Here is a 144,179-nt window from a genome sequence, read left to right as displayed (position 1 = left end):
CCCTATGGGAAACATTTGGATGATACTAAGAACAAATGTTTTCTTTGTTATTTACACTTAATGTTGATACTCACAGGTCACTTTTCAAATAGTATATTTTCATTTCCCTAGGTAAAACCAGGTATAAACGTTTATATCCATGGCTAAGACTTCAGAGGAGAGTGGTAAGCCCAGCCAGTTGGGGGACTCCAGTCCTTCCAAAGGCAGGAATGTTTGTGAGCTGGAGAGATGGCTCAGCGGTTAAGAGCATTTGGGCCTTGGCTGCCAGGACCCAGCTCACAGCAGTAGCTCTAACTTTAAAGGATACAAGACCCTTTTCTAGCCCTTAAAGTACACACACAGCATACATACATGAAAATAAAACAAAAATAAAATCTTAAAATACAAAGCAAAACTCTAAGAAAAGGTCACTCTGAATCGGGGCCATGAGGGAAGTCACACAAACAAGGGTTTTCTAGTTTAACTGAAGGAGCAAAAGGAACATGAAACGGAGAAAAGAGTTTTACAGTCCTACTTTATGATGATTATAAAAATAAATCATTGGGTCAGAAGATGAATATGCAATGAATATATGATTTGGGTATTAAAATAAAGTGCAGGGCCACTCTTCCCCACAAGAATGGCAAAGGAAAGAGCAAGAGGAAGACTCTCCACTACAAGAAAAAGGGAGGAAACATGTACCGATTGACGTATTTTGTTATCATTTACTTCTAAGTCTAAGTTGACTGGGGTATTTTGTTATCATTTACTTCTAAGTCTAACTTGACTGGAGTATTTTGTTATCATTTAATTTTAAGTCTAACTTGACTGAGGTATTTTGTTATCATTTACTTCTAAGTCTAACTAGACTGGGGTATTTTGTTATCATTACTTTGTTACTTCTGAGTCTAACTTTATAGACAGGAGTTGGGAATCTGTGAACAGAATGAAGTGGTCCACACAGATTTTAAACCTGTGGATTGTGTTCTCGTGTGGATGGCAATGGTGTTTTTAAGCACATTCAGCTTTATGCTTGCTACAGCCAGTGAGTTCTGTTTAGAAAGTTACATACTATATGTACTATATGTCTTCTACAATGCACAAATAAAAACCCAGCAATAGATACCAGACCTGAGGAAACACAGCTCCAATCAGAGAACCTGTGGCTTTTTAAACCAGTAAGACTTGTTTTTTTTTTTTTTTTATTTTCGTCACTGTTTAAATTATACTTTGGCCAGTTCCCTCATAGTAACAAGGTTCTAATCTAATTTCATGTTTGCATCTGCTATAAATGAAAGTAAGCCAAGAGTGTAGAGTATGTTGAAATAATGGAGTGTGGTGCTGTAGAGCAGGTACCAATCAATTTATTGACTTGCTATTAATACCACATATGTTAGGAGACCAGTGCTGACTGTGTTGGTGAGACTTGCTGATGTCCCCCATGTCAGAATGGATGCATCACGACACTTGGAGCCCAGAGCATTGTAAAGATGCAACGGCTCAGGTACACACTATCCGTTCCTTGCTGACAAGGTGGATCACGTGATAAGGACAGTGGAAAATTGAGGAAAAGTGTTGATTTTCTAAAGCTCTCCTTTTTTATCTTCTTAAGAATTACTTTTTAGAATACATTTAGTATCTGGTTCATCTCCTCTCTTCGTTATTCCATCAGCCTAGTGGAACTGGCAGTTCAGACACTTTTAATAGAAATGCAAATTTTGATGTGGTAGTACTGTTGAGAAATCACTCATCTATAAGTTACCTGTTACCTGTGACAGCAACATTTTGCCATAATCACACAGGTCTGGTTTTTAGAGTCCAAGTGAAGATGAGGTGACTTGATTTCAAGATAATGAACTGGCCTTCAGATCCTGGAATCTATCCCTGTCTGAGATTTGTGCATATAACCAAATCCATCCTAATTCCCAACTGCAGTTTGGCGCCACCTGGTGGCTACTACTGTTTCCAACAGCTTAACTAGCTACACAGCTGCTCTGATTATGCGGACCCTCATCTATCTGCCTCTTACTGGGGGAGAGAGTGTTTATGCAGAGAACTTTCCCTTCATTTATCACCTGCTTCATCTGCATCACTTCTCATTTATAAAACAGTGTTTTGTTTTGATTTTTACTTTTTCAAGACAAGAGTTTTGTTTTTTTAACCTGTTCTACGTCAGGAAGATAATAGAAACCGATTTATTTATTTATTTATTTATTTATTTATTTATTTTTGGTTTTTCAAGACAGGGTTTCTCTGTGTAGTTTTGGTGCCTGTCCTCGATCTCACTCTATAGACCAGGCTGGCATTGTTGTCACAGAGATCCACCTGGCTCTGCTGGGATTAAAGGCATGTGCCACTGCCACCTAGCAGAAACTGATTCTTAATCACCTTGTGTCAGAATTCAGATTGTCTCCAAGGCCTGATTCCAGGCTATTCTTCCATGCACCCCAGCTTTAATGTGGTGGTTAGAGAATGGACTCACAACCAGAACCATGACTCACAAGAAGTATGCTGTGTCCCTGAGCATGGGTGCCTACTGTTCACAATTTCTTTCCGTGTCTCTCTCTTTGTATGAAGTAATTGGTTTAATGCTGTGCCCCCACCTGGAAAGACTGAATTCCAACCTGTCTTGATTTAGGCTTCTTTTTATTGTTGTTTTGACTTGTCTTGAAACCTTACTGGCAGAAGATAGTGTTTTTGACTGATATAATTATTTTTTAAAAGTACTAAGGGATTTTTTTTTTCAGGCAGAAAATTACAGCAAAAATAAAATTGTTCACAATCTCACTACCTCTCAAATCAAATTATTTTCTAAAGAACCACAAGTCTGTGTTTCAAAAATTCAAATAGTGCTGAGAACAAGATCACATTTAGAAATATGAACTCATCTTCTTCCCTGAAATGATTACTAATAATTATCATTAAGTTTCCTTTTCAGCCTGTCAGCTTTATGAAATGCTAAAATAGAACCATATTGCATCTTGATTTTTGTGTTTAATAATATATTCTGGAACTCATTCCCTATGAGCACTTACATGCATTCATTTGACTCATTAAAAGTATTATAGAGAGAATCACTCAACTCGCCCAGCACAGTTTGAACTCAAGGAAAGATCATGTGATGGAAGACTTCCAGAACCAGCTTAGCCTGCTGTGGCAAAAGGACAAGAATCCTGTGCCTTAACACAACCAAGTTTCTCATAGTCTGGAGGCTGGAAGGTCAAGAGGGAGATGCAGATACCTCTCCTTGCTTTCTGGGAGGTTGCTTTCTTGCTGTATGTGAGGGTGGATGGGAGCCTCTTCTTGCCAAGACACTCACAGATCATTCAGAGTCCACTGCCAAATGCCATCACTGTGGTTGGAGAGCCACTATATGGGTTTTCCAAGGGAGGTAAAACCTTCCATCCATAGCCAAGCAGTTTTTCAGAAGTGAACCCAAGGATTCAGAGAGAAGTGCCATGGAAGCCTTGTGGCTACTCTCCAAAATGGTCCCATAGTCCCCACTTCCTGTCATCCATACTTCTAACAACCCTCAGCTACCTTGTGTTTGAAATAATAACTGGGTTGCTACAAACACCAAAGAGTAGAGACAACAATTGAATTGAAATCGTGCTTCATTCTGAGAACAAATGGCCCAGGAAGACAGTGGGTTAACACTCACTTCAGAAAATTTCCTTCCATCCCACACAGACATCATTCATGCGTTGTATAGGATTCATATTTGCCACGGTCAGCGCAGCTAGAGCACGAAATCTGGCAAGGGACACCAGGGTTAAACAGCACTCTAGACACCCAGTTTCAGTTTGTCATGGAAGCAGCAGCTCTTTATTCGTACCAACATGGGCTTATAAACCCCTCTAACAGCAGGAGTCAAGGAATGGTTACTCTGTATCCCTGTATCCGGAAGCAAACCAGACACTGTTTTCCAAACAGGAAAAAACACAGGGGAACTGATTCCCAGCACCCTTCGGAACCCAACCTCACATTTTTCACACAAACAACTTAACTGGGACAGGACAAAAAAGGGCATTTAAAATTAAGGCAGCAAACTTACTGCTGCCGACACATATTCCCTTCTTCTCTCGAGCAATCAGCCATATTCTGAGATGTGTGATGTCTGTGTCTCTCTTAGTTCCACCTATTGAACTCTTCCTTATTCTCTGGATGTCTGGACTCAAGCACTTTGAATACTGATTCCATTGAGTATCTACTGATATATATATGCTGTGCTAGTAATAATATATACAGAATATAGAAGTCCCCTCATAACTTCAAATATGAAAGTGCCTTATCTATTCTCCCACTCCATATCAAAACTAAGTGATAAAAGGCCATAGCAGCCAAGATTGGTAGTACCTGCCTAAAATCCCTATACTAAAGTAAAGGGAGAAAGGTCAAGAATTAAGGTCATTCTTGACCTAAGTGTAAAGTGTTCAAGCCTATCCTGTGGCAACACATCAACAGATAAACAGCAAGCTCATGCAGTGTCGAGATGAATGCTCCTGTTCACAAACGCATAAGCAGCTCTTGCTAGGTACTAACACCTTGGTGTTGTACTTCCCAGTCTCACAACCAACAAATCAATTTCTTTTCTTTATAAATTGAAGAGCCTGTGGTAGGTAGTCTGTTCCAGCAGCATGCACACGAAGGTCAAGATAACTAGTACAGAAAGTCCCAGCAAGGAAGAAGAAATGCCAACACAAATATTAACTGGTCATTGCCAGGGTCAGTGGGTGCTCCTTGTAGGACTTTTGATGAACCTCATACTGAGTGTAAAAACTGACCATCATGTAAGAAATAAGAAAAGGAAGAATTTTCATTGGCACCATCTTTCATCAGTCAAGAATATGTCACAGCTTACACACCTGTGAATACCAGGTGGTTCTTGTGGGCTTCCCAGGCCAATCTACAAGGTCTAAGATATGCAGTAAGCAAGGCTGTCAGACTTTACTTGTGGAAACATGAGTATAGCCTACTTCAAACCAGAGCTAAAGGCATGGACAGGAAGTATCAGATATGACTATATATATACCAAAGGGTATTTCTTATCACTCTCCTTTTCTTAGATCTACAATTATAATCCTAGTTTTCAAGATATCAATTCCATTTTGGAGTTTTAATAGCATAATGAAATTGAATACATCGACTCTAATAGACTTGAACTTATTTATTTGATTTTGTGTGTATATGTGTGTATAACATGCATGGAAGAACCTGTGGAGGTCAGAAGACGACCTCTGATCCCCTAGAACTGGAGTTACAGGTGGCCATGTGGGAGCTGGAAACCAAACCTGGGTCTTCTGCAAGAGCAGTAAGCACTCTTAACTGCTAAGCCAGCTCTTCAGCCTTAAAAATTGACTTCTGACTTTATATGTGCTAAATTATATCATTAGTGTTTCTATGGCTTAGCTATATATTAATTTATAATTTTAATTAAGAAAATTATCTTTTTAATTTGAAATACAATGAGTCAGTAAAAGATTGTATACTGTAGTTAATAGAAGCCAGAAGACAAAAACTAATTTCCACACCGTTAATCAATATTCCTCAGCTTTCTTAGAGTCTGCAATTAGGTAAACGAAGAAAAATCCAGGTTTTGTGGAATAGTTTGTGAACTGAGATGAAAATCTTACTTCTTTCTATAAACTAGAAAGTACAGGTTAATTTAACTGTAAAATAGGTTGAAATATTGAATTTTCAAGTTTGGCTTTTATATTGATTTTGTTGATCACATGACTTTTCAGAATTACATTCGGTATCTTCAATGTCATCCTTAAATATATGTTGACATTGTACCCAGCAAGGAAAACCAAAGTACTTTTTATTGTAGTTTAGAAACATCTAGACTTTGTGGAACTTTTGTTTTATTTTGGTTTTTTCAAGGCAGAGATTCTCGATGCAGCTTTGGAGCCTATCCTGAAACTTGCTCTGTAGACCAGGCTGGCCTCGAACTCACAGAGATCATATGTGTAACTGCCCTACTGTGTCCAGAAAAGTCTTTCCTTAGCCACCCACTGTCCCTGGCTCTTAGACTCTTTCCAGTACCTCTTCCACAATGACCTGAGAGTCTTGGGAGGAGGAAGATTGGTATGCATGTTCCTTTTAGGTCTGAACTTTCTGAAGTCTCTTATCCTCTGCACCTCGGCCAGTTGTTGGTCTCTGTGTTAATCAGCATCTATCTCAAATAGAAGCTTCTCTGATGAGGACTGAAAGATGCATTAATCTATGGATATAACAATACATTATTAATAGTCAGTTTAATAGTAGAAGGTTCTCCCCTAGGCCTGTGATTTGTCTAGCCACAGATTCTTGGCCCAATAATGGTGATAGGTATGGGTTTCATCCTATGGCACCAAATTTAATCCAATCAGAAAGTGGTTGCTTGCACCTATAATGTTGATGCCACTGTTGCACAAATGGGCATGTCTTGCAAAGCCAGTCATTATTGTAGCTCACAAAATTCCCAGTGAGTAAGATTAATTATTTCTTTTGTTCTCTGGTAGCATGCATTGCATTTTCCAGAACTATGAAAACTATTCTGTAGGGATGAAGTTTTCAGGTTAGTATCAATTTGATTTCTCCAGTTCTATGACTCAAGTATCTGATGTCTTCAGCAATAGGGTCTAAGGGAGACTTGTGAGACTCTTCCCTATTACCTGGATGTCTAGACTGTGACACTTTTTGGGATACTGAGATGGTAAATTCTGAGGGTAACCTACTACTATAGAAGCTTCTTAAAACACAGAGAGACGGGGGAGAGGGAGAGAGAGGGGGAGAGAGGCAGGCAAACAGACAGACAGAGAGACAGACACAGAAACAGAGATAGACGGACAGAAACAGAGAAAGAGTTAAAATGGAGTTACTCTATAACAGGGGAATAATGTCCCTGTTAGATACTACAGGTTAACAAATGAAAAGCTCAAGGCCAATGATGTGTTGCTTCTTTTGGAATTGCCAGCCAGTGAGGTCCCATTGGCCCCCAAACATTGTAGGCTAATGCCCATGCTCTTAGTTACCCTTTTCCCTGAAATTGGATGAAGAAATCTGTTGGTAGAGAGGAAGGTGATGAGTCAACTTCTGAAGTGGAAGCAGGTTCTCAGACTGCAAGGTGCTGGGTGGGCAGAGAGAGAACTCATTTCAGTGGAGCACAGGAAGTCACTTAATGCTGCTTATGAGTCAGAAAAGAGCACAGCCAGTTGTGGCTGAGCCCTGTAACATCTGCACTGTATGCAGATGCTGTAAGTTGTATATGAACTTTTATTCATCTGTACTCTGCTTTGCTTTCATAGGGACCTCCCACCCCTGCACTATTTCTGCCTTTTAAGTTCCATAGTAATGAGTCACTACCACCCAAGGCTCTCAGAGCTTTCTAGGTCAGAGAAATATTTTTTTAAATATTATAATACATTTTCATTTTTTAAGTGCCTATTATGGGACCCTATGTAAGGATCTGTAGTTCACAGAATGCTTGGTTGATAAAAGGGAAAAAAAATCCAACTATGCTCACAACATGTCTATGTGTCAGGCATTGTATATTCTATTTTATTTAATCTAAAAAAAGATAGGATGCTTTGGGCTGAAAAGTGAGAACATTGGAATGGGCTTAGTTCTGCTGCTATTCCCTCTTGGAATGGCAGAGCCACCTCTCTTCATAACCACCGACCTTCCTGCCACACTCTGCTTCCTTAGGGCAGCAGATCTAAAGCCATCAGCTCTTCCTTGCATGTTTTAATTTTGGGGAGGGAAATTGGTGTTTAAAAAGAACTCCAGAAGCTGGGCGGTGGTGGCACACACCTTTAATCCCACACTCGGGAGGCAGAGGCAGGCGAAACTCTGTGAGTTAGAGGCCAGCCTGGTCTACAGAGCAAGATCCTGGAAAGGTGCCAAAGCTACACAGAGAAACCCTGTCTCGAAAAACAAAACAAAACAAAAGGAACTCCAAAGTCTATTCCAGTTCCATGGTTGTGAATCTTTCAGGGGCTAGATAGGTGTACTGGCTATCTTCATTTTTGTCTCATTTAATTCTATTTCACTTTATTTTTGTTTGCATTGGAGGACTTTAAGTTCTAGACATTGGGAAAAAAAACCACTAAACAGTACTTACAAGCCATGTGACTAACAGGACTGTCCCATTCACACATATACTACTGTCCCAGTTTTCGAGGACTTGTTCATGTGTCTAGGTGTTTAGAAACATCCACTATGAGCCATGGGAGGCCTTGGTCATCTGCATTCAGTGGGGAAGGAATGTGAGGTCTTTCCATCTGTCTTAAGAGTCTCCTTCTGTCAGGACAAAATATATTGGGGGAATTTTTAGGATGTGTCTGATAAATAAAATTATTCCTTAGATAGCAAAGGCCTCGGAGTCTGTGTCCTCCTCTTTCTGACCCTGGGAGGATACAGAATCAGCGGGATACACTCCCAACACTGTCATGCTCCTTGTTGTATCTATAAATTGTCCCGTTGGTCTGGTGAAAGGAGCTTCTCTACGCAGAAATTGAGAGATGTTTCCGGCAGTTTTAGAACAAGGATCTTTTAGTTGTTGGTGGTGGTGGTGGTGGTGGTGGTAGTGGGTTTTAGAAGAATTACAAAATACAGTAGTCGACAAAGGCAAATAACAATGAAAAGAAAACCGACATAAGACAACTGAATATAAAGATTGTTTAAAGGGTGTCTGTGTTACCCAGCATGGCCTTGAAGTCCTTGGTTTGAATGATCCTCCAGCTGAGCCTCCTGTGTGCTACAACTGCACACCTGTACCTTTACACTTAGGAAAAAAAACTAAGATTCCATTAATGAGCCTGTGGAAAAGAGTACATGTCAGTGTGTGAAACAAATTTTACTGTGTAGTTAACATTTCTGTCTTTTTGTAATCAGGAGCCATGATTCAGTGTTCAGGTTACATAGACTGGGGTTCTCAAATAGACTAGAATCAAACATTTTGCTAGCTGTGCATCATGATAATCTCTAATCTCAAGCATTAGGAAGTGGAGGCAGGAAGATGAGTTCAAGTCCATTCTCAGCTACATAGTGAGTTCAATACCCCTGTCTGGGCTGCATGAGACTCTGCCTTCCAGTCTGCTCTGTCTCTGTATCATTCTCTCTTTCCATACATACATATATACATATCTATAATAATTATCTTATTTATAAAATACATTTTCTTTAAAGCCAAGATAGTAATTGAGGCAATTAGTCTTTCAATTGGATTAGAATAAGGATGTAATTAAGTAAACTTATAGGAGAAATTGAATTGATGGTATTTATTTAAACTAGTCCTGAAATAACTCTGCAAGACAGAACAAAGGGAAACCATATAACCACAAAATAAAACCAGAATTAAGACTGCTACAGCCACTCATAACTTTTGTTATTGTTACTACTAATGATTACAGTCTTCAGCTCTCCAACTAAGTGTCAGGCACTGTGAGTAGTGAAAGGGTGTTTCTTGGTAGTCAAGTGTTGATTTTCTCCTTTTAGTGTGGGTGCTAGTTGGTGCTTCTGAAGCATATTTTATGAATTATCTGAGAATCTACAGCAGTTGTATATAGTGGGTGAGTAACAATTTCTAATTTACATTAAATCATTGAACACTTCATAGTTTATGTATGTTCATATCAGGTCTAGAAACGTGTGTATCTTCTCTTGCTGTGATCAACACCATGACCAAAGCAGCAGAGCAGCTTGAGAAGGGAAGAGTTCACTCGGCTCAGTGATGGCCAATCACTGAGAAAAGCCAGGGCAGGAACTGAAGGCAGGACTCCAGGGAGGATCCTGGAGGAATTCTGCTTGCAGATTTACTTTCTGGTTCTTTCACAGACTCAGGTTAGCTAGTTTTCTTATACAACTTAGGAACTCCTGCGTAGGGATGGTGCCTGGGGATGGTGCCATCCATAGTGGAAGGCTGAGCCCCCTTGCACCAATTATCCACACAGACCATCCTTTACAGATATGCCCACTGGCCAATTGGATACAGACCATTACCTAATTAAAACTCCTTTTTCACACCTCTGCCCAAGGCTCAGGGATTATCTCCAGAGAGGGGCCAGAAAAATGATAAGAACCAGTTGTGGTGATGGCCAGCTGCAAGACAGCATTTTCCCGGCAATGTAACACCATTGCTGTCTATGGTGGGACAGGAATTAGAGAGGAGGAAATGGGAATGGATTTGATTAAAAGGCATCACGTGCATGCATGAAATTCTCAAATAATTTTTTAAAGGACTCCTTTTGTAGGTGATTCTAAATTATGTCAAGTTGAGAGTTAATGCCCCTAGAGCAACGTGTGAAATAAATGCTTGCTTTTTATATTGACAACTAAATAGATATTGGACTCTAAGGTTGTGGGAATTACTTAAAAGAAAATCTGATTAAATTGTTATTCCTAGTGAACTTTTTATTTGAATATTTAGCATTCTTTTTCATTTCAATTATCATATTTTGGATATTTAGGAGAAAACTAATCATTTGCAAAAACACTTCTAATGCTTTTATTTTGTGTGTGTGTGTGTGTGTGTGTATGCACGTTTATGTGTATACATGTATGTGTGAGATTGTGCTTGTATGTGGAGGCCAGAGGTTGACATCAGTGTCCTCCTCATTTGGCTTTCCATATTATTGTTTGTGCATGTGTGATTATGTATGTTTATATGTATGTTTGCTTATGTGAATATGTGCATATATGCACAGAGATGTATGTTTACATGTATATACTAGTGTATGGAGGTCACAAATCAATACTGGAGTCTTCTTCAATCACTTCCAACCTTTCATTAAAAAATTTATGTGTCTGGGTGTTTTGCCTGCATGTATGTTTGTGTACCACATGTGTGCTGGGTACCCTCAGATACCAGAAGAGGGCATTCGATCCCCTGGAACTGGAGTTACAGATGGTTGTAAGCAGCCATGTGGATGCTGAAAATTGAACACCAGTCCTTTGCAGGAGCAGAAAATGCTCTTACCCATTGGGCCATTTCTCCATCTCTCATTCTCCGCCTTATTTTTTAATTCAGAGTTTCTCACTGAACCTAGGGCTCATCTATTGGGCTAAACCACCTGGCTAGTAAGCACCAGAGAACTACTTATTTCTTTTCATTGCTCATTAATTGAGTTACAAATGTGTGCAGGCATGCCTGGGTTTTTTAATGGTTACTGAGGATCCAAACTCCGGTCCTCATGCTTCTGAGTCAAGTCCTTTAATTGCTGGGTTATCTTCTCAGCCTATGTTTTGACATCTTCATTCTGTAATTTTTGTCTGTGTCAAGAGCTATTAAAGGCAGAAGTGGCAGCTTGTCTCACAAACACCACAGTCCTCAGAACTCATGTAAATAAGCCAGCCTGCGTTTCAAGCTGTAATCTCAGTGCCACAGAGGTGAGTGAAGACAGGGTGGGGTCACTAGCCAGCCAGCATCATGCACATTGTAACTTCCAAAGCCAGTGTGAGAATCTGTCAAAAAAAGAAAAAGTTTCTTCATTGCCTACATCAACCCACTTCATACCCAGAATTCCCACGTTCTCCCTCAATGTCTATCTTCCCTGGTGAGTACTCTGGACCACCTTATCCTTGATTTCTACAACCTGCCAGGTCTAGCTGAGTCTGACATCCCTTGCCCAAGCCTTGTCTGACTACCCCTGCTTGCACCACAGCCATGTTCTAGGCTTCCACCAACATCTGTTCTGCCTGTAGCGGCACACAGGTCCCTCAGAGCTGCCTCCACTTCCATGGTCTAGTCTAATGAGTATACCTGACCTCCCCGTGCACACTTTTTCCTCAACCCACTAAATTTAGTCTGAGTTCCACAATCAGTGCATAAGCCTATTCTAGCCTTCTTCTGCCTTAACTGCAAAGGAGCTCTAGGGCTGGACAAGTATCCTCCTCACCTACCCCCCAAACCACAGGATCTCCCATGTCATAGCCAATCTTTCTTTTTTCCCTCTTTTTAACTTTCTTTGTATTTATTTGTATCTTTTACATCATGCACCCCATTCCATTCATTTCCACTTCCCTTCATATCCAGCCTTTAACCTGGCAACCCCCCAAAAAATAAATAAATAATTAAAATAAAATTGAAGTGAAGGGGGCTGGAGAGATGGCTCAGAGGTTAAGAGCACCTACTGCTCTTCCAGAGGTCCTGAGTTCAATTCCCAGCAACCACATGGTGGCTCACAACCATCTGTAATGAGATCTGGCACCCTCTTCTGTATACATAATAAATAAAATAAATGTTTAAAAAAAATTAATAAAAAAAAATTGAAGTGAAAAAAAAGGGGGAAAAATCAGTCTTGTCATGGAAACTGTAGTGTGACACAGTGAATCACGCAGTAAACCCTTTTATCCATATATCTTTACTTGCAAGTGTTTATTTCAAAGAGTCATTGGTCTTGTTCGAAGCCTCCGGTTTCTGCTACGTTGTTGAGGCTGGGCCTGGGCCCTCACTGGGACTCCTCTTGGATATCCTGTTGTTGCCCAGTGTTGTGGAGATCCTGCAGCTTTGAGTCTGCAGGACTGACCCCTTCACATGCTCCAGCAGATCACAGATGGGGTCAATGTTGGGGTGGGCTAACTCATAACCCTAGTTCTGGGCCTGGGTCGTGGCAGGGTTGGTCAGCCTGACAGCTCTTCTCCTTCCTCACCACCAGGATGAGCTCTCCGGCATTGGGCATTGCTCTGCGTAATTTACCCCTTGCAGTGAACAAAGGGCAGGACATGTTCTCCTGCTTTCATGCCATCAGAGTCGGCTCTTCCATACCTACACCATCTGGGCCAGCTCTTTTGTATTGTGAGGGCCTGCTTTGCTGAGTGCTGCAGCTGGTCAGGGGGAGTGTCAGCTCCCTTGTCTGTCTCAGGTGGCAAAGAGCAAGGGGTAACTGGCGGGGGGGGGGGGCAGGGGGGGGCGACAGCTCTCCCCTGCCCACACTGCCTCAAAAAAGACTAGTGGTGGGAATAGCTGATGCTTACAACTTTCAGGCTGGCTCACCCACACCTCCACCAACAGCATTAGCTCTACTGTGCTGCCTAGGCAAGTTACAGAGACTACTCTCCTGAGTGCTGTAGCTGTGAGGAGCAGGGGCAGTTCTCCTGCTCTTATGACCTCAGGGCTAGTTCTCCCACCTGACTAAGGTGTAGGAAGGAAGGGGAGGGCATCTCTCCCCCCTGGCATGCTGCCATTCAGCAGATGAGGGGTGGGGCCAGATCTCTCATACTCAAATACATGGGTGGCTCACCCGCACCCCCATCAAAAGTGTCAGCTCCACTGTCCTGCCCAGATGAGGTGCAGGGCCTGCTTTCCCAAGTGTTGCAGCTAGTAAAGAAGAGAGTCAGCTCCCTTGTCACCTGGAGATGGTAGGGGCCCCACCACCAGATGGCAAATGAAAGGGGGGTGACCTGCTCTCCCATTCTCATGCCCTCAGAGCAGGCTCACCCATGCCCTAGTGAACAGGGTAAGCTCTATTTTGATGCCCAGGTGAGGTACAGGACCCTCTCTCTTGAATATGTCAGGTGGTAAAGGGCAGGACCAGTTCTCCCTTGTGTTGCAGCCAGTGAGGGGGCAAGACCAACTCTCTATATCCCTACCCTCTTGGCCTTCAATGGTATCAGGAGCCATGGGCATCAACACAGACCATGGCTGCATCAGGGCCAAGAATCCAGACATGGGCCCAGGCAGCAGCACAGGCCCAGCCACCACTAAGGCCGTGGGTGGCAATCAAGGAACCAACCTCATCCCATTCCTCACAGTTTCACCTCTTCAGATATGCCTCTGTCCACAGGACATGAACCATTCTGTCTCTCCAATACTACACCATACATTTGCTCACTATAATAGTGCCCATCTGCCTGGTGCCAGGCAAGCCCATGTTTTCTCCTCAGAGCCCATGGCAGACCACCCTGGGTCTGTGTGGGTTTCCCTGTCCCACTCAGTTTGTCATGGCACTGGTCAGGGCCATGTTTCTTCCTTGGAGCCAGATCCTAGGTTTCTACCCATACAGATCTCAATCATACTCAACTCTTGGAACAGAAAGAACATCCTGTCTACCAGCCCAGTTCCCTCTGTCACCCTGAATTCATTCCACCCAAGATATTTGCAACCTCTAGACGCAACCTGTTCCCCATCTCTTCTTCCCCAACTGCTCCTTTCATAACAAACTCAGAACTAGCAGAGGAAGTCCACACACCCAGATCTCATGGCAAGAATAGCAACAATTTGAAAGATTAAGCAAGTATCTGTTCTTCAAAACCTACCAGTCCTGGAGAAATGCTTGTCATTGAGAGCCACCCAGATAAACTCCATGACACAGAAGTTAAAAGAAAATAACAAACTTCATCAAAGAATTCAAGAAATTTAAAGAAGACACAAAGAAACAGCTCAATAAAATTAAGCAGTTAGATCTTAAGGGGAATAAAATGCTTGAGTGATCCCCAAGATATAAACATAAGGCTAATGGGAATGATGAAGATAATTGAAGACTTGAGAATGGAATTCAATCAGGAGAAAGAAACTTCAAAGAGGATTCAAAATGGAATTAAAGAAACCAATAGCTCAACTAGGAAACTCAAAGCAAAGCCTTATAAGTAGGATGAATCAAACAGAAGACAGAATATCCAGTCTCAAAGGTAAAGCAGAGAATCTAAATCAAATAAGAAAGGAAAATGAAAAATTAAAAACCAAAGAAACAAACAAAAATATAGGAAATGAGCACACAGAAAATGTGAAACAGGCTTAGATGAGGGAGAATTCCAAGTTAATGGCATAAACCAGATTTTCAATAAGATAATAGAAGAGACTTCCCCAAACTAAGGAAAAACACAAACATACAAATACAAGAAGCACAGAGACCACCAACTAGACAAGACCAAAAAAGAAAATCCCCACAGCACATCATAGTCAAAACACCAAGTATACATAACAAATAAAGTGTAATGAAAGCTACAAAAGGATAAACACAAGTCATATATAAAGGGAAATCCATAATAAAAGCTTGGAGCAATGCATTCTAAGTCTTAAAATATTATGATGACAAACCTAGAATATTATACCTAACAAAAGTATTTGTCATTGCTGAAGGAAAAAGAAAAGCTTTCCACAGCATAAGCAGCTTAAATAATTATATTCAACCAACCAACCAACCTAAATAAAATAAAGAAAGCATTATTTTGGGTCAAAGAAAGGAATGAGCCTAGCAGAGAGATTGTGGAAAGAAATATGAATATTAAATCACAAAATACTACTGAAAACACAAACAACACAAAAATCAGCAATATAATGACAACAATTAGCACATTTCAATAATAACTTTAAATATCAATGAACTCAATTCTCTAATCAAAAGATACAGACTTACTGAATAGATCACAAAATAAAATTCATCTTTGTTGCCTCCAAGAAGCACACCTCAGTTTTTTTTAAGAGAGATAACATCTTAAAGTAAAAGGATGAACAAAAATACACCAATGAAATGGAACCAGGAAGTAAGCAGGCATCACTATCCTCATATATGACAAAATACACTTCAAATTAAAACTAGTCAGAAGAGCTAAAGAGGGACACTCCTTTCTAATGAAGGGAACAGCTGGCCAAAAAAATAAAAAAAAATAAATGTGCCAATTTCTGGTGGACCCTATTTCATAAGAAGAATGGTTTTAAAGATACAGATTAATATCAACCCATTAATACCCCACTTTCTCCAATAAAAAGGCAATCTAGATAAAAAAAATAGAGAAACATCAACATTAGTTGACATCACACATCAAATATATTTAATCTACAAAATATTCTACTGAACACCAAAGAATACATATTCTACTCAACAGCTGATGGAAGCTTTTTCTAAAGTAGACCACATCCTGTGATAGAAAAACAAATCTTTACAAATTCAAGAAGATTTTGAAATAACTCCTTGTAGCCTATCTGACCACATGCAACAAAACTTAATAGAGATTCAACAATTCATTACTAAAGGATGATTCATCAAATAAAAAATTAAGAAAAAAAACTTTGTGGAAATAAATGAAAATGAAAACACAACACAACAAAAACCATGAGACAAATTGAAAGCAGTCCCATGAGAGAAATATATAGCTCTAAGTTACTACATTAAAAAATCAGAAAGAACACAAGTAAATGGCTTAATGATGCAATTCAAAAAGTTGGAAAAACATGAACACACAGAATTCAAACCCAGTAACCCAATATACAGCAAGAAATAACAAAATTCAGAACAGACATTAATGAAATAGAAACAAATAAAACGGTACAATAAATCTAAGAGCTGGTTCTTTTTTTTCCTACTTTTTTAATTTAATTTTATTTTACAATACCATTCAGTTCTACATATCAGCCACGGGTTCCCCTATTCTCCCCCCTCCCACTCCCTCCGCTTACTCCCAGCCTACCCCCCATTCCCACCTCCTCCAGGGCAAATCCTCCCCCAAGGACTGCAATCAACCTGGTAGACTCAGTCCAGGCAGGTCCAGTCCCTTCCTCCCAGACTGAGCCAAGTGTCCCTGCATAAGCTCCAGGTTTCAAACAGCCAACTCATGCAATGAGCACAGGACTTGGTCCCACTGCCTAGTTGCCTCCCAAACTGATCAAGCCAATCAATTGTCTCACCTATCCAGAGGGCCTGATCCAACTGGGGGCCCCTCAGCCTTTGGTTCATAGTTCATGTGTTTCCATTCATTTGGCTATTTTTTTTTCAATAATTGAGTAGAACTGACATTTATTATAAGCCACAGTCATCCTAGGGACCTCCATATTATATATATATAGCCTCTGTGGTTCTGTGGGCTGTGGTCTGATTGTTCTTTATTTTATATCTAGAATCCACTTATGAGTGAGTACATACCATGACTGTCTTTCTGGGTTTGGGTTACCTCACTCAGGATGATTTTTTCTAGTTCCATCCATTTGCCTGCAAATTTCATGCTTTCATTGTTTTTCTCTGCTGAGTAGTACTCCATTGTGTATATGTACCACATTTTTTCCATCCATTCTTCCGTTGATGGGCATTTAGGTTGTTTCCAGGTTCTGGCTATTACAAATAGTGCTGCTATGAACATAGCTGAGCATGTATCTTTATGGTATGTATCAGCATTCTTTGGGTATATGCCCAAGAGTGGGATGGCTGGGTCTTGAGGTAGTTCAATTCCTAATTTTCTGAGAAACCGCCATACTGATTTCCACAGTGGTTGTACAAGTTTACATTCCCACCAACAGTGGAGGAGTGTTCCCTTTGTTCCACATCCTCTCCAACATTGGCTGTCATTGGTGTTTTTGATCGTAGCCATTCTAACAGGTGTAAGGTGATATCTCAGAGTCGTTTTGATTTGCATTTCTCTGATGATTAAGGATGTTGAGCATTTCTTTAAATGTCTTTCAGCCATTTGTAGTTCTTGTTTTGTGAATTCTCTGTTTAGCTCTTTAGCCCATTTTTTAATTGGACTGTTCAGTATTTTGATGTCTAGTTTCTTGAATTCTTTATATACTGTGGAGATCCTCTGTCAGATGTGGGGTTGGTGAAGATCTTTTCCCATTCTGTTGGCTGTCTTTTTGTCTTATTGACTGTGTCTTTTGCCTGCAAAAGCTTCTCAATTTCGAGAGGTCCCATTTATTAATTGTTGTGCTCAGGGTCTGTGCTGTTGGTGTTTTATTTAGGAAATGGTCTCCGGTGCCAATGTGTTCAAGAGTGCTTCCTACTTTCTTTTCTATTAAGTTTAGTGTAACTGGATTTATGTTCAGGTCTTTGATCCACTTGGACTTGAGTTTTGTGCATGGTGACAGATATGGATCTATTTGTAATCTTTTACATATTGACATCCAGTTATGCCAGCACCATTTGTTGAAGATATTTTCTTTTTTCCATTGTATAGTTTTGGCTCCTTTGTCAAAAACCAGGTGTTCATATGTGCATGGATTAATGTCAGGGTCTTCAATTCGATTCCATTGGTCCGTATGTCAGGTTTTTATACCAGTACCAAGCTGTTTTTATTACTATAGCTCTATAGTAGAGTTTGAGGTCAGGGATGGTGATGCCTCCAAAGGTTGCGTTATTGTATAGGATTCTTTTAGCTATCCTGGGTCTTTTGTTTTTCCATATGAAGTTGAGTGTTTTTCTTTCCAAGTATGTGAAGAATTGTGTTGGGATTTTGATGGGGATTGCATTGAATCTGTAGATTGCTTTTGGTAAGATTGCCATTTTTACTATGTTAATCCTACCTATCCATGAGCATGGGAGATCCTTCCATTTTCTGATATCTTCTTCAATTTCTTTCTTTAGAGATTTAAAGTTCTTATCAAAAAGGTCCTTCACTTGTTTAGTTAGTGTTATCCCAAGGTATTTTATATTATTTGTGGCTATTGTAAAGGGTGATGTTTCTCTGACTTCTTTCTCAGCCCTTTTATTATTTGTGTATAGGAGGGCTACTGATTTTTTTGAGTTGATCTTGTATCCTGCCACTTTCCTGAAGGAGTTTATCAGCTGTAGGAGTTCCCTGGTAGAGTTTTTGGGGTCACTTATGTATACTATCATATCATCTGCAAATAGTGAAAGTTTGACTTCTTCCTTGCCAATTTGTATCCCTTTGATCTCCTTTTGTTGTCTTATTGCTCTAGCTAGAACTTCTAGTACTATATTGAATAAATATGGGGAGAGTGGACAGCCTTGTCTTGTTCCTGAATTTAGTGGTATCGCTTTGAGTTTCTCTCCATTTAATTTGATGTTTGCTGTTGGCTTGTTATAAATTGCTTTTATTATGTTTAGAAATGTTCCTTGTATTCCTGATCTTTCTAAGACCTTTATCATGAAGGGGTGTTGGATTTTGTCAAAGGCTTTTTCAGCATCTAAGGAGATGATCATGTGTTTTTTTTCTTTCAGTTTGTTTATATGGTGTATTACATTGACTGATTTCCGTATGTTGAACCATCCTTGCATCCCTGGTATGAATCCTACTTGGTCGTGATGGATGATTGTTTTGATGTATTCTTGGATTCGGTTTGCCAATATTTTGTTGAGTATTTTTGCATCAATGTTCATGAGGGAGATTGGTCTGTAGTTCTCTTTCTTTGTTGCATCTTTGTGTGGTTTGGGTATCAGGGTAATTGTAGCCTCATAAAAAGAGTTTGGTAGTATTCTTTCTGTTTCTATTGTGTGGAACACTTTGAAGAGGATTGGTATTAGTTCTTCTTTGAAAGTCTGGTAGAATTCTGCACTGAAACCATCTGGTCCTGGGCTTTTTTTGGTTGGGAGACTTTTGATGACTGTTTCTATTTCTTTAGGGGTTATTGGTCTATTTAAATGGTTTATCTGGTCTTGATTTAATTTTGGTATGTGGTATTTATCCAGAAAATTGTCCATTTCTTCCTGGTTTTCCATTTTTGTGGAGTACAGGTTTTTGAAGTATGATCTGATGATTCTCTGGATTTCCTCATTGTCTGTTGTTATGTCTCCCTTTTCATTTCTGATTTTGTGAATTTGGGTGCTCTCTCTTTGCCTTTTGGTTAATTTGCCTAGTGGTTTGTCTATCTTGTTGATTTTTTCAAAGAACCAACTCTTTGTTTCATTGATTTTTTGTATTGTTCTCTTGTTTTCTATTTCGTTGATTTCAGCCCTCAATTTGATTATTTCCTGGCGTCTATTTCTCCTGGATGAGTTTGTTTCTTTTTGTTCTAGAGCTTTCAGTTATGCTGTTAATTCATTGGTATGGGATTGCTCCATCTTCTTTATGTATGCATTTAGAGCTATGAATTTTCCTCTTAGCACTGCTTTCATAGTGTCCCATAAGTTTGGGTATGTTGTACTTTCATTTTCATTGAATTCTAGGAACTCTTTAATTTCTTTCTTTATTTCTTCCTTGACCCATTGATGTTTTCAGGTGGGTATTATTCAGTTTCCATGAGTTTGTGGGTTTTCTATAATTTTTGTTGTTGTTGAGGTCTAACTTTAAGGCATGGTGGTCTGATAAGATACAGGAGGTTATTCCAATTTTTTTTGTATCTGTTGAGATTTGTTTTGTGTCCAAGCATGTGGTCAATTTTTGAGAAGGTTCCATGGGGTGCTGAGAAGAAGGTATATTCTTTTGTGTTAGGATGGAATGTTCTGTAGATATCTATTAGGTCCATTTGAGTCATAACATCTGTTAGGTCCTTTATTTCTTTGTTAAGTTTCAGTCTGGTAGATCTGTCTTTTGGTGAGAGTGGTGTGTTAAAATCTCCCACTACTAATGTGTGGGGTTTGATGTGCGTTTTAAACTTTAGTAGTGTTTCTTTTATGAATGTGGGTGCTTTTGTATTTGGAGCATAAATGTTTAGACTCGAGACTTCATCTTGGTGGATTTTTCCCGTGATAAATATGTAATGTCCATCCTGATCTCTTTTGATTGATTTTAGTTTGAAGTCTATTTTATTAGATATTAGGATAGCTATACCAGCTTGTTTCTTAGGTCCATTTGCTTGGAAAGCCATTTCCCAGCTCTTTACTCAGAGGTAGTGTCTGTCTTTGAAGTTAAGGTGTGTTTCTTGTATGCAGCATATGGATGGGTCCTGTTTTCTTATCCATTCTGTTAGCCTGTGTCTTTTTATAGGTGAGTTGAGACCGTTGATATTGATGGATATTAATGACCAGTGATTGCTAATTCCTGTTATTTTTTGTAGTTGTGTTGTGTTGTCCTTCTGTGGTATATGTTGGTGTGGGATTATCTATTGCTTGATATTTCATGCATGTGTTTAGCTTCTTTGGGTTGGATTTTCCCTTCTAGTGCTTTCTGTAGGGCTGGGTTTGTGGACAGGTATTGATTAAATCTGGTTTTATCCTGGAATATTTTGTTTACTCCGCCTATGGTGATTGAGAGTTTTGCTAGGTTGGCATCCGTGGTCTCTTAGTGTCTGCATGAGATTTGTCCATGATCTTTTAGCTTTCATAGTCTCTATTGAATAGTCTGGTGTTATTCTGATGGGTTTGCCTTTATATGTTACTTGGTCTTTTTTCCTTTGCGGCTCTTAATATTTTTTCTTTGTTCTGTGTGTTTAGTGTTTTGATTATTATGTGGCGAGGAGACTTTTTTTTTGATCCAGCCTATTCGGTGTTCTGTAAGCTTGTTGTATCTTCATAGGTATTTCTTTCTTTAGGTTAGGAAAGTTTTCTTCTATGATTTTGTTGAATATATTTTCTGTGCCTTTGAGTTGGTATTCTTCTCCTTCTTCTATCCCTATTATTCTTAGGTTTGGTCTTTTCATGGTGTCCCAAATTTCCTGGACGTTTTGTGTTATGACTTTTTTGTCTTTAGTGTTTTCCTTGACTGACGAATCTATTTTCTCTATTGTGTCTTCATTGTCAGAGATTCTCTGTTCCATCTCTTGCAATCGGTTGGTTATGCTTGTTTCTGTAGTTCCTGTTCGTTTAGTCAGGATTTCTATTTCCAGCATTCCCTCAGCATGTGTTTTCCTTATTGTCTCAAATTCATTTTTCACATCTTGGAATGTTTCTTATCTGTTTAATTGCTTTTTCTTGGCTTTCTTTGATTTCTTCCAATTTTTTGTTCATTTTTTCTTCCATTTCTTTAAGGGAGTTTTTTATTTCCTCTTTAATGGAGTTTTTCATTTCCTCTTTAAGGGAAGTTTTTATTTCCTCTTTAAGAGAGTTTTTCATTTCCTCTTTAAGGAAAGTTTTTATTTCCTCTTTGAGGGAATGTTTTATTTCTTCTTTAAAGGCCTCTATCATCTTCTTAAAGTCATTTTTAGGGTTGAGTTCTTCTGTTTCTTCTGTCTTGGTATGTTCAGGTCTTGCAGGTATAGAATCACTAAGTTCTGATGTTGCCATATAGGTCTTTATATTGTTGCCTGTATTTTTGCACTGGCGTCTACTCATCTCTTCCTCTGTGCGGTGCAGGTGGTGTCTGTGTCTGAGAGTGCCTCTTTTGTTCTAATTTTTTGTCTTGGTTTAGTAGGAGTTCTTGGTTAAATTGGTGCTATTGGGCTATTTCTTCAGGGCAGCTGATCTCAGTCGGTGAAGTATATACTTATGATTCTGGTGATCTGGTTTGGTGGCTGGGCAGCGCCTTCTTCTGTGTTCCCAGGTCACGATTTGTTCATTCGTCAACTCCTCAGCTGATCTCGTTTCTTCAGACTTCAAACTGTAGGCATCTGAATCCTCTCTCAGATGGGTTTCAGCTGAGCGGGGTAGTCTCACCAACACCTCCAAGTTGTTGGGTTTCGCAGGATCAGCAGCTGGGCCCTGGGTTGTCCTCAGACGGGGTGTTCAGATTCGTTCTGGTTCCGTCCCATGGAGACAGCTTCTTCCCCGGGTGTTGGGGTTAGGCGCATCCCTGTTACATGCTGCATCTGCTTGTCTCTGTCGCCGGGCCTGTCTACCTCTGTGGTCCGCCACCGGGCCTGTATGTCCCTGTCAGCTGCTGCTGGGTCTGTCTGCCTCTGCAGGCCTCCGCCGGGCCTATATGTCTCTGCCAGCTGCTGCTGGGCCTGTATGTCTCTGCCGGCTGCCGCTGTGGGCCTACCTACCTCTGCTTGTCACTGCTGCCGGGCCATCTACCTCTGCGGGCCGCCACAAGGCCTGTATGTCTCTGCCAGCTGCTACCGGCCTTGTATGTCCCTGTCCACCGCCGCCGCTGGGCCCGTCTACCTCTGCGGGCCACCACTGCAGACCTACCTGTGTCTGCTTGTCTTCGCCGCTGGGCCTGTCTACCTCTGTGGGCCGCCGCTGGGCCTGTATGTCTCTGCCGGCTGCCACCAGGCCTGAATGTCCCTGTCAGCTGCTGCTGCCAGCCCGTCTACCTCTGCGGGCCGCCACTGGGCCCGTCAAAGAGCTGTTCTTTAAGAAGCCAAACAAAATTGACAGATGCTTGGCCCAACTCAGCAATGGAAAGAAATTAACAGAGTCAGAAATGAAATGGGAAACATTATGTGGTGGTTTGAATGAAAGTGGTCCCCATCGGCCCATAGGGAGTGAGTGATACTATTCAGAGGTGTGCCCTTGTTAAAGTAGGTGTGGCCTTGTTGGAGGAAGAATGTCACTGGGGATGGGCTTTGAGGTTTCAGATTGTCATCCTAGGCCCTGTGGCTCTTTCTATTTTTGCTGCTTGCCTGTCTAGAAGTAGAACTGTCAGTCACCATGTCTGCCTGGATGCCTCCGTACTTCCCACTATGATGATAATGGATTAAACCTCTGAACTATAAGCAAGCCCTAATTAAATATTTTCCTTTATAAGAGTTGCCATGGTAGTAGTATCTCTTCACAGCAATAGAAATCCTAAGACACATTTAAAAAGGCACCAAAGAAATTCAGACTATAAAAAGGGAATATCTTAAAAACCTATATTCCATTAAGCTGGAAAACCTTAAAGAACTGGATGAATTTCTAGGTTCAGCCAAACTACCAAAATGAAACCAAGAAGTCAACCACCTAAACAGATCTATAATAGATGAGTCTCTTGAAATAGTAATATGTGGTGATGTATTGTATCACCAATATACTGTGTCTCCCAATAAAGTTTACCTGAGGATCAGAGGAAAAATGGAGCCACTATAGTAAACAAAAGTCATGCAATGTTAGCACATGCCTTTAATCCTATCACCTAGCAGACAGGGATCTGTCTGGATCTATATGCAAGTTCAAGGCCACACTGGGAATGGAGCCAGGCATGGTGGCACACACCTTAAATTCTAACACTAATTAACCATAGAGGTCTGGAGGTCTGGGCAGATAGTCAGGAAATGACAGAGCTGGACAAGAAGAGGAAGTGGTATAGCTGGGCTAAGACAGTCAATGAGAGAACAGAACAGAAAAGGCATATAAACATGAGTATACAGGAAGAAACTGTCTTTGGAAGCTGTGGAGTTGGTGAGGTGAACTTAGCTTGTGGTTTGTCCTATTCCTCTGATCTTTCTCTCAAGCTTTAACCCAAATTTCAGCTAAAATATATTCAGAGCAGAATTCCACCAGATCTTCAAAGAAAATCTACAGTCAATCCTTCTCAAAATATTCAAAAAATAGAAAAGAAGGGGAACTACCAAACTACTTCTATGAAGCCAATACCACTCTGATACCAAAATCAGGTAAAAACACAACTTGAGAACTACAGCCAGTATCTCTGGTGAACATAGACTCAAAAAATACTAAGAAAATACTTGCAAACAGGATAAAGACATATATCAAAAAAAGTATACACCCTAATCAGGTTGACTTTATCCCTGAAATGCAGAAATGATTCAGTATATGCAAGTTAATAAGTGTAATAAGTCACTTACAGACAAAAATCACATGGTTATCTCAATAGATGCAGAAGAAACCATTGACAAAATCCAATGTGCCTTCATAAGCAATAAGACAGAAAGAAACTAAAGGGATACAAATAGGGGAAGAAAAAGTCAAACAATTTCTATTTGCAAATGACATATTATACATTAGCTATCCTCAAATTCTACTAGAAAACTTCTAGAAATGATAAAAAAATTCAGCAATTTGGCAAGATACAGAATCAACTTGTACCAATCAATATTTTTTTCTGTACATCAACAGCAAACACACATAGAAGGAGATCATGGAGACACTCCCATTGGTACTAGCCTCAAAAAGAAAAGAAAATATCTAGGACTAACCCTAACCAAGGACGTGAAGGATCTCTGCAATGAAAATATTAAGCCTCTGAAAAGAGACACAAAGACACTAGAAAATTGGGACATTTTATGCTCATGGATTGGTAGAAATAGCATTGTAAAAATGACTATTCTACCAAAAGCTAGTTACAGATTCAATGCAACCACAATCAAAATCCCTACCTCATGCTTCACAGAAACAGAAAAATGATCCTTAAATTCATATGGAAGCACAAAAGACTCTAGACTGTGCAAAGAAACTTGAGCAAAAAGAACAATACTTAGAGGGATTACCATTCTACTTCTAAAGATATATTACAAATAAAACCAAAAACAGACAGATAGAGCAATGGAACAAAATTAAAGATTCAAACATGAGCACATAACTTCAACCATTTAATATTTGACAAAGACACCAAAAAAGCTAAAAAAAAAAGAAAAGAAAAGAAAAGAAAAGAAAATGTCTTGAACAAATGGTGCTAGAAAAACTGGATATCCATGTGCAGATAGTCTTATCTATCACCTTGCACAAAAACTAACTCCAAATGGATGAAAGGCCTAATGTGAAACACTGAAACATTTAGTGGGAAAAAAAAACATAGGCAATAACCTACATGCTGTAAGTATGACATAGGACTTCCTGAATAGGACTCCATTTCCCCTAGTATTAAAGCCAACAATTGACAAATAGAACTTCATAAATCTAAAAAGCTCCTGTACAGCTAAAACACAAACAAACAAACAAAAAGCAATCAACAAGTTCATAATGAGTCTTTCTCTATTCCGCCAGCCAGCTCCCAAATAATGGCCTGGCGACTTACTATTAAGTATGAAAGCTTGGCCTTTAGCTTAGGCTTCTCAAATAGCTCTTATAACTTAAATTAACCCATTTACATTAACCTACATTCTACCAAGTGATGCTACCTTTCTCTGTACTGCCCATCCTGCTTCCTCTGCTTCTGGCTGGTAACTCCATCTTTCTTCTTCCCAGAGTCCTCTTTGTCCCCAGACATCCCACCTAACCTCTTCCTGCCCAGTTATTGGCCAGTCAGCTCTTTATTACACCAATCACAGCAATATATCTTCACACAGTGTACACATAACCCACAACACAAATTGAAGAGGAAGCCAACAGAATGGGAAAAATAATTATTTACAACTATACATCTGACAGAGGATTAATATCCAGACTATATAAAGAACTCAAAAAACAAAGTAAAAAAACAAAACAAAGCAAATGACCCATTAAAAATGGCTAAGAAATATCTCAAAAAAATGCTCATTGGTCCCAGTAATTAGGGAAATGCAAATAAGAATAACTTGGAGATTTTATCTTATCTAGTGAGAATGGCAAAGATAAATGGAACAACTGAAAAAGGAGCTGCAAGAGATGTAGGGCAAAGGGAATCCTCATTCATGGTTCGGGGGATTGTAAACTGGTGCAGCCACTATGAAAACCAGTGTGGATAATTCTCAAAAGGCTAAAAACAAATCTACATCATGGGCCAGCTATACCAGCTCTTGGCATATGCCAAAAGGAATCAATATCCTACTCCACAGATACTTGCCATATTCACTGCTGCTCCATTCACAAGAGCAAGAAAATGGAAACAACCAAAATGTCCTTCAAATGACAAATGGATAATGAAAATGTGGTGCATATACACTATGGAATACTATTCAGCTATAAAGAAAAATGAAATAATGAACTTTGCAGGCATACAGGTGAAACCAGAAAAGATCATATTGAGTGAGGAAGCCCAGAACCAGAAAGACAAACATTGCATGTTCTCTGTCATTGGAGGCTCCTAGCTCCAAATCTTCAAATGTGAATACATAGCCTGTGATAACGACAGAAACCAGGAAAGTAAAATAGGACCATTTCCAGGATAGGGAGTTGGGAACCTGTACAGAAGAGAGTAGCAGGGTACGAATAGTGTGATTAGGGAAATGGAAAAAGGGGGAGCTTCTTAGGCAGGGGAATAGAGGTAAAAACAGAAGAAAGTAGGGCAAAGGGGAATGATAGAAAACAAGTGATCTGATAGAGGAAATGGAGATATCCTTAGGGGAGAGGGAGGGAGGTGAATACAGTAGAAGGAGGCATGAAGGTAAAATAACAATAAGGGTGGCTGAAAAAGCCACATGGAATTATACTATTAACTATTTACCTACAGAGAAGCCATACTTGTAACTCAATAAATAAATACACATATATAGTTTTAATGAACTTTTATCATCCAGGCTGATGGTGCTCCCTCCAAGAGCCAAAGATCACCACACAAAAAACCTCAATACCAGACACAAAAAGCCCTCTTTTAAGTTGTTGGCCAGGGCTGCCTAACAGACTTCCAAAATACACAGCTTATTGCTGTTGCCCATGTTTACCCCCATGGTAACCATATAGAAAGGTAAAGTACCTACAGTTGAAGACATCAGAAACAGTGCCCAGAGACCCCTGAACTGAAACTTACCTGAATGCCCCCTCCCAAGGACTGCCTTTCATGATGCAAAAGGCATAATACAAGCTTATAAAAAAAAGAAGCAACCAGTCCTACCCAACTATGATGCCTATGAACCACATCAATGACCAGCATAACATGCTAACCATACAGGTCCAGTAGTGGCACCCATACCTTGGGTGGTAACTGACAGCTCTCTAAATGAACTTAAGAAGCACTCAACAAGAAGGAAACCTGCATGGTACTGGAAAACTAGCTTGCTACTCAGTGCTGGCAAAGTCATGATTGGAGGAGAATCTATATCCACTAATATACTAAACCAACATAATCCCTAACAACAATCTAAATCATTTGTCCTTATACCACTGATAAGTGTAGTCTTTACCCCTCATCAAGGATGCTATTTCTTTGCAACAGACAGAGACACTTACAGAAAGCCACAACCAACAAAAATGCAGAGAAGTGAACCCAAGTCCCAATGAATACACCTAGAAAACACTCCTGCACCTAAGGCTTATGGTATATTGTGAAAGAGTGGACAGAAAGATTATAAAAGCCAGAGGCTCTGGGACAACACCCATGCACATATAGGAAGTACTAATGGGACTCAATAGTTTACAAAAAAATAAATAATAAAAAATAAATAACCAAGAAAAAAATAGACCCAGGATCTGGATACCACATCGGATCTTTAGTTCACTGATCAGTCAACAGAAAGTTTTTTTCACTCCCTTCCTTTCTCTCTTCCCTCCTTTCCTTCCTTCCTCCTTTAGTCACTTTATATCTGATTCTTTCTGTCCTTTCTGGGAGAAATGGGCAGTGCAACATGAGCAGTTTGGGATTGGTTAGTGTGAATAATGTTGACATGAACCAGGCTATAGGATGGTCCCTAGTCATCAGGTACCTGGTCCTGTAGTAGTTAAGGGCTTGAAAATAGTGAGCTGGTTTATGAGAGTCAAGGAAAGGAAATATTGGAGGGAGTAAGTCAAAGAAAGAGATCATTGAGGGGGTAAAATTTTAGATTTTTTTTCCCATCATCAGGTTTATTTTATAGTCTTACAGCCAGTACATTTCCTAGTAATCCATGTTTCCTAAATATAATCTCTTATCTGGTACTTTTTCCAAGTCAATGTTGTCAACCTTGGCCACAATAGAGTGAACACTTTCAAAGTACCGTGTGACCCTGTAAACTAGAAAGCATGTCTATTAACATCTTTTTATTTATTTATTTATTTATTTATTTATTTATTTATTTATTTTACAATACTATTCAGTTCTACATTACTATTCAGTTCTACATAACAGCCACAGATTCCCTTGTTCTCCCCCTTCCTGCCCCCTCCCCTTCCCCCCAGCCCACCCCCCATTCCCACCACCTCCAGAACAAGGCCACCCCCGAGGACTGAGATCAACCTGATAGACTCAGTCAAGGCAGGTCCAGTCCCCTCCTCCCATATTTATGAACAGATTTTGTAAAGCTTAAAATTATTTGAAATAAATAATGTGCAACATGGAGCTTTTCATTAAAAACATTCCTCTCCGATACCTTGCTCAGCTGCAATGCAGGGGGTAGGGACTTGATCCTGCCTTAACTTAATATGCCAGATTTTGTTCACTCCCCATGGTCTGAGGTGTGGATGGGGGGTGGGTGGGGGGAAACATGAGGAGGGGAGGGGGGACTGTAGATTATATGTAAAATGAAAAAAATTAAAAATCCCTCTCCAATCTGGTTGATTTTTATTCTCATTAGACAACAAAGACCCCCACATGTAGCTCTGATTAGGTCTCTAAATTTAGTGAACATAATCCAATCTGTACTAAATTAGTAACAAGACATTTTCCCTGAAGGCTGCTTGATTTTAATTTATTATGCCACTGACAGTCTCATGGCTCAGTGTTCTTGGGAAAACACAGCTGAAGTTTAGACATCAGCTGAAATTCTCAGGATACCAGTAACATGGCACCATATGTATCATGATTTATTGATATCTTAAAGCTTTTAGAAATGAAACCTATGGTCACAGCTCTCTCTATCTCCATCTCTCTGACTTCACAAGACAACACCAGCAAAACCAATAAGTAGGCCAAAGGATAAAGGAGGTCGACCTACTCAGACTGCTGCTGCGACTCAATTTCCCTTTAACCTGAGGTCTCTTTCACCTATGAGAAAATAAAAGATAGTATTACAATCTAAACAAAAAGCAGCTAAAGAATAGATGGTCATCCATTTCACTATCTGACTAATAAAAACAAAATGCCATGTCAGTACACGATTCTAGCTTATTATAGTTCTTCCTTGTGAAATACTCAAAGGGATAGAGTTTACAGTCCATTGTGAACATAGAGATAGGGTGCCTTAGTGCCAGCTCCTGAGGACAAGTGTATCTGGGTTAGACCTCTATTCAGTAATCATGGGTGCAGGCTCATGGGCTCATGCTTTGCAGGTCCTGAAATCATAATCAGATACAAGTGGGTGTGGTGTCCTTCATAATAGGGTAAACATAACCACATCAGTGTGGTTTTCTCACAGGCATGAAGTTATGTTCCTAATTTGACCTTTGCCAAATCATCATTTTAGAATCATGAATAAGTGCACTTAGAGATACCGTTATTGTAAACAAGATAATCTAATGACTTTTCAGAAGCAAGCATTACTGCAAGTGTCACTGGGTCATGACGACTCTACTGGAGAGTTTCCATGTAGTGACATCATGAAGCTGTTCATAGTTAAACCATACTTTGAACTTTGAGTCTTGATCTTTTAATACTTTTTACTAGATATTTAAAACTGATTATAAAATAGAGTTTGTGCCAGATATTTTGTTCAACATTAGCGTAAGGCAAGCTAGCATCTGAGTCTATGTAAGCGAGTCTGGCTGAGCTATGACTGTCAGCTTTGCTAAATGCATTTCTTGCCTTACAATATTTTCAACTGACAAAGGAGTGCAACCCCATTGTGAGTTTAGGAACTTCTGTGTAAGATTTGAAATTAAGGGCTCTGATGAAGGCCTGGAAAGCTCTTTAGACAACAGAGACATCTAAACTTAGTGAGGGTAGTGAGGATTGGAAATAAGCGATGTCGGGTAGAAATCAGTAAAACTCTTCATTACGTCACTTAAAGCTTTCCTTTTCATCTTCACAATTTTCTCTTCTTGGAAACTTCAAAACTAGCTCCTTAACCCCACCAGTTTACTAACAATGACATTATAAAAATACTAACGTTGTCCATACTTTTCCTTAGGAACATTTTTAAATTAGTAATAAAAATTACTTGTTTAACTGTTTATCCATTGCTTCAGTAAGATTATGTAATATAAAACTGCACCGTCTCATGACATTCAACTATAACCATATCCCCACTTCTGAGGATGGAATCAAAGCGCAAGTGACTTTGGGTCCGGGCTTGCCTGCCAGCTTCAGCTGTGAGAACGAGAATGACTGGGCTCTGTTACGCATGTCTTTCCAGGCTCCTCTAGGTATAAGTTGGCTGCAAAAGCAGGATTTCAAAAGGAGAGCAGAGCGGGGCAAGTGCCACTCAAGCTTACTAGGCTCAGATTTACCTAACACCATAGTTAGCTCCTGCTGCATGGCCCCTGTTTACTTACTAGTGCTGAGATAAAGAGCATGACCAAAAGCAACTTGGTGAGTGTGGCAGTGTGAGTGTAATTGGCCCTCATAAGCTCACAAGGAGTGGCACTATTAGGAGCTGTGGCTTTGTTGGACTAGAAATGGCCTTGTTGGAGGAAGTGTGTCACTGTGAAGATATGCTGTGAGGTCTCATATATGCCCAAGCCATGCTCAGTGTTGCAAACCATTTCCTGTCACCTTCTAATCAAGATGTAGCCAGCATCATGCCTGTTTGCATGCTGCCATGCTCTCTGACATGATGGTAATGGACTGAACCTCTGAACTTTAAGCCACCATCTCAATAAAATATTTTCCTTTATAAGAGTTGCCACCATGGTCATGGTATCTCTCCACAGCAATAGAAACCCTAACTAAGAGGAAAGGGTTTATCTAGCTTACAGGTTATAGTCTGCCACTGAGGGAAAATAAGGAAGGAGCTTGAAGCACAGACAACAGAGGAACACTACTTACCGGCTTGCTCCCCATAGCTTGCTCAGCCTGCTTTCTTATACCACCCAAGACCACCTGTGCAGGTGTGGTACCACCTACAATGGACTGTGCTCTCTAAGTCAATCATTGATCAAGAAAATGTCCCATGGGCTTGTCTAGAGGCAGTCTGATGGAGGCACTTCTCAGTGGAGGTTTCCTCTTCCCTGATGACCCCTCTTGTGTCAAAAACCTAACCAGTACACATGGTTAAACCCTAAGTCAAAATGCAGGTCTCTATAGAGATAAATGGCAAAGGCAATAAGTAGATATGAAATGGGGGCAATTTTATACACTTCATAAATAATACAATAAAATGTAAATACTTAAAAGGTGATTAAAGACTGTGCCATGAAAAATTACACCAAACTTGGAAATGATATAATAAAATTGTGCTGATTTGCTTTATAACATTAAACATCTTTTAAAATATGCAGAATTTGTAATGATTTCTTATCTAAATGGATAATTGTACACATATTTGCAATTGTACTATTTTTACTCAAGGAAGGAATCAAATATTACTATGAGTTTCAACACAGTAAAGCAAGAGTTTATCTTGGCCTGTGTTATACAACAGTCATGCGGGTTAAGAGAATCTGGCCCCAAAGCATGTAGTTCATGAAACCTGGCTCATTGAAGATGCTGAACAGAACTCACCACACTACTGAGATCTCCTCCTGTCTTATTTTGCTTCTGTATCAGGTTAGAGATGCCTCTCCCAGAGTACACATTTAAGGACAGGATCTATCTCCTAGGGTCAGATGCTCAGAGTTGAAGCAATACGTCCATGTCATTTAAAAGCTGGTCACAGAGTCCAGAGTGCTCAACATTATACACAATGGCAGCCTACAGAATGGGAAAAGATTTTCACCAACGCCACATCTGAAAGAGTGCTGATCTCTAAATTATATAAAGAACTCAATAAACTAGACATCAAAAACCCAAGTAATCCAATTAAAAAAATGGGGTGCAGATCTAAACAGAATTCTCAATAAAAGAATCTTAAGTGGCAGAGAAACATTTAAAGGAATGTTGAAAATCCTTAACTATCAGGGAAATGCAGATCAAAATGACTCTGAGATTCCATCTTACACCTGTCAGAATAGCTAAGGGCAAAACCACAAATAACAGCTCATGCTAGAGAGGATATGGCACAAGGGGAACACTCCTCCATTGCTGATGGGAGTATAAACTTGTATAGCCACTTTGGAAATCAATATGGCAGTTTCTACCTCAAGACCTAGCTGTGCTACTCTTGGACATATACCCAAAGGATGCTCAATCATATCACAAAGGCACTTGCTAAACTATGTTATAGCAGCATTATTTGTAATAGCCAGAACCTGGAAACAACAGAGATGCCCCTAAACCAAAGAATGGATAAAGAAAACATGATACATTTACACAATGGAGTATTCTCAGCTGTTTAGAACAATGACATCAGAAGTTTGAAGGCAAATCAATGAAACTAGAAAAAAATCATCCTGACTGGGGTAACCCAGAAAGACAGGCATAGTATATGCTTACTCATAAGTGAATAATAGCTGTAAAGTAAAGGATAACCATGCTACAATCCACAGACCCAAAGAGGCTAGGTAACAAGGAGAGCTCAAAGTGGATGCATGAATTTCCCTGGGAAGGGGAGATAGAAGAGATCTCCTGGGTAGACTGGGTAAGGGTGGGGATGAGAACATGAGGGATTGTGTTGAGGAGTGAATGGAGGGGGAGAGTAGTGAAAGAGATGACTGAAAAAGGTGGTCATTTCAGGGTCACAGAGAAACCTGGTGCAAGGGAAACTGCCATGAATCTATAAGGATGACCCCAGCTAAGACTCATAGCAGTAGTGGATACATAACATGAGCTGGCTATTTCCTGTGATCAGATTGGTGACTACCCCAATTATTATCAGAGAGCCTTCATCCAGTAATTGATGGAAACAGAGACCAAGACCCACAGCCAAACATTAGGCTAAGCTCAGAGAATCCTGCTGAAGAGAGGGAGGAAGGATTGTAGAAGCCAGAGTGGTCAAGGACATCATAAGAAAACCCACAGAAACAACTAACCTGGCTCATAGGCACTCCCAGAGTCTGAACCAACAATCAGCCTGCATGGCACCAACCTAGGCCCTCTACATATATGTGACAGTTGTGTAGCTTGGTCTACTTGAAGAACTCCTAACAATGGGAGCAGAGGCTGTCCCTAATGCATTGGATGGTTCTTAGGAACCTATGCTGAATTACTTTGCCCAGCCTTAATACAAGGGGAGATCCTTAGCCTTACTGCAACTTGATATGCCACACTTTGTGGATAAGCATGGGAGGCCTGACCTTTCTGAACAAAAACAGAGGAAAAGTGGATGGGTATGAGGGGGAATGGGAGGAGAGGAAGGAGGGAAAACTTCAGTCAGGATGTAAAATAAACAAAATAATAATAATTTAAAAAAATATATAATTTTTCCTGTCAAAAAAAGCTGGTCACATTTCTTGCTAACTTGAAAAGCTGTTCTCTGCTATGTCTTTCCATGCTGCTTGTAGCATTTGAAACTCTTGATCATATCTGACATCATTTGACTGCTCACCTCAGGCCAGGCACTGCACTAGGTAATTTACATGTATAATTTTAATTGATCTTCCAAACTAATGTAAGAGGTAGGCATCTATCATTCTGAGAGACTAATTAGCATAGGCTGTGCCATATGCATAGTAAGTGCTAACAGCTGATTTCTATTGGTTTAATTATTAAGGCCACTCCACATAGTTAAAAGGGAGGTTTATTTTGTGGGGTAACTTACAAGTGAAGTTAGGTAACAGGGTCTGGGAAAGGTGTAGCACAGTCTGGTGGTGTTCTCTGAGAACTCTGCTCAGTCTCCCTCCAGTCCAGGATCCAGGAACCAAGAGCCGGCCCATCTGATCTTGGGTCTTCAGGGGTCCTGTCTTGGCTCTACCTTATAGGCGTGACAGTTACCGAAGCCTCAATGAGGGTGGCACTTCCAGGTCAAAGCTGGACCAGCTACACACTACATCTCCCCCTTTTGTCTAAATAAGAAAGTTCTAACCTAATACGAGACTATATACAATAGAAATTATTATCAATTATGGTCCAGGAGTAAAAAGGGATAATGACCCAGAAAAGATGGAACTACTACCAATGTGAACAATATCAAACAAGAGATACATACTAAAATCCAGAGAAGTCTGGAGCATAGGTAAATAGCATGTTGCAAAGATCATTCCAAAAGGTGTCCTATCTCAAAGAACCTAAATCTAATACTTAATATGTTCTATCTAAGATATTATACATATACTAAGTTGTAACTATAACTGCTAGTCTTCAATCCCATCAAAGACCTGAGAAGGAATATAATGATACCTGAGAAATGGAAGATGGATGCAAGCAACTTTCGGGAGTCTTGCAAGAGTAGACTGAGACAGCTGGCAGCCTGGACAGTCACCTAATGTTTCTCAGCATTGTTGGTGCATTCAAATTGGCTACAGGCCTAGAGCATCTGACAGACCATTTTCAGAAGCAGGAATTCTGAAAGACCATCTTACCTCCCTCTATCCTCCAGGATCCAGGAACCAAGAGAGCTGGCCCCAGATCTCAGGTCTTCAGGGGTCCTGTCTCGGCTCTGCCTTGTAGACATGACAGTTACAGAAGCCTCAGTGGGGGTGGCACTTGCAGGTCAAAGCTGGACCGACGACCCACTACAGATTTCTGACTCGGAGTGTCTAACCTAGCACTGGGTTTGTACTTCCTCCTGTACTGTGCAAAGCGGGCAGTGCTGCAATGTAAGGAGAGTGCCTGGTAACTGAGCATTTCCTGAGAGAAATTCCCTGAGTGAGTACTATTGAGAGAATGCCTAATTTGTTGGTGCAAATCTGATTGACTTTAAAGGTAATAAACAAGTCACTGGAAGTGCTGTGGGATGGTCTGTATGTCAAATCTGTTGCTCTGATTGGTCAATAAATAAAACACTGATTGGCCAGTGGCTAGGCAGGAAGTATAGGCGGGACTAACAGAGAGGAGAAAAGAAAGAACAGGAAGGCAGAAGGAGTCATTGCCAGCCGCCACCATGACAAGCAGCATGTGAAGACACCGGTAAGCCACGAGTCATGTGGCAAGGTATAGATTTGTGGAAATGGGTTAATTTAAGCTATAAGAACAATTAGCAAGAAGCCTGCCTCGGCCATACAGTTTGTAAGCAATATAAGTCTCTGTGTTTACTTGGTTGGGACTGAGCAGCTGTGGGGCTGGCGGGTGACAGAGATTTGTCCTGACTGTGGGCAAGTCAGGAAAACTCTAGCTACACTGGAAGTTTATTATTCTTGAAGAGTTCCCCCTTCTGTAACACTGAACATGATCTCATTTGACATGAGGATGAGCAAGTCCCAAGGGCACTAGTGGTTCTTTCCTGTTGGACAACTATTTTGAGTAACTGTGTATGATTATATGCACAGACACAGGGCATTTTACCATAAACCCCATATGTTCATCCTATAGAAATTACTAACTGTTCAAACAACTTGCCCAATGGAACAGTTTCCCATCGCTACTGAGAAGTGACCAGTGAACAGGATGGACCCTTGTGGGCCCTCCTCAGCCCTACCAGGGTTAGCTGCATCCTGTAACTCCATTACAGATACACTGAAGCCAACAATTATTACTAAACCTATTTTCCAAAAGGTCTAAATCTGCCACCTCCTAACTTAGCATTTGTGAAACACACACACACACACACACACACACACACACACACACACACACACACACACACTAATGAACCCACTGAAGATATACATAATACAGGGTTGGAGAGGTGGCTCAGCAGATAAGAATGCTCCAGAGGACTAGAGTTCAGTTGCCAGCACCATCCACAGTCAGCTCACAATTGCTTGTAACTCCAGTCTCAGGGAATCCAACATCCTCTTCTGGCCTCCAGGGAGCACCTACATGCATGTGCACATACATGCACACAGACAGACATACACATAAATAACTAATAAAACAATTTTTATTAGTGATATATCATATAATTTCTGATGTTCCTACACGTACTTGGCAAAATGTTAGAATCATGGTAAGAAATGAATATAGGTTTGGTATTTTAAGTTAATTGTTAGAAATAGTAGACACTAATTTTCAATATTGCACATATCATCTCCTTTGTAGTAGCTAGCTGTCAAAGTGTTTGTTTTGCTTCACGTACTGTGTTACTTCAAACTACATGGGAGAGACAGCTGCATTTGTGAAGGGCCCTGGATTAGGGGCTGTTGAGAAGGAAACAGGTGTTGTGATCTGTGTTTATCTCCTAAGCAGTTACTATGAAGGAAACTGGACAATTATTTTTCATTCCTCATCCAAGACAGCAGAATTGAACCAAAGACAAGGTGAGAAAGTAAGACACTGAGTCGGTTGGTTAGGTTCTGGCATGTGGGTGTCCTGGTTGTTTTTTGGTTTGTTTGGTTTGTTGGTTGGTTTTGGTTTTCAACCTGGCACAAGCTAGAAAAATTGAGAAAATGACTTCATAAGATTGGTCTGTAGTAAGCAACCCTCCTCCAGCCTACTCCTATGTAGTTAGAAGTTTATCCAGTCCTGCCTGGGCCCTGCAGTCCCATAATCTGCTTATAAAATAATCACACAGATGCTTAATATTATTTGTAACTGCTTGGCCATTAGCTCAGGCCTACCACTGACTAGCTCTTACATTTAAACTCAGCCCATTTCTGTTAATCTATATATTGCCACATGTTCTGTGGCTTTACCTGTGTGCCGTTACATGCTGCTCCCTGGATGGTGGACTGGCATCTACTCACTCAGCCTTCTACTTCCCAGAATTCTCCTTGTCTGCTTATACCGCCTGGCTACTGGCCAATCAGCATTTTGTTTATCAGCCAATCAGAGCAATACATTCACAGCATACAGAACATTCCACAGCACCTCCCCCTTTCTGTCTAATTGAAAAGGAAGGGTTTAACTTTAACATAGTAAAATTACATATAACAAAACAGTAATCAAGCAAGAAAGAAACCTCTTTTTTTTTTTTCCTGTACTAGCAAAAGCTAAATCTGCCACGAAGCAGTGTACTGTGCGGCTTGGAGACGCCACTGTGTACCAAGGTGGAAATCCGCTATGTTGCACCCAAGCCCACATGCCACTGCAGACCTGCTATACTGTAGCTTACAGCTGGACTGAGAGACACAACTAAAAAGCTGTTTTTAGCACCATTTTAGAATCTTTTTTTTTTTTAAAGCTTTCTTAGGTTTTAGGTCTCACGTTTTGATGCCACTCCTGTCTCGATCTGCACCCAGCCTATCCTGACATTCCATTCCTCTCTCCTAATCTTCCTTCCAATGTGGACTCAGGTCACACATTCTCGAGAAAGTCTTCCTGAAAACAGGCACTTCTCACGTGGTTTAGAAACCTTTTCTCATTACAGACTTCACCATCCATATGGAATTGTATGTGTCTCTGCCTGGGCCTTGTTCAAGGTAAACACTCAAATGCTTACCACAGTGCCCAACACAGAAAAGGAACCAAAAACTTGTTACTTAAAGTGAAGACCATCAGATTAAAAAGATAATTCAAGGTTTGGTATCATCGCATCGGGCCATGTGAATGCAGTCGGAAGAATCAGTGCTATTTTCCCTTCTTTGTGCTTAGTCACTGTTCTTTAGTCTAGGGACAAAATGTCTCTGGTATTTAAAGGTGAAGGATCTGTCCAAAGTCACAGTGAGTCATAGAAAGATACTAATGATTGTCGGAAATGGCATCTCTCTGTCCTGTCAAGCCTACCGCTAATTATAATCAGCTGTGTCATCTCCAGATGACATCTCCAAGACTTTTGCTCTTAGTCATCAGCCTATAGCTGAGACTGGGGCTACTCAGTATTGAAACAAATCACACACAGGTAATGCATTTTTGGCTGATCTCAATACAGAACTTAGAAGCTGTGTGTGTGAATGTGAATGACTATAAAAAACAAAGCTGTGTATTTTTTTCATGCAGAGGTAAATGAACAAAATCTCTGTCATCCCTAGTAATATCAGCCAAAAAAAAATTCTCCCATGTTGGACCTAGGGTTGAGTGATATGCTGTCATTTTCTACTACTGTATAACAAGCCACATCCTTCCTGAAGACCAAAATAGGTGTTTTATTTACTTTTGATCAAGGAGACATCTATTTGATTCACTGCAAGTATGACTTCAAGTCTGGGGCCAAGCCATCTGAAGTCCACTGTGCAATCCCCCAAATGGATGGTTATATGACCAGCCAAGCTTTTGCACATTCTCTGCATGTGGTAACTTGACTTCCACATGGAATAATGGCTATATTGAGGGCGGGTGCAAAAAAGCAAAAGTGGTGTCATTTTTGAAATTTGTTCTTGAATGAACCAAACATGTCTGATGAGATGTGAGGCCTCCTCCACAGGAGGTAATACATGCCTGGTACTATAACCTGGTCAAAAGTTTATGGCTAGGATGTCTTGTGCCCCAGGGTGGAATTTACTACTGCTGTTCTGCTAAGTGGACATGTAGTCAAAATGACATCTAAATATTTATGTTTATAGAAATACACTAGTGCTATACTAAGCCTGGTCAGAGGAGCTTCTTTTTGCCAAATGTGATGATTACAGAAGTGAGAATAAGAGTCTGAGCCTGGAGAAGAGTGATGTGTAGCACTCTCCTCTGGATCTAATATGGCCATTGTCATCATGAACATGTATCAGCTGTGATTGCCTGCTCAAGATTGTGTTCCCCAACATTCTGTCTTGGGTGGGGGAAGAGGACCTCCTTGAGAAGCTATTGGCAGTTGCTGATGTAGGGGGAGTCATTTTCTTCAGTAGTGTAGGCCCTGGTAAGTTGCCCAACTGCAGTAAATAACTCTCCACCCATGTTCATGCATGCAACACTAATTAAACTCAGTGGGTCACAGATAAAACAAAGCAAAAGAAAGTAAAGCAAAGGGAGACGTGTTAATAAGGAGGACAAGAGGAGTGATAAGGGGTGAGAGATGGTGATTGGGGGATAAAATACCAAAATACATTACAGATCTGTATATAATTGAAAATGAATAAAAAATGAAAATAGTAATTTTTAAAACAAAAACAATTTTATAAGACAGATACTGTTTATCCTGTCAGAAGTATGTTCAATAGACTCAGTAAAGGACAGCAGGATTTTCATTGCTGATGCTTGGTCAGTTGCTTTATGGTCCCTTACTTGACTCACAGGAGGAAAATCCAGCTCTCATGAATATAATTTGGAAATGACAGATGTTTTAACAGCCCTTCCTGAAAATGTTTTTTTTTTTTTTGATGCTGCATTGAAAATATGTGGTCAAGTGATAGTTTCTTGTGGGTTACTTTCAAAACAAAATCTGAAACCATATCAATAAAGTCTTGACATCCTTATTATCAAAATCTACCAGGGTTCACCATTCTGAACAGATTTTACCCATGGACAATTTAAAACTGCCATGACTTTGTTGTGTGGAGAACATTTATTTAAAGGTGATGTAGATCTCCTAAATGTTATCAGTTTTTCAGATAATGCTAAACTTTCATTTGTTAATAGTACCACAACTCTTAACAAAAACATGGAGGCTGGAAAGTGGTCAGCCTTTAGTGCTTGTGTGTGTGTGTGTGTGTGTGTGTGTGTGTGTGTGTGTGTGTGTGCGTGTGTGTGTGCGTGCGCGCGCGCATATATATTTATATATTTCCAATCTATTTTTTCTAAACACTGCAAACAGATAAATTGTTTTCCTTGATAAGACAATGAGATAATTTTCATTAGTTTCAAAGAAACAAATCTGCCAAGTACCCAAGTCTGAATAAACATAACTCATCTGTAATTTCTTTCAAATACAATTATTCCACGCTACTTGGAGACACCTATTAATATTCTGTGTGATGCAACTGAAAGTATATTTAAAGCATTTCTGCAGAATTCCAACTATAACACTGTCTTCAGAATGTGTACTGTGACTGCTGTCTTTCAAATCCATGGCCTCTTTCATGTTGCTGTATGATTTTGTGTATATGTACATACATACGTATTCCTAATGCACCCTGCTCATCTCTATAGCTAATGGTGTGTGTTTCAGAGCTGGCCTTTAGAATCATTTAACCAATTGCTGTGGTCAGTGTTGATGTCTTGATTTGTGCTACCCCCATGACAGCGTCACCATCAATACTTGTGTCAGAATCAACACAGAGTATCTTAGGAACCGTCAGGGATCCATGGGTAAAACTCCATCATTCCTAAAGTGAGTTTTAGATATCACTTCGCCCATTGACATTGAATATTTCTTGGATACAAGCCAATGATAGATTATAAACATCAATAATTTTCTTTACTATTGAAGTAATTTACTTTTTGCTTCTGTATCAAATGTTGTCAATGTCCATATCTTGTATACCTATTTTTAAACTTAAAATTATTAACATACATTTATTATGTTAAGTATGTTTACACATTGTCTAGACAGTCATCCATTGGAGAACACCTCAGCTGGGTCCAGGTCTGACCTGTTGCGAGTGAAGAATCATTCACTATTTGTGTGCCATGTTTTGTTTGAGCACAAGCTCTCAATTTTTCTAGTATAAATACCCAAGAATGGGGTTGCTCGGTCATAAAATAATTCTATGTTTAGATTTTTCGTTATATTTTTGTTTATTTGCTTTATGTGCGTGGGTGCACATGTGGTTGGAGGGAGGCATGTGTGTGCCACATCACATGGGTGGAGACCAGAGGACAGTTTTGGGGGAATGGATTCTCTGCTTCTACCATGTGGTCACGGAGAACAGACAGGTTGTCAGGCTTGGCAGCAAGCAAGCACATTTATCCATGGAACCATCTCACAGACGCTGCCTGTTTAGTTGTCGCTTTGCTTTAATGTATGCAGTTAAATATAATAATAAATTCACCACTTTGGCCATTTTAGGTATTTGCTTAAATTGCACCAAGTGTACTCACATTATTGAGTGCTCATCATCACTACCCATCTCTGGAATTTCAGTCATGAAAGGTGTAGCCCTTGACCCCTGCAACTCCTCTTTTGTTTTCAGTCCCTGTCAACCTGGTATATTCTACAGACTGCATGTCAGAGGAGTCGTACAAGCCCTGGGATGCAGCTAAGTGGTACAACATTTTCCTAATGGGTGTGAAGCTCTGCATTTGATTCCCAGCATGAAAGATAGATGGGAATGGAGAATGGGTGGGAGGGGAGGAGAGAGGGAGAGAAAGGGACATTCTATAGAATTTGTTTCTTTGCATTTGTATCCTTTCATTCAGCATATCAAAGCATAAACATGATTCCACCCTTCCCTAATCTTAAACACTACTTCTCTGCAAGCATGCATCACATTTGTTCATTTATCCTTTGTTGGGCAGCTGGCTTACACTCCCCTTTCGGCGGTGGTGGATGGGAGACTATGAATGCAGTGCACAGTGACCTGTTGGAGGCCCCACTTTCACTTCTCTAAGTCATGTACTCAGGGGTGGGATTTGTTCATCACATGGGAGTCATATGGTAGTTCTATACTGTGTTTTTGCAAGAGCCCCCAGCAATACCAAGCTTTCCAGTTTCTCCATGTCCTCTCCAACATTTGCTGTTTTCTGAAGGATTTAAAAAACAATAGCCACGCCAGGGAGTGCAATTCAAACCCAGTTTTGTTAGACACAGTCAGCCTGCTTCCCAGAGAGACTGTAGCTCTGTGCATTCCAGAGCAGTGGACACGTGACGCCATCCTCGGCATCTTCTTTGCATTCAGCGTCGCCATTATTTTCTATTTGACCATTGGGATGCGTGTGCAGGCAAGCTCATTCCGGTTTTAAATTGCACTGTCCTGATGACTCAGGGCATTAAACATTTTTCCATGTGCAGCGTATTGTCCATCTGTGAGCCCCCATCCTCTTTAATGAAACGTCTCCCCTTCTTGTCAATTTCCCAGTCTTCCCTTTTAAGAGGTGATTCTGGAGGCAGTCTACTAACTCTTGAGTTGTTTGTATGTATTTCCTTAAATGTTGCATAATTATACATTTAAATTTAATCCCATTAATTCCCTTTATGTTAAATTCTGCACACATTGTGGGATTCAGCTTGAGGCTCAGTGTTTTTGCAAGCGACTTGCTAACTGTTTCTCTGCCACTGGCTGAAAAGCTCCTTCTGGCCTTAAATTATTGTTTCACCTTTGTCAAAATTGGCTGAGCAGTCGTGTGTCTATTTCTAGACTCTTTATTCCACAATACAAGTGGGCCTCCCATGATTAATTGATGACCTGACCCTCTCCAAGCACGAGGTGTTTCTCTAATAGATTGGATTTGGATTTAATCTACTAACCAGTTTCTCCCAGCCTCCCTGAAGATGGCCTTCGGATGGGAGCCACAAATCTTCCCTATGTCTTCAGCCTGAGAGGAACTGCATCCCATGCTGGTCTCTACATCTTGTGAACTTCCTTAAAACAAATCTCTTTCTGTAGGTACACATGTCAGTTTCTCTCATTAGCATAAAAATAAAGTTGACTTGAGTGTTAACCTTCTATCTCATAACTGTATTCACTTATTGTGTGTGTGTGTGTGTGTTTGAGAATTTTTTATAAACTATAAAGCCATTTGTAGACAGAACCATTTAGTTTTCTCTTTCTACATTGCATGCTTTCTACCACAGCCTTGCTGCATGGCTAACACAATTCTGTGTTGAATGTGAGCGGTGCTGCTTGTAACCTTAGAAAACTTCCCCTTTTGAGATTTAATAGTGATTATTTATCTTTTCATCTACCTTTCTCACTTTATTTCACTCTCTTGCTTTTATTTGTTTTATTTTGGCGGTGCTAAGGGCCTAACACATGCCTTTGCACATAAGAGGCAAGAGTTAAGACAATGAGAACAGAATAAAGCTCAACTCTTGACAAAGCTCCTCCAGAGGTAATGGCTCAGAGGGAAAGTCAAGCAACCTTCTAGGTCTCCCTGCCAGACCTACCTCGGCCCTGTCTCTGCCCTGATGAGTACATGCTTTGATCAAGGAATGCAGCCTTGAACCATTACTAAAAAGAGAAGAAGTTGAAGCACAGACTTGGTGGGTTAACATGGCCCATGAGAGAAGCACAAATCACTGCACATCACCAACCACCTAACTATCTGAAGGCTTTCAAGGCTAAAGATTTCTCCAGCAAAAGGATGGCCACCATGGTGTGGTTAGTAGTAGCATTAAATCATATAAATAAAGCTGTCATTTTTATTATAGTTGTATGAGGTAAGGCTATAGCATCATTTTTTTTTCTTTTGAGTAGTTGTTTCCAAATTTTATTAAAACATACTCATAAAATTACTCTTCTCTTGCAGACAGACACAATGTAATGCCGCTTTAAAAACCAGAAGACAATATTAGGGCTCTCAGTTTCATGTCAGTGTTTCCTGTTGTGATGGTAACAGCACAGTTCATCATAGTTTCTTCCAGTGGCTTGGGAACCTAGCTCATTCCACCTATTCCTATCCCCACTCGCAAATTTTTATTAAAACATCATTGATATCAATTCCAGATTATTTTTTCAAATAATGTTTCTATAAAACATCCCTTTCTATTAGTTGGAAAAATTACTTTCTCTGTTCTAATGATAGCTTAGAATCATTGCCCTATCAAATATATTTGTGACCTGAAGGAATATTTATCTTGTTAGGAGAAAGATGCAGTCAAGTTCATTTGTTTCATAGCTACAGCTCAATGATGAGGTGGCTCAACAGCTAAAACACTTGCTGTGGATCCTGAAGTCCTGAATGTGATCACTGGATCCCACGTGTTGGCAACAGAGAACCAAGTCCCCCAATTGTCCACATGTGCACTGTGACATGCATATCCTTTCTCTATCATAGAGCTAAGATTGGCACCAGAGGGGCTCCCTGAGACACAGACACAACAAGCACAGAGTGGACCAATAGCAGCTCACTCAGACACAGGCACCTCTTTCTTATATCTATTAGAGGAAGAGATGGGCAGATGTCAAGGCAGAAATACATACAACAACGTAAAGAACAATATGGCATCACCAGAACCTAGCCCTCTTCCAACAGCAAGACCTGAATACCACAATGTAGAAGAAACAGAAGTGACCTTAAAAATAGCTTCATGAAGATGCTAGAGGCCTTTAAAGAAAAAAATTAAAATTTCCCTTAAAGAAATTGAGGAAAAGACAAACAAAAAATTGGAAGAAATCAATAAACCCCTTAAAGAAAGCCAAGAAAACCATGAAAAAGCAATTAAACGTGTGAAGGAAACAGTTCAAGATCTGAAAATTGAAATAGAAACAATGAAGAAGACACAAACAGAGGGAATGCTGGAAATAGAAAGTCTGAGTAAATGAACAGGAAATACAGATGCAAGCATAACCAACAGAATACAAGAGGACAGTCCTAATTTTAAATATTCACTATTTTCTAGTACCTAAATATGTTAGGCTCAGCTTTGCACTATTTGGGAATTTTTTTGATGTTCAATAATGGAGAAGCTAATAACTGCTGACTTAACTTGTTTTCCATGGTCATATTTACAATCAGGCAGATATGGCATCAAGTGATAGGAACCAAAAAGTCAATGATTCAGATTTATTTTAATGTTTGGTGTTTAATGAGCAGCTGCTTTGCAATAGGATAACTAGACACACAGGCAGACAGTTCACAACAGGACCCAAACAATCCACTCCCAAACACTTAAACCACCCTCCCTCTCTTTGATTTGCTAGTTTCCCTGTCATATTGGCATTTCCCCTCCCCCAATACCACACATTATTTCATCTTCATCTTTTCTATGCCTGCTTCACTGATACGCAAACAGTCTGTACCAAGGAGCTGGTGGCCAGAGTTTTTTGGTTCCCAGGTCTTAAAGCTTAAACCACAAAGCAGCCTCAGTGTTCTTGGCGTTTCTGTTAGCAGCTGAGAGGAATAAAGACTGGAAACTGGAGGCAGAAGAAACACTTAGGCTACAAGGCTATGAGTAGGCTTTGAAAATCTTAGAGGTTCGAAGGGAAATGGCCCTATGTTCTGATGGTGGCCTCTGAGTCTGTGATATGTGGGAGTTAGAAGACCAAAGAAAGAGGGTTTGAGGGAAGAAATATGGGTCAATAAGTCTATTGAATATCACCTCTTAGGGGCAGCCCTGAGACAGCAGAATTTCAAGGTAGTGTTTAGTTATACCCTCATCATCCTATTACACTTTATTAAAGAAAGGTTATTCATCTCACTAGTGAAAAAAACACAAATATTTGTATTATTAAATCATCTATATAGTTGTGTGTATTTGTATATATGTATAGTGTGTATGTTCTGTCAATACATGAGGTTCCTCAAGCTATTCTTTTGAGTAGAGAAACCAAGTGACAAGTTAGACAGGGTCAAGACAAGACTCAGAGCAGGAAGAGGGGAAGTGGGGACATGAGCAGGACATTCCTTCAGAAGACAAGAATGCTTTATTCTTCAAAATACTTTTCTAATTGTGTCTAGTTTCCATAGTGACTTCATGAAGCAGAGCAGGTATCAACTTCAATTTACACAAGAACAAACAAGAGACAAAAAAAAAACAAAAAACAAAACAAAGCAAACAAACAAACCAACAAAAAAACCAGTAAGAGACTTGCCAGTCACCACAGAAATGGTCACTCAGGCTGTGAGAAACTCCAGTCCATGTTCTAGATCGCTAAGCTGCACTCTTGACTGCTTCTCCATCTTCTTGGGCTTACTGGCCTTGGTGCAGGCTTCATTTGCAAAAGAGTTAGCATAACTTCAACAGTCACTTGTGATGCCCAACTACTAAATTAGTATTCTAGGAAGAAGATGCATTGTTGATGTTTTCACTCAATTTAGCAATACATAGAAGTCATATCACATTGTCCACACAGACAAAAGTTACTAGCCAAGAACAATGAATTTTATACAAGATTTTTGAAACTCCACTTTAGGGCAGGAGAGATGGTTGCTCTTCCAGGGGACCTGGGTTTGATGCCCAGGATCCATGCAGCAGTTCACAACCATCTGTAACTCCATTTCCAGAAAATTGGATACCCTCTTCTGGCCTCTGTAGGCACCCAGGCATGCATGTGGTACACAGACATACATGCAAATAAGCCACTCATACACATAAAATAAAAACAAAAAAAATTTTTTTTAAAGTAAACAAAATAACTGCACCTAGTAATCACAATAATGGCCCAACAATTTTTCAAAATTGTAGTTCTTATGTATTTTCAATGGAAAAATGTTTTGTCACCATCATTAGTAAGTTTGGTTATTATTTTGGCTTCCTAAGACAGGGTCTCTTGTACCCCAGGTTATCCTAAAACTCATTATGAGGCTGAGGATTACTTTAAACTCCAAATTGCCCTGCCTCAACCTTTCAAGTGTTCATCAACATTTTTAATATGAAAGCTCTACTTTTTCTCAAAATAATTTTCTTTCCATTACAGTATGACGGGTACTGATTCTGAAGATATTGTTAACAATTAACATCCCTGTCTACAGCAGAGTTCTCAGAAATCCAGAACTAAAGAGGACAAGATGCCACTTGAGATTTTTTCTTCTTCTCTGGCTGTTCACACCACTTGACGTTGATGTTGCTGTCCCCAAATGTTTCTCCTTTGGTCTCTACGGGATTCTCTCTGCCAGCTAACTTTGCTCTCCTCTGCATGGCCACAGCTCCTGAACTCCCATGCCTCCTTGCTGGAGAGAATGTTTCTTTTACTATGCAACAGCAAACTGCAGACTCAAAATTTTTTTTGAAGTTTTCATTCATAAGTGCATAGACAATGGGATTACAGATGGAGTTGAAAAACCCAATGATTTGCACTATGGCAAAAATCATCTTGATTGTGACTTCATCGTATTCCTTTTCGAAATTACCTGAAATAAAGCAATACTTTAGAACACTTGTTGACTTTATCAAGAAATAACTGTGAATCTCTACCGTAGGGATTTACAAAGATTTGCACTTGTGCAAGTGGCCAAGGCTGTGAAATATTCTCATGACCACTTTGAAAAGGGCATCTGGCATCTGGATAAACACACCTTTGTGATATGTGCTCATTCATGCAGTGGCTGGTACCTGGCATATACTGCAGGATTCAGACTTTCAGCTCAATCGTGTTGAGTCCCAGAGAACACATGAATGATATGTGTTTCTAGACATCTGACCGGACTCCTAGGTACATTCAATTCATAGAGAGCAAGCCAAGGTTCTAAACAGAGAAGACTCTCAAGGAAAGATGACTTAGTCCTAGTTGTGCACAGTCACCTATCACGTGATGACCTGGTGTTCTTTAACACACAAAAGCAATGTTTAGTGTTTGACATTTGATTATTCAAGTGAACAGCAACCAGTGAGAAATCAATGGTTTCATGTGTGTTCTAGTAGGAAATGAACTAGAAATTCTCCAAAAAAAAAAAAGAGTGACAGAGACAGGCACTCACTGTATTCTATCATCATGTGAACGATGTGGAAAGGCGCCCAGCACGCAGCAAACAGAGCCACCACTGTCACCATCATGATCACAGCTCGCTTCTTCTTCCTACAACCACAAGCAAACATGGCGTCGGTTGGCTTTGCCTCAGCAAACGTGTCAGAGTGATAGCAAATGCATTACTGTTGGAGCCTACTTCACTTCGCCACACTTTTTCCAAGTGTTGGTGAATTCACTTCCTGAGGCTGTTTGTGGGCAGGTTATCAGCTTTCCCCCATCTTTACAGTCTTCCTACTGTACACATCCCTGTGATAAGTGCTCAGCCTGAGTCTAGACCGCTCCAGAGACTACAGACACACAGTAAGCATGTCTTCAATCTTCCCAATAAGCCAGTGGACAGAGGCAGAAACTGGGGAGGAGAGGAGTTTTATTCACAACAGGGTGGCTAATAAACGATCTCCTCTGGGTTTAAAGTTAGTAGTGTCTCCTCAGTGACGTGGATTCCGTTCACTCAGTATGTGTTTAAAGCTGTCCATACCTCTGATAGCTAAATATTAGTACTTATAAATATAGTAAGCCTCAAGGATAGCATTAAAACTTCATAATATAACCTACCAGGGATTCAAGCTGATTTTCTTCATTCCCCAAAACTAGATTTACAACTACACGGAGCTACACATTTGCTTCGTGCTTTCGGTTTCAAAAGTCCAGATTCAAAGTCTGGCATTTCAGTCTCGAAACCCTTTCTTCTGGGTAAGTGGTAACCTCTAGGTCTGGGGGTGATCAGCTGTGCTCTGAGGAAGTGGTACCACTAGGTCTAGGGGTGATCAGCTTTCTTTGTAATCTAATGTACACTCAAAGGAAAGTTTTCTTTTTCTTTTTTTTTTTCTTTTTTTTTTATTTTTTATTTTTTTTTATTTTACAACACCATTCAGTTCAACATAATAGCCACAGATTCCCCTGTTCTCCCCTTCTCGCCCCCCTCTCCCTCTCCCCAGCCCACCCCCCATTCCCACCTCTTCCAGATCAAGGTCTCCCCCGAGGACCGGGATCGACCTGGTAGACTCAGTCCAGGCAGGTCCATTCCCCGCCTCCCAGACCGAGCCAAGTGTCCCTGCATAAGTCCCAGGATTCAAACAGCCAACTCATGCAAGGAGCCCAGGACCCGGCACCAACGCACAGCTGCCTCCCAAACAGATCAAGCCAAATGACTGTCTCACCCATTCAGGGGGCCTGATCCAGTTGGGGGCCCCTCAGCCTTTGGTTCATAGATCCTGTGCTTCCATTCATTTGGTTATTTGTCCCTGTGCTTTATCCAACCTTGGCTTCAACAATTCTCGCTCATATAAACCCTCTTCTTTCTCACTAATTAGACTCCCAGTGCTCCACCAGGGGCCCAGCTGTGGATGTCTGCATCCAGATTCCTCAGTGCTTGGATGGGGTTTATGGCACAACTATCAGGGTGTCTGGCCATCCCATCACCAGAGTAGGTCAGTTCCTGCCGTCTCTCGACCATTGCCAGCAGTCTTTTGCGGGGGTCTCTTTGTGGATCTCCGTGGGCCTCCCTAGCTCTCTGCTTCCTCCCCTTCTCATGTGGTCTTCATTTACCATGGTCTCCTATTCCTTGTTCTCCCTCTCTTTTCTTGATCCAGCTAGGATCGTGGTGGTGGCGCACGCCGGTAGGATTTGCTGAGGCAGGAGGATCACGAGTTCGAGGTCAGCCTGGGCTACACATTTTTTTGACCCCAAAAAAAGACACGGAGAAATGGACGAGATCTACATGAACAGCCTGGTCATGAGTGGGAACAATGAAGGGCGACGGTCGAGGGAAAGAGAAAGAAAGGAAAGTTTTCTTAACCGGGCACTAGAGGTCACTGCAGACTTGAACAATTAATGAAATCTCCTCAACTCACTGCTTGCTAGTTTTAACAGTCATTCCATATAGATTATGTCATGGGAACTACAAATACAGCAGTGAGTTTGTCTTGAAATTGATACTAATAAGTAAAATGAGATATCACTGCCTTTGAGTTAAAAAAAAAAACAAGTATCAATCACAATCATTTAAAATAAATTGCATTCTGGGGTTTCAAAGGATTTGCATGCCCTCTCAGTATTTTAACATTATTCTAAAGTGGGAAGCACCAAGGGCAAATGTAAATATATGCCCTGGTGCATGTGGGGGACTCGGGGTCCTCTGGAGCAAGGTTTTATACAGATTTCTAATGTTCCTGGCAGTGAAGGTGGAGGACAGTGGGTCTTGACCCCACCCCATAGCATCTTGGTTTCAAGTGAGTCCATGCTCTCAAATTGAATTACAAATGATGCTCAGGCTGAATTGTCCTTCCAGCACAGCTACTACAACAGATTTTAAACTGTGGGGCACAGTTTAATAAACAGACCTGGCAATTTTGAACATTTCTCTTCCGTGAATAGTTTGGAGCACCGAGCCATCCCCGACTCTTTTCTTGATCCAAAGCTCGTAACTGATTCTACCGTAGAGGACGAGCAGCAGCAGGAGAGGCAGAAGGAAGAGGATGACGAGGATGAAGGTGGTGTAGATTCTCTGGTGCATGGGGCTGCTCCACTCCTCCAGGCAGCAGATGTGCTCTTTTTCATACAGGAAGTCATATTTAACCTTTACAGTAAGAACGAAACGCAAAAATCAGCACCCAAAGAGCAGAACGCAGCCACTATGACATCTCAAAGACCTCTCACACAGCCACCGATGGATTTTGGGAATTTGAATCAGCTTTTATAATTAATTAGTTTGTTGTAACTGTAGGTTTTCTCTGGATGACTAAGGCTTTGATTTTGTGCTTTGTGATATTTAGAGGGAATGTAGGACTGTGTCAGCAATGTTTACTTTTTACCTTTCTCAACTTCTATTTTCCTGGCCACAAATTTTCAGTTGACTGAAAGAGTACACATGGGAAAATATGTGTATCATATGCCAGCCAGGTTAATATTAATCCAACTGATACAGTTGCTTTCTCGGTTTCTGATGGAAAAGGTTTGACAAGAATCAGTCTTCAACGTAGGAGGAACCTAGCCATATTTGCACCACTATTTCATGTCAGAACCACCAGATTGTAAAGGCAGCTGGTAGCTTTCAAATGCTGAAACGAACAAGATGCTGGATTTAAACTGTTACCAATCTGCAGATATTTTGATTGTATTTGTTTAATAATTTGCTGTTCTGAGTCCAGTGGACTTACCCTCCAAGTTCTAAATTCACTGTTCACAACCATGATAGATACTATCAAATGCTAAAAGGCTCCTTTCAGAGACAAAGTAAACATTTAAAATATATCCCAAGTCTTATCCCTGGGATAGGAACGCAAAGGAGAAAACGTCTCAAGTATCAGTCACTGTGGAGTTCCAGATGACATATTTCTGCTTATAGTCCCAGCAAATCTCAACATCAATTCCAAAATGAAGACAATTTAAGTTGTGGTTCAGATTTTATTGATGAATACAACTAGGAATGATAACACTGAATGAAAAGAGATGTGAAAATGAAATTATTTCTGACTCCCCATGGGCAGAGCCTCCAAGGGTCAGTGACCACAGTGGCCATGTACTGACACATCCTAAATGCTCAGTGCTAAACTGTGATGGCTTCATACTACACCAGAGATAAACAAAGGCTCCCTGAGTACATCTTAAGATGGGTTCACGGTGACCAGTTTCAGATTCTTGTCATTTTTATGGCGATCGGGAACAAACTCTGAGCCTTGCACACATGCAAGACAAGGGCACTACCCCAGAGTTGCACTCCTCCTCTGATTTTGTTATTTCCAAGCAAACATTTCCCTGATCTCCCACGGTTTACAGTTGTGGCTGGGGTTGAGCTCTAGCTATAGTTCCACTTTCATCACTACCTACTCTAGCTCAAGACAACCACATCCCTCATCCAAGCCAAACCTTGCTGTTGAGAGCAACTCAAATGACTCACGGCACCAACGCCACTCTCATCCAGGCATCGCAAATCCACTGGGCAGGGCTTCCTTCAGCATTTCCCTGTCCTGAGTAAACTTCTAATCAAGACAACCCAGAATTAGGGGAACATGGCATTTTGAGGAGGTCTGGGGTGCTGTGAATTCACATTTTTATTCACTGAAGAGGGGGAAATAAGGACGCCTTATATTGAATCCTGCCGCTTCCATTCCTGAAAATTGGGAATCAAATCACTTCTGAGAGAGCCCAGAGAAAACAGCAAGAGAGCAAGATCGTGAATGGCTGGCTTCGAAGCTGCCTATCATCGGGCAACGCACTCGGACTCTCATCCTCAATTGCATTCTCTCTAATGGAGTTTTAAAATGATTTTGGTCCTGGCATGCACATCAATATGTTTACTTCAAAACTGAAATCTGACTTCTTCCTGACAAGAAGAAGCAAATAGGTTTTGACTGAATTTAGCGATAAGCATGGCCATTGCCTATTAGATCAGACAGATAACATTTTCTACAAATTAAATAATTTCTATATTTAGAATGTATGATAAGACCTCTTATTAAAAAGATAAATCTGTTTGATTTGTGTGGGCAGGGAAGGAGCTCCAGGATTGAGAACTAGGTTTTGTCATTTATAAAACATGCTGCCGGAGGTATGGGTGGCATCATCGGAAGGAGGTAGTGGCCATGGCGGCTGTTGGAACGAGTAATGGGTTGGAGAACAGAGGCACAGGCAAAACCTCAAAGGTGTTATCAGAAATCCCAGACAGAAAGCATCAGCCCTGGGCAGCACCCACACCAGTACCAAGACATTTACTCAGTCCTCTCTCCCCTCTTTATCGCTTCCTGAGAGAGGTTCCAAGTGTGTAGAGAGAACCCTAAAAGCATTTAAGCTAAGGGAAAGACAAGATTTTAAATAACTCCAATTTCAGCATGTGTGCTGCCAGAGTGAAAAGCACATTTTAAAGTGACCATTATTATTATTTTATGTGACCGTGGCACTAACCCCGGCATCTTATAGCAGAGAAGATACTGTTCTTGTGACTGACAGAAGCCACAAGAATTGAATCATCTGTATGACTGGAAGAGTTGCAGGGCCTGCTCAAAGTTTCACCCATATCTCATTATGAAGTTCTCAGGTGACATTTTCATAGGTGGCAGCAAAATAAAGCCACTTTATGATTTCACAGAGGCCAGCTCACTCGATATAGTTACACAAAAAATATTGGGACACATTTTTATTTATCCTGTGTTTTTAGTGTTAGGGTGTGCGTGTGCGGGTAAGCAATCACTGGGACAGCCTCTGCACCCTTTCTTCAATGCACTTTCATCTCAGGCCTCATTTGCAACCCTAGGTGAGGGATATGGCATGCTCAGGAAGGATTCAGATCCGCCTAGCTCTATTTAAGGGTACAAAGGAGCATATTGCTTTATAAATTATATTCCAGGCTGCATGATGGATGTCCTATCGTCTTTGAAGATTAATGCCTGTGTTACACTACAAGCCATGCTAAAGTACACCCCAGCAGACAGGCTAAGCTGTCCACAACCAATATCCTAACCTGTTCTTTTACTGCAAATCCCTACACATCGTGGAAGGACCTCACAAAAGATGGGGGCAATGAAGAGGGAGAAAATCAAGACCTGGACATGTTTCTAATTCACATTTCAATTGGTTAATGGCTAGGACAACAGGAAAATCAGCTAGCAAGGAGACCATCTGGTACAGCTTTGAGTGACCTAAAATAAGAGAAAGTCAGCCAGGTAGTGGTGGCACACACCTTTAATCCCAGCATTCGGGAGGCAGAGACAGGTGGATCTCTGAGTTCAAGGCCAGCTGGTCTACAGTGTGAGTTCCAGGGCGTCCAGGGCTACACAGAAAAATGCTGTCTCATAAAATAATAATAATATTAATAATAATAATGATGATCATGATAATAAATAAAGTCAAAACAGTCACCAAACTCTCATTTAGCAAGACTGGGATATTCTAGGAAAAACACATTAAGCTAAGAAAATGGAGAGAAGGTCATTTTGGAACCTACTTTTTTGTCATTTTAACTTTAAATATTAATGGTGCAGTATCCAGTAGATTTAAATAACAGAAGAGAATTTTAAAATATCATTGGATTTCAGTGAAATGAGTGAGGTTATGTACATTCACCATAATATTCTCAAAAGAAGTAGAATGAACATAGGGAAGAGGGTTGAGAAAATATCTCAGCACTGAGTCTACCTCAAGTCGCTGCACATGCCACATGGGAGATCCAATGATGATGGCCACCAGCCACACCACACCTGCAAAAATATGACAGTTATCAAAACACAGCATAGCGCAGATAACTACGCGCATGCTTAACTCTCTAATCATAAAGATATCTGGCCCCTTTGCTCCCATGTTCTCTGCTGTGGGCTAGAGCAATTATCTCCTCAAAGGATCTCTGCTCTTCCTCTGCTTTTGAAAGCAGTGTTTTTATGGTCATCCTAATTGTGTGTGTGTGTGTGTGTGTGTGTGTGTGTGTGTGTGTGTGTGTGTGTGTGTGTGTGTGTCCATGCACATACACTCTCCCGTGTGTATGAGGATCCTAGAGAAAAACATCAGAAGTCATGATCTAGCACTTTCCACTGTATTGCATTGAGATAGAGTCTCTCACTGAGGCTGGAGCTCACAATTGTCAGCTAGACTGGCTGGCCAACACATCCCAGTAATCCTCCTGTCTCCTGACCCCCAGTGCTGGGGTTACAGACATTTCTGGCCATGCCTGTCTTTTTATGTGGGTACTGGGTCCTTGTGTTTGCACAGCAAACACTCTTACCCAGTGAGCCTACATTTTTTAGTGTTAAAAACTCGTTTATATGACTGAATTGCCTAGAAGGCAAAATCTAAATTCTATAGCAATAGCCTGAAAATATGTTCATTTCCCCCCTTTCACCAGTGAATGTCTTCCCACCTAGACCCTACTGGGGAAGAATGTTCATTTCCATTCTTACATTCTAGAATGCCCTGTCCTGCTCCACATCATATTTGTACCTTGTGTGGGCCTTTCTGTCATCACTGTCCATCTGCGAACTTGTTTCCAGGATACCGCAGAAGGCACTTTCCCTAGGTGACTTGAAGATTGCTGTCATTTCTAAATGAACTCTGCTTTAGTGATTCTGTACTTACCCTTAGTCATGTCTTCTCAACTTCCCCTGAAATGCTCGAGGACAAGGACAATCCTCTTTTCATTTCTCCAAATGAGAAAATTCTCAGCCCTTAGTAGGAACTGATCTATGTTTGTTGGACCAATGAGTAATTTCTTAAACATTTAAATTTATTTATGTGTATGAATATGTTGTCTGCATGTACGCCTGTATACCATGTACATGTCTGATGCCCAAGGAGTCCAGGAGAAGATGTCAGTTCCCCTTAGACTAGCATTAAAGTCAGTTATGAGCCACCATGTGGGTGTTGTTAATCAAACCCCACTCCTCTGGAAGAATAGCCAGTGCTTTTAACCACTGAGAGAGACATCATTGCATCCCTGAAAAGAAAAACTTTTAAACATATTACAGACCATCTTCTATCATGTCTTCTTCAAGTTTAAAACATATATATCATTTTAAAAGATTTATTTTTATTATTTTTATTTATGTATATGTGTATACATCTGTGTGAGTGAATTCCACATGTGTGCAGGTACCTATGGAGGCCAGAAGAGGGTGTCAGATTCCTTGGTGCTAGAGTTACAGGCCATCCAACTTAGATGGCATGGACATCAGGTCCTCTCAAAGAGTAGTATTTTTCCTTATCTGATGAGCAATCTCTTTAACCCCCAAAACATTTATCTTTATATTAATTTTAAAGTTAGCATTCAAGAAAGTGAGTTTTTTTATGACCCTTCCATTATTTGGGCCTAGTTGTCATTATACATTAGTTCCACTGCCCAACTGCTCTCCCCAGTATTCTAACCCTCCCAGCTGGTTCCCTCCCACCCCCAATAGTCATCCATTCTGCTTCCGTGTTGACTTGGAGCCCTTCAGGTATATGAATACAGCTTAGTGGCTTAGCTGGGGCACATGGTAACTATTTTCTTGAGAAATCTCCAGACCAATTTCCCTGCATTTACACTTACTTCTTTAATCCATTTTTAATTAATTTTTGAACAATGTGAGAGATACATAACTAGTCTCACTCTTGCACATTGAGAAACCACTTTTCCCAACACCATTTGTTAAAGAAGCTGTCTTTCCTCTAATGCATGTTTTTGACAGGTGACTGGAGTCAGTGAGGTGGTTCAGTGAGTAAAGGTGCTTGCTGTTGAGCCTGATGACCTGAGTATGAGCCCTAGAACCCACACAGTGGAAGGAGAGAACTGATTCCTGCAAGCAGCCCTCATCTTCACACATTGGTTGTAGCGTGTGCACACACAAGCATGCATATGTTTATATACACATACACACACAAATTGATAAAGTGTAATGAAATAAATTAAATGTAACAAAAATTTAATTAAATGGCTGTAGCTGTGTGGATTTTATCTGAGCCTTCTGTGCCATGTCAACTACATGCCTGGCTTTCTGCATACACTATGCTGCTTTTCTATGTGTCTCTAATATAATTTGAGGTCAGGTATTGAGTTACCTGTATTTGCTCTTTTTTACTCAGAGTTGTTTTCACTATTCAGGTCATTTGTGAATGTAAATTTTAACATTGCTTTTTCTAGTTCTCTGAAAAATGTCAATGGGACTTTGATGGAAATTGTATCAAATTTGTGGATTGCTTTTGGTAACATAAGCCACTTTCACAATGTTAACTCTATCAATTAATGAGCACAGGGAGGGGGACTTTCCCACTTCCAGTGTCTCCCTTCAGCATCCTAAAGTTTTCATTCTAGGGGTCTTTCATGTCCTTGGTCAGGTTTATTCCAAGATATTTTACATTTTTTTTAACCTACTGTGAATGGAATATTTTCACTATGATTTCTTTCTTGCAAAGTTTGTGATTTGTGTGTAGAGAAGCTACTGGGTTTTGTCATCATCTTACTCAGAAATCTCAAAATAAAGTTATCTTGAGCACTAGTATATGGCACCATTTACTTATTTAGAAAATGGGTATTAATAAAGCAAACACAGATAAACAAAAAACATAGCATTCTTTGCAAGCTTCCTGTCCTTTGTGAGCTTTTTTTTTTAGAGAAATCAATTATGTACCACTGGCAAAGGAAAAAAATTGATTCTACTAAAGGCCACTTCAGTCTATGAATCTTAGCAAAATAAGAGGGGCATAAACTTCTTTTTGTTCTTTCTTTACTAGTTTGCTATCACTTAGAAAACAAGGTATTACTTGTAGCTTCAAGGAACTGAGACTCAAGCCATGATTGGGGCACACTAGAAAGACATACACAAATTAACATTGCCCACTGAATATCACCATGATTCAATGACCCAAGACTATTCTAAGGGCTTACAAGTCTTTCCGTGTGTCTCTGCCTCCACATCAATAAATGTATTTGTTCTCTCTGGTTGCATAGTGTTATCTTATGTCCAATCATGTTTCCAACCTTGCAAATTCTGGAGGGGTTGGGTCTCATTGGAATAAACTCATAACCAAGTCTACTGGGTCCTGGACCTTCCAAATAGAAAGGTTAGGGTTAGAAGAGTATTACAGGACTTGTCCTGGAGGAGATGGGAATGGAGGGTGGGCTGGGGGTAAGGGGAGGGCGTGGGAGGGGGGAGAATAGGGGAACCCATGGCTGATATGTAGAACTGAATGGTATTGTAAAATAAAAAATATATATCACAAAAAAAACAAAACAAAAAAAAAAAAAAGAAGAGTATTACAGATACACTTTGCTACATTATCAGGATAAGAATGCCTGGAAGTTTCCCCCAGCATAAACCTGGAGTCTAGGCAGTTTCAGTCAGAAGGCACAGAGTCAGTGACTGACAGGGATGATCCATGGGTTAAAGTGACAGGGAGATGTCAGGGAAGAGTGCACACCAGCCCACATGGTTTCAAACATTGCTGCCTTCCCTGAATTATTTTAATTGGAACAGCTTTAACTGCCTGTTACAATCATATGACATTGAGATTCACCCCTATTTCTCCTCTTTTTTAATAGCCTTCCTTCTTCATGTACTCCATACTTTTAAACTCTTTCCAAACCTATGCATTGTTTTTACATTGGAAAGTTGTTAATTAATAAAAGCTCAGAGATATTTGAGTTCTTTTTAGAGAAGATATGACATAAATGTTATAGTAACTGATGAATTATTTTCCCTATCGATTTTTCTGCTCACTTCCAACTGCCTAAAAATAAATTTGATATTGCAAAGACTTTAGGAGTACTTCCTAGAATTGTACATTCCTATACTGGGTGCATTCCTATAACAAAAATATCTGCTTATTCCTTTCTCATGAATATTAACAAAGTTTCTCTCTTTCACTGTTATGTGAGCTGTGCACTGTACCTCTGTGTATTTAACTATTACAGATTCAAACGATCATGTACATTGCGTTTTCGCCCTCTGTGAATAGAAAAGTCTTCCATTCTGCTGTGCTAGCCTTCAGGACACTTCCTGAAGTCTGCTGTTTGTCCTGGCATATTCACTGGGGACAGTAAGCTGAACGTGTAGCATCTTCAGAAATTAAATATGAAGAGGGAAGAATTTGCCTTTGTCAGGCATCTCCAGGGCTCTCCTTAGCTCCCAAGGACATTGTGACCTTTGTAAAAGATACTTGAATACCTGGCATTTTTCAGGAAAGCAGTTTGTTTTTCTGCCTTCTTAAAAAACACCTTCTTGGATCTCTGACAAAATCCACGTGCCCTTGTAAGCTTAGAGACTACCTCAGAGTAGCAGCCTCCTAGTCTATTGAATGCTAATATGGCAAGTCCCTCATGTGTTATTATTGGTTAGCCCAGTGCGATGCTTCCAAGTTTAGGGTTTAAGCTGAAGAATACTCAAAATTATACATTTCCAAGATTGAGACAGAAAGGAGAGAACCAACAGGGTATATGCACAAGACTGAACCCCTCAAATCACATGCTAATGCTTACACATTGTGAGAAGCTACTCTTAAAAGTGCATAGATATGGTTTGTTCCATAATGAGAAATGGCGTTAGCATAGAGTTGGCAAACCTGGTGGTCGTATTACACTTTGCATCTGAAATGCCCATGAAAGATGCCTATATTAAGGGCTTGGTTGTCATCTGATGAATGTGAGAAGTGAGGGCTCTAACTTCAAAGGCAGATTAATCCATTGATAAACTTGAGTTGAATGGTCTATTAGGAGGTGGGTCTGGATGGAAGGCTTGAGTCATTGAGTATTTGACTCTAAAAGGCATTCTAGTCTCCAGACCATTGCTTTCTGTCCCCCTGCATCCTGTCTAGCATGAGGTAAGCCACCCAAGTCTTGTACAAGCTCCCCATCACCTTCTCTGCCTCACCACACAAGGGTCCAGAAACAACATATCCAAGAGACCATGGACTGAACCAGTGAGCAAAGATAAATATTTGTTTGAGTTCCTCAACTCAGATGCTTTGTCACAGTGACACAAAGTGACAAACATACCTAGCATTGTGAAAGCCCTTTGATTGGTGTACTGACGCTTCATTTTAAAAGGATGGACAAGTCCCTGGTGCCTTTCCACAGCAATGCAGGTCATAGTGAGGATTTCTGTCACAATGGCAGTGCACTGGACAAACGGGACCATCTTGCAAATGAAGGCACCTATGGCAAAAAAGAAAAAATATATATGTGAAAAACAATATGGTATTCAGTCTGTCTCTCTTTAATTGTCCTGGTTAATTAATTCTGAGCCTCTACTCAAAGCTTCATAATTATCACTATGTAACAGACACAAAATAACTGGAGAAGTGTGTTGTGAGCTTATGTTTTCTTTCTCTGATTGATTTTAATGCTCTAAATGCCAAGCAAGTACGCATACTAAAACAGCGAGAGAACAAATCTGTACCTAGCTACTGACAACAGGCAGGAAGAGGTCCATGTGAGTAGGTAGAGATGGTGGAACATATCTGCTATCCTAGCATTCAGCAGATAAACGCAAAAGGATCCAGAGAGTTTGAGTCCAGTCTGGGTTACATAGTGAAATCTAAATCAACCTGAGTTGTATAGTGAAACTCTGACTCAAAAATAAAACAAAAGACCATAACAAAAATGACTCTTGTTCAGGCAAGGGTGAAGTATGACGTGGTCTTAGGGTCTGAGCTGCCAGGTCATAGGTTTCATCGCCTTTAGCTTCTCTGTGAAATCATAACAAGGAAATAACTGCTGTCAGAGTCTCAAAGTGCAGCTTTTATTTTTTATTTTCCTTTGGATCTCTGCCCAAAGCCATATATAAGTACTCTATCATCATCGTTTCAACTGACTGTTCTTTCCCTAATATGGCCAGCTAAAATGCTGCACTGTGAACACACTGCATTTGGTTTGTTTGAGAATTTTAAATATTTGAATATGTTGCTGTACATGCTAGAATCTAACAGTTAGATATTTATCTGATCTTTCTGGCTCTTTACCATTTGAATCATAACACCTGTTCTGCCATGCCTGTTGCTCATGGTGCCTATCATGGCTATTCTTGGTTGTCAACTACATATGGAATTAAGAAATGAGAGACGTTTGCTTAATTTAAAGGAGGAAGATCCACTTCTGATCCAGAGTTTTTGAGCTTGGAAAAGACACATTTTTAAACCAGATCTAATCTTGACCACATCTTCTGGAAGCCAATATAAGGACATAGAGGAAGCTTTTGCTCTTTGCCTGCTTGCTCTTGCCTTGCTAGCAAGTCCATTTCTTCAGTGGTAGTAGAGTCTAATTCTTCCCGAGTATACTGAAGACCACCTGAGACATCAAGCCTTGTGGACTGAGCAACTATTAGATTCTTGGACTTTCTGTGCACAGCAAGCTATTGTTGAATTAGCTGAACCACAGCCAGTAAGTCATTCTAATAAATCCCCTTTTTACATATATAGAGAGATTCATTCTATAAGTTCTATTACTCTAGAGAACCCTGACTAATACAGCACCTGGCATTCCCATCCCTTTCATATTAATTATTCCTTGCTATCAGAATACCACCAGCTCAGGGCATTGACCTGAGAGGTTCTGTAATCCAAATTTATACCCTACCAATTCTGTTTCTCTGAATAACACTGGATTCCTGTAGTCACCTTCACAATGAGCCCAACCCACTGTAACAACAGTATTTTTAAAATATTTTCCCAATTCTTTGAAAATTTCTTACAAATTCTTCTCATCCCCTTGCACAAACACTCTGCCAAGCTGTGCACAACACCTCCATGGTATCCTCCTTCCTTGCATACACCCACCTGAGGCCTTTGCATGGCATTTCTTTCCCCTTGAAATGTTCCTTCCAAAATAACTTCCACACATAGTTCACAGAAATCTCTGTTCAAGTGTCATTTTGAAGATTAATTCTGTATGTCAGGTTGACTGGATAATGAATGTCTTAAACGGCTGCTGAAGCACTATTTATGACTGTATCCGTGGATGTGTTTCTGAAAGAAATTAACCTTTTGATAAGTGAACCAAATAAAGATCTTCTCTCTCCAGTGTGGATAGCAGCATCTAATCTGCTGAGTGCTCAAATGAAAAGCAAGGTAGAAGAAGGCAAACCTGCCCCTTGAGACATGTCTCCCCCCACCCTGGACATCAGGTCCCAAGGCCCTTGGGTTTGTACTGTAACTATACCACTAGGTTTCTTGAGCCTCTAGCTTACAGAAAGCAGGTAATGGGACAAGCCAGCCTGAATAAGAATGAGCATGGCCCTCAAAATTAAAACTCTCTGTATATTTCTTTATATGCCCTGTTGATTCTGTTTCTCTGGATAACATTGGATTCATGCAGCCGTCTTCATAATGAGGCCAACCAATCTTAACAACAGTATTTTTCTTTTAGCTTTATTACTTGCTGAGAATGTCTTAGACTGTACTTTAATCATAGTCACCCTACCCCTCCTTCCAGACCCACTGCACTTTCCTACATCCCCCAACTCCATGTCCTCTTTAAAAAAGAACCCACTGGGACCAGTTTGTGCTGCCATATGCTCCTGGGTATGTGGTCTTCAGCTGGAGTATGGTTGACCTACCAGGGGCTGTGCCTCTAAAGAAACTTGTCTCTCTTTTCCTTGGAAACCAACAATGGTCCACAGCTCCCCAGTTAGGGGTGAGGTGGGGCATCTGCAACTCCTCTCTCCATGAATTCTTCTATTCCCTGTTACAGGTCCCCAAATTTCAACTCTGTTCAAAGTCAAGTTCCTCCTTTGTTCCAGATTACAGGTTAGATGTCAATTTTACTATCAATGTTTTAAATGTTTCTGTATTTGGACACCTATTCACCTGTTAGTGAATTAACTTACCTCCAATCCTATTTAGAGTGTGATATATGAATAAAGCAATAAACTTGTAAACTCATTTTTTGGTTTGTTTTGTCTTTTCATGTGAATTCGAGTAAAGAGGTTCTTCTGTGTCCAAAAGTCATTGTATCAACCCAATCCTCACTGATCTCTGGCTCTATTATCATCTTTCTCGCCCCTATTTTTCAATGGTCCCTAAGCCTTCAGAGTGAAGAGTATGGTATAGATATCCCATTTGTGGCTAAGCACGCCTCTGATGTTTATTCTCTGTACTTTGACGAGTTGCAAGTTTCTGTGTTAACCACCATTCGGTATACAAAGAATCTGCTCTGATGAAATCTCAGAACTGGACTAATCTATGGGTCAACATGAATTTAGAGGGCAATTTGATATTGTATCCGCTTAGCAGAATAACAGTGGTAGGATGACCCTGTGAGCTCCCCAACCGTGGGTTCTTTTTTTTTTTTCTGCTTTTAAATTCTTTTTTTTTCTTTTTTCTTTCTTTCTTTCTTTCTTTCTTTCTTTCTTTCTTTCTTTCTTTATTTATTTATTTATTTATTTATTTATTTATATTTTATTTTACAATACCATTCAGTTCTACATATCAGCCATGGGTTCCCCTATTCTCCCCCGTCCCACCCCCTCCCCTTACCCCTAGCTTACCCTCCATTCCCACCTCTTCCGGGACAAGTCCTCCCCCGAGGACTGCGATCAACCTGGTAGACTCAGTCCAGGGAGGTCCAGTCCCTTCCTCCCAGACTGAGCCAAGTGTCTGTGGGTTCTTATTTACAGTACCAGAAATGAAATCCAACCAGAGAGCAGTGGGTTATCACCATAATAATTGTGCTACTGTTAAAGTCGTGAACATATGTTATCATGCTGGTCATTAACAATGGAACTTTTAATGAAACTCTGTCCAATTCCAGTGACATCTCCTCTCATTCTTTTAAAAAATTTTTACCATCTTTTAATGTTATATAGATACATGTGAATAATGGATGATACATATATTTATATTTGTTTGTTTTATTATTTATTGAAAAATCTCTACTCTTAGTAGAAGGATATGTGTTAATTTTATCCACTGATGTATTCCTAATATTAGAACAGCTCAATAAGCATTCCAGCCGAGGACAATGATTTACAAGGAGCTCTCAATGTGCAAAGGCATCCCATTCAGTGTGGGAAGTTCTGATTGAAGAATGTGTTTTTTAGTTCTTCCTAGTTTTGCTTTCAGAGTCTCAGAAAAAAAAAACCAGAAATCTTTTCTGAAATCATGTATTTGGCTCCTCACATACTTCTGTCATTTCTAAATGGCTCAAATGTTCCTCATTTGATACACTTTTCAGATCTTTCAACTCGTTAAACCATTAAACTCAAGCTAGAGACAGCCAGGGCAGAAACTGGGAGACTTCCTTGTGTCTCAGCCCTGGCCACCCTCATCTGTTATTAGATTATGTCAACCTTTTGTACTGGACTTTCCACATTATTGACTTCTGAGGAAGCTGAAATCAAATGGAAATAAATTGGGGCCACTGAGTGGAAGCTTTTGCTAATTCACTCCTCTCTGAAGATTAAGGAAACAAAGACCTGTAAAGGTAACTCTAGATATCACTCCTTTCCTCATTCTTGTTGGAACTCTAAATGACAACCTAAGAGCTAACCCTACTCACTTCTATTCCCTGTGACAGGTCCTAAATCCCAACTCTGTTCAAAGCTAAGATCTTCCCTTGTTCCGGACTACAGGTTAGATATCAATTTTACTATCAATGTTTTAAATGTTTCTGTATTTGGACACCTATTATCCTGTCAGTGAATTAACTTATCTCGAATTCTGTTTAGAGCGTGATATATGAATAAAGCAGTAAACCTGTAAATGCATTTTTTTTGTTTGTTTTGTCTTTTCAAGACAGGGTTTCTCTATGTAGCCCTGGCTATTCTGGAACTCACGCTGTAGACCAGGCTGGCCTTGAACTTAGAGATCCACCTGCCTCTGCCTCCTCAGTGCTGAGATTAAAGGCATGCACCATCACCACTGCTGCCGCCACTACCACCGCCTAGCTATAAACCCATTTTTAAGGATAATTTCATCAAACTTTTTTCTACTCCTTTGATAAAATCGTTTATAAAAATTTTGGGACTGTTTAAGGGTAAAAGAACAACCAGATGACATTTCTTATAAACACATTAATTATCGATGTGTTTTAGAAATAACTACTCAAATCAGAATCTTAGTTGCAGTGTACCTCATTATAAATACATTCATTTTATCCATCATACTAAGACTAAGACTAAGACGGGGTAACTGACAATTTCCTGATACTAGGATGTACTCTGACCCTGACTTACATGAATAGCTACCCTGAAAAGTTCATCCTTTATAAACAGGCATTAGTAATATTTATCTGCCATTGAACTTACATATTTCATAAAATGCTACCAACACCCAGTACCAAGGTGTGTTCTTTCTTTCGTAAACCACAGCTCTGCACCATGGGCAGGCTGGGTTTTGAGCCTTAACTAGGGAAGAGCAGGCAAGTGTAGTGAGATTTAGCTATGTTTTGAAAGAACGTGATAGAGATAGAAGGGGATTTGAGGTGGTGTGGTTGTATACATACTAACAGATCTCTACTTTGTATTACCACTCACCTCTGATCACTCTTGGATCTTGTGTGTTGAGGGTCCATTACTCCATCTTTATGCTGATCTCATAGACCTCCAAAATACCTTCCGGTATATCCTCTTAAGCTCTTTTGTTATCAACTGTTGTTTAAAATAAACTAAACCCACTTGATATGATTATTTTGCTACATTTTGGTTTGCAAGACAGATCTCCTCAAATGCAAGAAACTAGGGTTGTTGTTCCTTATCTGTATTCTATTCACTGTAAGATAGGACAGTCCAGAACTACCATTCTAGTTTGACCTCATTCTACTACATCTGACTCTCAGATAAAAATAACAACATCACCTATTAAGTAATAAATATCCTAATTTACTATCTACTACTTTCTGATTCCAAATGAAACTCATACATACTCATTTCCCCAAACGTGAACCTCTTGTTCCCACTGAAAATGATATCTAGTATGCTATTGAGCAGTCCACCTCCTCACTCTTCACACAATGACATAAACCAAAAGAAAATGTCATTGTCTTTAAGTCCAGTTCTTGAAAGTTGAAAACAATTATGATAGTATCTGCTATTCACTGTAGTGTAAGTGTGATTTTACAGAGGATCCAGGTAGAAAAGGCAGGATTGGAAGAAGAGTAGCCATCTGTAGACAAGAGTCAAACCATTGAGAAGATGGTATAATGTTCCATAATTGCATCATGACTCTCTGTGATTTAGTGAAAAAACACACAACTAGGCATCTGTGAGCTTTTCAATGTTTTATTGTGTGTGTGTGTGTGTGTGTGTGTGTGTGTGTGTGTGCGTGTGTGTGCGCACGCGCGCACACATGTGCATGCTGTTAGAATTTTCCAGTCTTCACTATGGAGATATGGATTCACAAACCTCCACAGATAAACACACACACACACACACACACACACACACACACACACACACACACACACACACACGAGAGGGGATCAGAAGAAAGGTGTTAGCTCCCCTGGAGTTGGAGTAACAGGCAGTTGTGAAGTGCCAGATGTGGGTCCGGGAGTCGAACTCATATCTTCTGAAGGAGCAGCAAGTGCTCTCAGTTGGTGAGCCATCCCTCCAGTCCCCACATTTGCAGTTTTGAACAAGGAAAGTCTGCTCTGTATCAGCACTGTATGCAATAATAGCCCAGCAGAACACAGCACAGTCTGGCAGGTGAATACTTCACTTTCCTATTCCAATTGAGCAAACATATTCACAAGTCACACACCTTTGTCTACATACACCCTTAAGTTTCTAATTTTGTTCAGATTTGCCAAATTCTGAACCTTATTCATTCTGCTGAATTATATGCTATAGAAGGAAAGTAGGGAACAAATCAAATATAGTCTAAATCAGCATTGCAATCTTTGCAAGCTGTAGTAGAGCCAAAGGAGGCCTAACTATGCATCAGCTGGAAAGCCCCTCTTGAGACCACTCCTTCTGGTAGTTTTCAATTTCTCTCCCAACGTGTGTGGTGTTCTGCAGGGGGGATTGTTGCTGCAGCTGGGAAGGAAGAGGGGTGAAGACCAAGGCAGACGAGGAGGGGAGCCCCAAGCTCTAGCGCTGCCTCAGCTGGGACAGTTCTAATTGGACCTGGCTTCATCATGTGAGTGAGCTGCCTGTTTAAAGAGAATGTTATAAATCCCCAAAGTGAGCCTGTACAACAGACATTGGGAGATCATGACAATTTATACCCATGGTTCTCTTCTTAATTCTGTGACCCTATAAGACAGTTCCCCATGTCATGGTAACCCCTACCATGAAATTATTCATTGCTATTTCATAACTGTAACTTTGCTACTGTTATGAATCATAATGTAAATATCATATATGTAAACCCTGAGGGGTTGTGACCCTCAGGTTGAGAACTGCGGACTTAAACTATTCACAGCAAAGACAACCATACTAGTCAATGTTTTTTTTTAAAATATGGGCTACCTGCCTCTTCTTGGCCTCAACCATCTTGATATAATTATCTTGTGACTTACGAACTTTTGCTAATGCTCTGTTGATGTAGGAAGAGATAAAGAAATGCTTTGTCACAGGAAGGAAACCTTCCTGGGGGACAAAACAGAAGGCATGAGAGGAGGCCAGAGGGCCTGGACTTCTGCAGAGAAAATCCTCTAGTTTCCCGGAACCACAAAGAGAAATAACAGGCTACCACAGAAAACTTGCAGGTGAAAATGAGCTACAGAAGTAGGGATGTTTCCTGAATTCACGGAAGGAAACAGAAGCTGACCTGCTGGCTTTGAGGGGATACATATGCTGAGTGAGAAGAGAGCAAGATGAAGTAAGACATCGGAGAAAAGAGGAGTGAGACTCGAACTGGGCAAGGAGAGGAAGCGTGTAGAGCAGAGTTCCAGATGTGACACCCTGCTCAGGGCTCAACCCCTGTCTCACCTTCCTAGGTGCCACCTGTTGTGTGGAGAGATGCTCAATTCACATGCTCACAGCCATTGAAGATGGCTGCATTTGTATCATGATGCCTGTAGTAAAATAATTATTTGCAGTGTGACCATTACTGTGACAGATATTCTTAGGTTTATTTTTCACTTTCTCTTTATTACTTGAAATGAGACTAGTATTCATATGCAGTTGTAAAAAAATACATATAGAAAACTTGTATAAAAAATATCACATAAGTGAAGTCATTAGTAATGACAACATCCAGGAAATCCCTTAGACTCACAGAAGTCATTGCAATTTTGAATAGATTGTTTCTTTGCATTACTGTGTAGTATCCCACAGTGCATCTGTGCATAGTTTGCGTAACACTGGTCACTGAAGGAGATCAGGAAATATTCCAGTTTTTATTACAAATAAATCCATTTTGAAACTAACATACAGATTCTGGTATGAATATAAGTTTTCACTTATTTAAGATCAGTATCCCAAACCTATTTCTAACCTTTTTAGTGACTGTGTTATTTGGTTTTAAGAAAAGCTGCTGCAGCTTTTACACAATGAATACATCACCATGCATTATTTTATTTATTTCTTGGTTTATTTTTGAGACTGTATTTCTCCCTTCTGTTTTCTCCCTACAAACCCTCCCATACACTCCTCCCTGCTCTCCTCCAAATCCATGGCCTCTCTTTTCATCAATTGTTATTGCAAGCATGTGTGTATTTGTATAAACATACATATATTCCCAGGTACCATCTATTGAGTCCATACAATATTACTTGTATGTATGTTTTCGGGCTGACCATTTGGCACTGAACAACCAATTGGTGTGCTCTTTCCTACGGAGGGCCACCTCTCCTGCTCACTGCTTTCCTCGGTTGCCTATAGTACTTTCTGTAGGGTTGAGGCCTTGTGGGCTTCTCCCTATACACATGGCATGTTCATTGATATCCTATTCATTTCCCATTTGAGTGGCCATGTTGGTGAGATTTTTTTTTGGTGTAGCTTCTCTTATTCCTAGGGTACACAGTATCATAGCAAATTCCCTGACTCTCTGGCTCTTACAGTCTTTTCACCACCTCATCCACAATTTTTCCTGAGCCTAAGGGGTAGGAGTTTTTTTTCTAGATGTATCCACTGGGACTGGCTCTACAACTCTGCATATTGATTGGTTGTGGTTTTCTGTAGTGGTCTCTACTGTGTTACAATTAGACATTCTGTAATGAAGGGTGAAGACTACATTTGCCTGTGGGTATAAGGACAAATGTTCATAGACTGTTGTTATGGATTATGCCGGTTTAATAAGTTAGTGGTTGTAGATTCTCTTCCGCTAATCATGATTCAGCTAGCACTGATTTGTAGGCAGGTTTTCAGTACCAGGCATGATATCCCTCTTTTTGAGTTTGTCTTAAGTGCAATCAGAGAGCTGTTGGTTGCTGCCAAGGTATGTGTGCCACTACTTTACCTGTAGGGTTACTGAACCATGCTGGCCATTGATATGGCTCATAGGTGTTACACCTGTGTAGGACTATTGGCTGCTTTCTTCCTTTGGAAGCTTGCATGATACCTTCTGGTACCATTTAGTCCTCAAGAGGAGGCTTTGAACTCAATTTCAGCTCAGGGGCCTCTGGGCCCTGTTTTGGAAGTGCATGGAGTCCTTACCAACAGGGACTTACCTTCCACCTTTGTGGAGCATCCAAGTGCAATAGCAATACCCTGTAATGTTTTGAGAGTCTCTTGGACAACCCTGACCAACAACTCAACAGTGGGCTTCTCATGCCTGGATTGAGGCTTTTGTTAAGTGGTCTTTAGTTATCAGAGTGAGCACTATCAGCCCAAATGGAAAATTTTCATTTAAAATATATATGTATATTTATACACCAATTTGTGTGTATCATAGATAATTTATGTAGATGGTTAATAGTATGGTTGGTTCCTTGTGAGTTTTTTCAGATAACCTTACTGTTATCTTGCCCTCCTCTATCCTTCTTCTGTATTTATTTCCCCCCTTCTCCATAATTAGGGCCCCCTCTTTTTTCCACAAATCAAATTACTTGCAACATGCTATTTCTATCTCGATTGCACCCCACCTCTAAAACCCACAAAGGTCGCTTTTTACTTTCCTAGGTTCTGTAGTTACTCCGATTACATACTCACATTTGAAGATTTGTAGCTAGGAACTTGAGAATGGAGGTAACATGAGACTTTTGTCTTTCTGGGTCTGAGTTACTTCACTCAATATAATCATTTCTAGTTCCATTCATTGTATACAGATTTTGTTATTTAATTTTTTTATAGATGAATAGAATTCCATTTTGTATATATGCAATATTTTTATTGAAACTACCTTTTTCATATAGTGCATATTCTGATCATGATTTGTCATTTCCTCCCAGATCCTCCCCACCTCAACACCCATCAACTCTATGCCTTCTTTCTCTCTCTCTTTAGAAAACAAAGAGGACAATAAAAAAAGACAAACCAGAATAAAACAAAGCAAAGAGAAGCAAAACAAAAGCCAAAGAAAAATCATAAGAAATGTAGACACACACACACAAACCATAAAAACCCATAAAATTGGAAACTATAACAGATAAGCAAAAGACAAGTAAAATTAAAGAAAAATCTAAAAGCATTATGAGATAAAACTTTTCAAAACATGCCGGAGAGTTTGTTTTGTGTCTATCATCTATTGCTGGTATGAGTCATACCCTTAAGTATGGTTTATATTCCCATTGAGACTTCGTTGGAGAAAACTAGTTTTCTTTTGTGAGTGATTATCAATTGGTGATAGCTTCTGGGCTAGGGATGGGGGCAAGTGTCTACTTCCCCTCCCAGTAATGTGTACTGGATAGTTTTATGGCAACTTGACACAAGCTAAATTCATCTGAGAAGAGGGAACCTCAATTAAGAAAATGCCGCCATACGACCTGTTTGTAGGCAGGCCTGTAAGGCAGTTTCTTAATTAGTGATTGATGGGTGAGGGCTTAACCCATTTGTTGGGGGTACCATCTCTAGGCTTATGATCCTCAGTTCTATAAGAAAAGCAGGCTGGGCATGCCATGAGGAGCAATGCAACACCCCTCCATGGCCTCTGCATCAGTTTCTGCCTCTGGGTTCCTGCCCTGTTTGAGTTCCTGTCCTGACTTCCTTTGGTGATAAACAGTGCTATGGAAATGTTTCATCCTCGAGTTATTTTTGGTTATGGTGTTTCATTGCAACAATATGAGCCCTAATTAAGATACACCTCTGTGTAGGCCCATGTGTGCTTCCACAGTCTCTGTGAATTCATGTGTGTGTCAGTTCTGTTGTGTCTGTAAGGCACTGCTTCCTTGTGGTTTTCCATCCCTACTGGCCCTTAAATTCCTCTTTGACAGAGTTCCCTGAGTTCCGAGAGGAGAGAGTTGATGAAGCCATCCCACTTAGGAGTGAATGTTTCAAGGTCTCTCACTCTCTGTACATTGTCCCATTGTGGGTCCCTGTGTTAGGTCCCATATCCTGCAGAAGATAACTTCTCTGATGACGGCTGAGCAAAGCCCTAATCTATGGGTATAGCAGAATGTTGTTAGGAGTTATTTTATTGCTAGGTTACTTTAATTGAACAGTAGGGTTTGGTTTTTCCCTAGGTCCATGGCCTATGTAGTCAGAGCCACATGAGCAGAGTCAGGCATGGGTTCCATATTATGCAGTGGGCCTTAAATCCAATCAGATCCTCCCATCTGTTGAAGGACATTAGGTTGTTCTGATTCCTGGCTATTGTGAATAGAGCAACAATGAACATGGATAAGCATGTATCTGCAGCAGGATGCCAAGTCCTTTGGATATATGTATGCCAAGGAGTGGTATGGCTGGTGATATAAACTATGGTAGAAAAGACCAGTTATTAGATATTGATTTATCAATTTATCAGTGATTGACTGAGAGCACTGTTTGTGCCATTTATTTATTTATTTGTTTGTTCGTTTATTATTCACTTGCTACCTGAAACAGGATGACCTGGAGAAATAGCTGAAAGATTGTGTCGTTGCCCTTAACAATCTGCTGCCTGCCATGTGCGCTTCTGTCTTATGGTAGACTTATGTCTAGCTTTTGGAGGATTCTCTACACTGATTTCCAGAGTGGTTGCACCAGTTTTCAACTCTACCAGCAGTGAATGTATTTCTTGTACTTTACTCTTGTTCTTAACAAGTCTTTTCCAAGTAACTTTTGAAAAATGAGCAAAATAAGCTATTTGAAAATAGCTATGGTAATGGCATACTCAACATTGCCTCGTTTTTAGATGAGAATGTGCAGGACCTGCTTTCCTGCCATTTGGCATGCACTGCCAGTGCTAATGTGTCACTGGTTGTCATTCAATTGATTTTTGCTTCTTCATAAATATCCTGGTTATTACTAAGAGGCATGTATTGATTTCCTTATTATTAGAATTCTGAAATAGGGGCATACTGGAGCATATTTTTCTGTTTAATTTGGTTTGCTTTTTGTGTTGTTTGTTTTCTCCTTCTTGGCTCTGGTGCTCCTTTTAAATCTGGAAACATTTTCTTGTACATTTTTTGTAGCATTCCTGTTGATCAGATCCTTCTATGTTTAAAGAATAAATTCTTTTCTGTAGAATCTTTACCTTTGTCTTACGATCCTTCCACTTCACGTACGATTTCATCACCTGCACTTTCACTGTTAAGCACCTTCTCTTGCCCTTAAAAGTTTTCCCAGAGGAGATTCCTTCTGACTTGTGAAGTCCCTGTCTTGTTAAAGCAGGTAACAACACTTCACCTTAATAACTGATCTCTGAAAATACAATAGCCTATGTGAAAATTGCTCTGGTCCCTTAAAATGTCACATTCCCTACAGATTCCATTGAGTATAACCAAACAGAGAAAGACTAACATTTCATATGCGAGATCCTTAAAATAGTTCCCTGTATAAGCTGATGGCAGGACCACTCCATGGTGTGGCGAAAAGAAAGGGTGTGTTTAGTGTAGATAAGAGAGAGAACAGCCTGAGGCATCCGGAAAAGTCCAGAGAAGAGAGAGAAAGAAAGGTTGAACACGGCCCGCAGACTGGACCTAGCCAGGGCTATCTGTGGGAAAACAGCCGAGGATGGAGAGCGGAGGAAACAGTGAGAGAAGCCGGAGCAGAGCAAAGGGAGCAAGGGAGAGGGAAAGAGCGCCATATTGAGAATAGTAGGGTTAAAGGGGACTGATTACATGGGGGGTGGGGGGGGGAGAAGCCCTGATCTGGAGGGAGTTTAGGGTGGGGAAGAGGTGAGAAGGGCTAGGATGCTAGCATAGACTTTGAAATGTGTAACGTGTACTTGTGGTACTGAGGGAGCCTGGAGGCCAGCGTGGGCTTTGATAAGTTGCTAGGCCCCACAGATAGCCATATGTCCCTTCGGCCAGAGGTAGGGGGAAATGGCTCCTTTCGTTAGATGAGAACCAGTTCACAAGTTCACACTTTCACAAGACTCATCTGGCTGCCAGAAATCTTCCTACAGTCCAAGTTGAGCTCATTTCTGGATATTTGCACTGCCTTTTGGAGTTTGGGGAATTGGGAGTTTCCTTTGGACCTGACATTTTCTCTGATTATTACAAGTTTTTTTTTTTAATAAAATAGTTTGTGTTCAGCTGCTCTATATTAGTAACATGTTTCCAGCAAGGCAGAGCAGCTAGCACACAGCAATGAATAAACGTGTAAGGAAATGCAGGTAAAATCTACACTAGAGGTAGGGCAGCAGGTGACCTGTAACTCCTGTAAAAGAGAGAAAACTGAAAGCCCTAAGAAAGGGGAAGCGGGAACGAGCTAAGATATCCTCATTCGTAATAGGTGTGGAAAGTGGCAATGGGTGACTGGATAGAAGGGAGCAAATTCAGTCAAACAAGGAACTTCAAAAACTAACACAATCCTTATCTTCTTTCCATCATGACTGGGACCACTAGAGAGATTTTCAGAAGTAGTTGTCACTTAAGACTAAAAAACTAAAGAGCCACTCTTCATTTAGTCTCAAGTCCATGCTTATAGAATTCACTGCATAGTGGTATAAGAAAAATTGGGCAATTGTTGGCCACCAAGTTCAGGGACAAGTTTGTCACTCTGGCTGTGTAGCCCGCAAGTGAGGTCCATTGGTTTGATGCATTCCAGGTTATTGCTATGCCTAATTTTTGCAGACTGATGTTCTTGAGAATCTTTTCTGGCTCCTTTAAAGCCAGTTTTTTTGTTTGTTTGTTTGTTTTTTACTAAGTAACCATTGCAGAGAACATCTCACACTGAGTCAAATGAGGTAGTGCATCCCCCCTCTTGTATCATTAACCCTAAGCACAGACCTCCCTTTGAGAACACCAGGCATGTTTTCCAAAGCAATTACTTGGTATCTTGATGGTCTTCTAACTTCATTCGGAAGATAGCTTGAGAATGTTCTCCTATGTGATTTTGTTTAGAATGTTTTGTTAAGTCTGAGGGTACTTTTTCTTTTTATTATGTTTTTATTTATTTATGGTATGTGTGGGTGTATGTGTGGAAATCATAGAACAACTGAGGAAACCCAGTCTCTCCTTTCACTGTATAGGCTTCCAGGAACCCAACCCGGTCATCAAGCACGGCAATGAGAGCCTTTATCTGTCGAGCCATTTTGCTGGTTCCATTTTCCCCGATATATTCATCAACACTGGGTGACACATTCCTCTCAAAAGATAACAAGTATCCTACTGGGAAAACATCAAGTGGAGAGACATTAAAGTAAAATTACAAATTAATGGTTGCTTCTAAATTTCTTTCTATAAAAATGAAACAACAAAACCTCTTCTTCCCAGGCTTCGTTTGTCCGTCTTGTTCTCTTTTACTCTGAAATGTCTCTATGTCCAATGGTCCCTGGTTGACCTCCTGAGACAACAAAACAGGAAATGTGAAGGGGAGCAGCAGTGAGGAGTCAGCAAGCCCTTCCTTACCTAGACTTCAATGAACGTGCTCAGAAAAACTCACATTATATGGATCTGGGAGAAGCGAGTCCTATGTTAATGACCCGTAACAGATCACTACAAGGCTTGACTCACCACTCGAAGGCCCCCACTTTACCCGCTTATGTCGATGGAAGTTTCTGTGCCACCAGTAACTCTCAAGTAACTGACACAGAGGCTTAATATTAATTATAAATGCTCAGCTGATAGCTCAGGCTTATTATGATCTCTTACAACTTAAATAACCCATTTATATTAATCTGTGTTTTGCCACGTGGTACACGTGGTACACCTGTCCTCCAGCATGTCTTGCTCCCTGTGTCTCAGGGGACTCCACTGACTCTGCCCTTCTTCCTCCCAGCTGTCCCACCTGTACTTCCTGCCTGGCTAGTGGCCAGTCAGTTCTTCATTGATCAATGAGAGTAATACATATTCACAATGTACAGAAGGGTTATTCCACAGAAATCCTGGATGCTGCCAGCCAGACTCAGATACTCCAGCAACACTCATGCATCTAAGAGTGGTGAAAAGATGTGTTTCTCTGTGGGGACCGTCTTGGGAATCCAGGTCTAAGCAGATGGACCCACACTGAGGATGTCATGGATTGCAGACCTGGAGGTTTTCCACTTGTGAGTCTGCAGCTCACAGGAATTCTGTATTTCTCCTTAGGGTGCTTCTTCAATTACAAATAAATGTCTCTGGTGTATCTGTGCCAAAAGACTAATTCGCCAGAATAAAACTGTCTATAATAGTCGCCTCTAATTTTTGTTATTCCAATAGCTAAAAATGCTATTTTAGAAAAAAATAATTGAGTTGGCTTTCTAGTTCCCACTAATGACCAAAAATTAGACCATTAAAATAATAGACTAAACTGAGTACAGGTTAAACATTAGGACAATAATACAAAAATCAGAAATAATGTTTTCATTATGTTCAGAATGTTAAAGTAACCCACTGTGAAGTAACATGGAGGGAATGAACTTTTTATAAACTAGGAAATGAACAGAAATGCTCAGAGTAAGTATTAGAAAGAATTTGTTGAGTCAATAAAATACATTATATTGTGACTGTCAGAACTGTCTTTAAATACAGGGTTCATAGGGATTTTTATGTAGCTCATTATTTACATTTACCAAATATACAGCTCTCTATCTTTCAGAGACTGACTGACTGGTTAGAGCCGAGGTACCATGGTTACAGGTCCAGAGACTAATGACCATATCTTGGGCTAGTTCTAGCCCTCCAAAATATCCATTCCCTCCCCATCTCTGTGTCAGAACTAACATCTTGTGACTAATAGATAAAAACAAGGCCGAGCAGTGGTGGCACACGCCTTTAATCCCAGCACTCGGGAGGCAGAGGCAGGAGGATCTCTGTGAGTTCAAGGCCAGCCTGGGCTACCAAGTGAGTTCCAGGAAAGGCGCAAAGCTACACAAGAGAAACCCTGTCTCAAAAAACAAAAAAAAAAAAAAACAAAAAAAAAAAAAAAACGGTTAAGAATCTATTAACTTAGCAGACCACTAGCTTCCACCAACCTGAAAGCTAGAAATGGGATCTTGGACCGATGGAAAGCTTCCCCCACCTTACTTCTTTCTACCAGTCAGCGTGTACGCCAGTGTATTTTTAAATTTGCCATTATTTATGACTTTCTTTGTTCTACAAAAGTATAATACTTCATGAAACTGCTTTCACATTGGAACATGGAATTTAGGGTGACCTAAATCTGTATTCCTGGGCCATGGTCACTCAAAATGCGTCCAGAATAAACTATTTCATGTTCTCTTTATGATGGGAGCTGTCGTTTTTGTGTCAACAGAATTAATGTCAAAAGTAGAAGAATGGCTAAGTAAATTAAAGTATTAATGAGTCATATTTGTTGCTGTGTACAAACTATTTATTTTTACCAGTCCGAATGCAGTGAGCTTTTCCTCTAGAGATGCTATTTTGAGTGGACTGAGCATTTACTACAACCAACAGAAACTTGTCTGTGACAGAAATAGTATGTGCTAGATCCCAAACTCCAAGAGTCAGTACCATTGATTATGTCTCAAGATGACAGTCTTGGCTCAGCTCAGGTTGACACAGGATTGCTGGTAAAGAGAAAAAAGCCTACACTCAACATTCCTCAGGAACCTGTGAAGTTCATTTCTGTCTGCTGAAGAGCTACCTCCCTTGTCTCTTCCTGCTTCATGCACATTGGGCATCTGGTTACCCAGAAAAGCTCCACACTAACTTCCAGGCTCCTAAGGTACCTATTAATGAGGACCTGTAACACATATCAAAGTCCCCACACTAGTCTCCAAGCTCTTCTCATCTCCTCCACTATGCTAGCTCCAGGCTATTTCAGCCTATAGCTTCCTCCTCCAACCTTGCAGCTACCTGTTCTCTTTAAAACTAGCAAAGCTTTTCCCCATTTTGCTCCTCTATCTGTCTCCCAAGAGGTGACCATGACAGCTTTTGACTCCCCAAATACCTCTGGCTATTTTCTCTCTACAACACAACAGATAGCCATGCTGCAGTTCCATATTTACAACAATCCTTTTCTTTCTGTGTGTACATGAAGTGGTCCAGTTCTGTGGTTTCACTGTGCCCTCACTTACAGTAAGGAAGGTCTTGATTCATCAAAACCAGCAAAATCCACACCACACAAATGACTGCTTTGGATCTATACAGAAAGAACAGCCACTTCTTTAATCAGAGGAAACCTAACTCACACAAAGCCTTAAGCAATAGCATGGGGGTGAGAACCTAATGTGTTTGAATTAAATAAACAAATGTGCTATTTGGGGTAATGATCCTTAAAGCACCTTATTTTGTACTAACACTATGAACTTAGCTATACATAGTAAGTACACTATGATGATCTCAATTTTGTCCAACAAAACAGAGATTAAATGGGATAATAAAAATCCTAGAGAGATTTTTAAGGAATTAGAAACACTGTGCTTGTTGGAAGGAGAATGGCCTGCACAGGCTCTTATGTTTGAATACTTGGTCCCCCAGCTAGTAGAACTCTTTGAGAAGGATTAGAAGGTATGGCCTTCTTGGAGGAGGTGTGTCACCAGGGGTAGGCTTTGAAGTTTTAAATGACTCATGCCATTCCAATTGTCTCTCCCTCTTTCCTACTTACAGTCCAATATGTGAACTCTCAGCTACTGCTCCAGCCCATTGCCTAATTACTACCATTCTCCTTGCCATAATGGTCATGGATTCTAACCCTCTGAAACCATAAGCCCCAAACAAAGTCTTTCTTTTACAAGCTGCCTTGGTCAAGGTGACTTATCATAACAACAAAAAAGTAATTAATCTAATATTTACCTTGAAATGAAGGTAGAAAATAAAGGCCATCTGTGGAGTTACATCAACTATAAATTAAATCAAAGGAGTAGGGGACATCTGTGTGATATTAAAGGAAAATGTTTCAAAATGGAGACCCAGAAGTCTTGGAAATTATAGCACCACCACATGGGATGGTAGCCAGGAGGCAAACCTCATGCAGCTGTGTGAGGTGGATCCAAAACACATCCAGAATGGCTCTTTCTTTACTCTCTCTTGATCCTGAAATCTTAAATGCTCTCCCTGATTTTCCTGCTTGGCTTTCTATCAGATTAACCTCCTCAGGCCCAGGGATCTCTCCCAACTGCTTCCTTAGTCTGCCCTACCGATTTGTCTTGATAACCTCAAGCTTTCTCTTTGCAAGACTCTGGTTCCATTTTTTTATTTCTGGATTTTGTTGTTGTTATTTCAGAGCAAAGTTTCTCTGTGTAGCCCTGGCTGTCCTGGAACTCACTTTGTAGATCAGGTTTGGTAGATCCACCTGCTTCTGCCTCTGAGTTCTGAGATTAAAACCATGAACTACCACATCCAGCTTATTTCTGAATTCTTAGTAAATGAGATTTCAGGAAGAGGCTTCCTTAAAATTCAAATTAGATGAATTTGGACTCCATGGGGTCCCCTTTCCTAACTGTTATGTACATCTGCATCATTGGGTTCCTATAAAGAGACACTCTAAGGCATACACTGCAAAGGTCTCCAGGCATTTCTGGATAGAAAATAGCCACCTGAACTTTGGACATCTAACATGCAGCAAGTGTCTACACTGAACAGGCCAAGCAGAACTAGTGTCTCAAGTTTAAATATGTGACAGGCAACAGTGATGTCTGACTACACTGAGCATCCCAGGTTTGAACTATACCTCTGTCTCATTCTCCTCCTCTCCCTTTACTCTCTCGCTCTTTACTTTGAGGTACACAGGCATGCACAGGGAATATAGTTTGCCCTCGTTGCCAACTAGAAAGTCAAAACCTTTGGTTGGCCTGAAATGACATAAAGGAAGCAATTTCCCCAAGTAAAGATGCCCTACTCTCATGATTACTGCTTAAAGATAGAAAACCACATTGCCTTTCTCTGCATACATGCCTACCTCTGTACACATGCCTACGTCTGCATATATGCTTACATCTGCACACAAGCCTATGTCTGCATACACGCCTACTTCTGCACACATTCCTATGTCTGCATATATACCTGTGTCTTCATACATGCCTACCTCTGCACACAGGCCTGCATCTGTACACATGCTTCACCTTTCAATCTTTCTGTTTTTACCTGGCCTTCACACATCTCAAAGAAGTGAAGATGGAAGCTTCCCACTCAATTTTCCCAGTGTTCGTTTTTCTCAGTTAATATGATTATATCATGTTTTTCTTTTTTTTTTTTTTTGTTTTTCAAGACAGGGTTTCTCTGTGTAGCTTTGCGCCTTTCCTGGAACTCACTTGGTAACCCAGGCTGGCCTCAAACTCACAGAGATCCGCCTGCCTCTGCCTCCTGAGTGCTGGAATTAAAGGCGTGCGCCACCACCGCCCTGCTCATGTTTTTCTATATAATTGTTTTCATGGCTATTCTGTGTTTTAGACCAGAAGGAGAAAAACTAGTCCCTAGAAACACTGAGTAACAAAATCTGTGGCCATTTCAAAATGGACACTTTTTAAACATTATTGTAAAACTACTAGTTTCCACATGCCTAATTTAATGTGTGTTCATGTGTGAATGTGTTTGGGGGTGATTTGGAGGCTTTTGCTTTTTTTTTAAAATCCCTCTCTCCTTTTGTAAAAGCAATCAGTTACAATGTAGGAATTTAAGTTAATTATAAAATTAGGACAACAAAAACTGTTATAAAGGGTTAATTATCTAACTGAGACTGGAATGAGTTCTAACTGGACTGAGCAGCTCTGGACAGGAAAGTTGACTGATAATACCTATGGGAGCTTCTAATAAGGAGATCCACATACCAAGCCCACTGGTCCCTACCACTTTTGACTGCAAGGGAACTGATCTACAGATAGGCTCTTCTGTCCCCCTATTCAGTGCTATAAAATCCCATGCCTCTTGCACATGGTTTCACTTTCATTTCTTCTGATGAAAAGAAAATTCTACTCCTGCAGAACTATAGAAATAAAAACAGCATAGTATTCACATAAAAACAGACACATTGATCAATAAAATGAAATTGAATACCCAGACATAAATCCACACATCTAAGGACACCTGACTTTTGATAAAGAAGTCAGAAATACACACTGGAATAAAGATAACATCTTCAACAAATGGTATGGTCAAATGGTTGGTTACATGTAGAAGAGTGCAAATAGATCTGTACTAATAACCCTGCACAAAACTCTACTCCCAATGAATCAAAGAACTCGATATAAGGCCAGATATACTGAATCTGATAGAAGAGAAAGTGAGGAACAGTCTTCAACTCATTAGCACAAGAAACGACTTTCTGAACAGAACACTGTTATGGCATTTTGGTTAACAATTTACAAATGGGACCTTAGGAAACTGAAAAGCTTCTGTACAGAAAAAGATACCATAATTTGGACAAAGCAACAGGCTACTGAATGGGAAGAGATTTCTACCCATTACAAGCTCAATAGAGGGTTAATACCTAAAATATTTAAAGAACTCAAAAAAAACACCTAACATAAAGAAAACAAACAACCCATTTTAAAAATGGGTTACAAATACAAACACAGTATTCTCAAAAGAAGACACTCAAATGACTGAGAGCACGTAGAGAACTGTTCCACATCCTTACTCATCAGGGAAATATAAACCAAAACTACTTTGAGATTCCATCTTACACAGTCACAATGGCCAAGATCAATAAAACAAATGACAGCTCATCCTGGCAAGGATGTGGAGTAAAGGGGACACTCATCCGTTGCTGATGAGAATGCAAACTTAAACAACAAATATGGAAATCACTATAGTGGGTGATCAGTAAGCTGGGAATCTACATACTTTAAGATCCAGCTATACCACTCTTGGGCATATACCCAAAGGACTCAACTTCCTATTATAGAAACACTTGCCCAACCATATTCATTACTGATCTACTCATAATAACCTACAATTTGAAACTGACTAGATATCCATCAACAGATGAATGGATAAAGAAAATGTGATGCATTCACACAATGGAATATTACTCAGCTGTTAAAAAATGAAATTTGCATATAAATGGATGGATCCAGAAAAAAGTCACCCTGAGTGAAGTAACCCAAAACCAAAAGACAAACATGGTATGTGTTAGTTTTTACGTATAGCTATTAGCCATTAAGCCATTGATAACTAGACTACAATCCATACAACCACAGGGATTAGGTATAGAGTAAGTGACTGGAGAGTGGATTGGCTCACACTAGGAAAGAGAAATAGCTATGCATAGACAGGGAGAGGGGACTGGAATGGGAAGATCAAATGGGGAGGGGTAGGTAAAAGGGGGTTATGGAGGGAATTCAGGGAGTGACAACTAAAACTAAGGACCATTTGTGGCCTTATATGGAAACCTAATACAGTGGAAGCTTCCTAAAATACATACATATATGAAGGTGATCTAAACTGAATCACCAAATAGTAGAGGAGACTGAGTCCCAACTAGATGTCTCTTGTCAACAAATCAAGCCTCCAATTCTGGGAATGGATTACATCTAATCAATTGGTTGTCCAAAAGGGCCACGTGGGCACCCCCAAACAACCTAGACTATTGCCTAGACTATAGGTTTCCATAAGGCCCTATTGCTGAAGACAACACCTACACAACTCATTGATGCTGGGGATGCTGTGAATGTGTTGCTCTGATTGACTGATAAGTAAAATGCTAATTGGCCAGTAGCCAGGCAGGAAGTATAGTATAGGCAGGATAAGCAAAGAGTAGAATTCTGGGAACAGGAAGGCTGAGTCAGGAGTCACCAGCCAGAGACAGAGGAAGCAAGATGTGAAAGTACTGGTAAGCCACAAGCCATGTGGCAACTTATAGATTGATAGAAATGGGTTAATTTAAGATATAAGAATTGAATAGCAAGAAGCCTGAGCCATTAGGCCAAACAGTTTAAATAATATAAGTGTCTGTGTGTTTATTTGGGTCTGAGTGGTTGTGGGCCCGGGTGGGTCTGGAGATAACTCCAGCTACACACTGATGGAGAAGTTGAACCAATGTCTACTGTCTTAGCTAGGGTTTGTATTACTGTGAAGAGACACTATGACCATGGCAACTCTTATCAAGGAAAACATTTTACTGAGACTGGCTTACAGTTTCAAAGATTTAATCCAGTATCATCATAATGAGGAATGTGGTGGCATGCAGGCAGACAAGGTGCTGAAGAAGGCGCTGGGAGTTCAACATCCGGATTGGCAGGCAGCAGGAAGGGAACTTGCTTGAGCTTCTGAGACCTCAAAGCCCACCCTCAAGTGACTCACCTCCTCCAACAAAGCCACACCTACTCCAAGGCCACACCTCCTAATAGTGCCACTCCCTATGGGCCTATGAGAGTCATTTTCTTTCAAACTAAGACACCTACTAGGGCCTTCATTCCTACTGACTTGTTTTCATGGTATTGGAAGATACTCTGCATGCAACCAAAGGAGAAAGGTAAACAGCAATCCAGATACAAACTTTAATCTATAATGGTGACCTGTCTGCAAGATGTGCTAGTGCACTAATGTGGCACAAAGCTTGTAGGACTAACAAACCAATATCTTATTTGATTAAGGCTCGCTCCATGTGATAGAATCCACATACAACGATGCTGTGTGAACAAGAACTTGAAACTAGATAAGTGAGGGACCTGGGAGAAAACTAAATACTCCTGTTCTGCTAAACAGAATGTAGCAGCAAACAACCCCTAATAACAATCTGCTGTATTTGTAGATCAGTGTATTGTTCAGCTGTCATCGGGGATGTTTCCTCCTTTAGTAGACAGAAACAGAGACCCACAGCTGGACAAGGTATAGGAACTAAGAGACCTTGGAATAAATGGGATATCTCAGTCATTTCCCTCCACTAGCAGTTCAGAGAACCCTGCGTGAGATGATGTAGAAAAACTGTAAGCACCATGGGTGATGGAGAACACCAAGTGAACAGGGCCTTCTAAACACATCAGGACTAATACACACATAAACTCACAGAGACTGTGGCAGCATGCACCGAGCCTGCATGGCTCTGCACCAGATGAGGTCCCAGCACTGAGAGCAATAATAGGCATAAGCCCACATCCCTAACTCAGAAGTTATCTCCAATTGATAACCACTCACAAATTAAAAATTAGTTTTCTCCAAGGGAGTATCACTGGATTTTGTAGAGTCTAACTACACAAACCAGGCTCCATGCCTACTAGAGCCAACACAGAACAAACTCAATGGTATTTTTAGAGGTTCCTTGTCTCATAATGCTTTGTTTAGGCATTTCATTTTCTTTTATCTTTCTTTCCTTTCTTACCATACAGGTGTTTGCTTATACATTATGTTCCATATTTTGTGTTTTTAGGGGACTTCTGTGCACGCCAATGTGTGTGTCTCTGCATCTGTGTGTGTGTGTTTGTGTTGGCTTTGTTTCCTGTTTTTTTGTTTTGTCCTATTCAAGGTTGTTTGTTTTAACTCATTTTTATTATTACTATAATTTATTTAGATGCTTGTTTGTTTTCTAATGAGAGAAAGTAAGGATGTGGAGTTTGAAATGGTTAATCATCTGTCTGTGCAGGGGTGTAAACTGAGACTCTTCAAGTGCTGGTCTTGGTAGCACATGGTGCCCTCTAGTGTTACAGTTGAGGTCCAAGCATGGGATCTTAGGACCTTGAGCCCAAGAGACTACAGCTCTTAGTTGGAGCTAGAAACTGAGATTGCAGCTGTTAGTAACCCTTGGTGCTGAGGCTTGCCTGCATGTCTAGGTGTTGAGACTCCTGGGCTCCTGATAGCAGTCTATATCACAGTTCTCAGCGACATGCCTGAGCTGCTTGACCTGGAGACTTGACAACATTCTACCCCTTCATCTAGCTTTTACATTCATTCTATCTCCTCTTCCATGATGTCCCCTGAACCTTGCAGAGAGTGACAGAGATGCCTCACTCATGGCTAAGTATTCAGCAATCACTTATTTTATTAAAGCTATACAGGATAGCCTCGAGAGGGCCTGGAACCTTTTCCAATGAGCCCTAACTGTCTCTGCTCTAAGGTATTTATAGAAATGCCAAGGGATGGAACGAAAGACACCCCCCCCCAGGCACAGCTTTGGCTTTACTTAACAGGTCTGCATAGAGGATGATTAGGACCATGGGCCTGAGTGCAGCTGTCTGAGATGGTCCACACTTGGCTGTGCCGGAGTGGGGGGGTCTTTTGCTCCACCCCTTGGCGTTTCTATAAATACCTTAGGACAGAAACAGTTAGGGCACTTTGACAAGTTATGAATCTCTTTAGCTGTCACTGTCCACTGCAATAAGAAGCTTCTCTGACCAAAATTGGCAGCAGCCCTCATCTATGAGCATAAAGCTAATTATTTAGAAGGCAACCTGACAAACTTATCATGCCCATTTTGCAGCAATGGCTTCCAAAGTGGGGCCTATGACCTCTTAGCTATGGGATTTTGACCAGGTTTTTTAGCACCAGACATGAAATATCTCCTTTGCATCAGCCTTGCTTCCAATTAGAAAGTGGTTTATTACCCTATAAGGTTTGTCACTATTGCCCAGTGTAGCATGCAGGGACCACAACTGAGTCATACTAGTGGTGATAGTCATCTTATACAGCACTTTCTGCCAATATGGGGGCTAATCAGTGTGGGAGCCCATTTTCAGGTTCCTAGTGGCTTTACTTAGCAGGTCTGCATAGAGGATGATTAGGACCATGGGCCTGAGTACAGCTGTCTGAGATGGTCCACACTTGGTCCACACAGCTGTCTGAGATGGTGCCGGAGTGGGGGGTCTTTTGCTCCACCCCTTGGCGTTTCTATAAATACCTTAGGGCAGAGACAGCTAGGGCTCGTTGGAAAAGGTTCCAGGCCCTCTCGAGGCTATCCTGTATTTTCTATCTGTTTATCTCCACAATCTAAATCATTCTATTTAATATTTCCTGCTGCTCTCACTCAAGAAAACTCTGGGGAACTGTGGGGTTGGTGGGTAGATGCCCCCACAAATCAAAAAGGATAAAAATTCCAGCTCAGTTCCAGTTCGACCTCTCTGTGTCCTGGAACCTGGGTATGTGATGTCTTCAACAACGGAGTCTTACTGCCTGGTTCTGGTGGGCAACCAACAGCAGAGTCAATTACCTGTAATATTTGTAGAACCTCAGGAGCCTCATTCAATAAATTTATCACTAGTATCCTTGATCTTTGTTTTTGTTTGCCTCATTATTTTCCTTTTAAACACTACCTGCATGCTATATATCTAATACTCATACTGTGTTTCTTTTTTTCCATTCCACCCTTGAGTTCTTTCTTAGAATATTCTTTTATGCTTGGTATATTCCCAATACACAATAAGCAATATGTATATTTATAGCTCAAGGAGTCTCATACCTAAATTCAAACACTAAGTTAAGGACAGTTGTACTGGAAGACCAAAGTACCTTGATATTACTGACAGCAGAATAAGGGGGAAACTGTGACATTATTAAGAGTTGGGTCCCTATACCTGATAGCTCCAGACCCATCCATGTCTTCTGTTCTCCAAGAGCTGCATACTCAAATTGATGTTAGTGTCTTGCCTTATGATGTAGTGGCTTTTACCATCACTCTACTTTTCAGTGATCTCATGGTAGACTATATCTTGATACTTTGGACAATAATCTTAACATTGGGTACAAAAATCTGTTACATAATATATAGCTGATATGGTTTGATGTCCTGAGTAAGGAAATCTTGTCTTCCAAATTTGATTGAATGATGATCCATCCACCGATTCCCAGATCCTCAGACATTCTTGTGCCCCACTTAGACCAAGCAAGTTGAGACTTTCAATCCCTGGATACGCAGAGTCAATCCTCAATCCTCAGAAACGTGGAGAACATATAGAAAATGGATTGTCATCTGCATCTTGTCTCACTGAGCACTGTCTTACACCAGGAACCTTGAAACCTTGTGTTGCCATGGTAAATGGCTCTACGCCTTATCGTTTACTCAAGGAATGTGCTTTGACCTTCAGAAGTAGTTTTGTAACTCTTTTTGTTAAAAAAAAAAAAGAAAGAGAAAAAAGAAGAAAGGAAGGAGAAAGGAAGGAAGGAAGGAAGGAAGGAAGGAAGGAAGGAAGAAAGGAAGGAAGGAAGAAAGGAAGGAAGGAAAGCCTCCTGCAAAATATGTATATAGCTGTGTAGAACAGAGGAGAAAAATAAATAATTAGAACTTAGAAATAATTAAAACTAGCAAGAATTAGAGCTGTAAAGAAGAATTAAGGAGAATGACCCTCGGATTGTGCATGAGTACTTTTCCCTCAACATAAATAGAAACTTATTTCTAAAGACCCTCAAATAAAATGTCAGAAGTTTTGCTATGCTGTGGACCTTTTCCTTGAACTCTGTTTTGTAGCTTTTGAAGCTGGTCTCCATAGACTACATTACCAAAGTCCATAAATAACCACTGTTAATACACTTAAGTATAACTGCCCATTGAGAAGCCCACAACCATGCTCTTGAGGGTGTTCTATTCTTTTCCTGAGAGTCTCTCTATTAATCACCCCATGCTTAAATCTATGCTAAACTTTATTCTTAATAAACTCCAAATCTGCTTCATGTTAACTTATCCTGAAATTCCTTTTTGTGGTCAAGTGAAGAAGCAGCTTTAACTGACTGGAGGTCCATAAAGGCTAAGGGAAGTCCTGCAGGGTGCTGGCAGCAGTTCTGGGCAGTGTCTCCTGCTGGACCACCACCAACACAACTAATTTGCTACAGTCAACTGCATTTGCTAATTCCCTCTAGGGGTTTAATTAGGAGCATGGTATACGTACAAATGGAGTGCTTGCCAGCTTTACATCACTCAAACTGTTAGAGTCTAATAGATACCTAAGATAATTAACAGGTAAAGATAAAGGGTTGTTTGAGCTCATTTTGAAGCTTGCAGCCCATGAAGAATTGCCCCCCTTGACTTTGGAGCAAGGCAGCTTGTTAGTGGGGATATATTATAGGACAAATCTAATTACCTCGTGCCAAGAAATTAACTACAGAGTAAGAAGGGGCTGAGCTCTCACTATCCCTTCTAGGTCACACTCTCAGTGGCCTAAGACCTTCCCCTAGCTCCCATTTCAGAAAGGTTCTAATATCTCCCAACAATTACAACACAAGGACCAAACCTTTCACACATGCCCAGAGTTTTGGAGGATATTTGAAGTTCAAATCATAGCAAATATGTAGCAATATGTATTTATAGTTAAAAGTTTACATGACTATGCTCTTTGATGCTTTCTGTTTTTAGATACTTCAGTTTTTTAAATGACTAATGCTCGCCAAAAGACTTCCTACCTCATTAACAGATTTTTAACTCCTAGCTCTAAATTCCTTGATCCAGATTACTATTGCCTCTATCGGAATATCTTCAGAAGAGTACACTCTGACAATATCTCTTGAACGCCAATCTGAGCACCTGCATAAAGGCTATGGAATGGTGAAAAAAAAAAAAACACTGTTTCTTTAATTATAATTATGAGAAATGGTAAGTCTCTAAAAACAAAGCTGTAACTTGTCCCCTCTGAATCTCATGTTCAAGTTCACATTGATCAAGAAGTAGTCAGGAGGTGGAGCAAATCTGACTATAGCATGTAGAAGTGGGGCCTTCTGAGACGGTTACAATTCCATAAAATCATTAGGGTGAAACCTCCATGACTGACTAGAGATAGCTTGAGGGAGAGAGATCACAGAATACACAGACACACACACACACACACACACACACACACACACACACACACACACCCTGACCCTTGTAATGTCATATCCTACCTCATCTGGAGAATTTATGAGAAAGAACACCATTTCCAAATGTAGGTCCTCGGGCCTCCAGGATAGTGAGTTAAATAAGATGCTTTTTTGTTACAGTCTCAGGCATTTAATTGTATCAATGAACAGTGGACAAATGGACCAGAGTAAAGTGTTCCATACATTTACGTTGAAGACATGTTTACCCATTTTTAGGCATTCAGTGTGAAAAAATTCTTCAGAGATTCATGTGTCTGGTTATGTGGTCTGCAGCTCCTGGCACTGTTCTAGGAGGTTGTGGAATTTGGGGAATGTGAGGCCTAATTGGAGGACAAAGCCTACTAGAGTATGCCTAGAAGGCTGTAGCCCAGCCCCTGGACTCTCTACTTCATGATATGCATAGATGTGAACAAGCTATTCTGCACATTCCAACTGCATCACCAATCCCCATCCTCCCTTGATAGGATAGAATGAAACTGTGAATCCAAGCCAGCCTTTCCCCCTTAATTTGCTTATTTGTCACAGTACTCTGAAAGTTAACTAGTAGACCTACTTAATTTTAGTCATCTAAAAGTCAGTCAGTCATCAACAAGTCAAATAAATAGACATGCTATGTATTAAATTTTGTACCAGTTCCGGACATAATGATGTGGAACAGTAGATATTAATAGCAAAAGTCCTAATTCCTACACTAACCACGCTGTGGTACAGTATAGAAGCAGAAGAAATACACAGCCACATTGATTTGCCAAGAGAAAGCACCTAGTGCTCACTTATATACTGGAAAAAATAATCTATCCTATGGTCTTCAGAAGCAAAGTGAAACATGTGTTCTGAACTTGACCATGCACATTCAGGGAATTGGGATGAAATGCAGATGGTGTCTGAGGCTGTGTTTTTTAACAATGTTCTAGGTGAAGATGGCTCCAAAGCTCCTGACCCATGAAACCAACTTCATGTAATAAGGAAAAATGTTTGGTATACTTAATACTTCTTATTTGCTCCTAGAAAACATCTTCTAAGCCCAAGTGTTTTTGTAACCAAAGTAACTGGACCACAAATTAGTGTTATGGCCCCTTAACCACCTATGTGTTCTGATGGAGGCAAGATGGATTCATCAAGAAGGCGACTTCCTGTCCTTAGTCTTTTCTCCTTTGAGTCCCACCCCAAACGCTTGTTCCTGTTTCAGATTCTCTGATGAGGATAAATCCAATTCTTCTCTGAGAGAAAGAGCAGAAGGAGGTATATAGAACTGTGTTGTACAAACTCCCACCTGTGCTCCAGCCATCCTCTGGCCTTAACCTTCAGAGCAGCCAGGCACTTCTGATAGGCACTACTGGGAGCTGTAAACACGGTTTAGATAAGTATTAATGCTTGCCATGAGGTTCTGTTATATTGGTGTTAAGACCACAGCTGTCATTTTAAGGAAATAAGAGAGAGCTTATTCTGGAGCCATTTTGAGTAACTATATGGCCCAGAAACACAGACTTGGGCTGCACCAAATTCCATGTTACAACATGGAAGCAGTTTCATGAAGTTTTTATAGTTTTAAGAACAAAGAAAGTAGCCGGGTGGTGGTGGCGCACGCCTTTAATCCCAGTACTTGAGAGGTAGAGGCAGGTGGATCTCTGTGAGTTTGAGGCCAGCCTGGTCTCCAAAGTGAGTTCCAGGAAAGGCGCAAAGCTACACAGAGAAACCCTGTCTCGAAAAACCAAAAAGAAAAAAGAAAAGAAAAAAGAAAGTTTTTTAAAAAAGAACAAAGACAGTCACATATCAAGGCAATTTTTTTGGTTGTGAGCCTAGCCTTTAACGGCTGAGCCATCTCTTCAGCCCTCAAGGCAATTTAAAATACATTGATATATGCATCAGAGAGGCAGTTTCAGCAAGATGGGGGAAGTTTTTTAATAGGTACAAACATGCTATCTGAGCTTTTGGTATGATGGAAGTCCATGTTCTGCTGAGTTAAAAGACTCTAAGTGGTTTTAATCTACCAGTCACAAAATGTTGGTTCAGACACAGAGGTAGACAGGGAACGGCTGGACATAACTGTGAGGAATTTTTACTTACTTGGGTCATTAGAGATATGAAGACCCACCTTAAATCTGGGCCACACCTTCTGGTGGTAGCCTACATAAAGTACATTGGAGAAGGAAGCTTCTGCCTTTTGCCTGTTTGCCCTCATCCTCACTGGCAAGTTCATATATCCTGCTGCTGAGACATTCCTTCATTGGTAATAGAGCTGACTTCTTCAGGATTCCAACACGCATGAGGACCCCATTGTGGACTGAACAACTATTGGGTTCTTGGACTTTCCATTGGAAGACAGCCATTATTGGACTATCTGGTCCACAACCTATAAGCCACTCTAATAAATCCTATTGATGTGTGATGTCTTTTAATTTTATCAGTCTGTTCCTCTAGGGAACTCTGATACAGCTATCAAATGCAGCCACACTGATTTGCTTATAAAATAGGACAGAGCATTCCAGCAAGGGCCATTTCAGTGGTTTCAAGGCAGAGAACCAGGTTTCCAACCCAGGAAATGGGAAGCCACACTTGTCCTGATCTGACTCTGAAAGCTTGGAGGCTCTGCAGAGAGTCGCTGGGACTGCATATGGGTTGAAGAGCCAAAGAAGCTGGAGTCTCATGTCAGGAGGGAGCAGCGGGAACAGCCACAGTCACTCAGAGCACAGAAGCTTGCTGACTCACACTGCCTTCTCATTTACCCTTAGGCATCAAGGCAGCTTGTTCATTTTAGAGTCTCTCTCCTATTCAGAATGGGTCTGGTCTCTACTGTAGTGTGTAGCCATTCCAGCTTTGGTCTGGAAGTTCCAACTGCCACTGAGGCTTCCGTAACTGTCACGCCTACAAGGCCTGGCTGAGAGAGGGCCCTGAAGACCCGAGATCGGGATGCACCACCCTCTCTTGTTTGCTGGACCCTAGACGCTAGAACTAGACCAAGGAGAGTTCTCCAGAGAACACCGCCGGACTGTGCTGCGTCTTTCCCAGACCCTGCGACCTACCTATCCCTTCATTTGTAAGTTACACCACTAAATAACTATCCCTTTTAACTACGTGGAGTGGCCTTAATAATTTCACCAATACTCTACCCTACATGTCAATCCTTGGGAAATTTCTTCCCTTACCAGAGACAGACTTGAGTGAAGCTTTATTCGTTCCATCAAGTTGAAAACTCAATTCAACCATCGCCGATTCATCTTCCTTGACAACAAAGAAGAAAAGTAATGAGGCTTCAATAGGAGATGAATTCATAAAGATGTAGAGAACAACCATGGGTACAATGGTACCAAGAGGACTTGAGAAAATGGCAAATAAAATATATTAATGTATGTGATACCTGAACTTTATGCTAACTGCCTGTATTAAGAAGTGCCTAGAAGATTATCAGAACATACTCTGGTGATCTTTAAGAGCCTTTCTAGAGAAGATTATTTCAGAGGCTGCATGGAACCTGATGTGGGAAGTACCATTCCACAAGCTGGGGGCCAGGATGTGGAAACAGAACAGCCACAGTATGAGCAGTCCCTCTCTCTTCATTCTGGCCACCATGAAGTCAGCTGGGCTGCTCTGGGCTGCTTTGAGCTGCCAATGTTCTCTCTCCAAGGTAAGCCAAAAGCTCTGAAACCATGAAGCTAAGTAAAGCCTTTCCCTTTGAACTGTCTCCTTTGGGTATTTGCTCGCAGCAGTGACAGAGTCTAATATGTGGTCAGTTGTCCTAGGTTCCTTCCTCCCTCTGTCCTTAACTCAAGGACATGCTTGATGATGATTTCCTGAACCAGGTGGGTGGAGTAAGTGATGCCGAATGGCAGGAAAGCAGGAAGAGATATTTCAATGCATGAAGCTGAGGATGGAGAAAATAAAAGTAAAGAGAAGGATAAAGGAGAAAATGAAAAAAGTCCATACTACAGTGGAGGGAAGAAATCCCTCCAGGAAGTCCAAATGATGGCCCGATGAACTCATTCATTCAAGGGGATTCAAATGGAATGGGAAGCAGAGCTACCATCGAGGGTGGGGGAACCTTGAGGTCCTCACTACAAACACACCAGGGCCTTAGTCTATGCTAATTATATTGGAAGCCTGAAAAGACACAAGAGCCTTGCAAAGTGAAGCTGTGGGGTGACACTGAGTGTGGCAGAGAAGGCTTAGATATATTCATTTGGAGAAGAGGTTTTTAAGGTTTTGGTGAGCCACTGATCTGAGGGGCCTGTGCTGCTACCTGAGGCCATAGTGACATCCAGGCATGAGCTGCTGCTGACAGCCATGTCTGGGTCTCTGTGCCTGCTGCAGTTGAGGTCTATGATAATGTCCATGGTCCGTGTTATCACAGGCAGTCATAGGAACCATGCACGTTGAAATCCAAGGGCTGTGCTGAGCCAGCCCCACCCTTCACTGGTCCTGAGATGGCTGGCCTTGCCTCTTGCTGGACACTGCAGCAGGAGAGCTGGCCATGGCCCTCATGGGAGAACTGGCCCCCTTCATTCAGGAGAGATGACCCCACCTTATACTACAGGCATGGGCAAGTTGGCCCTGATAGCATGAGCCTAGGAGAACTGTCTCTGCACCTCACCTGAGGAGGACAGTTCCAGTAGCCTGAACGGACCAGCTCAGCTACTACCCAGACCCACATTCTGGGCCTTGGGTTGGCCCACTCTAACATCTACCCCATCTATGACCTGCTGGAGTGCATGAAGGGACTGGTCCTGTGGAACCATACCTGCAGGATCTCCATGACTCAGGGCAAGAGCAAGATATCTGAGAGGAGTTTTGGTGAGGGTCTAATGATGCTGTTGTGCCAGAAGTTAAAGGCCTTGAACCAGACCAATGATTCATGACAATAACATTTTCAGGTGGGGCTAACACACTGCAGCTCCCAGTGCCACTAGGAAAAATGAAGAGGTGTTGGAGAGATGGGAAAGACAGAGGAGCGAAGTGAGGTGGGGTTTTTGTTTGTTTTGTTTCATTTTTAATTAATTTTGGGAGATGTTTCACTGCATGGGTGAGGAGCACTTATGGAGGACCTGGGAGGTGAGCAGGATTGGAGTACATGATGTGAAATTTCCAGAGAATCAATAAAAAATTATGTTATAAAAAAGATTTTGATGAGCAACTAATTGAAAGCCCTGTAAATTTCCTCTCAATAAATGATTAAACAGTAAAATTCATTTACGTAGTGTTGTTCATTGAACCACATTTAATTGGATTTTACATTGTGCTTTAGCAAATTCTTGAAGGCAAGGATTTACTCACCCCCCTGTGAATAAAAGGGAAAGCAGAAGCTAGGAAAATTAACAAGCCAGAATAAATCAAAACAGAAATTGGTGATAAAAAGCAATCACCATTAATAAGTTGTCCTTAGTTCACTCTAGAGAAGGGCAAAAGTTGCGATGATAACTGAGCCTTGGAGATGGTGAATTCCTTCTACTGAGCTTCACAGAGCTGTTGCTCTGTGTTCTACCTCAGTTTCCATGGCAGCTACCTGCTTCTTGCCTTATATTCAAAAGATAGTAGCCTCTTTCATGACTGCCACAAAATAAGCCATCCCATAAGAGCAATTACTTGAAGTAAATTGAATCTTTGTTCCTCACAACCAAATAAAGCCTGTACAGAATACAGAAAAAAAGTAGATGCAATTTCATATGCCATCACAGAAATGAATGCTGACCCCACAAAAGCTTCCAATGTGACTATAATGGAAAATGATATCCATTAATTCATTAGGACAAGGTTCTAGAGTCCATGCTAAGAACTGTTCAAAGGGCTTGTTAGACTAAACAGAACTGCTTCTGACCTTATGGTACTTATACACTGGGGGTGGAATTTAAACTAGAGAAACAAATAATCACAAGGACATAAAATTACCCAGATGTGCTATTTTTAATACTGAAAATGTAAATTTAATGTGAATTTTGAATGTGTTCACCAAATCAACCAGTACTTGCCAGCATCTTGCCAATTTATTAAACTCTGTGATTATACTATAATATAAATTTAACTGAAGGTACATCTTTCTTGGAGTTTTATTTTATCTCATTAAAAACTGATTTTTTTTAACAGTGGCCATTGCTAGTTTCCAAGGCTTTGTTACTTTACCATTAAGAAAGTCTTAGCATCTACTCATGTTTCTTCCTCTGACTCTACGGGGGAAGTCACTGCTTGAATCAGGCACATATGGATACTCAAATTAGCTTTTAATCCAATAAAATACCCACCATTAAAAATGAATCCTCTATTGTTTCTAGCTGTTGCAGCAAAGAAACTCTTAAAAATAAAGCATGTAGTATCGTATACTGATTAGCACCATAGGTACTTCTGTGCCTGTGTTAACACAGAGTTATGCAGACATGTAAATGCTGGAATCAGGGAAGCTAGTTAACAGACTCGTAATGAAGGTTTCTACGAGTATGGAAATCTTTCATTTCAGAAATGTGTTCTCTAGGTCCACAGCTAGCAGCTGACTGCAAGGGGCGGAACTTGTTCCAGACAGCTTTGCAGCCACTGATGGAGCACAGTTCACCGAGGTGAGAGAATTTTCTAGTACAGCCACTGTGGCTAAAACCTCACAATGAAGCAGATCCTTCGGGTTCAAATCCTGGCATCTGCACTTCCCTCCTGAGTGAGCATAGACCGTGTACTATATGACAAAGGACTAGCAAGCTACAGATTCCACCCTTCCCTCAGTAGATTTGGCTACCTTTCTCATAAGGAGATAGGTCTCTCAGATCTCTCAATCTACAGCAGAAATATCACTTTCTTTGTCATAAGATGGTACTGTGGAACTCCTAATCTTGGGGGGCAAGACACTGGGAAAGCCCATGTGCTCACCTCCTTGAAGTAGCTCCGTGAAAAGAACTCTGGGCTCTCCTGATAGAGGAAACCACCTGCGGCTGAGATGGTTTGTCCTTTGCTTAGGACATCTATACAATCAGTGCCTAACAGGTCATATATAGAGTTGTGGGTGATTGATACCAGAGAGACCAGTATAAGAACCCCTCATTTGAGCTGAGATGAGAGGGCTGATATGCAAAATGTGAGCAATGGTTTCTTTTATCACCCTACTTCTGAGTGGCTTATTACAGAGAACATATAATTGATAAAATGGTACATTTAAGCATCTTTTTTTTCATCTGTGAAATGAAGATAATGTATCTAGCACACGGTAAGCTGTCTGTGCAGAGCTGGCTATTCTTGTCATTCTTATTACTCCTCTGCTCTGAAGTGCGTAGGACAGCCCGTGACTGTCCAGATCGGGGAAATGCATGCATTGTGGGAAAAAGCAGTCAACACCATGGGACCAGCATCATTGCGTCACAGTGCCCCTGGACCTAGTGGTCAAAATGAGAAGACCTTACTCTCCTTTTCAGGCCATGAATCAGACAGCAAGGACATTCACAGAAAAATGATGGTGTGTGCTCATAATGAAAGGAGATTTAGTATGTTACAGGCACAGTGTTATCACAAGTGACTTGATGAATTAAAAGGCAAGGTAACACATCAATCAGATTTATGCTGATCTTGTGTGTCAACATTATCCCTACAGTCTGGGTTGACTTGGAAAGTCACATGAGCCTTGCAGGTATTAATTACCAAAGCAGTTTCAGCCTCAGCAAAGCCTTCACCACCCATTCCATTACCCTTCCCTAGGGATCTACCACTGCCTCTGTAGTAAACAAAAGCAGCACTGTGATATATTGTGTATCAAATAAAGCTTGCCTGAGGATCAGAGGACAGAGCCAGCCACTAGATTAAACAAAGAAGCCAGGCGCTGGTGACACACACCTTTAATCCCAGTACTTGGGAGTCACATGTCTCTAATCCCAGCACTAGGAAGGAAGTGAAATAGCTGGGCAGAGAAAGGTATATAAGGTGTGAGGAGACAGGAACTAAAGCTTTTTTGGCTGGAACCCTTTCGGCTAGAGGCCTTTTAGCTAGAGAGCTTTTTCAGCTGAGGACTCAGAGGTTTTCAAATAGAGGATTCCTGGAGTTAGGGAGGTGAGATGTGGCAGTGGCGTGTTCCTTTGTCTCTCTGATCTTTCAGCGTTTACTCCAGTATCAGGCTCTGGGTTTTTTTATTGTAACACCATCTAAGAAATCTGTGCAACAACTATGCTCTATTTTTTCAGTTCAAAGGACAAGTCTGGATCCTAATATTCTCAGAATAGAAGTAATGATTGTTATGTAACTATTCAATAAATTAGCACAAATTATTTATAAATTGATATGATTATAGCAATTGTTTTATACAAATATCTAATGAATATATTTAAGACAACATGACAGTTTTTTAACTTCTTGTTGTTTTATTTATTTTTCTATGTGTATGGGTGTTTTGCCTACATGTTTTTCTGTGTACTACAGTTGTGCAGTACCTAGGAAAATTGATAGAGGGTGTTGACTCCCCTAGAACTGGAGCTACTGGAGTTAGCCACCATCTGGGTGCTGGCAACTGATCCCCGTTCTTCTGGAAGTCAGTGCTCTTTCTTCAACCCCTTTGTTTGTGTTTTGAGACAGGGTCTCATCTATCCCAGGTTGGCCTTGAACTCATTATGTTGCTGAGAACCACCTTAAACTTCTAGTTCTCCTGCCCTGCCCTGTGCCCCCCCCCATGCTTGGATTATGGGTGCATACCACTATACCTGGTTTATGTGGTACTATGACTCAAAACCAGGGTCTGATCCATGCTGGACAAACATTCTACCAAATGAGCTACATCCTCTTACCCAATTTTTTTAAATTATTATTATTGGATAAAAACCTATTCTACAAATATATCAACCACTTAAAAAATAACACTGAATTTCTAACAATTAGTTATAGTTGTTACAGTAAGTGCCTTGTCCTTTTAATGCATGCCATCCTTTATTGTCACATCAATCCTTCCAAGTGTGTATGTTTTCCCAAAGGTACCAATGAAGAAACTCTATTTTAAATTTTTAAATAATTATCCTCAATGTCAAACACTGTTTTGCCAACTTATATCATTAGCAGATTCTAAATGCATTTTAGCTCCACAAGGATTTTCTTAAAATATTGACCACTTTTCATTAATATACTAAAGATTTTCATTAATTTATTTGTTTAGACAATATCTTACCCAATAACTTAGGATGTCCTCAGATTTGCAACAATCTTGCTGTCTCAGCCTCCCAAGTACTTGAATTGTAAGCATGAGCAAGATACCCAGCTTTGAAAGAGATTTGTAGGTGAAAAATGCAAACAACCCTTTAAGGTTTATCTTTCGTTTTTAATTGTGTGTGTGTGTGTGTGTGTGTGTGTGTGTGTGTGTGTGTGTGTGTGTGTGTGTGTGTATGCACAGGTACTCAGAGGCCAGAAGAGGGTGTTGGCTCCCCCAAAGCTGGAGCCACAGGTGATTGTGAGCTGCCTGACGTGGTTACTTGGCACCTCCCTCCTGCCCTCTGTGAGAATAAGTGGAGCCTAACTGAGTGATCTCTCAAGCTCCGAGGTATAACTATTACAGGCATGTTAGAATCAAGCTGGAAATACTAAAAACTGGATAGGTATTAACATTTTTGCTAAAATTCATCAAGTTATACAGCTTACATCTTTGTCATATAATTCTTCCTCTGCTTCATCTAACACTGCATGGTCAGCATCAGGTATTATAAGGCTCTTATCTGCTTTTCCTCTATTAGTGGATGATTTAAGGCCAGACATTTATTGTAGAACCTAGTTGATACAGTAACTAATAAATGGGGAATCAGAATTGTCAGTCCAGGCTCTGTGATTCCACAGTACCTATTTGTTTTCCTACACCACACTATCTTTGTTTTCTCTCAGGAGAGGTACAGACACACTATCTTTTCAGATTTCCATTATATAAATGACCTATAGCTTTGATGATATGAACAAAAACATCTTAGAAACTCAGTCAAGGGGAGAATGGACATATTGGATTTTAATTTCAGTTTTGAAAAATCACATAAAACAGGAAGCTTGTACCTATGCACTTCAGTACTAGTCATTAGGGACCTGCAGTTAAAGAGTCAACAAACGTGAGCACAACTTCTGCTGAATCTTTCTTGATACCACAGTCTGAAAGAGAACTGGCCAGAGAAGGTACCTAACTCCACCCACTGACCTACCATGATGCCTCAGCAGAGTAGGCATCAAGAAAACCATCCACCACAGAGGACATAAAGAAGTGGCTGAGAGTGATGTCCATCCCAGACCATGAGAGGTTGACAGGGGTCCATCTTGATCTCAAAAAGCCTACTTTGGGACTTAGGCTATGAAGAACATCAAAGGATCAAAGACAAGGAATCTTAGAGCCCCATCAATTGAACTCAGCCCCACAGATGTGACCAATTGTATGAAACACATTGGACTGGCCTGCACGTTGTCCTCCTCCAGAAAAACTTCTTGTTCAGCAGTCAAGCATTCCCCAGCAGGTTGGTGGCTAATGGGGTCACACATGTCTCTACTGCAGCTGTTAGCCTGGCTCGCCATACTTACCGTACCTATAGTCATTTAACCTGATGAATCCACATTCATGAAACCATATGAATCCACCAAGATTCAGGGAGTTTATCGCTTACACAGAAAGAACAAATAAAATCTACATGGTATCAGTTCTTTGTGTTTCTAGTCCCAGAGAAAGACAGCAAACCTGAAGGTCAAGATGACCAGTAACATAGTCAATGATTCACTCTGAAGTCAAGTATTCATACCATTGTACAGCCTGTACTGAGGTGGGAAGTTCTTAGGTCAAATTAATCCAAAGTAAGGAGATGGCTGGAAACAGTTACCAGCAAGAAAGGGATAGGAAACTATTTTCAGTAGTGTCTTACTCCAGGAGGTATCTCTAGAATTCTGTGAAGACTCAGGTTGGATGTGTAGTCTGTGTAGTCTGGGTGAATACATGTAAGTTGGCCATAACACCATGGCAAAGATACCCTTCCTACTCTATTCTACCCAAGTTACTCAGGTAGGAGTGAGCCCAGCATTCCCCACCATCCGTCCTCCAGCTCATCACCATCACAGGACACAGGAGTAATATCTGAAAAGAGGGTTCCACAGTTTGGGCTATAAGTTAAGGATACAAGGAAAACTTTCAAGCTTGCTACTGCTTTTCCTATGATGTGACTATAAATACTACTGACCCAGTTCTAGACATTGATGAGCTGAGATGGAAATGTTTGGGAGGAGCCTACAATGTCCTGTGCCCATTTCATACTACTATGGGTGCAGTGCAGACCAGGGCCTGGGTAGTCTTTTGAACACACAGAGCTCAATGGATCCTCCCACAATCTTGTGTAGAGAGTGATGGTAATTTTTCTAATGGTGACTAGAAAATCAACTAAAAGCAATTTCAAAAAAAAAAAAAGAGGTTGAAAAATACCCTAAGTTTTGGTGGCAAGCTCAAGAGAGTGCCCATCACAGATGGTGTCCATTTGAAAGGTGCTTGTAGGGAAAGGAGAGGTAAAAAATTGAATTTCCCTGTAGCTGATCTGAGAATTCCCCCACAATGAATGGTTCTTAATCTTGACAACACATGGAACCCTTTGAGTTTTACAAGGTAAAGATACCTAGTTCCCACCCCTAAAGATACTGAGTTAGTTGGTTTGAGTGTGAATACTGCTACCACACTTTCAAAAGTTCCAGAGATCAGGAACCATTATGATTTACAGCTAAGGTTGAGACGCATGAAGGCCCTGTAAATACCAACAGTACCAACATGGTTAAAATAAAGAAATGGTGGATACGGTGGCTTTTAATAGCACAGTCCTGCCCAGGTGTACCAGCATGGTTTTGTTTTTAATTTATTTAAGGAATAGAACTTAAAACTGCTTATAAAATTCAGAAAGTAGTATATAAAAGTAGTCTAGCAAAGATTCACGACAATTGCATTGCATGGAGCCTGTTATATCTTTATTGAAGCCCTTAATTGTTTGGAGTCTTTCAAGATGACTTTGGGATACTCAACTCAATTTCTCTCCTCCACACACTGGTGAGCATATTCCTGTATACACACACACACACACACACACACACACACACACACACACACACACACACACACACACCTGTGATGATATTGTGTTCCCCAATATATTGTGCACCCTAATAAACTTATCTGGGGTCAGAGAACAGAACAGCCACTAGATATAGAGGCCAGAAAATGGTGGCACTCACACCTTTAATGGTGGCACTCACACCTTTAATCCTAGCATTCCAGAGGTAAAGATCTGTCTGGATCTCTGTGAGTTCAAGGCCACACTGGAAGCAGCCAGGCCTGGTAACAAGAGCCTTTAATCCCAGGAAGTGATGGCAGAAAGCAAAAAGGTATATAAGGCGTGAGGACCAGGAACTAGAGTTGGTTAAGCTTTTAGGCTTTTGAGCAGCACAGTTCAGCTGAGAGGCATCCAGTCTGAGGAAACACGATCAGCTGAGGAACTGGCAAGGTGAGGAAGCTGTGGCTTGTTCTGTCTCTCTGATCTTCCAGCATTCACCCCAATACCTGGCACCAGGTTTGTTTTTATTAATAAGACCTTCCAACAATTCATGCTACACACACCACATATATATCATATCCCACTGTACCTTAAGCTATTACCTCCCTCTCTTAGACTCACCCTTGTCCCCAATCTCAACCCATCAGGCTCTGAACATTCTCTGCTGAGTCCTGATCCTTACTTTCCAGCACTGTGCACTGGGCAACCTTGACCACCACAAACCCCCATCCCCTATCTCTTCCGTGAACACTTCCTTCCCCTTCATAATAATCCACAAGAATGTTGTTTTCTTATACCCTACAGCACACCTGCAAAATCCTGAATACTTGTATGATCTGTACTGAAATGATTAAAGCTGAGACTGGGCAGAAGTACCAGATATGATGAGAGAATTCTGGATGCTGACAGGATATCTTGGTGTGAAAGCCTCTGCTGCAGATCAGGGCAAGATTCCTTCAAGGAATGATTAGCACTGAGCCCAGAGTGTGCCAGAAATGAGACCTGACAGTAGCCTCTACACAGATATGAATCATGAAACAGAGACTGTACACTGCATTAATGTATCATGCATTAATACAGAAGGGTTAAAAATAATAAGGGTATAGAAATGCAAAGGGAATGAATGGAATATAGAAGTTAATAAAAATTAGGTAAAGGTGGCTAGAAATAAAACATGACTGGTCGGGGAAGCTAAAGAATCTCTAACACAGTGTAAAGAACGATTAAAAAATTAAAGAAGTGATATGAAGAGTTTAGAGATAAGAACAGGTAAATGTGATAGTCCTAAAATAGTTACAGGACAATTCAGCCCTGGCCTCTGCCCAACAGACCAAAGGAAAGCACACAGAACATCCCAGGTCCCATTTCAGCCCACTCCAATCCTAACATCAATGTAAAGGAAATAAGCATATTGTCTAAATTAGGGTTTAGTGTTGCTGTAAAGAGACACCATGACCACATCAACTCTTATAAAGGAAACATTTAATCAAGGGTGGCTCATTTTACAGTTTCAGAGGTTCAGTCCATTATGATCATGAAGGGGAGCATGGCAGCATGCAGGCAGACATGATGCTGGGGCTGAGAGTGCTAGATCTTGCAGGCAACAGGAAGCTGACTGAATCACTGGGTGGTATTGGGCATCGGAAACCTCAAAGCCCACCTCCATAGTGACACACTTCCTCCAACAAGGCCATACCCACTCCAACAAAGCCACACCTCCTCATAATGCCACTCCCTATGAGATTGTGAGAGCCAATTACGTTCAAACTACCATATTCCACTCCCTAGCCCCCATAAGTTTGTAACAATATCATAATGCAAAATTCATTTAGTCCAACTTCAAAAGTCCCCATAGTCTTTCATAGTCTCAACAATGTTTTAAAATCCAAAGTTCAAAGTCTCTTCTGAGATTCAAGCAGTCTCTGAACTGTAATCACCTGCAAAAATCAAAATCTAAAAGCAGATCACATACTTCCAGCATATAATGTCACAGGATGTACATTACCATTGCAAAACACAGGGAAGGGAGCATAGCACCAAAAAATAAATAAATAAATAAATAAATAAATAAATAAATAAATAAATAAATAAATAAACTGAACCAAAGCAAGACAAAAAAACCAAACCAGCTGCGCAATCTCTGTGTCTGATGTCAAAACTTTCTCCACATCTCCAACTTTATTCAGCTTTGTTGACTGCAACACATACACTGTTGAAGGTACCCAGAGCAGCTAGCTCCAAGAATTCCTAGGGAGGGGATGAGTGAGCCAAAGACAACAGCAAAGGAAGTAGGTTGATAAAGAGAATTGCACACCCCTCACCTTCTGCCAAACAGTAAATGGAACTGCTGCAAATCAGGCATATGACGTAAGGAATGAAATTCAAGCAAATAAACTCAATACATACATTGACTCAGCTGTCACCAAAAGACACACAATGTCTTTGCTTAGTGATGTGGTAGAAGAGGTAGCCTGGTGTTTTCATTTCCTTGGCTCTCCATTTTGCAGGCCTAATTTGTAGCTGTTGATTTTTTTGGTATAAGTACTCTCACTAGGGATAATTTTAAGCCCACAAGAAGACATCTTTACACAATCTCTGGGTAGAGCTGTTGGGTACCCCAGACTCCAAAGGTCAGAGCAAGGTGAATGTGAGCTGAGAGCTACTGTCTGGACTTGGGCTGACACAGGCAATTCTAGTAGTGCTTCAGGAGAGTCTGTATGTAGGCATGTCTGAGAACAGCTGCTTACATGGATGCTTACTAAAGTTCCAGTGGCATGTGCATCACCCTAGGATCGTGGTAAGACACTTAGTAAGAGCTGCGGTCTCCAGGAAATGAGATGTGCTGATCTTTATCAACTTGACACAAGCTGAAGCTGTCTGGGAGGAGGAAACCCCGGTTGAGAACATGCTTCCATCAGATTGCCTGCAGGCCAGTCTGTGAGACATTTTCTTGATTGAACTGATGTGAGGGATAGACCGTGGGGCAGTGCCATCCTGGGGAAGTTGTTCTTAGGCCATATAAGCAAGTAGAGAGCAAAACTACAAGTAAACTAACAGTAGTGCTCTATGCCTTCTGTTTTCAGTTCTTTCCTCCAAGCTCTCTTGCCTTGAGTTCTTGTCCTGACTTCCTTTGGTGGTGGATTGTGACTCAGATGTGTAAGACAAATAAAGCCTTTCCTCCCCAAGTTGCTTTGGTCATGGTGTTTTATCCCAGCAATGGGAAGCAAGCGAGGAGAGGAAAGGGTAAACCAGAAGGACAGGCAGTCATGCGCAGACTACTGCTGTCAAAAATGCTTAGAAAAGAGTCTTAGAAAATTTGTAACTTGTGTTACAAATTATAACTTAAGACCAAGGCTATACAGGTGCTTTATTTTACCCAAATGCATACTGCTCCTTAAATCTGAGTTAGATGCCAGTACCATGAAAATCTATGTTCACGGCTTTTCTTGGAAAAGAAATAGAAATAGTGATTACTGAAGAAAATGTGACAACCCTGCCCACACCTCTGGAGGGGGCTATATTGCCCTTCTAGGAGGGAGCCTCCCTTCTGCTGCTGTCCATCCCACTTCATTCCTGGAGGCATTTGAGAGGCATTTATGTTTGAGGCATTTATATAACATATTTCCCTCTCCAGTCACAGTAGCCTTCTTTTCTCATTTCCTACAGTTTTCCACATATCGGCTGTGTATTCCTGAAATGCCTTACACAGTGTCCTTAAAACATCAGACCTTTCTCTCCCCAGACTGTGGACTGACCATGTTCCTACAGCATAGCCCATTCTCCTGTGTGGAAAACAATTGGAATCATTCTTCAAGACCCAGCTCAAACAACACAGCCCAGGAAAGCCTTCCCAACTCTACTGCACACTGGATCATCTCTGAAACAGTAAATACTATCTTAGCTCACTTGGGTTATATTCTATTCTCTGAGGCCCCACAAGGGTCTAGATAAGCTTTATTTGTTTTTATGTTCTCAAGGAAAAATAATTTGCCATATAATATACTCAATCACATTATCAGATAAATAAATTAAGAATTAATTTTTGGCTCTTATTAGCTTTGATTGTCTTTTGTTAATTATCAGAGGAATTTTGCAATGCTATGCTAATCTATAATATGCAAGTTACATCTCTTTCATATCCTTGACCAGTCCTTCTGTAGGCCATTTCTTCTCCTCTCAAGTTCTGTTGTTCGTCACTCAATATATGGAATATTATTTATTCCGTAAGTCTTGTCCTAGATAAATAAGGAGAGGCCACTTATAATTAAACAGTTCTTAATAACTTGTATTTCCATGACATGGCCACTTCATTGTTTTGCTTCTGCTTTTTGAGACAGAGTTTCACCATGCCACTGAGGCTGGCCAGAAACACAAAATCATGCTGCCTCTCTCGACCTCCCTCAATGCAGGGATTAGAGGAGCGTGCCACCATACCTGGGATAATCATCCTTTCCAAACCACTTTTGCTAACATACTTTATTCTTACAGAATCCCTATAAAATATAAGAGCAACATATGATCTTCGGTTAGTATTTAGAAGCTAAAGTGATATATTTTCCCCAGAGTAGGAAGAAAGGGAAGCAGAAAGCTTGAGAGAAGCCTCAGCTGTGCCTGCCTGCGACCTCTTAGGGAACATCTGCAACCTTCCTGAGCATCATCCCTCAACAGGACTTGGAGTAGAAGATATGCCGCACTCTACTCGCAGACTTCTCCAAACTTTAACGTGTTATTTAAAAACTGGAGGCCGGGCGGTGGTGGCACACGCCTTTAATCCCAGTACTCGGGAGGCAGAGGCAGGAGGATCTCTGTGAGTTCTAGGCCAGCCTGGGCTACAGAGCAAGTTCCAGGAAAGGCACAAAGCTACACAGAGAAATCCTGTCTCGAAAAACCAAAAAAAAAAAAAAAAAAAAAAAAATGGAGCCCAGACATGTTCAGTGAGCCCATGTTAGAGCCCAAGTAGTAACTCTGGTCCTTCAATAGTCGGCAAAGATCCTGCTGCTTGTGCTCACTGTCACAATAGAACAAGTGTGTTCCTAAATATGTGTGTGAACAGGAAAAGCAGTAACTATAACTTCTCCTCAAAAAACATATTTGATGCTTTTTAGAAAATACATCATAGGTGAAATGACGGTCAGCAATTTAGTATCCTTATCCCAAACAAGAAATGTAACTCAAACTCCTGAAAAACAGCAATGCTAAAGGTATTCTCTGGTGATCCCCTGGTGGTTGGTAAGGTGAGATAAGAACAGCCTCCCTGTGTTTAAAGAAATTAGCCTAGGGGCAGAAATGGCAGAATGTGAAGACATAAAGATCCATTCTCATGCATTTACAGCCACTTTCTAAGAATTTCAACCGCTCATGGAAGCAATGTAGAATTAGGACCTCCTGTCCAATGCCCTGGAAGCATCGGGGGAGAACATTGCTAAAGGTCTTTAGAGACCCAGGAACTCAGTGTCCTATGGTCTTTCTGTCCCAACCACAGCGGCTCCTTTTTCTTGACTCCTCCTGTCTTTATGGTTTCTGTGCCGTTTCTACCCCTTGTTCCATTGGAGGGCAATTTCACCCGCCCTTTAGAAGGGGACGTGTTTACTGTTCCCTCTCCCTTTACAAATCCGTAAATACAAATACTAGAAAGAACTAAGCCAAGACATTTTTTTTCTGCAGTGCATATTTGTTGTGAACGGTTTTAAGTCTGTGTATTAGCGAATGCATGTAAGAAGCTGCCTGAAAGTCACATAAGTAACTGGAAAGAAGCCTGGAAGTTGGGGGGAAGGAAAGAAAAAGAAAAGTACCTTCGGGATTTTTTATTATTTGAAAGATTATTCTAAAATTGTAATGGTTTATTTTAAACAGTGTGTGTGTGTGTGTGTGTGTGTGTGTGTGTGTGTGTGTGTGTGTGTAAAACCTTGTAATTATGAGGAGGAGCTGAAACGAGTGAAGAATCACCCCTGCCCTGGACTGTACTTAAATCTTACGCAAACAATATATCTATGGGACAAGAAGGGATGTTGGCCCCAACATAAGGCGCAAAGAAAATAAAACAAAGAAACAAATGCCTCCTCAGCAAGTAAGCCCCTCAGGGAAGTTCTTTGAATTCGGGGAATCTCCTGATGAAAAAACAAAAGGCAACCAGAAAGGACAGCAAGGACCTCCTTACCCCCAAGCCAGGTGTCCGAGACGTTCTGGAGCATGGTGACAGGGATGCAGAAGAAGACGATGAGTAGGTCGCTGAGCGCCAGGGAGCAGATGAAGATGTTGGTGACGGTGCGCATGGCTTTGCTGCGGGTCACCACGTAGACCACCAGGGCGTTGCCAAAGAGTGCCAGGGTGAAGATGAGCAGGCCGGTGAGCAGGAGGGCCAGCCTGGCGCGTGCCGGCAGCTGCGGGGTGAGCACCAGTGGCCGCAGCCCATAGCGCGCGATGAACTGTGCACGAGTCAGGTTGTGCAGCCGCAGCAGCGCCGAGAGCTGCTCCGCGGTCAAGTTCCACGGCATGCTGGGCTCCACAACCGCGGCGTCCGCGCGCGTGGGGTGGCCAGGGCCGGGGAGGCGCCGGAGAGAAGCGGCACCGCGGTGCGAGCCGCGCGAGGGAAGCTGGTGATGACCAAGGCAAAGTCAGTGCCGCCAGCCAAACTGTTTGCAGTTCTAAGAAAGTTCCCAGCCAGGCTCTGAGGTCCACCGAAACTGCAGAAACCTCACAGAGCCACAGGAGGCGCGGAGCCTCTTGCTCCCCAGTTTTCTAGACCCTAGCGGAGCTGAACCCCGCCCCTCCGCATACTCCACAGTCCCTGGCGGGCTGTCTCCTGAGCAAATGCACCCAGTATCCAGCATCCTTCCTTGTCAAGAGCCATCCAGCGCCCTGCTACTGAGGTTATGAGAAGCTCCTTGGTTCTCCTCTTGTGCAATTACGTATGGGTCTCTACTGCCTGTGGCAAAATAGGGTTAAGTATTTTCTTCATTGAAATAATAATTACAGAAGAGAAGTTGCAGTCATAAAAAGAGGGTCTCATTCATACACTCAGTTTTCTCTGTCATGTCTCAACTTTGTATAACACAGTACAAACCCAGACATTTTGAGTTTACAGTAAAACCCCAGAAACTTAATGTAAAACAATTGGGCGGTCTCCAGCACTGGCCTATTACTGATAAAACTATAAAAAAAACACAAACTGGTTTTTGTATGGATATAGCTTGTACTTCTATTATGGGAAGCACCAAGAAGTTTGTCAAGTCTGTCATGTTGTCCGGGCTAGTTTTTGTTGTTGTTGTGTTCTTTTATTTTGTTTTGTTTTATCAGCTTGAAACAAGGTAGAGTTATCAGAGATGAGGAAACCACCGTTGAGAAAACGCTTCCATCTGTTGGCCTACACTCAAATCTTGGGAGTATTGCCTTGATTAATGACGGATGTGGGAGGGCCCAGCTCTCTGTGGGCAGTGCCACCACAGGCAGCTAATTCTGCATAGTTTAAGAAAGAAGGCTGAGCAAGCCATGACAGAGCAAACCAGTAAGCAGTACTCCTCCATGACCGTGTATCAGTTCCTGCCTTCAGGCTCCTGTCCTGGTTTCCTTCAGTGATGGAGTGTGACCTGAGAGCTGTAAGCTGTATAAACCCCTCTTCCCAAGTTGCTTCTGGTTGTGATGTTTTTATATATTTTGGGGGTGATCGGTACCAGTGAAATCGGGAGTCACCACTTGGAGTTCTTAGCTTCACAGAAAGAATTAAAGAAGAGACTCAAAAGGAATCTTGGATACTCTGGAAGTTTAAAAGAAAAGGTTTAATTTACTGTAACACACATACCCTCCCAATCACACCTTAGCACCACTTAAGAAATGGCCCAAAGTTGAGGAAGGATGCAACCTATTTTTGCCATGAAAACCTAGAGATCTAGTTCCTAAGCTTTTCAGAAGAAGGGGTTGGTGTCTGGTGGAGTTCTAGTCCTGACTGTCACACAAAGCCTCCAGACACGATGCTCATATGGAAGACAAGGAACTGGGGCTCCCTGCAAGCATTGCTGACTAGGGAACCAAGGGCGTTTCTGACAGTGCTGCTTTGGCGTCCATGCACTAATCTGCCGATCTGGTTTCCATGTCCTGCCCTTGCTCCTCTCCCCTGGGACCCTTACGGCCATTTAAGAAATTGAAGTGTTGATTTATCTGGTTTTTTAAAGCTGAGTGGTGTAGTTGGGTGTTGAAGTGAGGGTACCCCTCCAGTGGGACTATATAGAGGACCCCAAAGTGCATCAGTACTTGTATCTATTGCATTATTCATACATAACTTACCACAGTATGTTGGTGCCAGTGGACCAATCTGAGCCAAGTGTAAAAACCTTAGCTTTAACTTTCTCCAAATATAACTGTCTTAAGTCTATCTTCTACAGCCATTTAGAATGGGCTGTTGTAATTTTACCTTCACCCATTAAAAAAAATTCAAGACCTTTAAGAGGAAATGGAAAATCTAATGAATTTATCCCCACTCTTATTATTTCTCCTGTTCCATCTTGTTATGCCAGGAATAATTCCTACTGAAGAATTCCTTTCTTTTTAAAATTCACACACACACACACACACACACACACACACACACACACACACACACACAATGTACACATGCACACCCACACACGCATACACATGCACACATTCACCCACAGGGAGGTCAGAGGATAACCTTCAAGAACCAGTTCTCTCTGTGCCCCTTGTGGGGTCCGTCTGGGGCTCAGACTCAGGCCATTAGGCCTTTGCTTCTACCCAGTGAGGCATGCCGTTAGCCCTAGATAGCTCCCTTTCTTATTATTTTATTTGTGTTCAGCAGGCATTCTTTCGCTGTCTATTTTAAGAATGCTAGAACAAAATCACTCTATTTCTCTTTACTAAGGAATGCCTCAATTTCCCATTTGTTCCTGAAGGACATTTTTAGTGGATATTTCTGGGTTGAAAGGTTTTTGTTGTTGGGTTTTTCCCCCCAGCATTTGAAAAAGACTTTCTTACTTCCTTCTGGTTTCTGTGGTCTCTAAGGTGAGACTCTTTGTTACTTGGACTGCTTCTTCCTGAAGGTACGATATCATCTCTTACTATTATTTTAAGACTTTATTGTCCTTGGCTTTCTGATGTTTTGATGGTGTTATCAGATTTGGGGTCATAGCCTGTGGTCCCAACAAGCCAGGTTCATCCACCTGTCATGGGAGGCATCTAGGCAGTGGTACCAGGTCCTGCGCTCGCTGCATGAGATAGCTGTTTGAAACCTGGGACTTATACAGGGACGCTTGGCTCAATCTGGGAGGAGGGGACTGGACCTGCCTGGACTGAGTCTATCAGGTCAATCTCAGTCCTTGGGGGTGGCCTTGATCTGGAGGTGGTGGGAATGGGGCGTGGACTGGGGGGAAGGGGAGGGGGGCAGGAAGGGGGGAGAACAAGGGAATCTGTGGCTGTTATTTAGAACTGAATAATATTGTAAAATAAAATAAATAAATAAAAAAGAAAGAAAAAGAAAAAAAAAGAAAACAATTAATGAGCCAAATAATCATGAAGAGGAGAAAAGGGAGATTTATTCAATGGGATCCAATCTGGAAGAAGGAAAATGAGGTCACAGTTCTGTGCTCAGGATCCTGTCTCCAAAAAATCAAAATAAATACATAAAGCAAGCTAGCTCATCTGAGGATGCAAAGCCTTTATTAGCATGCATGTGTGGCCACTGAGGAAGTCCTCTTAGCACTTGAGCTGTGAAGAGGACTTTGACTGCAGTTCCCAAGCTAACCAAAAGGGGGCAGCCTGACCATCAGGAAACTGGCCAAGATGCATCTTTAGTTTCCTTGCCTACCTATCTTGTATATTCCCAGAGGTATCTAAGATTTCATCAAACTTTGGGAGTCTGGAGTCCAATTTTTCTCTGTTGTTTCATAAAACTCAAATTTCTATGTCTATAAAAATTTTAAAGTTTTATTAGACTATACCCTGGTCATTAATTCATACATTGTCTATACTGTATTTTATACAATAATTGCATATTAATTGCTCATTTGTGAAAAAGCCCCAAAGCAGAAAATATTCCCTATTTGACACTTTCCAGAAAACATTTACCAGTCTCTGATACTGTCAGTACGGCAGAGTGGGTACATATCCATATCAATATCCATAGTTCAATGAGTAGGCATAAAAGTGTCTGAGAATCTAAACCAAGACAAAATCATAGATGTTTCATAAAGAAAGCAAAGTATGGATGGGCCTAGAAGGAAGACTATACTGAGTAAGAGGAAGGATACTTGTTTCCCCTAGAAGAATTAATTCTCTCTTCTGAATTCTGACCAGCACGTAAAGAATTGGTGATGAAATTGTACCTTACCAGCTGGTTGGATATTATCAGGCTTGTAGAGTGTGGAGGATGGGCTCTTTCTTCATAATCAAAGGCTGAAACAGCAGGATCCTAATTACTGGTAGAGGAATGAGACCTTAGTTCTGTCTGGTCCTAGAAAGAGATGTGACATCTTGACCTACCTGGAAGATCATTGATAGAAGAAAAAAAAACTACCTATACCTGATTGCAGGAGCCCTGAGCCTTGCAAGAGGTCTCCTGTAAGAGTCAAATCAAATGGGCCTGTCAATCACCTAGACAAGAAAAAGTCCCTCAGGAAAGGTTGCTTGATCTGAAGAATTTAGAAATTTTCCTATATTTGTCTAGAATATAGATTAGCACAATGTTTCATTGGGCATTATCCAGTGTCACCCACTGATGTGCTCACGTGACACCATGTGTGCTTGGCACTACATTGCAATAATTCTGCTTATCTTTGCATATACACCCTGTATTTCTTGTCTGCATACTCTGCAGGGAGAGCAAAGGAGCAAGGAGCCAAGGGGAGTGCAGAATGAGACCCACCACCACCCATTAGAGCCTCTGCCCCATCCTAGCCAGCGTTATTCTGTACTTACCACGTTACAGACCCACCTTCTTTGGGGTGAGCCCATGGAATTTTCTGTCCCTTTATGCTCATGATGTCCTTTGTGTGTGCACATCTATGCCTGGCTGTGAGATCTCGCCCTCTCTCCTATACTTGGCTTTATGTGCCTCAGATGAGCCTCGGGTCACCTGCTCCAGCTCCATTGATACTTCTGTCTTCTGCCACCTCTGTGCTAACCCAACACAGGCGCCATTTTCCAACAGGGAGTCTGCACTCATCACATACTTGCTGAGTGAGTCTGGGTCCTGAAAGGGAACAGAATTTCCCTGTGGTCATTAGCCAGGACATGCAGGTTTTGGTTTTTTGTTTCTTTGTTGTTTTTCCTTTTTGAAGAAATGAATACTCCACATGTCTTAACAGGAAATCCTCATAGCTTAACAGGAGAAATCCACACTACATCTGAAAAAAACTCAGCTATAATTTTCCATGAACCTCCCTCCCCCCACCAAAATGGAACTTAGTGTCTACCAGCCAATAAATTTCTGGAATAAGACAAGGTGCCCAATGCCCCATTCTGAATGAATGGAGCTCCTGAATGAGAGGAGTGTAACACAATACTTCACTGGTTTTATTTGCAGAACTTGGCTCCCACAAGTCAAGATAAGTTCAGAATTGGGCAAAGCACATTTCACATGGTTCCCAAGCTATGCTTGTAGAAGTTGGCTCCTATCAGTCAAGAAAGTTCCAGAATCGAGTAAGGTGCATAATGTACAATTCTCAGGCTCCCGGGTGGCAGAAGGATTCATTTCTATTTTTTAAAATTTATTTACTTTTATTTCATGTGCATTGGTATTTGGCCTGCAAGTATATCTGTGTATGGGTGTCAGGTTCCCTGGAACTGGAGTTACAGACAGGCCTACACTGCCCTGTGGGTGCTGGGAATTGAACTCAGAACCTCTGGAAGAGCAGCCAGTGCTCTTAACCACTGAGTTATCTCTCCCGGCCACATTCGTATTTTTTACAAGACTCAGGGAGAAGTCTCCATGAGCACCTTGCATTCCTTCTTTCTCTCCGAGACTGCAAAGTCTCCTTTGATGCCCATTGATTCACTGTTCATAAGTGTCCTCCATAGCGAGGATTTATTTTGATTCCCAATTTTAAAAGAAAAACTGGTTAACTGGCCTGAAAAGTTGACATTTTTTCTTGATTTCTTAAGTTACTGAACAAATGATGTCAACTAAGGTAGAAGTCCCCGATGTGTACAGTTTGTGCAGGCAACGCCCACTATGTGTTAGAGTAAACCTGCTAACTGGTATTTTAAAGTTCAGTGTGATTCTGTAGCTAGATGGAAAAACAAAAACAAAAAAAGTGGTCAGATCTGCCCTATGTATAGGTTCGAATGGCCTTAAAAACTCAAATTACACCAAAATTTTTATAAAGCAAAGACAGAAAGAAATCAACAAATATTAAAAAAGAAATTAAACAATTACAGCTGTGTAGATACATTTCTGGTGAAAGGAAAATTTTGTCTTTGCCATTAAAAAAGTATTTTACAGGGTAAAATAAAATATGGAATTTTGTTCTACCAGTTAAGGATTACTCCAAAATGAAAGTAGAGATTAGGACAAAGTCACAAGTCAAGACAGCCAACCCCACCCCAGCCACATGGCTGAGGGCAGCAGTGGGCGCCACTACAAGGAACAGATATGTGATGGAGATGTGGGAAAGATAGAAAATGCAAACTCAGTCCCCAAAACCTGCCACCGAGCCACGGGATCCTCCTGGCTCTGGGTAATGACCTCATCTGCCCAAGATGAGGAAAAGGTTCACTTTCTGGAATGAACCTTCTCGAAGGCCCACTGTGGCCCACAATGCCACTTGAGGCCATGTTGTGGACATATGTAGTCTGTGCTGCCGCCTGAGGCCTTGGTGATGTCCTTGGGCTTTCCTGCTTCAGGGTGCCATGCTGATACGAGTGGCATGTGTAATCGTCTGAGGCCAGCTCGAAGCTTATAGCCCGTGCAGCTATTGAGGGCGATGAGTGGGTCAGTTGTCCCCATATGCCCAAGGGCTGAATTGATGTCTGCAGCTGTGTTACCACTGAAGCCCATATGAATGTCTGTGGTCTGGGCTACTGCTTGAAGTCATGTTAGTATCCTTGAGGGAGGGAGAGCTGGTCCTGCCCGATGGCTGGGGCTCCAGTGGTTGTGTGGCAAGCTGGCTCCACCCCTTGCTGGCCCACAGCACTGTGGTACAGGCAGTGGTATGGGTACAGAAAAGCCAACCCCACCCTGATCAGGCCATCTCACGGTTCTCAGTTGATGGCTTCTGGCACAGATACAGGCAGAGAAAGATTCATCCTCCTTTAGATGGCTGGCTGCTGGGAATGTGACCATACTCAAGTGAATATATGGACAACACACATAAACAACATTTGTGTATCAGAGAGGAGTCACGAGGGAGTTGGGGGCGTATATGGGAAGACTAGAAAGTGAGTGTGGTCGGCATACATGATGTGAGATTCCCAAAATATAAATAAAAGAAATTTAAATAAAAATGTTACCTCTAATATAAATAATATCAAACTAAAAAAATATATATGTTTTTTAAAAAAAGTTTGTGGTCAGGCATGGTGGCAGTTAACTCCTTTTGGTGGTGGCAATTAAACACTTGCAATCCTAGCACTCAGGAGGTAAAGGCAGGCCAATCTCTGTGAATTTGAGGCCAGCCGATGGCTCCAATGTATAGGACCAGAAGGACAGAGAGGAAAATTTAAGCCGTATGTGGCAAATATAGCTATGAATTTATGGGGTCATGATCTATATAACAATGGAATATTCAGATTAACATTCCTGCAACCTCAGAAACAAACCATAAACTAACACATGTTTCTGAGAGAAACTTTGGAGATATTATAAAGGGCAGTCACCAGCCATCCAGATTGTACAAGCACAGGGCAGAACAGCAAGGCATATAGATGTGGGTAGACAGGAAGTAACTGGCATTTGGAAGCTGCAGAGTTGGTGAGGTAAGGTTGGCTGGTGGCTTTCCCTATTTCCCTGATCCCTCTAAGGCTTTCATCCCTATATTTGGCTCCGTGTTTTTTATTTAATAAGACCATTTTGAAATTCATGTACACCACCCTGATCTACAGAGTGAGTTCCAGGGTGGTTACATAGAAAAACACTGTCAAACGGGGAAAAAAAAGTGTGAAGGATGACACAAATACAAGGTTGGTGTGGATTGTAGTAAGTTTGCTATTAAAAATTCCTCAGGTCGAAATGTAGTGAACTGATATTTGATTCACTAAAACAAAATTCTTTATTTACAATAATGTTTTCCTAAAATATTGATCCACCTTTAATGGTATTTGCAAACAACAACAACAACAACCCCTTAACATTAAACAACTCCATGATTTTGTATTTTTTCAAAATACTTATTTTTTTGTACTGAGTTTGATGGGCTTTTTAACTATCAGAAAATTGAGTCTTACCAGAGTCAAGATGTATTTCAAAAGCTATTTGCAGGCTGGAGAGATGGCTCAGCAGTTAAGAGCACTTACAGGAAGCTCACAACCTTCTGTAACTGAAGTACAAAGGGATACTCTTCTACCCCTGTGGGCACTAGGCATGCATTTGGTGTACATACATATTTGAAGGCAAAACATAATACATAGAAAATTTTAAAAAAATTTTTAATCTTGTTTCAAAAAAGCCACTTGTTTTTGTCAAGCTTTTGCTAAATGCTATAAAGTGGATTAAAAGCCACAGTTTCTTCTTCAGGACTAGAGAATCTGGCCTTCTGGATGTTCAGCCATCATGCTTGGAGGTCAAAGCCAGTTCTGAAGACAAAGAGGCTAAAAAGAACAACCAGTATCTTGAAGCCATGTGGTCTGTATGACCCTGAACAACATGGGACAAAACTGGTAGGTAAAAAAACATAAAAGAGTACAGAAGGCGTTACGCATAATCCCTAAATTCCAGGCACATACATGATCTTGAACTCCCAATAGTAGCCAGTAGCCACAGCATGAAGTAGTTGGTAATAATACAAATACAAACAAACAAATAATAAATAAACTGGTCTATATTTTAAAGGGGACTCTGTAGTGGTTTAAATGAGAATGATACCATAGGCTCATATACTTGAATGCTTAGTCCCTAGTTGGTGGAATTGTTTGAGAAGGATTAGGAGATGTGGCCTTGTTGGAGTGAGTGTGACACTGATGTCGGGCTTTGATGTTTCTAAAGCCCACACCATTTCCCAGTTATCTCTTTCTCCCTGGATCAGGGTGTAAGCTCTCAGCTATTGCTTCAGTGCCATGTCATGCCTGCCTGTCTGCTGTCATGCTCCCTGACATGATGATCATGGGCTCTAACTAATCCTCTGAAGCTAAGTCCCAATAAACTCTTTCTCCTATAATTGCCTTGATCTTGGCGTCTGCATAGCAATTGGAAAGTAACTGACAAAATCTAAACACTATGCCAGTTATTGTAGAATTTAAAAAAAAAGAAACAGCTAATGTATTTCTACAGTGTCAGCCATATTTGTGGTATCGTAGCTAGCACTACAAAAAAGTCCAAAATCAGATTGCCAGCCCAATCAGCTCTTCAAAATGTATCCTTCAGCCTATTTAAATGAAATCTTACCAAGTCTTGTACCATAAAGTAACTCTAAGAACTAAAACATGATTACATTAGTTTTGGTGTTGTTTTCACTACTGAAGCTATTCCAGCTGCACTTCATATCCTTCATTTTTGCCTCCAAGGAGCTCGTCAAAGTGATAATGGTCCTTCCTTGATTTTCCAGATAACTCATGCTGTAGCTAAATCTCTGAGAATAAGATATTATCTTCATTTCTTTTGGAAATCTCAGTCCTTCTGAGAGATGAAATATGCTAATCAGACCTAAATGTATTCAATATGTATGAAATGCCCAAAGAAGTAAAAAATGGTAAGATGTATGATATTTATCTTCTTGAAAAATGCATATGTCATATGTAACTTGAAAATATTCTCCAATTATCACTATTGTAGGAAAGGAAATAAATATCTATCAATATGTGGTGATTGACAAATTAAGATGTACAAAATAAATAATCTAAACAAATGTCTTCAGAACAGTCTTCAAATCTTTGGAGTGACACCCCAAGAAGCCCTGTCTTTGCTTGAGCTAGTGACAAGGACAGTGTGGAAGCCGAGAAATAGATTCTTGAACATCACCATGTAATCATTACATCCAAACTGGTCTGATCTAAAATGTGAAGACTGTGGGCATGAACACAGAAGGAGACTACCAGAGCCCTGTGAAAAAATGAACTTTTCCTAATATATCTTTTAATAGCTTTACTGTTCCTTAATCTCTGATGATACCAACAGTATCCCAAATCCATCCTTTATCTACTTTTCTTTCTTCAATTTTCTAGGCGATCTGTATAGGAATGACACCTCAACCCTACTACAACATAACCTAAAATGAGAATTGCAAATACCTCAACTGAAATGATACCACTAGTATATATATATATATAAAATCTAGCCAGTGAAATAATTCCAAATGTGCAAGTCCCAATGCAGAGATACAAGAAACCAGAAAACATAAAATACCTGGTCCACAGAAATTGATTCCAATGAGAGCAGTTTAGATGAAATCCCAGAGAAAGAATTTAAAGGAGTATTATAAGAATATTTAATTGAAATAAAAATGGATACAAATAAACACCAAGGAAGAGAAAAGAATTCAATAAAAGAAAAATACCGAGTGGAAGAAAAGGGAGGTTTTACCATTCGCATCTTACAGATGAAAAGGTAAGATACAGAGTTCAACTGGAATTTACTTCAGGTCACATGGGAAAGGGCAGGTAATTCATTCTTTAAGATTCCAGCCCACTTCGGGGGCGGTGGCGCACGCCTTTAATCCCAGCACTCAGGAGGCAGAGCCAGGCGGATCTCTGTGAGTTCGAGGTCAGCCTGGGCTACAGAGCGAGATCCAGGACAGGCACCAAAACTACACAGAGAAACCCTGTCTCAGGAAAAAAAAAAAAAAATGGGGGAAAAGCAATTTTAGCCGGGCGGTGGTGGCGCACGCCTTTAATCCCAGCACTCGGGAGGCAGAGCCAGGCGGATCTCTGTGAGTTCGAGGCCAGCCTGGGCTACCAAGTGAGTTCCAGGAAAGGTGCAAAGCTACACAGAGAGACCCTGTCTCGAAAAACCAAAAAAAAAAAAAAAAAAAAAAAAAAAAAGAAAGTATCCTTTGCCGGGCGTTGGTGGCGTACGCCTTTAATCCCAGCACTCGGGAGGCAGAGCCAGGCGGATCTCTGTGAGTTCGAGGCCAGCCTGGGCTACCAAGTGAGCTCCAGGAAAGGCGCAAAGCTACACAGAGAAACCCTGTCTCAAAAAACCAAAAAAAAAAAAAAAAAAAAAAAAAAAAAAAAAAAAAAAAAAAAGATTCCAGCCCACATTGTCTTGATTACTAACTTAGAAAGTATTTAAAAAGCACAAAAGGACAAAACAAGAGAAAAAGCCAAGCAGATAATTCCACCTATAAACCTAGATTATGGGAAGCTATAGCAACTGAGCCACAGAATTTTCCTGGAATGACACAACACACAGTCAACTGTCCTGCAAACAGGGCGCCCATAACAGACCAATGTTGTAGAATACTATTTTAAGATGTGTTATATTTGTTCATGCTGTGGAACATTTGTTTTAATGATGTAAAGATGTATTTCATTCTTTTATGTTGCATTTGTTTAACTCTGTGAAGCTGTGTTACTTTGCCTGTCTAAAATGTCTGATGGTCTAACAAAGAACTGAACAACTGATAGTGAAGCAGGAAAAAGGAAAGGTGGGGCTGGCAGGCAGAGAGAATACATAGGAGAATCTGGGAGGGAAGAAAAAGAAAGAGCAAGAGAACAAGAAGAGGAGGATGCTAGGGACCAGCCACACAGCCAGCCATGGAGTAAGAGTGAAAGTAAGATATACAGAAGTAAGGAAAGAAAAAGGCCAGAGGCAAAGGGTTGTAGATGTAACCAACCGTCTTATTAAATAAGAAACACAGAAACAATGTAAAAGAGAAAGCCGAGAAGTCAGAGCTCAGAGCTAAAATCTCACCCTCCCTCCTGCTGTCCCAGCTTCGCGAAAAGAGACCTACTTCCTGTCGGTTTGTTTTTTTAAAGTATGTTGTTCTGCCTTCTCATTGGTTGTAAACCCAAACACATGACTGCCTCGTCACTGTCTGAATGTACAGCCCCCTAGGTCTTAAAGGCATATGTCTCCAATGCTGGCTGTATCCCTGAACACACAGAGATCTTATGGGATTAAAGGCGTGTGCCACCACCGCCACACTCTTGCTATGGCTCTAATAGCTCTGACCCTGAACACACAGATATCTATGGGATTAAAGGCGTGTGCCACCACCGCCACACTCTTGCTATGGCTCTAATAGCTCTGACTCCCAGACAACTTTATTTATTAACATACAATCAAAATAATAATTCAGTACAATTAGATTATCACCACATTTCCCCTTTCTATTTTAATAAAAAGAAAAAGAAAGCAAAAGGTTATAACTAACAAAAGAAAAACTATATACAAAAGTACAATAACTATATACAATATATACAAGTAATAAATACCTAAACAGGTATTTGACAAATCAGAGAAAACAATTCCATTATCTATCCTATTTTGGTAAATCCAAGATGTATCTAATGCACTTTCTATCCTAATTAATTTTCAACTATAACTAACTAATCTTCAACCATAACTAACTAATCTTCAACTCCCTCAGAGACCCAAGAAGGGAATAATAGTAGCTAACAAAAATAAAAACAGGAAGTGCATGCAAGCAACTTCCAAAAAATTTTGTGAGTTGACAGAAACAGCCAGCTGCCTGGGCAGTCACCTGAGGTTTCTCCGCAGTGTTGGGGCATCATCTTCAGCCTATAGGCTTAGTGTATCTGACAGACTCATTTGTGAAGTAGGACATACACAAGGTCAACAGTTCAACCTCACATTGGGTGAGAGCAGTCCACGTACCAGAAACACCTGAATTCCACTAGTGTCCTGTCATGATTCAGGATTTTAAATTCTGGAAATTGTTGACAGTTTTTTAATTCAGCTGTCCATTCTTCTTGGCTGTGTATATATGGCTTCATCTCAGCATCCCCTTCTTCTCCACATCCCTCTATTAAATGCCAGTCTACTTTTGAGAGGCATGAGCTTTCAGCTGCTGTTCCATTGTACAACAGAATCCATCGGCCCTCTGCCTGTTAAGCTGCCTTCGAAGAAAAGGGCACCGTACCTTTTCCGGATGCGAAGGCCACTTCAGGGATGGGGCCATATTGTCCTGGCCTCAGAAGATGCCTTTTGATAAAGCCATAACCACACTTGTTTTGGCAAGAATCAGTAGTCCCTTGTTTCGTGATCTGTCTGTCCATTTTGTCCTGTTGATTCGAGGATACTTTGTTGTCCAGTGGCTAACTTTTGCCAGAATGAAAGTTGACTCCATATGCAGTTTCTTCAATGCCCATATTTTCTCTAAAGTAGATTGGTACTGCCAGGAGCCGACATGTCTCAAAAAAGAAAAATTTTCTAAGTTATTAAAACATTTTAAATGCCATATTCTGTAGATCTCTGAAGGGTTTGAAGATGACCTGTCTAAAACATCTCTGCTCAATTTTTAAAACATATCCAATATGACTACAAGTTCTATGATAATGTCTAACTACTAGCTTTCATTTCTTTATATCCTAATAGTTGATAATAATAACATTCAAGGATCAGAAATTTGCATTACATTGTTAAATGGATGGAATAAATACAATTAGAAATATACATATAGCATTTTCTAACAATATCAGTTTCAAATTTGTGTACAATATAAAACAATTCAATCCAATGTAAAGTATTTAAAACTAGTAATTGTCTTTCTCTTTTCTTTCTTTTTTTTTCTTTCTTTCTTTCTTTCTTTTTTTTTTTTAAACAAGAACCTTAAATCTAATCTCCTTTGCTTAGCCTTTTTCCTAACCCTTGACAATAACTTGTAACCAACCCCCCTAAATACTGAAAATTATCCCAGACCCAAAACCCATTAAAAAGACCAAAAAACCACCTGCCCCACACCACCTCTTTGGGAATGTGGGCGTCGTATTCTTAAAATTGCTTCCTGCTGGGTATGGGCGAAGTTTTCTTTATCCTGAAAGAAAAATTTTAGGTTAATTGTCAAATTCTAGGAGAGGTAACTATATCCTTCATTATCCAGTCTGTGTATAATGCCAAAGTTTAGGGTTTATCTCAAGTCCTTATTCAAGTAGTCTTTGAGACTGGATCATCTCAGCTAGTCATCTCAAATTTGCTCTGAGCACCTTATAGTTCAAAGCTGATCTATGGATGATGTTTGTCAGCTTAATGATATTATTATTGTCCAAGTGGAATTGTTGTTGTTGTGGGGCCCCATCTTCTTTCTGGAGACTTCAGTTGATGTTAGGCCTGGCCGTGATTTCCTGCAGAAAACTGATAAGAGACTCGAACACAAAAACATATATATGCAGCTAGCCTTTTTTCTAGAATTAGTTAGTACTCTATGTGACCATTCATATCTTAACAAAGTTTAAAATGTATATATATATATTAATCTTGTAAATTTTGATATAAAATTTATACTTTGAGAAAAGTTTAAAGAATCAGAATAGAATCAAAGAGTTGAGATTAGTAATAGAATAGTCCCTTAATTAATTTTGCTTTTGTCCTGTACCATAGCAGAAGACGGCTCTTATTCTGGCATGATACAGGGAGTTTGCATTTTCCTTTTAACAACATGCTTGATTTTAAAGAAGGAGAGAGCCATTCTCCAACTCCAAAGTCAGCTTTAAATTTTAATTGAACTGGGACTGTTAGAAGACCAATAGTGTTAAATCTTTAGAGAAAAGCAGAAACAAACATTTAGGAAGACATAAATTTTTTTTTTAGATTATATATACCCATACACCGTTTCACTCTGTTTCTTGGGATAGATGATTTGTCCCTTTTCTTCAGTTGTCTCATTTGTCCAGTGTTCTTCAGATTCCTTAACCTTCATTCTCCTAAAAGACAAAAACAAAAACCTTTCCCCAAGACTAATTTTGGGGATGTTCCTTTTTGGCAAGTTATTATCTGATGAAATGAAAAGGCATGTTTTATTGATACAAGTTAGTTTAAATTGGATGTTCAGGCTGGTTGATGAACTATCACCTCCTCTAATTAAGAGGTCTCTCTTGTTCAAATCGAACCTTTATCAATTTTGATGGTACCCACAGCTTATCTTCTCCTGTAGAAACAAAAGCAAAACCACATCCCCAATGTAATACATACCCTGGTTTCCATTCTGAGGTCAGCACATCCTTAAAGTATATAGGCTGATTTAATTCTGTAGTTTTTTCTATTATCCAATGTCTCTCTGCAGCTGTTGTTCCTTTCTCATTGGCATTCAGAAAATTCAAAGTTAGAAGAGCATTATGCAGTCTATTTCTGGGGGTTTTTGTTACCCATTTCTGTTTATTTAGCATATCCTTTAGAGTTCTGTTTGATCTTTCTATAACTGCTTGACCTGTAGGATTATGTGGTATGCCTGTAATATGCTTTATATTGTAATAAGCAAAAAACTGTTTCATTTTAACAGAGACATATGATGGAGCATTGTCAGTTTTGATTTGTGCAGGTATACCCATGATGGCCATAACTTCTAGCAAATGAGTGATTACAGAATCAGCTTTTTCAGAACTCAAAGCAGTTGCCCATTGAAATCCTGAATAAGTATCGATAGTGTGGTGTACATATTTCAATTTTCCAAATTCTGCAAAGTGAAACACGTCCATCTGCCAGATTTCATTTCTCTGAGTACCCTTTGGGTTACATCCTGCTGGTAATGGCGTCTGATTGTAGAAGGAACAAGTAGGACATTTCTTTACTATTTCTTTGGCTTGTTGCCAGGTTATGGAAAAATCCTTTTTTAAACCTTTACTATTAACGTGATGTTTTTTATGAAATTCTGAGGCCTCCAGCACATTTCCTATCAATAATTTATCAATTTCATCATTGCCTTGTGCTAGAGGGCCTGGCAGACCAGTATGGGATCGAATGTGAGTTATATATAAAGGATGATTCCTTTTCCTGATTGTATCTTGTAATTGAATAAATAGTGAAGTTAATTCTGAAGCATCAGGGATAAATTCTGCAGTCTCAATATGTAACACCACTCTTTCAGCATACTGAGAGTCAGTTACTATGTTGAGAGGCTCTGAAAAATCCATTAATACCAACAGAATAGCATACAATTCTGATTTTTGAACTGAATTATACGGACTTTGAACCACTTTACTTAAATTTTCTGATTTGTAACCTGCCTTTCCTTCTTTGTTGGCATCTGTATAAAATGTACGAACTCCAGATATGGGTTTTTGCCGTACAATTCGAGGCAAAATCCAATCAGCTCTCTTTATAAGATCAATTCTATTGCTTTTGGGATATTTGCTGTTAATTTCTCCCAAAAAATTACTGCAAGCTCTTTGCCAAGGTTCACTTTCTGTCCATAATTTTTCAATGTCCTCCTTAGTTAATGGTACGACAATTTCTGCTGGGTCTATGCCTGCTAATTGACGAAGTCTCATTTTTCCTTTGTAAATCAAGTCAGAGATTTTTTCCACATAAGTTTTTAATTTTTTATTTGGTTTATTTGGTAAAAATATCCATTCCAATATAATATCTTCCCTCTGCATTAATATTCCAGTAGGAGAACGCCTAGAAGGTAAGATAACCAAAATGCAATCCAGCTTTGGATCAATACGATTCACGTGTCCTTCATGCACTTTCTTTTCTACCAAGGCTAATTCTTTCTCAGCTTCAGGTGATAATTCTCTTGGACTATTTAAGTCCTTGTCACCTTCTAAGGTTTTGAACAAATTAGTCAGTTCATCATTTTTTACCCCAACAATAGTTCGTAGATGAGAAATATCTCCAAATAATCTTTGAAAGTCATTAAGAGTCTGTAGTCTATCTCTCTGAATTTGCACCTTTTGGGGTCTAATTTTTTGTAGCTCTATTTTATATCCTAAATAATTAATAGAATCTCCTCTTTGTATCTTTTCAGGAGCAATTTGTAATCCCCAGCGAGGCAAAATTTTCTTTACTTCTTCAAATATTATTTCTAAAGTATCTGCATTTGAGTCAGCTAGTAAAATATCATCCATATAATGATAAATTATAGATTTAGGAAATTTTTTACGTATCACTTCCAATGGTTGCTGTACAAAATATTGGCACAGAGTTGGGCTATTCAACATTCCCTCTGGGAGGACCCTCCATTGAAATCTTTTAACCGGTTGAGAATTATTATAAGTAGGCACTGTAAAAGCAAATCTTTCTCTGTCTTTTTCTTGTAAGGGTATTGAAAAGAAACAGTCTTTTAAATCAATAACTATGAGAGGCCATCCTTTTGGTAACAGAGTAGGCAAAGGCATCCCAGATTGTAGAGAGCCCATTGGCTGAATTACTTTGTTAATTGCTCTAAGGTCTGTTACCATTCTCCATTTACCAGATTTCTTTTTAATAACAAATACAGGAGAATTCCAAGGGCTGGTTGATTCTTCAATATGCTGAGCATTTAACTGTTCTTCTACCAGCTCTTCTAAAGCCTGGAGTTTCTCTGTTGTTAAAGGCCATTGCTGGACCCATACAGGCTTGTCTGTTAACCATTTTAAAGGTAGAGCTGTTGGTGTCTTTGGAAGATCATCAGTTATTGTGCCCTGTTCTTGTATAATATGGATGGCTGGTGACCACTCATTAGAACAATATCTTCTAATATTTCTCTCAGTAACATGTGCTAGTTTATGATTTGTTTCTGAGATTGGAGGGACGTCGGCAGCTCGGACTAAGACGCCGGCCGCTTCCTGCCGCTTCCTCCGCCGCCTGCCACCGCCTGCCGCCCTTGCGGGAAAGCGGACCTGCCGTCAAGCCAAGCGGTTTTTAATGGATTCTTGTCACGTTGGGCGCCAGATGTAGATGTAACCAACCGTCTTATTAAATAAGAAACACAGAAACAATGTAAAAGAGAAAGCCGAGAAGTCAGAGCTCAGAGCTAAAATCTCACCCTTCCTCCTGCTGTCCCAGCTTCGCGAAAAGAGACCTACTTCCTGTCGGTTTGTTTTTTTAAAGTATGTTGTTCTGCCTTCTCATTGGTTGTAAACCCAAACACATGACTGCCTCGTCACTGTCTGAATGTACAGCCCCCTAGGTCTTAAAGGCATATGTCTCCAATGCTGGCTGTATCCCTGAACACACAGAGATCTTATGGGATTAAAGGCGTGTGCCACCACCGCCACACTCTTGCTATGGCTCTAATAGCTCTGACTCCCAGACAACTTTATTTATTAACATACAATCAAAATAATAATTCAGTACAATTAGATTATCACCACAAAGGGTAGATGGGATCATTTAAGTTAAGAAAAGCTAGCAAAAAACAAGCCAAGCTAAGTCCAGGCATTTATAATTAAGACTAAGTCTCAGTGTGTGACTTATTTGGGACCTGAGTGGAGGGCCCCCAAAGAGAAAAAAAGCCAAAAGAGTAAAAAGCAAAAACATCAACAACAGTCACGATTTTCCTAATGTACAAGTTTGTGAATCAGTAAGTTTTTTTACTGTGACTACTAACAGAAGTATGGGTGCAAGTTTACAGGGATAAGTCAAAAGCAGGTTCATCACCAGAAAGCCCACCCCAACACAGGTGAGGACACCTGAAAACTACAACCTTGGAGGTATATACATAGCTTGCAGGAAGCTCAACAGTCCCAACACCTCTTACTTCCTGAAGTTCGGTTGGTCAGAGTCTCCACTCCAAGCAACAATTTTATATATATATTAATAATAATATGTATATATTATTAATATGTATTAATACATATATATACACATTGTTGGAGCCTTTGAGAATCTTCCAAGTTTTTCTTATCCAGTATACATGACTTTTCTTTTGTTTACCTCCTGAGGCTAGCAGAGCCTCCTCTCCTTTCCTCCCAGAGGAAGTTTGAGTTTGGAGGGAGTATTACTAATTGGAGGAACACACCACACAACAGCTCACAACTTCTGATGAAGAATCGAGATCAAATGGGAAATATAAAGAAACAATGCAGACCTCACTATATGAAAACTAAAGAGACAAACTGGCATGTCAGAAGAGGCCAACAGTTTTCTAGCTCTGACCCCTGGAAGGCATTGACCTTGCTAGTTTTTGTATAAGAAACTGTGAATTTATAACAGGAGTGAGCATTGTATATCAGTCATTTCTAAAAGCAAATGTGCCATGTTGTAAGCTGATGGCCTAATTCAAATCATGCTTCTGAAAAATCATTCCTATGGGGAGCCAGAACAAGATAAAGTAGGTGCAGCAGCCACTTCCTTGTCACAGTGAGCAAATACCCAACAAGAAGCAAGAAGGAAAGAAGAAGAGTTTCCTTGGGGAAGATTCAGTCCATCTTGGTGGTGGGAGTCTGAGGTGGATGGTCAGTTGCATATACAGTTAGGAAGCAGAGAATAGTCAGGAAATGGGGCCAGGCTGTAAGACATCCATGCCCTACCTACAGTAAAACTCCACCTTCTAAAGGTTCCATAACTGCCTAAAGAATTGTCACCAGCTAGAGATCAAAATACTTGAGGCTGAGGGAGACATTTCACTTTCAAAGCAGGTACACTGTTTTCTGATGATTTGACACGATTAGAAAAAAATTAGAAAATATGTAACCATTCACATCTCATGAACTACTAGCCCTGAATATAAATTGTCTTTGCCAGGTTTGAGCACAAGAGTTGTGGAGCAAATGTTCTATCTGGGATAAGTAAGCTCTGCTGATGAGTAAAAAGAGATCCGTGGATTCTGGACAAGATATGTTCAGCAGTGAGTAATCTATCACAGAATTAAAGGGTTAAGCTGAGTTGGCCTACTGTGTAAGCGAACTTCTTGATTCTACATGGAGATGGAAATAGGTTGTGCAACTATAAAGCATAAGGAAAAATTATCCAACACAATTGAAGAGCTAGTTCTGAAAATCTTCTGGAAACCAGAAGTCCAGGAAAACTAAATGTGTGCAAACTGACTAAGTCCCAATTTCCCCCAAAAGGAAAATGTGGATTTTAAAACCATGCCTTTGACAGGGGGATCGGGATCTGTCCCTGGTCTATGGGCAGGCTTCAGGAACCCGGTGCCTGTGCTGTGACACCTTGCACAGCCTTGGTGCAGTGGGAAGGGGCTTGGACCTGCCTAGGCTCAGTGTGCTGGGCTCTGCTGACTCCCCTTGGGAGACCTTGATTTGGGGGATGTGGGGATGCAGGGTAGCTTGGGAAAGAGGGCTGGGGGATGGAAGAAGGGAGGAGGGGGGATCTGTGGATAGTATGTGGAGTGAGTAGAAAATTTCTTAATAAAGAAAAATAAAATAAAACCATGCCTTTGAGAACAATTCTAATAAATTGATCTATCACATTAACTAAAGAACTAAGTGACATTTTCCCCAGAAATAGATATTTGCTTCCCCCCACCTTCTCTCCCTCCATTAGTGTTCACATCACTTTCCAATATATGAAAGCTAGGCAGTAAGGATGAAGCTTCTAGGTCAATAGCAGCTTGATTTCTCCATGTTCTGTTACTCAAGAATGAGATATGTCTAGCAGTAGGGTTTTACTGTCATGTTCTGGAGGGCAACCAAGATTATTGGCAATGATTTCTAATATTTGGAGATCAGTGGGATTTTATTTGCCAATAAATCCAAAAGAAGCAATGCATTCCCTCAGACTGGTGCTTTTATTTGTTAATCTCTGATGTCTGATGGGGGCGTTATTGTTGTACTATTGGGTAACTCTCCTTTTAATTTTTTATATGTATATAGACATATTTTAGGAAGCTTCTTCAGTAGTAGATTTCCATATAACTTTCTTGAAAAGTCTTCATGCAGAGGGCACAGGGTCCTTATACACAAGGATGAGCACTGGGGAAAACAGAAATGTTAAACACACAAAGTTGTCTCTTCAACAAAAGAGATGTATAACCTGTTTTCCACCCAGAAGGCTAGAAATGGATGTAGTTAATAGCCTGGTGACCTGTGCTATCTGTAGGACCAGGCAACAACTGAGTTCCCCAGACGTTTAAGTATATCCCAGATTCTTCCATCCTAGACCTTTATCTTGAGCATTGTTTCTCAGTCAGTAGAACCCATGTTTATGGGAGATGTAATGTACTTTACAAATGGAGCAGAGCCTATGACCTCTACACTATCTATCTGTAGAGCCAAGCCACTCCTGCCTCCCATAGACTTTTATGTTTAGTCTTAGTCATTCTCCCTAGACCTTTACCTTGAGCATCATTTCTCAGTAAATAGAAGCCATTTTTTGGAAGAGGTCCTATGTATTTTATGAAGAGTTTCAGTGTAAACATGTCTCAAACTTTGTTGTACAAACAGTATTGAGTTATCATCGGGAAACTTTTCCCTAAAATTGTGCTGTGCTTAAATATGCCTAAAATAAACCACCTGGTGTTATACTCTGGAAGTTTGAACCAACTCCAGCTACTGAGTTGTGTTGAACTGGATTTCCTTCTTGCCTCATGCAGGTCAACACTCTGCTGGCCCTGGTATTTGCAGAGATCCCCCCCTCCCCCATATCCTCAGTTCTATTTATCCTTCTCAGTTTCACTCTTCTTCCCAGCCCTCCCCTCCCCCACCACAATTTATTTCTCCCTTTTAATACCTTATACCAGTGCATTCTATCTCTGGTCCCGTTAAAGCCCCTCCCAGTGGACCTTTAGTAATTCCCTGTCTTCCATGGATATTCCCAAAATATGGCACATGGAATGTTATGTGTTAGGAATAAAAAGATAGAGTGATAATTCTGGGTGGCAGAGCCACTTTCACTTTCTTGTGACATAAGGAAGCCTGAATACTCCCAAGTCTAAGGTTGCCAAGCTCAAAGGCTCATTAGAATCAGTCCATCAATGTCCAATCTCTCCTGCTACATTTGAATTTCATGTAAAATGAACCAGGTGAAACTCCAGTTGGCAGCCCCAGCCTAAAGAATGAATATGGGTTAGAAAACAACCTTGACAAAGCCACAAGGAGGAGAGTCACATGGCAAAGTGAATAATGAGCCTGCATCAAAGGCTCATCAGTGATCCCAAAAAGGATGAGGAATGCAGTGTACATGGGAAGTGATGTTCTGTGATGCTGGTGCCCTAAGAATTATTGTACGCCTGCAGATTTGCTCTCTAACTTTTTCTTTAGTGTGTAAGTGTGGGCTTGAGCAAGACATAGGCAGGACAAATAGAGGTCAGGGTCATGAGTCAGTTCTGTTCTTCTACTGTGGGTTTGAGGCTCTGGGCATTAAAATAAAGGTTGTTATGTTTTTTTCTGAATGTTCTTTACCCACTGAGCCATTTCAACTGCCAAAATTTTCTCTTTTTAAATAAGGTGCTTATATGATTTACTAATGGGACCTGACCCCTTGAATAAAGAATTCAACTGTATCTATTGCCCCCCAGAAAAGCATGGAAAATAACTGAAAGAATGTGACGTAGCTCAGTAAAAACAAAATTCTACATGGATATAAATATTTTATTACAAATTCTAGCTTAGGTGGAGAGAAGGCTACCAAACCTCAGACTGAAAAGTCCCATGTAATGGATCTGGATAGAGAACACCAACAGGTAGAAATTCTCCAGGATCTCAAAATAGACAAAATCAGAACAACAAATCACAGTAGAAACAATAAAGTAAAAACCATCCAGAAAGTCTCAGACGATCACAGCAGCCTGGCAATGAGAGCGGGGCCATGAAACAATGGCCATCATGGCAATAGAAGCAGGGCCATGAAAATGTCTTCCATGGCAATAGGCCTATACAGGGCCATGAACTAATGGATATTATAGCAATAGGAGCAGGGCCATAAATAAATAATTACCATGGAGCTCAGGCAGCAGGTGGCAAGTCTAAACTGGAAGCTAAAATTAGGGACTTGAATGACAGAATCCAATTGGACTTAAGAGACTAGGAAAGGGCCGTTGGCTTGGCTTTGGGCTATGGGAGACTCTTGACTATGAAGGTAAGTGTAATGCAAATGGAAAGAGAAGACAAGTTCTTAAGGCTAAAATAGAAAGTATAGCAAAGAATCGAGTTAACAGACCATTTGAGAGTAGGCCAAAGGACAAGGAATAATCAAGAATGACATTGGACATGTGTGGTTACAGCAGCTCAGTAGCACCAGCTGAGGGGCTTCACAGGGGGTCTCACATTAGGGAGCCAGCCAGGGGCTCACAAGGCACTGAGGATAAGCATGTCACATGTGGATGTAGCTCTCTCAGTCCCTGCACCGATGTCTTGTGATTTTACAGTGATGAGAAAGCAAGCCCCATTTAGATGAGGCAGCGCTTGGAGCTCCCGGGCTGGCAGTGTGTGTACTGTCTTCCCAGGATCTCAGGCAGTGCAGTAAGCGAGGTTCATCGGCTCTGTAATCTAAAGAATTGACAACCCCTTCTCTACAGTGTGCTAACCACTGACATCTGACAGGCATGTTAAATACAATGTTGTGAACTTATAATGGGCTTATAGGAACTTAGCATCTTCCTGAAATGAAGATGTCTGTAGATCCCAAATAGAAAGGGCAGTCAGAGGCTCCACTTCTTAAGTCTGCAGCTAGGAGAGGCCCTTTCTTCTTCATTCCACACATCAGGTTTTAAAAAGCCAGTTCTCCTCTCAGTGTTTCAAGGCCAGTGGTCAAGGAAACTAATCGGAGGCCCATGGAGAATGTTGGAAAGGTAGTTTTCAATTAGTGTATGATAAAGAAGCTGGTAGCATAAAAGAGATTTCCTAGGAAGCAGTTTTAGATTCCTATGACCCTGAGACTGTAGGTGAGAAATGAAGAGGTTTATTCACAGGGAAGAACAACTTATAAATGGCATCAGACCAAGCAGTTTCTAATCAGAGCTGGCTTGTGTCAGGTGGCTTTTCTTCCCTACTGCTCATTTCCATATCGGAAGCACTGGGAAGTGAACCTTTGATGTAGGTACTTCAGGAGTGCCTGCTGTCACCATGGCCACAACCACTCTCTGGAGTAGAAGAATGGAGGGGCCACGATAGGACTTCACGGCCAAACTGATGGAGCAAAGACGTCATGGCTGTCACTTAAAATGTGTGCCACTTTAACCAAGCTAATTTCTGTGCCTTCTTTTTGGCAGCTCTAACATAGAGATGGCAATAGTACATAAAAATGACTGGAATATTGGTATTCAAATATTAATTATAATATAAAAAGTAGATAATATTGATATAATTTATGACAATAGGAGATGTTGCCTGAGATATAGCAGAAACATGGTGAGTATTACTTATTATTATAAGTATTATTTAATTATATTATCATTTAACAATCTCTTAGTGTTTAGTACTTCTCAATTTCAGCTACATGTTAGGCTCACTAGGGAAATGTTAATGCATATGGAATCTGAACCCCACCCTCTGAGATACTAATGTACCCGATTTGGATGAGTGTGGACATCAGGTTTCCCCTGATGACTCATGGGTAATCAAGCTTGAGAATCACTTATGCAAACAATGAATCCCTTCATTTTAGTAATAAAGGGATATCTAAACAGGCAATTAAATAATGAAGTCATAAATGAGTTTAATCTGCTCACTAATGATCCCTAAACAAACCAGATATACCATCACTTGGGAGAAATCAGCTTTGTGGCTTCAATTTATATGTGATAGAACTGAATCCATAATGCTTCTTTAATGGATTGTCATCCTATGGGAATCACCACAAAATTGTGTAAGCTAATAAATCATGGCCAATGCATTGGAACAAGGGATCTGTTGGATAGATACTTTGTTAAAGAAACCACAATGGGGCAAGCCTACTCTATTCAGAATGGTGTGTATACTCAAGAGAAGATTGTGATCATAAGCTGTTATTATTCCCCTTGGTTTGCTTATCACATAATTGCTGATATCCCTAGGATAGCATAGCCTGCACACTATTAGCTTAACCAGAAATTCTGCCCCCCTACCATTTCTGAGGCACTGCCACAAAAACAGTTATTAATGCTACTTTTTCCAGAAATTGCTGAATGTCATGAAACAAGAAGTCTGTCTTCAATTTGGAATCTAAGTAGCAAATAGTTTTATTTTCCAATGGAAAAAAAATGCTTTGCCCGTTACCACAGCTGAGTCTGATTACAGAGAGACCACCACCACCAAACAGCCCTGAAGCAATGTTCCATGGAGAACCCCACAGTAGGACAGTCCCTGAGTTCAGCAAGGCAGATAACCAAATCTTTTGCAGTGTTGAAACAACTTTTTGTCAAGAAATTGTAAACTGCTTAAAGTCCAGTTGTGGGACAATGAGCAAGAAAGATTTCTATGATTTGTTTTCATAAGCCTGAAGAGAGGCATACCACTGCATTCACTAGACACAAGGGAAGAATCCTTTGTCTTCCTCATTATAGGACTATACCAAGGTTCTTCTACACATAGAGGACGTTAAAGTGCTTTCTCTCCAAGTCCATTTGAATGTTTAAACAAATCCAGACTTGAAAATCAATACTTTTCCAACTGCTGTAGAATGCTTTTTCCTTTTTAAATTAATTTTTAGGTTAGAACACAGAGTCGTGAGTTTCAGCATGGCATCATCATACATACTAAAACTGCTTTGAGATACCATCCCACTCCAATCAGAATGGCTGTCATCAAGAAACCAAATGACAACAAAGGCTGGTGAGGATGTGGGGGTAAAGGAATCCATGTTCACCATGAGGATGAATGTAAACTGGTACACCCTCTATGGAAATCAGCATGGAAGTTCCTCATTTTAAAAAAAAGAGAGAGAGTATCTCTATGGTCCACCTATGCTACTATTGATAATATACCACACAGACACTTGAACATCCATATTCACATGAGCCAGGAAATAAAACCAGCAAGATAGTCATCAACAGATAAATGGACAATAAAAATTGTGTGTGTGTGTGTGTGTGTGTGTGTGTGTGTGTGTTTTATGAGTAGGTAAAGGTAAATAAAATCATGACATTTGCAAGAAAATGGATAGAACTGAAGATCATAATGTCAAGTGGAAGAAGTTGGATTCAGAAGGACAAATAACACATTTTTTTCTTATATGTGGAACCTAGATTTTAAATTGGGCATAGACATACATGTATTTATAAGTGCATGATGTGTGTGTGTGTGTGTGTGTGTGTGTGTGTGTGTGTGTGTGTGTGTGTGATGCAATTATAAAGGAGATTGTGAGAAAGGGGCAGAGGATTTTAAGGAGGTAGAAAATAAAAAGCAATGGAATGCATGTGATCAGAGATGCTTTTTAAATATTCTTCACAGCATCTCTAATTTGATATTCCCTCTGACTTGGACACAGCTGGCCATGCAGGGGCCTGGATGTCCTAAGAGCCTCAGCCATCCCTGGCTGAACAGCAAAGCCTTGTACAGCAGCAGCACCAGTTCTAGGTGACAGGAGCAATGGACACCTTCCTATTTGTGTCTCTACATTTTCATCCCTTTCAGTGTGACAATATACTGTGAACAGCCAAGTCAGCACAGGAGCCAAGATTTCTATGCCTCTTTTCAGAAGAGTGCTGCACCAGGAGACCCGACCCAGCTCACAACCACCTATAACTCCAGATCCAGAAAATCCAGACTCTTCGCCTATGAAGGGCCCAGACATACATGTGGTGTATATCATACATGAAGGCAAAGCATCCATACCCATAAAATTGTGTGTATTTCACATTTACCATTTATCAGTATTTTAAATTTCTATAGATGCTGAACCATATAATCCCTTATGTACTATTTTATAGTGTCTGAATCATTTTTATTTATATTTATTTTTGATTGACACATACTTATATTTATTTATGAAGTAAAATGTGATATTATGGTTCATGCATATATTAGGTATGATAATCAACCATGTGACACTTTCATCATTTCTTCATGGAAAATATATTCAGATTTCTGGTTTTGCCTTTATAACTACTCAGTAAGAATACACTAAGGGATTCACCACATTATGATGCAAAGGTTTTTTTTTTTTACTTTTATTAATTAAGATTTTCACTTGTTTTACATCCTGCCTGCAGTTTCCCCTCCCTCTTCTCTTCACATTCCCTCCCCTCTACCCCACCCCCAATCCACTCCTCCTCCATTTCTGTTCAGAAAGGGGCAGGCCTCCCCTGGGTGTCAACAAAGCATGGCATATCAAGTTGAAGTAGGACTAAGCTCCTCCCTTTGTATTAAGGTTGGATGAGGCAACCCAGTATGGGGAATAGGTTTCCAAAAGCCAACTCAAGCGTCAGGGACAGGCCCTGATCCCACTGCTAAGAGTCCCACAAACTAACCAAGCTACACAACTGTCACCCACATGCAGAGGGCCTAGGTCAGTCCCATGCAGGCTTCCTGGCTGTTGGTCCAGAGTCTATGAGCTCCTGTGAGCCCAGGTCAGGTGTTTCCGTGGGTTCCCTTGTGGTGACCTTGACACCACTGACTCTTATAATCCTTCCTCCCTCTCTTTGATGGGATTCCTAGAGCTCAGCTCAGTGCTTGGCTGAGAATCTCTTCATCTGCTTCCATCAGTTACTGGATGAAGGCTCTCTGATGACAAGTAGGGTAGTCACCAATCTGACTACTGGGATACTCTAGTTCAGGCACCTCTCCACTACTGCTAGGAGCCTTAGCTAGGGTAATCCTTGTGGATTCCTGGGAGTTTCCCTAGCACCAGGTTTCTCCCTGTCCCCAAAATGCTCCCCTCATCAAGACATCTCTTTCATTACTCTCCCGCTCTGTCCAGCCCCCAGCCTGCCCAACCCTATTCCTCATGTTCTCCCTCCACCCAGTCTACCCAGGAGATCTCTTCTATTTCCCTTACCAGGGAAATCCATGTATCCTTCTTTGTTACCTACCCTCTCTGGGGCTCTGGAGCTGTAAAAGTAAAGCACAGTATTTTTTTTCTTTCATTTTTCTTTATTAAGAAATTTTCTACTCACTCCACATACCACCCACAGATCACACTGCCTCACTCCTCCCAGTCCTCTTTCCCAAGCCACCCCACATCCCCACATCCCCCAAATGGAGGTCTCCCAAGGGGAGTCAGCAGAGCCCAGCACACTGAGCCTAGGCAGGTTCAAGCTCCTTCCCACTGCACCAAGGCTGAAGCACAGTATTTTTTTTAAATAGTACCAAGTTCAGTCTTGCTGAGAAATTGACAGGGTGTTTCATCTCTCAGACCCACTTTCTCCTCAGCACAAATGGGAATTGTAATGGTATCTACTTCATACATTTTCAGTTCTTTCAAATACCCTTTCTATAATACCTGCCATAGCTATATTTTAAGTTAAAATTTTCTCTTTTTTGAGTGTGTCTTCTCTTCTGTTCTCTTATAAAGAAATTTATCATTGAATTTAGGGCCCATATGGATAATCCAGGATAATACCATCCTGGAAATTTGAACTTGATAAAATCTTCATTTTTTTTTTAACCTTTTAGAGCTTTATTGGGAAAGTGGGGAGAGAGAGGACAGATGGAAGGAGAGAGTGGAAAGAAAAGGGGCTAAAATCTTCATTTTCCAAATAAAGTCATATTCACAGGTTCCAGGTGCTAAGATAAGGAAGGACATACATCTTTTCAAGGTCACCATTCAACCCACAATCAACCATTTGGGCTCTACTTCCAATATTCCCAATCCCATCATTCCTCGTCATCATTCACAGCCCCAGTTCAGTACAAGTCATCATGGTCCCTCTTCTAAACTTTTGCAACCATTTAGTGTGTGTGGTGGGGGTGCTGTTTATGTTTCTCTATGGCCAGTTCTTCCTACATAGTAACTGGGGTCATCTTTCAAAAGGTAAATGGGGTTGTCTCTCTACCCTCTTAAAACCTATTCATTGCTTTCCCTTCAAACTCAAAGCCCATAGTCCTCAGTAAAGCCTCTTCTGTGGCTTAAGTGTCTCAGAATCTGTGCTTCTCCATGCAGAAGTATGGGAGAGACAGAGCCAAGAGAGGGCTTATTCAGTCACTAGAAGAGAGTCCTCATAAAAACAGGATGCCCATTAAGAAGCTGGACAAACGATAGTGCCGTGGTCTTGAAGGTCTAGAGTTTAAAACTTTGAGACAAAATAAATCCCATCCCTCATTAAATTACCCAGTCCCAGGTAATCAAGCAACAGAAATCAGAGTGCCACACTCCAAGTGAATCCAGTGTCACAGGACCTCTTTGCCACACCACTAAGTCTCTTGCCTAAGTCACCCAGTGACTTCCAGCTGCGTCTTCTTCACAGCTTCCTTGTAACCCACAGCAGACTTTCAATGATTTTAGCTGCTTCAAAACTATTTTGGATGAATGAATAAAAGAATGCTTCCCCACAGGTCAAAGTGACAAAGAATTGGAGGATGGCTGTGGAAAGTGTGCTAAAACTGAAGTACGTTTTTCTTTATGTTACTATTAATTTCATTTTGAAGTTACAAAAAAACTGGCTACTTCCCTTTTACTCCTGTTTTCTCTTTCTTTTTTGTAAGCAAATAGTCAATTACCTTAGATTTTTGGTGTTCACTTTCTTCTTGAATGTAAAAGAAAAATGGTGAATATTTCAAACTAGAAGCCTATTTGTTATTTTAGTTACCTGAATATTTCAACAATGTTTTGGGAGACTTCAATATTTCAGTTATGACATTTTTTTCTATTGCTTCACAAAGACTTCCTTCAAAGAGAGAACATGTATTCACGGCCGGCGTGTTCTTGCACCTCAGTGGTTCCCCTTCACTAGAGATTGGAGCCTTTCTAAAGTCTCCTTTCCTTTAAGAAAAAAGAAGTCAATGTTTTTATTCCAACCTCGACCAGCAGCCTCAAGGTTACGAATCAATCATTTAATCACTTAAGAACTAATCAGCATGGGGAAGTAGTGTTGGGCCTGACATTAAGAACTTTAATTTGACCTGATCACAGCAATTAGCCTGAATTAATGAGATTTGAAGTCTCACTACAGATGAATTGGCTCTGGCTGCTGCTTTTTGTTTGTTTCTGTTTTGTTTTGGTTTTTTGTTTTATTTTGTTTTGCTTTTGGGTATGTCTACGCAGATAGATAGAAAAGAGTTTAGAGCTAAGATCAGCCTGGCAAGTCAGTATTTGTACTGTTGGCCCCATACCAGTGGGTACTCTGATTTGGGGAAAAACAAAACAAAACAAACAAACAAAAAAAACCCTAAAGGTTCTTAGTTTCAACTGTGGTCTCCTCGAACCCTAATGATAAGTTTAAATCTGTATAAGCAATTTTTATTGCTGCAGATAGGAGATTTCAATGGCACCACGCAAGTCCACAGACTCCAGATAGCCCAAGCCCCACCCTTCCACTTTCTCCGCTTTAGGAAGTAGTGTTTCCTCTAGAACATTTAAGCTGCAGCCGAATGTGGGTGCATTATGTCCTGGGAGCTTTGGTACAAAGCTCAGCTTCCCCCTGAACTTCAATTCGATAGACACTGGGTTCAAAACGTTGAGTCGGGGTAGCAGAAAGTAACAAAATGCCTGTCGGTAGGAACAGACTGAAAAACAATTAGAATCAGAACCAGGAACAACTGACCGAGAGCGGCGGGCAGAGATGGGCACCCAGGGCTCAGGGGTTCTGCTAAGAGGCAGAAGTGACTCCCAAAGACTCGTGTGTGGACTCCATGGATGTTATTTCTCATGCTAAATAATTATGGAGGATCCTGACCTTTGACTATAGAATGACAAAAAAACACAGTTCATTTGGTCCCAGAAATGATGATGCCTTTTCTGGAGAATTGACGGGGTAGCGGGGGTGAGTGCGTCTTCCTGACCTTCGACTCTTACAGTCTTTCTGCCTCTCTCACACAACGTACCCCAAACTTTTTACATTCCCTTTTCACTGTTAGTGGTTCAGAAGCATGTTAACTCCTACGTGTTTGTAAAGTTTCTGAAGGTCATCCTGTTACGGATGTCTTTTAAGTGTATGTTTATGAAGATTTGGTTTGTAGCTTTACATAGCCACAAAGTCACAGATGGTAGGATTAAGTTAAAGTGTTCTATTGTGAGGATTGATTCCATCTAACAATGTCAGGTATACTTAGCAATGTTATCATGAAAGATTCTGAATGTTCTCCATAATGAAATGCTAATGTCTGAAGAGGTGGACAGCTAAGTGCACAGATTTGATCACTGTACGTCATTTACTGGTAGTGAAACAATACTCTTTACCCCGTGGATATGCAGCATTACTGTATGTCAATGAAAAATTAAAAAAATGTTTTGATAAATGAATCTCATTCCTAAAAGATTGTTTAATAAGCATTCTAATACATTCCCCATATACTGAAAGTAATTAGAAAGCAAGCAATCAGAAATTAAACATGCTTTCTTCTGATTAGTTGGAAATTTTTAATTGCTGTGATTATGTAATCTCTGAAGTTCTTACATAGGGGATTAAGAACTAATAAAAATTATGATTAATGGTTCAAATGTCTGAGAAGCCAGAGATATAATAATACAATAAGACCAAATGTCAGTTTTGTCTTTACAAGAATAATTAATTTTTATTGAGTCTAGCTTTCCTCTTTTGCCTCTTTAATTCTTCTTCCTAACAAAGATTGGAAGAGTTAATATTGTCAAAATCGCTGTCCCACTAAAAGCAATCTACAGAGTAAATGCAATCCCTATCAAACTTCAAACACTATTCTTCATAAAAATAGAAAAAAAATATTTAAATTCATATGGATGCACAAAACACCAAGAACAGATAAAGAAATATACTCAGGAAAAAGTTTGCATGTAATCGAAGGGTTAGTATCTAGAATATAAAATTACTTTAAAAATAACATCAAGAAAACAAAGCACTCCATCAAATAGACAAAAGAACTACACAGAGTTCTCAAAAGCAGAAATACAAATGGCTAGTAAATATTTTTTCAATTTTATAATTAATTTAATTTCATATATTAGCCATGGATTCCCCTGTCCTCTCTCCTCCCACCTACCCACCCCCTGCCCTCCCCCAATCCACCCTCCATTCCCACTTCCTCCAAGGCAAGATCTCCCCTGGGGATTCAACCCAGCCTGGTAGATTCAGTTGAGGCAGGTCCAGTCCCCTCCTCCCTTCACCTAGGCTGAGCAAAGTGTCTCAGCATAGGCCCTAGATTCCAAAACGCCAGCTCATGCACTAAGGACAGCTCCCGGTCCCACTGCCTGGGGGCCTCCTAAACAGTTCAAGCTAATCGACTATCTCACTTATCCAGAGGGCCTGATCCAGTTCCATGGGGGCTACTCAGCTATTGGTTCATAGTTCATGTGTTTCCACTAGTGTAGATAGGCAGGATTAACATAGTAAAAATGGCAATCTTAGCAAAAGCAATCTACAGATTCAAGGCTAGTAAATATTTTTAAAGTATTCAACAGCCCTGCAATTAAAAGCACTGGGTCCTCTTCCAGAGACCTGGATATGATTCCCAGCACCCATATGATGGCTGGCAGCCAACTATAAGTCCAGTTCCAAGGGATCTGATATCCTCCTCTGGTCTCCACAAGTACCAGGCATGCATGTGGTGCACAGGCAGACACACAGGCAAATCATCCACACACATGAAATATATGTTTTTTTAAGTATTCAACATCCTTAGACATCAGAAAAATGGAAAGTCAAACCACTTTACAATACTATCTCCCCCCGCCCCCAGACAGGCTGCCATCAAGAAAACACACACAAGCACTAGTGAGGTTGTGTGGAAAGAGGAAGACTTATCTTCTGTTGGTGGGAGTGTGAACTAGTGTAGCTGCATGGACATCAGTGTGGATGTTTTTCACAAAAGCAAAAAATAGAAATGCTATATGGCCTATCTCTACCACTCCTGGTCATATTTCCCAAGGATTTTATATTTTGTGAAAGAGCTACTTGCACATCCATGTTCATTTCCCCTCTGTTCATAACAGCTAAGAAGTAGGAGTGAGTGGTCTAGCTGAACTGAAGGAGGCCCACGTCATAGGATAGAATTCAAGTCTGATACTGCAAACCTTGCCAAAAGCTTATAGCTAGAAAGGCCGTAGAGAACCTTCTAATGCTATTTTTCTAAATGAACACACCGTCAACCTTCCTTCTAGAGATTTGTGTTCACAGCTTTAGATTACTGAGGCTTTCGATCTCGGCCAGAGAAGCTTCTGCGTGCGGTGGGAAACAATAAAGCAATTACTTATAAACACTCATAACTGATCAAAATACAGAAAACAAGTGGATGCTGAGTGTTTCATCCCTATAGGACAGCTATATCACCCCCTACACGTCTCAGAGAACATCACACAAGAGTATGCTGGAAGAATGCGAGAGCCAGGGGTTGTGGAGGAATGCCATGAAATGCTGTCCTCATGGCCATTGCCTTCGTGAATTCATGGAAACTGGTTACCTGCACAAGGCTTGCCCATCAATATTCCAGCATGGATGGAGAATGGGCTCAAAAGGCCCCATCTGTCCCTGAGGACCTATTAGAAGTAAATGACTGCTTTAGGAGAGGAAGTAATTTTTGTAAATGGTGTAGTCACTAGTGCTCCAGGAAATAACTACACACCTATGCTTATTCAAGCAATCCTAATTAAACCTAAAAGATCATGACAAACAAAACAAACAAAACCCGTGAAAGCAAGAAGGGGTCCTTGTGAAGAAAAAGGAGTTCAGCAGGAATGAGAGAGGTTAATAGGACGGTAAAAAGGACCAAAGTTCATATGTGTGTATGTATATGTGTGTGCGTGTATTAAATTGATAGAGGTAAAATTTATTAAAGGGCAGTATTGACACAGGGGAAATGGCTAAGAAGATCCCTGGGTCCCACATAGTGAAAGAAGAGAACTGACCCCTGACCCCTGTAAGCTGCCCTCTGACTTCTACATGCACTACAGAATATGCACACACTCTTCCCACAATAAGCAAATGTAATTAAAAGTATTTTAAAGGCATTATGCATTTGTATCAATATGATAACACAACCCAAGGGTAACAGTGTAGGAGAACGTGGTGAATTTGCAAGGAAATGTTGAATTTGATAATTTCCTTAAAGTCAGAAAAGCAAGGACTTCCTAGAGGGCTGACAAAGGCCTGAAAGACTTCCAGCACTGTGCAGCAGCACATCAGGTAGAGATCATGGCCAGAACATGGCAGGATAAACTAGTTCTTCATTCTACCCTCACTATAGAGAGGAGTGCTGGAACCGGGGATGTGTGGGCATGCTAAGAACATATTCAACAAGGAAATCAACTTGTCACTATAAAGACTCTTGCACAAAGGTGGACTTAGAGGGAGAGAGGAAGCAATTTAGTTTTGAGTGTCAAGTAGATCGCTTGGTTCTTTGTGCCAGGTTTATGAGGTTGTATTGGAAATTCTCACAGCACCACATCCGGAGATCTGAAAGAAACTGAGGTCACTTTAGCCCCTTCCACTGGCAGTGAGTGAAGGAAAGCCCTGACCAATTTAGTTCTGAATTACTATCATCATTTTAATAAGTAACCATCATTATTGTAATTGCTATTTTAGTGTGAGATTCTTTTTTATTTTTGAGGTTATAATTTAATTACAACATTTTCCCTTTCCTCCTTATGCCCCTCCTCACTATCTTTCAAATTCATGACTTGTTTTTTCATTGTTATTGCATGCACATACATATATGTTCCTAGATATAACCTGATCCACTCATATAATGCTACTTGTATGCATATTTTCAGGGCTAACAGTTTGGCACCTAACAACCAACTCATGTGCTCTTCCCTGGCGAGGGCCACCTCTCCTGTTCCTGGCTTTCCTCAGTTGCCCATAGTTTTTGGTGTATGGTTAAAGCCTTGTGGGCTTTTCCCCATGCAGTCTGGCATGTTCATTGTTGTCCTCCTTCTTCAGCTCATGTTTGGGCAGTCGTGTTGAAGCTTTATGGGTGTAGCATCTGACATTCCGAGGAGACCCAGTCTCACATCAAACCTCCTGATCCTGGTACTTACAATCTTTCCTCCCCCTCTTTCACAATGTTTCCTGAGTCCTAAGTGTGGAAGTGTTTTGTAGATGTATCCGATGGGACTGGGCTTCATAACTCTGCAATGACTGGTTGTGGTTTTCTATAGTGTTCTCCATCTATTGCAAACAGAGGTTTCCTTGATGAGGGGTGAAGACTATGCTTTTCTGGGGGTTCAAGGACAAATATTTATAAATAGATATTTCTGATGACATTGATTTAGTAAGTTAGTGGATGTAGATACTCTTCCAGCAACCATGATTTCACTTGCACTGAGTCTGAATCATTATCATTGTTAATGAGACAGTCCCATTTGACTCAACACATCACGAACCTGTCTGAAGAGTCTCCTTTGCTTCCCTTCTCCAATCCAAGCAACGGGCTACAAACTTCTGTGGTCACAAAAATTTGCATAAAGTTTTGCATACATAAAATCAGGTTTACCAGATTTAGTATTATGGTCCTCCACTGCACAACTGTAAATATCCCAGATGAGAGAGATCAACATCCAGTTTGTAGATTCTGTTAAAACAACAAAAGGTGTCCTAACATGAATGTCAACAGCAAAAACGGAAATAAGGAGTCACTTCACCCATTACATTCCTCACAGAACACAATTACATAAACAGTTATGGTAATTATAAGGAAAATATTCTTTCTTCATTTCTCAGCAAGCTAAGTCACAGTTCTTTGCAGATGTTTAATCCCAGCAATAATTATAATGGATTTGAGTAGATATCAGCAATTGTCTTGTCAAATTACTGCAAGTCAAGAGGAAAAAAATTCCCATGCCAGTAAGTCTTTAAAAAGTTAAATTTCAATTTCAAAATTCCATGCCAGAAAGTTAATAAGAGAAATTTAAAAGAGAATAACAGAGTCGTGATGCTAATACATATATAAAATAAAACACCAAATACTTTCACTCATTAATTCAAGTGGCAATCAGACCAGTATTGAAGTACAATCAAAGAAAAAGTCAAAGAATTTTCATTAATATGGAGTAAAAAAAAATGGTGAAATAGACAATAGTGGGTTTTTCTACCAAACAGAATTTTTTAAAAAATATTTCCAGTGTTATTAGCTGTCTACATGTACACAATAATGAAAAAGTTGAAAGTCAATAAACAGTGAAGAGCCTCTGATGAAATCGAACATCCTCCTGGGTGTTCAGTCTCCTACAGGAAAGCAATTTATTCTATACTTAATGTTTTCCTTATACAAGACAGTTGATAATTGCTGCAATATCTATGTTCTAAAGTAGTAATTCTTTAAAGCTAGGAGCAATTCTATTAAGGAGAACATACTATTTAAGCTTAAAATGATGTCTTGTTGTTTGGTTTCCTTAAGCAGTTGAAAGTATGATAAATAATTAGAAAATACCTGTGCATAGTGTTTTCTTAAAGACTGATTAGATACTATTGTGTCAATGGCTGTCATCAAAGCTATTAGGAACATGTGAGTCCCTGGTATAACGAACTCACTGTGGTTACCTGCACAAGACCTACACAAGATCAGCCCTTCAACGTCAACATCCTAGCCCAGATGGGGGAGCTCATGGGACTCCTTATTCCTTGAGTTACTTCAAAGGCAGATAACAGCTACCATGAGAGGCAAATAATGTTGTCCGGCAGTACAGCCACTGGAAAGTTGCACATGCTCCAACAAATAGCCTGCCACCAATACTTATGCAAACAACCCTGACTAAATCCAGTGTCACAAAAATAAAAGACACACGAGTAAGAAGAGGACTAGTTGAGAAGAAGAAGGGATTCAGTAGGAGTTTGAGGGGGTGGGGGATATCACAATACAATGTATACATGTCATATAATAAGACATTTTCCTGGGGAGATGCAACACACACATCTGTTCAACCCTGACAGGGCCCCAAGAGAGACCAAAGTATGGATACCACTGAAGTCCAACTTTGTGTAACAATGAGTTTTATTGAGTTTACTTACAGAAATATAGGTGGTGGGTTTCTTATAGGAGCAGAAATGACTCAAAGACAGCTGCATCACCAAAGGCCACCCCAGATCACCATAGCTGGAAACCTGGAGCAAACTGCACAGCCTGCAGGCAGCTCAACATGCTGAGTGTCCTTTTTTTTTTCAGGGCTAACTGAGTGTCCTTTCTAAGTAACTTGCTTGTTCTAAGCCTTTTACACACAGCTTGGCTGGTCTCTGCTTCTTCCAGGCAACTGGTCTGATCTCACAGTCTATTTTGCAGCATGGCTTGTCTGAGTGATGCTCAGCAGTTTGTTTTGTTCATATTGACTTGGGGAAGAAGGGATCTAGTGAATCTAGTCAGCTTCAGGTACTTCCTGCAGCTATTTTGAGTTGTTTACCTTCTGTAGGACCCTCAGCTTGGGTTTAGGCTGCACAGCTGGGCAAGGGAGGGCAAGGCTCCAAATGTACACTTGTGCCTTAAATTTACTGCAAGGACACAATTTAAGAGAATCCAGTAAACAGAATATGGTGGTGCTTCCCATAGAATGGCTGGAGTTCATCTGCCTCTGAGGATGGATGAAATGATGTGTGAGTCCGTGGACATACATGGCTTAAAATGCTGATTCATCACACTGAGTCTAACACTCTAAAAATTCACTTGCTTACAGCAGGAGACTGGGCTTGTGTTACTACATCTTGATGATTGTGGTGTTTTGAATGAAAATGCCCCCTAGAGTCTCTTGTTTGGATACTTGGTCCCCAGTTGGTAGAACTGTTTGGGAAGGACAAGAAGGTGTGGCCTTGTTGGAGAAGACATGTCACCAGGAGCTGGCTTTGGGGTTTCAAGAGACCACACCATTCTCAATATGCTTCTCTCTGCCCCCTAGTCATAGACCAGGTTGTGAACTCCCACCTGCTTCTGCCACCGTGCCTTTGCTCTGTCATCAGGGACCATAACTTTCTGAAACTGTAAACCCATTTAAACTATTTGTTTTATAAGTTGCTTGGTCATGGTGTTTTGTCACAACAATAGAAATCTAAGACAACCAGCAATCTCTCTAACATTTGCTAGCTTTTCTCACCATGATAGTACACCAGAGCCTGAGCTCAGTCTTTGCTCGGTAACATGAAAGTAACTTGTTGAGCTGGACTTTCAGAATATTGCTTTGTTTTGAGATATTTGCAGCCAGTAAGCATCCATTTGGAAAGCAATGCTAGTTACATATTTGATGATGTAAATTTTCCCATTATTTAATTTGGGTGCAAATATTGATTCTACTAAATTATGTGAATTTATTAAGGCAGGAGCTAAAGTATGAAAAAAGACCTCATGATGAAAGCTGCATGTTGATCCAAATGCTATGGTAACAAAAGATGCTAAGGTTAGGAAGGTTAGGGTTAAACAGAGCGGTCGGGACCACTGGAGAAGATAAATAAGAGAGCTTGTTTATACCCTGCTTATTAGGAGAGAACTAAACTGATGGCACGAAAGGAAAGACAGGGCTCTGGGAAGTATAGACAGTGATGACCATCCAGCTGCCTGCCCCCACAGCGCTCCGTGGAACGTAAGCAAGGAACTGGTGCCTTTTCATTTCTAATATTCTCACTTCTAAGGCTGCTTGCTAATTGTAATCGCCTAACCTGCAGATAAGGGTGGCTTCTAACAGAAAGGAGACCATCCCAGACCACTCTACAGACAATAGTTAAGGTGACCAAGAAAGACTGCAGATTCATCTTAGTAGTTATGATGGGAGTGAGCTCTATGATGGAACTACAAGGTGGCCATGTGAATCTGAGAACAAAGTGAATATAGTTTAATTAATAGTCAGCATGACACCTGCAAAGTCAACAGTGGCAGTGATGGGCAGGGCTAATGGCTAGCATACAGTCAATGTCTGCAGTCAACAAAGAAATCGGAGATCAATAGAGTGGGGCTTCAAACACCCCTAAGTAGAAGGGCAACATATAAACCGCGTGTAACACATGTTCTTCTCCCTAGCTGGGTGAGGAAAACACACGTAAAACTTGTGGTCCCTCCATTGGCTTTTACCATAATAATCCAGAAAACCAACAAGTTAAACAAAAATTACCCCGGTCTCCA

The 144,179-nt window shown here is 40.7% G+C and overlaps 1 protein-coding gene across 1 annotated transcript; it reads right to left on the bottom strand.

Moving 5' to 3' along the window:
• Window positions 1–44,777: 44,777 nt before the first annotated feature.
• LOC102904284 (pyroglutamylated RF-amide peptide receptor) lies at window positions 44,778–105,812 on the bottom strand. The gene is given in 7 exon segments (XM_006991636.4): window positions 44,778–46,710; window positions 46,712–47,040; window positions 47,608–47,705; window positions 50,000–50,235; window positions 53,790–53,851; window positions 59,110–59,268; window positions 105,322–105,812. Coding segments are annotated over 7 exon segments (1,275 nt in total). The 5' UTR covers window positions 105,659–105,812; the 3' UTR covers window positions 44,778–46,656.
• Between the last annotated feature and the right edge of the window lie 38,367 nt (window positions 105,813–144,179).

Source organism: Peromyscus maniculatus, chromosome 3 (assembly GCF_049852395.1).
Source record: "Peromyscus maniculatus bairdii isolate BWxNUB_F1_BW_parent chromosome 3, HU_Pman_BW_mat_3.1, whole genome shotgun sequence".
Classification (NCBI taxonomy): Eukaryota; Metazoa; Chordata; class Mammalia; order Rodentia; family Cricetidae; genus Peromyscus; species Peromyscus maniculatus.
This window is presented reverse-complemented; position numbering and strand designations above follow the sequence as displayed.